This window comes from Lentinula edodes (genome assembly GCF_021015755.1).
Source record: "Lentinula edodes strain Le(Bin) 0899 ss11 chromosome Unknown C8R40scaffold_74, whole genome shotgun sequence".
Taxonomy (NCBI): Eukaryota; Fungi; Basidiomycota; class Agaricomycetes; order Agaricales; family Omphalotaceae; genus Lentinula; species Lentinula edodes.
This window is the reverse complement of record NW_025764380.1, coordinates 1-135238: the sequence shown is the minus strand read 5'-3', so window position 1 is coordinate 135238 and position 135238 is coordinate 1. Positions and strand designations below refer to the sequence as shown.

The 135238-nt window shown below is 46.7% G+C and overlaps 36 protein-coding genes and 2 non-coding genes across 38 annotated transcripts; 22 read left to right on the top strand and 16 right to left on the bottom strand.

Moving 5' to 3' along the window:
• Positions 1-10296: 10296 nt before the first annotated feature.
• C8R40DRAFT_1178062 (uncharacterized protein) lies at positions 10297-11670 on the bottom strand (the record flags this gene model as incomplete). Its single annotated transcript, XM_046232794.1, has 1 exon — positions 10297-11670. One exon carries the CDS (start codon positions 11668-11670, stop codon positions 10297-10299), a length of 1374 nt encoding a protein of 457 aa, XP_046079338.1.
• A 16660-nt stretch (positions 11671-28330) lies between these two features.
• C8R40DRAFT_1075009 (uncharacterized protein) lies at positions 28331-30078 on the bottom strand (the record flags this gene model as incomplete). The annotated part of the gene is made up of 5 exons (XM_046226798.1): positions 28331-28378; positions 28421-28565; positions 28617-28681; positions 28825-28956; positions 29275-30078. 5 exons carry the CDS (start codon positions 30076-30078, stop codon positions 28331-28333), a joined length of 1194 nt encoding a protein of 397 aa, XP_046079337.1.
• A 2555-nt stretch (positions 30079-32633) lies between these two features.
• Positions 32634-33781, bottom strand: C8R40DRAFT_1178059 (uncharacterized protein; the record flags this gene model as incomplete). The annotated part of the gene is made up of 3 exons (XM_046232793.1): positions 32634-32738; positions 32767-32819; positions 33190-33781. 3 exons carry the CDS (start codon positions 33779-33781, stop codon positions 32634-32636), a joined length of 750 nt encoding a protein of 249 aa, XP_046079336.1.
• Positions 33782-34327: 546 nt separating this feature from the next.
• On the bottom strand, positions 34328-36443 carry C8R40DRAFT_1009080 (uncharacterized protein; the record flags this gene model as incomplete). Its single annotated transcript, XM_046222834.1, has 2 exons — positions 34328-35913; positions 36014-36443. Coding segments are annotated over 2 exons (2016 nt in total), but the record flags the coding sequence as incomplete, so codon positions are not given.
• A 1208-nt stretch (positions 36444-37651) lies between these two features.
• On the top strand, positions 37652-40720 carry C8R40DRAFT_1075006 (uncharacterized protein; the record flags this gene model as incomplete). The annotated part of the gene is made up of 10 exons (XM_046226797.1): positions 37652-38104; positions 38153-38180; positions 38238-38543; positions 38615-38701; positions 38755-38838; positions 39209-39267; positions 39391-39467; positions 39499-39681; positions 39721-40296; positions 40414-40720. The coding sequence occupies 10 exons, from the start codon at positions 37652-37654 to the stop codon at positions 40718-40720; spliced, it is 2160 nt and encodes a 719-aa protein (XP_046079334.1).
• A 909-nt stretch (positions 40721-41629) lies between these two features.
• C8R40DRAFT_1062565 (uncharacterized protein) lies at positions 41630-42558 on the top strand (the record flags this gene model as incomplete). Its single annotated transcript, XM_046225478.1, has 3 exons — positions 41630-41759; positions 41833-42204; positions 42260-42558. 3 exons carry the CDS (start codon positions 41630-41632, stop codon positions 42556-42558), a joined length of 801 nt encoding a protein of 266 aa, XP_046079333.1.
• Positions 42559-42586: 28 nt separating this feature from the next.
• On the top strand, positions 42587-43155 carry C8R40DRAFT_852635 (uncharacterized protein). Its single transcript, XM_046236454.1, has 2 exons — positions 42587-42860; positions 42925-43155. The coding sequence occupies exons 1-2, from the start codon at positions 42621-42623 to the stop codon at positions 42991-42993; spliced, it is 309 nt and encodes a 102-aa protein (XP_046079332.1). The 5' UTR covers positions 42587-42620; the 3' UTR covers positions 42994-43155.
• A 1250-nt stretch (positions 43156-44405) lies between these two features.
• C8R40DRAFT_1178055 (uncharacterized protein) lies at positions 44406-50076 on the bottom strand (the record flags this gene model as incomplete). The annotated part of the gene is made up of 6 exons (XM_046232792.1): positions 44406-44489; positions 44549-44917; positions 45058-45166; positions 45229-46380; positions 46589-47409; positions 47515-50076. The coding sequence occupies 6 exons, from the start codon at positions 50074-50076 to the stop codon at positions 44406-44408; spliced, it is 5097 nt and encodes a 1698-aa protein (XP_046079331.1).
• A 1605-nt stretch (positions 50077-51681) lies between these two features.
• Positions 51682-57034, top strand: C8R40DRAFT_1178054 (Piwi domain-containing protein; the record flags this gene model as incomplete). Its single annotated transcript, XM_046232791.1, has 25 exons — positions 51682-51832; positions 51918-52037; positions 52181-52338; positions 52401-52495; positions 52559-52622; positions 52679-53188; positions 53254-53409; positions 53461-53601; positions 53832-53883; positions 53940-54001; positions 54073-54182; positions 54236-54251; positions 54303-54382; positions 54453-54544; positions 54611-54765; positions 54835-54958; positions 55028-55045; positions 55111-55180; positions 55238-55400; positions 55482-55493; positions 55570-55638; positions 55704-55737; positions 55803-55948; positions 56390-56766; positions 56821-57034. The coding sequence occupies 25 exons, from the start codon at positions 51682-51684 to the stop codon at positions 57032-57034; spliced, it is 3189 nt and encodes a 1062-aa protein (XP_046079330.1).
• Positions 57035-57862: 828 nt separating this feature from the next.
• C8R40DRAFT_1260920 (pyridoxal phosphate-dependent transferase) lies at positions 57863-59985 on the bottom strand (the record flags this gene model as incomplete). Its single annotated transcript, XM_046233819.1, has 10 exons — positions 57863-57884; positions 57988-58101; positions 58169-58330; positions 58425-58576; positions 58652-58696; positions 58807-58898; positions 58967-59025; positions 59093-59484; positions 59543-59788; positions 59847-59985. 9 exons carry the CDS (start codon positions 59983-59985, stop codon positions 58033-58035), a joined length of 1356 nt encoding a protein of 451 aa, XP_046079329.1. The 3' UTR covers positions 57863-57884; positions 57988-58032.
• A 1923-nt stretch (positions 59986-61908) lies between these two features.
• C8R40DRAFT_852331 (uncharacterized protein) lies at positions 61909-62468 on the top strand. Its single transcript, XM_046236451.1, has 2 exons — positions 61909-62025; positions 62080-62468. The coding sequence occupies exons 1-2, from the start codon at positions 62006-62008 to the stop codon at positions 62390-62392; spliced, it is 333 nt and encodes a 110-aa protein (XP_046079328.1). The 5' UTR covers positions 61909-62005; the 3' UTR covers positions 62393-62468.
• Positions 62469-62553: 85 nt separating this feature from the next.
• On the top strand, positions 62554-63831 carry C8R40DRAFT_852336 (uncharacterized protein). Its single transcript, XM_046236452.1, has one exon. It carries the CDS (start codon positions 62751-62753, stop codon positions 63597-63599), a length of 849 nt encoding a protein of 282 aa, XP_046079327.1. The 5' UTR covers positions 62554-62750; the 3' UTR covers positions 63600-63831.
• Positions 63832-63877: 46 nt separating this feature from the next.
• On the top strand, positions 63878-63973 carry C8R40DRAFT_t304. Its single transcript has one exon. It is a non-coding gene; the product is annotated as a tRNA-Leu (tRNA).
• Positions 63974-67486: 3513 nt separating this feature from the next.
• On the top strand, positions 67487-73219 carry C8R40DRAFT_1062542 (phospholipid-transporting ATPase 1; the record flags this gene model as incomplete). The annotated part of the gene is made up of 11 exons (XM_046225477.1): positions 67487-67853; positions 67906-67957; positions 68012-68052; positions 68106-69318; positions 69379-70523; positions 70623-70969; positions 71043-71323; positions 71400-71485; positions 71554-71836; positions 71900-72069; positions 72138-73219. 11 exons carry the CDS (start codon positions 67487-67489, stop codon positions 73217-73219), a joined length of 5067 nt encoding a protein of 1688 aa, XP_046079326.1.
• Positions 73220-73740: 521 nt separating this feature from the next.
• On the top strand, positions 73741-77082 carry C8R40DRAFT_1260917 (fungal-specific transcription factor domain-containing protein; the record flags this gene model as incomplete). Its single annotated transcript, XM_046233818.1, has 8 exons — positions 73741-74053; positions 74111-74128; positions 74182-74292; positions 74351-74986; positions 75045-75114; positions 75182-76175; positions 76249-76452; positions 76511-77082. The coding sequence occupies exons 1-8, from the start codon at positions 73971-73973 to the stop codon at positions 77080-77082; spliced, it is 2688 nt and encodes an 895-aa protein (XP_046079325.1). The 5' UTR covers positions 73741-73970.
• A 1019-nt stretch (positions 77083-78101) lies between these two features.
• Positions 78102-79964, top strand: C8R40DRAFT_1178050 (uncharacterized protein; the record flags this gene model as incomplete). Its single annotated transcript, XM_046232790.1, has 2 exons — positions 78102-78493; positions 78551-79964. 2 exons carry the CDS (start codon positions 78102-78104, stop codon positions 79962-79964), a joined length of 1806 nt encoding a protein of 601 aa, XP_046079324.1.
• A 1661-nt stretch (positions 79965-81625) lies between these two features.
• On the top strand, positions 81626-82918 carry C8R40DRAFT_1074997 (uncharacterized protein; the record flags this gene model as incomplete). The annotated part of the gene is made up of 1 exon (XM_046226796.1): positions 81626-82918. The coding sequence occupies one exon, from the start codon at positions 81626-81628 to the stop codon at positions 82916-82918; it is 1293 nt and encodes a 430-aa protein (XP_046079323.1).
• A 5347-nt stretch (positions 82919-88265) lies between these two features.
• C8R40DRAFT_1005315 (uncharacterized protein) lies at positions 88266-88614 on the top strand (the record flags this gene model as incomplete). Its single annotated transcript, XM_046222797.1, has 2 exons — positions 88266-88478; positions 88537-88614. Coding segments are annotated over 2 exons (291 nt in total), but the record flags the coding sequence as incomplete, so codon positions are not given.
• A 2761-nt stretch (positions 88615-91375) lies between these two features.
• On the top strand, positions 91376-93675 carry C8R40DRAFT_1178047 (uncharacterized protein; the record flags this gene model as incomplete). Its single annotated transcript, XM_046232789.1, has 4 exons — positions 91376-91636; positions 91686-91935; positions 92003-92184; positions 92245-93675. The coding sequence occupies 4 exons, from the start codon at positions 91376-91378 to the stop codon at positions 93673-93675; spliced, it is 2124 nt and encodes a 707-aa protein (XP_046079321.1).
• Positions 93676-93975: 300 nt separating this feature from the next.
• Positions 93976-94868, bottom strand: C8R40DRAFT_851683 (uncharacterized protein). Its single transcript, XM_046236450.1, has one exon. It carries the CDS (start codon positions 94532-94534, stop codon positions 94061-94063), a length of 474 nt encoding a protein of 157 aa, XP_046079320.1. The 5' UTR covers positions 94535-94868; the 3' UTR covers positions 93976-94060.
• C8R40DRAFT_1178045 (kinase-like domain-containing protein) lies at positions 94632-95531 on the top strand (the record flags this gene model as incomplete). Its single annotated transcript, XM_046232788.1, has 3 exons — positions 94632-94716; positions 94779-94900; positions 94953-95531. 3 exons carry the CDS (start codon positions 94632-94634, stop codon positions 95529-95531), a joined length of 786 nt encoding a protein of 261 aa, XP_046079319.1.
• A 332-nt stretch (positions 95532-95863) lies between these two features.
• C8R40DRAFT_1178044 (uncharacterized protein) lies at positions 95864-96482 on the top strand (the record flags this gene model as incomplete). The annotated part of the gene is made up of 2 exons (XM_046232787.1): positions 95864-96051; positions 96299-96482. 2 exons carry the CDS (start codon positions 95864-95866, stop codon positions 96480-96482), a joined length of 372 nt encoding a protein of 123 aa, XP_046079318.1.
• A 257-nt stretch (positions 96483-96739) lies between these two features.
• On the top strand, positions 96740-97009 carry C8R40DRAFT_1062593 (uncharacterized protein; the record flags this gene model as incomplete). The annotated part of the gene is made up of 1 exon (XM_046225479.1): positions 96740-97009. One exon carries the CDS (start codon positions 96740-96742, stop codon positions 97007-97009), a length of 270 nt encoding a protein of 89 aa, XP_046079317.1.
• Positions 97010-98721: 1712 nt separating this feature from the next.
• C8R40DRAFT_1135752 (uncharacterized protein) lies at positions 98722-99080 on the bottom strand. Its single transcript, XM_046229361.1, has 2 exons — positions 99007-99080; positions 98722-98921 (listed from the first exon to the last, which is right to left on the bottom strand). The coding sequence occupies exons 1-2, from the start codon at positions 99031-99033 to the stop codon at positions 98787-98789; spliced, it is 162 nt and encodes a 53-aa protein (XP_046079316.1). The 5' UTR covers positions 99034-99080; the 3' UTR covers positions 98722-98786.
• C8R40DRAFT_1241764 (uncharacterized protein) lies at positions 99081-100407 on the top strand. Its single transcript, XM_046233551.1, has 2 exons — positions 99081-99603; positions 99674-100407. The coding sequence occupies exons 1-2, from the start codon at positions 99240-99242 to the stop codon at positions 100276-100278; spliced, it is 969 nt and encodes a 322-aa protein (XP_046079315.1). The 5' UTR covers positions 99081-99239; the 3' UTR covers positions 100279-100407.
• An 887-nt stretch (positions 100408-101294) lies between these two features.
• C8R40DRAFT_1010264 (uncharacterized protein) lies at positions 101295-101513 on the top strand (the record flags this gene model as incomplete). Its single annotated transcript, XM_046222847.1, has 1 exon — positions 101295-101513. A coding segment is annotated over one exon (219 nt), but the record flags the coding sequence as incomplete, so codon positions are not given.
• A 1757-nt stretch (positions 101514-103270) lies between these two features.
• Positions 103271-103916, bottom strand: C8R40DRAFT_1074991 (uncharacterized protein; the record flags this gene model as incomplete). The annotated part of the gene is made up of 3 exons (XM_046226795.1): positions 103271-103428; positions 103454-103725; positions 103786-103916. The coding sequence occupies 3 exons, from the start codon at positions 103914-103916 to the stop codon at positions 103271-103273; spliced, it is 561 nt and encodes a 186-aa protein (XP_046079313.1).
• Positions 103917-104168: 252 nt separating this feature from the next.
• C8R40DRAFT_851408 (uncharacterized protein) lies at positions 104169-105241 on the bottom strand. The gene has a single exon (XM_046236449.1). The coding sequence runs from the start codon at positions 105019-105021 to the stop codon at positions 104242-104244; it is 780 nt and encodes a 259-aa protein (XP_046079312.1). The 5' UTR covers positions 105022-105241; the 3' UTR covers positions 104169-104241.
• Positions 105242-106043: 802 nt separating this feature from the next.
• Positions 106044-106959, bottom strand: C8R40DRAFT_1062512 (uncharacterized protein; the record flags this gene model as incomplete). The annotated part of the gene is made up of 3 exons (XM_046225476.1): positions 106044-106430; positions 106478-106622; positions 106679-106959. Coding segments are annotated over 3 exons (813 nt in total), but the record flags the coding sequence as incomplete, so codon positions are not given.
• Positions 106960-108891: 1932 nt separating this feature from the next.
• On the top strand, positions 108892-108985 carry C8R40DRAFT_t305. The gene has a single exon. It is a non-coding gene; the product is annotated as a tRNA-Leu (tRNA).
• Positions 108986-109172: 187 nt separating this feature from the next.
• C8R40DRAFT_1164076 (uncharacterized protein) lies at positions 109173-110117 on the top strand (the record flags this gene model as incomplete). The annotated part of the gene is made up of 4 exons (XM_046230441.1): positions 109173-109209; positions 109423-109493; positions 109547-109579; positions 109638-110117. The coding sequence occupies 4 exons, from the start codon at positions 109173-109175 to the stop codon at positions 110115-110117; spliced, it is 621 nt and encodes a 206-aa protein (XP_046079310.1).
• A 158-nt stretch (positions 110118-110275) lies between these two features.
• C8R40DRAFT_851344 (uncharacterized protein) lies at positions 110276-111593 on the top strand. Its single transcript, XM_046236448.1, has 4 exons — positions 110276-110738; positions 110799-110872; positions 110950-111010; positions 111066-111593. Exons 1-4 carry the CDS (start codon positions 110434-110436, stop codon positions 111463-111465), a joined length of 840 nt encoding a protein of 279 aa, XP_046079309.1. The 5' UTR covers positions 110276-110433; the 3' UTR covers positions 111466-111593.
• Positions 111594-113433: 1840 nt separating this feature from the next.
• On the bottom strand, positions 113434-116574 carry C8R40DRAFT_1135709 (MFS polyamine transporter). Its single transcript, XM_046229360.1, has 12 exons — positions 116169-116574; positions 115938-116110; positions 115867-115880; positions 115742-115811; positions 115342-115689; positions 115168-115285; positions 115004-115116; positions 114894-114953; positions 114597-114823; positions 114442-114532; positions 114076-114214; positions 113434-113951 (listed from the first exon to the last, which is right to left on the bottom strand). The coding sequence occupies exons 1-12, from the start codon at positions 116450-116452 to the stop codon at positions 113888-113890; spliced, it is 1701 nt and encodes a 566-aa protein (XP_046079308.1). The 5' UTR covers positions 116453-116574; the 3' UTR covers positions 113434-113887.
• Positions 116575-118171: 1597 nt separating this feature from the next.
• Positions 118172-119520, top strand: C8R40DRAFT_851216 (uncharacterized protein). Its single transcript, XM_046236447.1, has 4 exons — positions 118172-118587; positions 118647-119141; positions 119212-119393; positions 119460-119520. Exons 1-3 carry the CDS (start codon positions 118483-118485, stop codon positions 119350-119352), a joined length of 741 nt encoding a protein of 246 aa, XP_046079307.1. The 5' UTR covers positions 118172-118482; the 3' UTR covers positions 119353-119393; positions 119460-119520.
• A 351-nt stretch (positions 119521-119871) lies between these two features.
• C8R40DRAFT_851133 (1-Cys peroxiredoxin isozyme) lies at positions 119872-120995 on the bottom strand. Its single transcript, XM_046236446.1, has 6 exons — positions 120804-120995; positions 120708-120723; positions 120581-120654; positions 120380-120526; positions 120083-120220; positions 119872-120021 (listed from the first exon to the last, which is right to left on the bottom strand). The coding sequence occupies exons 1-6, from the start codon at positions 120885-120887 to the stop codon at positions 119962-119964; spliced, it is 519 nt and encodes a 172-aa protein (XP_046079306.1). The 5' UTR covers positions 120888-120995; the 3' UTR covers positions 119872-119961.
• A 1567-nt stretch (positions 120996-122562) lies between these two features.
• On the bottom strand, positions 122563-123354 carry C8R40DRAFT_851057 (uncharacterized protein). The gene is made up of 5 exons (XM_046236445.1): positions 123254-123354; positions 123061-123178; positions 122790-123010; positions 122724-122739; positions 122563-122671 (listed from the first exon to the last, which is right to left on the bottom strand). Coding segments are annotated over exons 1-5 (378 nt in total). The 5' UTR covers positions 123256-123354; the 3' UTR covers positions 122563-122650.
• Positions 123355-125740: 2386 nt separating this feature from the next.
• On the bottom strand, positions 125741-127465 carry C8R40DRAFT_850944 (uncharacterized protein). Its single transcript, XM_046236444.1, has 6 exons — positions 127120-127465; positions 126990-127068; positions 126802-126920; positions 126670-126748; positions 126116-126613; positions 125741-126061 (listed from the first exon to the last, which is right to left on the bottom strand). Exons 1-6 carry the CDS (start codon positions 127232-127234, stop codon positions 126004-126006), a joined length of 948 nt encoding a protein of 315 aa, XP_046079304.1. The 5' UTR covers positions 127235-127465; the 3' UTR covers positions 125741-126003.
• A 2232-nt stretch (positions 127466-129697) lies between these two features.
• On the bottom strand, positions 129698-134824 carry C8R40DRAFT_1241754 (uncharacterized protein; the record flags this gene model as incomplete). Its single annotated transcript, XM_046233550.1, has 5 exons — positions 129698-132904; positions 132973-133268; positions 133328-133415; positions 133496-133603; positions 134776-134824. 5 exons carry the CDS (start codon positions 134822-134824, stop codon positions 130167-130169), a joined length of 3279 nt encoding a protein of 1092 aa, XP_046079303.1. The 3' UTR covers positions 129698-130166.
• Positions 134825-135238: the final 414 nt, after the last annotated feature.

Sequence of the window (135238 nt, the reverse complement as noted above, 5' to 3'; positions counted from 1 at the left end):
AGTAGCTGGGTTCAGAATTATACGGACAATAATTTCAATGACGACGAGGAGGAATGGAGAGTCACCTGGAAAGGATTCAAGGACGCATTGAATGCCTCCTTCCTAGACAAAGGATTTATGGAGAATGCACAGGAGAAGCTAGAACATCTCCGTCAGGGCCCCAATGAGAGGGCAGAGGATTTCTTCAAGGAATTTGAAGTCATCATGCGAGATGCCGGATATGCCAAGGATGCCCCCTATGTCATCAGGCTAATCGAGATGAACATAAAGCCAAAGCTGATTGATCAAGTATACGGTACCAGTAATGAGCGAATCGAGAAGTTTGATGAGCTCAAACAGAAGATTATCAGCATCGATGACATGTGGTGGTGCCGTGAGGAAATGCAGCGAAATTGGTCAAACAGATACCAGCGGAATGCTGGGCAAGGACCTAGTAACCAGAGATGGGAACCACAAACAACACAGGCTCCCGTAACCAAGGCTCCAACCCCTGCGGTACCTACCCAAGATAGGAAAGACGGCACTGGGACGATTTTCAAAGGTGCAGGCAGACCGATGGACATCGACGCTGCGCATCACAACAGGGAATGCTTCCATTGTGGCAAGCAAGGCCACATTGCGAAGTTCTGTCCAGAGAAAGCACCAAAGCCACAGTTCGTCAGAGGCATGTGGAGCCGGATGACACAGGAGGATCAGGAGGCTATGGCCAAGGAATTGGGTTTTGTCCTGCCCCAGCAGTAGACGCAGGTCTGCCGGGGCCAATCTCAGAATCAGTATCGGACCTTTCGTCATCGTCATATGTAGACAGTCAATTTAGTTTTGAATTTGGTAGTACTGGTACATCCAATAAAAATAACTTATCTACAATGATGACCTGAACTGAGGAAAAACCTGTGAGATATGAACCAAACACACCTGAATGGGTGGCGCAGCGGTTACAAATGGACAAACTCCCTATGGCTATAGGAATCCTTAGAGCCTGGATGCCTGAAAGTCATGTCAGAGAAGCATCGGAAGAAACAGTATTGGCTTTACGAAATCTGAGTCATGCAACCGCAACTGAAGCAGTTACCAATCTCAAAAGTCGTAAGAGATTCGTCCGAGGTACCCGAGGACGTGAGTTAAAGTTGCGGACCACTATTGAGAATATCGACAATGGTGTACAGATTGAAACGGAAGCCCTTCTAGACAGCGGAGCCACAGGGTCCTGTATCAATAAGGATTTTGTAGAACGGCACCAGCTCACTGTTAAGGAGTTACCAGTCAAAATGCCGGTCTATAATGCCGATGGCACTCTGAACAAAAATGGTTCCATAGAAGGCTATGTACAAGTCCGAATGGTGATAGGAGATCATGCCAAACGAATAGATATGGCAGTTACCAATTTAGGCATAGATTGGCTACGTTACCATAATCCCAGCATTGATTGGAAGGAATCCATGTTGATGTTTGAACGTTGTCCTGACAAATGCGGATATCTGCCACACTATGAATCACCTGAGGATGATGGTACAGGGGAAAAGCTTATCGATGGTGAACGGATCTTCTGGTTTGATTGGAATGGGTATCTTTCCGACCAAAGTCATATCAAAGTACAAACTGCTACTACAGATGCCGCTGCTCCATACCTTGCCGAGTATGCTGATGTATTCAGTAAAAAGGACTTTGACCAAATGCCAGAAAGACGCCCGTGGGATCATGCCATAGAACTAATGCCAGGTTCCAAGCCAGTCGATTGTAAAGTCTATCCCCTCAGCCCGCCAGAACAGAAGGCTTTAGATGAATTCCTAGAGGAAAACCTTAGATCAGGACGAATACAGCCATCACGTTCACCCATGGCTTCACCTTTCTTCTTTGTAAAAAAGAAAGATGGAACACTACGGCCCGTACAGAATTATTGAAAGCTAAATGACATGACTGTCAAGAATCGATATCCACTCCCGTTAATCCAGGAACTCATCGATAAACTGAAGAATTCCAAGGTCTTTACCAAAATGGATGTCCGATGGGGATTCAATAACATCCGGATCAAAGAAGGAGACGAATGGAAGGCAGCGTTCCAAACAAACAGAGGCTTGTTTGAGCCTACGGTCATGTTTTTTGGACTTACAAACTCACCCGCCACGTTCCAAGCGTTCATGAATCATATCCTTCAAGAACTCATTGATCAAGGACATGTCATTGTCTACATGGATGATATCCTTATCTTCACGGACAACATTGAGGAACACCAAGTCATCGTCAGAAAGGTTCTTGATATCCTAAAAGCCAACAAGCTGTACTTGAAACCTGAAAAGTGTACCTTTGAAGCTAGGGAGGTCAAATATCTTGGAATCATCGTAGGCAATGGACAAATCTGGATGGACCCGAAAAAGGTTGAAGCGGTCCGAACCTGGCAGCCACCAGAGAAAAAACGAGAACTACAATCGTTTTTAGGGTTTTGCAACTTCTTCCGCCGGTTCATCCGAGACTTCAGTAAAATTGCCAAACCCCTAACACGGCTCACAGGGAATACAGCTTGGGAATGGACATCTCTTGAACAAGATGTGTTTGATCGACTGAAAGACCGGATCATTGAAGATGTTACTCTCATTATCCCAAGAGAAACTGGAAAGTTCCGGGTTGAAGCTGATTCTTCTGATTATGCAAATGGTGCTGTATTGTCACAGAACGTTGACGGAAAGTGGAGACCAGTAGCCTTCAGGTCCAGATCACTCAATGAGGTTGAACGGAATTATGAGATTTACGACAAAGAGATGATGGCCATCATGGATTCTCTATCGGACTGGAGACAGTACCTGCTGGGCGCGAAAGAACCAGTTGAGGTCTTCACAGATCACCAGAACCTCCAGTACTTCCGGAAACCTCAGAAGCTGAACCAACGACAAGCCAGATGGGTAGTCGAAATTGCTGAATACCATATCGAACTCTTCCATAAGCCTGGGAAATCAATGGGAAAAGCCGATGCCCTGTCACGGATGTCAGGCCTTGAGAAAGGGGAGAACGACAACACCAACATCACGCTACTAAAACCGGAATTTTTCATTTCTCAAATAACGGATCAGACATCTGCCCCCAAAGACAATCTGCTTAATCTCATCCGAAGAAAGAAAAACCAGCGAGACAAGTTAGTACAGGTTGCCCTCGAGTCTAAAGACAAGGAATGGCTTGAAACTGAGGACGGACTAGCGGTTTGGCAGGGACGCATCTATGTCCCTAAGGACAAAGAACTCAGAGGACGAATCATACAGGCACATCATGACGCCCAGACAGCAGGACACCCAGGTCGCTATAAGACTATTGAGTTGATTACACGCAACTACTGGTGGCCAGGAATCAGTCGAGATGTCAGGATCTACGTTGAAGGCTGTGAAAAATGTCAGGCCACAAAGACACATCGTACCAAACCTGTAGGACCGTGTCAAGTCCATGCCGCGGGCCTCCATTCCGCCGCTCGGTATTCCGAAGATCTGCTTTTATTGTAATCTCTTCCTATTGTTCTTTCTCGCTACACATATCCTTTCGTCCTAGTCTCTCATTATTGTCTTTTACTCTTTCGTTCTAGTCTCTCCTTATTGTCTTTTACTCTACCCTGCAGGTACTACTCGTATAGCTCCTAGTAGTTAGTCTGGCGCTCCGCACCGATGCGCCGCTCCGTAGATATAAATACTGCCTGTACGCTACTGTAGTTCCTCAGTTTAATTATCGACTTAGATCAACTTAGATCTCCCTTCTCAACTCAACTCTTCTCTAAGTCTTCAGGCTCAACGCCTTGGAGTACTCTCTACTATAACCCTAGGACTTAGACGTCCTCTGGTTCGCTCCTCGTCATCGGCGATACCGCCGCTCCGACCTGGCTGCTACTTAGCTCCTCCCTCTCTACTCTCGCTCTCCGGGGACTAACGGCGTAACGGCGGTGTTGTTAATAACTTCACTACTGTCCCACTCGTCTTCCGCACTTAGACACCTTGTGGCCTTGGCACGGTTCCACGGTGTACATGATCTTAACAGACCATTACATCCACATGATGTACCATCTGAGCCTTGGGAAATCATAGGAACAGATATGATTGGCGAGTTACCGGAATCTGGAGGGTATAACGCCATCAGTGTGTTTGTTGATCACTTCACAAAGAGGTTACGGCTCTTTGCCATGCATACCATGATAACATCTGAAGGAATGGCACGTGTCTATCATGACAAAGTATTCCCGGTCCATGGAATGCCCCGGAAGATTGTCCACGATCGCGGCCCTCAGTACCATGCCCGCTTCATGAAGGAACTGTACAAGTTGCTGGGAATCGAAAGCAACTATACAACTGCATACCATCCTCAGACTAATGGCCAGACGGAACGGATAAATCAGGAAATTGAACATTACATCTGTCTTTTCGTGAATCATCATCAGAGTGATTGGCACGAATGGCTTCCTATGATGGAGTTTGCGTATAACGACCAAGTACACTCAGCTACGAAAGTTTCGCCCTTCTACGCAGACAATGGCAGACACCCATACAAAGGAACCACACCGGAGATGACGTCACAAAACCCAACAGCACAGGAGTTTGCCGATAATATGAAACGGATCAGAGAAGAAGTAGGATCGGCGCTGAAAAAAGCCGCTGAGGACATGAAGCGCCAATATGAGAAACACCGGAATGCAGCAATAGAGTATAAGGCTGGTGATAAAGTTTGGCTTGAAGGAACCAACATAACGACAGATCGCCCAATGAAGAAACTCGGTGATAAATGATTCGGACCGTTTAAAGTTCTTGAAAAGATCGGACCCAGCTCATACAAGCTCGACATTCCTCGCACGTGGAAACGAATCCATAATGTCTTCAACGAAACACACCTATCCCCATACCATGAACCCCAATTCCCGACACAACCCCGAAACACTGAACCACCTCCTGAAGTAGTAGGAGAAGAAGAAGAATATGAGGTAGAGGAAGTAGTCGATTCACGCAAATATCGGAATGGCATCCAGTACAAGGTAAAATGGAAAGGTTATGGACCACATGAAATGATGTGGGAACCTGCAGCTAATATGACGAATGCCAAGGAGGCTGTTCAGGACTTCCACAAGAAGTATCCTAACAAGCCCAGGCCTCAAGTCCTTAAACGGATCGAGATTCCGATTGCTCAGTTTCCCACTGAATTGTTCCGACCAGTCCCTACACCAGACATAGAACCAATCCCAAGTAACATGCCGTCTGAAGCATTTGTCAACCGACTTGCGTGTCATGGAATTCGCGCCTTAAGAGGGGGGTAATGTTACAATCACTTCTTTTCATCTTATCTTTTCCTTATCTTGTCTTATCTTTTATCTCCCTTATCTCATATCTTGTCTTATCTTGTCTTATCTTGTCACCTGACCTATTGTTCATGCTTACTGATACAACATGCGCCTTTCATTTCACTTATATTAAACACAGCAGTCTTACAACACGCATACAGCATGTCGATCAAGTCTTTATTACTTACACATTGCTTTACTTAGGTTTTATCTGTTTCACACATGTTTTACTCATGCTTACCACTGACCCAGAGTATCAGACATTACTAGGGCAGAGGGTTACTTACTTGTATATAAGCTGTAGTTACTTGCTGTATTTCCTTAGCTTTGATCTCATCTATTCTACCTGGTTTAGTCCAGAACTTTGCTTGCTTCCTCTATCGCTCCGCTACCTGAGGTTTTCTTGAGTGTGACACCTGGTGACACCCGTTACTAGAACCAGTCGCTGACACCCATGAGGCGACAGACTTCGCCCCAGAAACTGTGGTGCCATCTCGTATCACGATCCGTGATGACCTGTCTGGGAATGCCATATTTTGAGATAATATGATGGAAAAAGAGTTGAGCTGTTTCAATATCAGTGATAGTTGTAGTGCACGGAATGAATGTTATGAACTTGGTAAGTTTATCAATAATTACAAGCACATTATCATGTCCTTGTGGCGTGAGTGGTAGCTCCGGGATAAAATCCATGGTTACCACCTCAAATGGTCGTTGTGGAATAGGAATGGGCTGTAGCAATCCATAGGGTGCGTGTCTCCGAGGTTTAGATTTCTGACATATATCACACGTACTAATGTAGAGCTTGAGATCCCTTGACATATGAGGCCAATAGTGTGTTGCTGCGAGTCGGTTATAGCATTTGTGATAACCTCCATGTGCTGACTCAGTTGATGAATCGTGAATTTCAGCAATGACTTCCATACGCAGTGTATTGGGAACACATAATCTATTGTTTCCATTCCAATCCTCAAAATAAAGTAAACCATTGTCTCCACAGAAGTATTGAGAATGATATATACTCTGTGCCTGCTCAGGATCTCTCAGAATATTGATGATTTTACCAAAAGAGTTATCTGTAGCATAAGCATCCCTCCATCGGATAAGTTCTTCTTCTGAGAATCCCACTAAAAGATTATAAGAAGTTGAAGTTGTGTAAGCATGCGGTTGATAAATTGAGTCATCATCGGTGCCCACATTTGTGAAGGTAGTACAGCCCTTAGTATATCCATCGTATTTATCACTACTATTGCAAAAATTAGCTGCAACAGTAAGTAATTTCTCCTCGAATTGTTCACCAAGCTCCTCATACATGTTATGGAGAGGATCCTCCTCCAAAGGTTTGATAGGAATAGGTGTAATGTGTTCGAGATCAGGACTATCCTGCGGAGGAACACGTCGTCGCAAATGTGAGATGGGATCAACATTAGAATGTACCTTTCCAGCACAATGAATTATATGTAAATCTGGGTATGCTGCGAAGACTGTTCCCCAAGTAAGAAGTCGCCGATTGACATTCTGAAAGGTGGTACTCCAGGTAAGTGCCGCATGGTCAGTGACAGCCAGAATCTGTTCACCTTCGATGTATGGTTGGAACTTAATAAGGGCTTCCCGGAGTGCTAAAGCCTCACGTTCTGTTGCTGAATAATTGCGCTCTGCTGATTTTAGTACACGCGACCAATATCCTATAACCTGTTCAATGTAGACTATTGTATCATCGAAAACTGAGTCCCACTCACTGTTAGTAGGTACATCATCAAAGTCCTTGGACATCCGTGTGATCAGAGATGGAACTGATTCATCTGCTTGATGAGCTTTCAGCAGACGGTCATACATTCGAGTTCCCTTCAAATCCCGAACCCTAATTGGTTGAACTTGCTGAAGAATTCCAGCTAGTCCGTAGTCGCAGGCATCTGTATAAAGTCTGTATGGGTTTCCAGGTTGAGCATATCCACAAACAGGAGTATTTGTAAGAACTTGCTTACAAAGGTCAAATGCTTCTCGGTGAACTTCATTCCAAGCCCAAGGTGTTTTCTTCTGTAAGAGACTGAAGAAAGGATGAGCGATCCATGCATAAAAAGGGATATAACCAGAAAAATATACCATCATACCCAGAAACACTTGCAACTCATGAACATTCCGAGGCTCATCTAATTGCAAAATAGCATCTACCTTCTCTTTATGTGTGGATAACCCTAGACGAGAAACTTTTTGTCCAAGCAAAAGTAGGGACTGATAAGCGAAATGACATTTCGCCGGTGAGAGAGTGATATATGCTGTAGAAATAGCTTTTAATACCTGATCGAGATGTTTCAGATGATCTTCGAATGTTAACGAAAATATTATTATGTCATCAATATACACCAAGGCAAAAATCCAGAGAAATGGAGCTAACACACCTTGCATTATACGCTTACGCTGAAATACACTTGGCCCATTACGATAACCAAATGGCATACGACGAAACTGATATAAACCTCGATGTGACCGAAATGCTAACTTCTCTGCAGATTCATCAGACATAGTCAGTTGAGTGAATCCTGCCAAGGCATCCAGTGTAGACAGCCACTGAGCTCCTGTAAGTGCTTGTAAAATATCCTCCTGTCGAGGAAGCGGAAATTCATCAGGAATGACCATTGAATTCAAGCGTCGAAGATCAATCACCATCCGTGGCTTACTATTTCGATAGACTATGAATACTGGTGCCCCCCATGGACTCTTTGAGGGTTCAATAACACCAAGCTCTAACCATAAATCGATTTGTTTATCAATGACTTCATGGTTTGCTGGTGAAGCGGAGTATGGAGGAAGCGAAATAGGCTTAGCATCAGGCTTTATTTGAATTTCGACCTGTGCAGGATGGTTACCTAAATGTCCGTCTAACCCAAATGTATTGCTGTTCGCATGTACTACTTGTTCAATAGCTTTCCATTGTGAATCTGTAAGGTCGGGTGAGATGTGAATTTCTGAGAGTAATTGTTCTGAGACAGTGTCATCGAAACTTACCTCAGCCGTCTTCGGTCCTCCCTCCAGGGGTTCTTCTGCTAATGGATCATCCTCCTCAGTTGCATTACGTTGTGCCTTAGATGATATCTGTGCTTCTGAATGAACCATTTGAGCTCTAACCAGGTATTAAATTACTGCTGCGTGGGCTGTTGCACTGTTCCTATTGCTGGGAGATAATCAATGAGCTTTATCAAGCCACGTCTCGGGGTTGTGACATTTACCAAGTACTTCTCCTTCCGCCACCACCACTGGTCTCTTTGAAAAGTTCGCCACATGCAAGAACGGTTTGTTTCGGGAGATAAGGGTATCAGCTGCCCCATAAACATCATCTAAGTTAGAATTATGGTGGAGGCAACGCTCAACCAATAGAGAACTCACATTTTCCGGAAAATAAGCCACAATAGGTATGCAAGTTGAGGATTCCGCCGGAACGATCATACGCTGAGCAGCACGCACCTCCCCTCGCTGTCTGGTGATGGCCTGATGATGCTTCTGTTTCTGATACTTCCTGTGTTGTGCCTGTCGTGGTAACCGATTTGATAGTTCCCTCCTCAAAAACACTTTAAATGCGTGACCATCTTCATCACACATACCCGAAGTTAGAGAATTACTTACCTCCAATTCCCTTCCCGAGTTTCCGAATCCTAAAAATGTTTGTCCCTCACGACGTAGGATAGATAGTGAATATTGTTCCTGAAAGTCGGTACCAAGCAAGAACGGAGTAATCATACCGTTCACAACATATGCTTCCACCATTAATTTTACGGGGCCTTGAGGGGTATGGAAATAGATCTAGATCCACAAAGCCTGATATAGAAGCCTTACCCGTCACCTGAAGAAGACTAACACGCTGTCCACCCTTTACCTTTGGTTTACTCAATAGAGCATCAAGAGCAGCTTGTGAAATCAGAGTAATATCAGCACCCGAATCCACTATTAACTTCATCTCCTCTTCAAATCCATTTACTGTGACCATAGTTTCGACTGCCTTAGATCCGAGAAAGGCGGTTCCAGGCAGTCGAGACATGCCACGTTTCAGTTCGATGAGTGGCTTATTGATTTGCATTCCTCGAAATGCCTGTGTCGAGTAAGTCAGTCTCTGAACGGCCTTTGCCAGTCTGCGCCGACTCCTACGATTCAATGCAGGCTTTGCAACAAAGGGTTTACAGGTTGCTGATGACGTTCCAGATGCTGTTTCAATCCTAAAGGCTCGCAAAGGGGCTCGCAAGGGTGTTTTAGACTCTGTGCATACGTCTGAAGACAAATTAAGATTTTCATTACCCAAAGATAGGTTAGGTAAGATATTTGAGTCCATAATGGTAGGTGCAACTGATGGTAATGTAGGCATATTGTAGATAGGTCCCTCCGGAGCCGAATGTTGAGCTTTGTAAACAGTGCTCTCGGTAAACCGGAGGGTTTGTTCAAAATCCTGTTCCGGTTCGAGGCTCTCAAAAAGTTCCTCATATTCATCTTGCACTCAAAGATCATCTACTGAGGTTTCACATAAGCATGCGCGAGCTATTTTCTGCTTGGAGTGCTTACACTCATTATCCCAATGCAAGTCACTACCGCAATGACAATATGGACGAGCTCCCTTATCTTTCGGTGTTCCTCTTCGAGAGATATTGGAATCATCCCGAGGGAATAAAGTCAGAACGAATTCCGATAGCATAAGCACGGTTATACTGGTATTTCGAATGATTAGAACGATCGTGATCATTACTTCGATGAGAGGATGACACACGCTCAAGTTCAAGTAAAGTATCCTCATAAAATTTGATGGCCGTTTGAAAGTCAAGTACCGTATCATAGTCCTTGGTCGAAAGGATAGTCGACTAGTTAGCTGGAGCACCTTCCATGATTTTAGAGATGATTTCAGAGTCTACAAGCTCATAGACAGTAGTGAGTAACTCACTTTTTCAGATATAATACTCACTAGGTGTTTCCCGTGGATGTCCTGCCTCACGATACGAAGCACGATTAGCCTTTCGTCACATAGTCTCCATCCAGCGGCGATTCATGTAATAAGCTGCAATTTCATCTCGAAGCAGTTCCCAGTCAGTTTCGAGGTGATCACGATGGGATAAAGAAAGGGAGTAATACCAATATTGAGCTGAACCCTCCAACCGCCTCGGAACAATACTACCCAGCTGTTTACAGAGTTTCCGTGACTTCTTTGCTAAGTCGTTCACTCTTTTGATCCAGCGAATAATGGTATTAGTGTCACCGTCCCATGTTGGAACGGTGTCTTGCTTGAGTCTCATATCAAACTGTTCCTCGCTCCAACCTGCACCAATAGAAGTGGCCACCGGTATTTGACACTTTAACCTGGGAGGTGACCTTGAGGGTCTCTCATCCTCGCTATCATCTTCATTACTACTTGAGTCATTGCCGGGATCCGGAGCCTCAGCAACATTTTTCCCAAAATTAAATACCGGAAATACATCTTGGAGGCGACAAGTAGAGCGTGGTGGTAATGAAGTGATCCTTGAAGATCCTATTCCCGAATAAGAGTTGGCTGTAGCTGCCTTAGTACTAGTTACACGTTTAGTACGATGCTGACGTACTGCATTGCTTATTGATTCCATAGGAAGAGGAATGTCCTGGTTGGCAGCTTCGACAATTTCTCCAAACAGCCTGATGTGTTCTTCAGCTAGTTCTGAATCATTTCTCAACTCGTTAGTCTTGAAGTCGTGTACATCCGCTAATCGGGTAAGAAAATGCTCAACTTGTGCACGATATGCAATGGCAATGATTTCAAAGTCATTCTCTGTGTAAAATTCCAAGCCGACCTTCCCAAAATCACCCCAGTAAGGAAGGTCAGGGAGACGCTTGCCGGTGAGTCGGAAGGAAGATTTTGCAGCTTGCTGAAGTTGTAGCAAGGCGTAATTCAGTTGTATATAGCCTTGTGAGTCTAGAGTATGCACTGTTTGAACAGGGTCTGATTCCACAGCAGATTCACTCACAAATTGACCCGAGGCTGGAGTGCCTGTGATATGTTGGAAAAGCAGAGTATCCAAAGCTGACAGTTCCTTTGGAAAGACAGATTTGAACAGTTTTCGTGGTGGAGGCATCAGACGCGATAATTCCGCTCGCTTTAATCCTACAGCAGCGATCCTAAGCGCATTGTCACGTCGTTGTCTAATGTTCTGGTTATTAGCTATCTTGTAGAACGGTCGGAGAGTAGGAAGAAGAGTCAGTGCTTTTTTGATTTCGTCCCGTTTAGGATTAAGCACGTACCGATGAATTCCATGTCCGATGTCCAAAGACTTGAGTGGCTCAAGGTCGTATTCCCCCTCTGTTTGTACAGTGCTATTAGGATCAATGGTCTGATCCTTGGGAAAATCTGATTGACTTTGCGACATCTTGAAGAAGAGTGAAGGATTAGAGGGTGAGGAGAGAGTAAGCAGAGAGTAGGGGTAATTTCGTCATTTGAACAATGAGAGTTCCCAGTGTGTCCACCAATGTAATGTTTCTGAGTAATATTTGAATAAGACTCTCGATTCAAATCAATGAAATACTATATACCTTAAGATAGACACAATGAATATCCTTCCTTGTCGTCAAGCTTGCGCGTTGGACACCCAGAAGTCGAAATCAACGATGAGCACAAGGCGTCAAATGCGCTGATATTCGGATTAGCTTACATTCACACGAAGTAAAGCTCAATATAGATGATATTCAAAGAATTGTAAAAAGGTCGTTATTCCTTACATGCTATGTAGATTTATACTTGTTAGATACTTGTACAGAACAGTGGAGAAATTGATAGAAGATTCTATCAATTGCACAGGTCAGAGATGACTCGGAGTGATGAGCTCGACGACTTACTCTGCATTTAGTGTTAGATCCATCACATCTACCTATCTTGTTTCTTTATCGCTGGACTTTACTGCAGCGGCTTCCCAATGTTGGTGTTGTGTTTTTTGCTTTGTTGCTTCATTCACTGAACAACATCATCGTAGCCGATGAAAATTATCTATTCAACATGCTCCAATGCATTGTACCTAAGCTTGTAAACATGTCCTCCTTCACGCTTGCCCTCAACACACCCCCAAATTCAGTGAAATCTTTGCTACGTGATGGTACTCCAGCCCTGGGACCTCTCGCATTTGCGTTCGAAAGTAGCTGGATGGTCATGCCTGCTCTTTGTTCGTTCTCTTTGCAAGATTCATGTTTCCATGTGTCAATCATCAGCCTTTTGGTCCGCCACCCCTTTCTTACAACTTTGCACCTTCATTTTGCAAACTTTGATTTCTTTCCCATCCCTGATTTCGGGGGGTCGCTTCAGTTCCTGCATACCTTTACCGGATCACTTCCTAACATCAATATCTTCTTGGAACTTTGGCAGACTCCTGTGTCTGTCATTACCGTCATTGGCGGTCGGTTGTCTGAACACGAGTTTCAGCGGTTCTTGGATATACTACCTATGCATGTGCTGGTGCGGACGTTTGTTGGTTGCTCAATAGCTGCAGTAACCTGACTTCACTTACTTTCAAATTTAATTGCTATATTTGGGCCGAACGTGTGAGTTTCGCCTAGCTCCACGTAGTACTTGCTCATCTACCCCTCCAGGTACAGTGGGAAGACACCGTTCTGGCTTGCATTAATCTCCATAATCTGTCCCATTTGAAGATTCAGCTTTTTATTTCTGATGCACAAGGTGCCCGAGATTGTTGCATGATGGCTATGCAGTATTTGCTTTCAACAAATGATATTCGTACCAACCTTCAGCCCTTAACTGTTGTGTTCACCATACCCAAATGTGATGTGTATTCCGTGCTACTTTAGTCTGCTTTTACATTCACATTGTTGCATTAATTACTGTCCAATGCCTCGTTAGGTCCTGTCTCATCACTTGAATTGGCAATGGATCTTAACCACGTCCAACTTGTTAACAAACCTAACCCCTGTTTGCGGTAGTGCACTGTAAATTTCCAATCCTATTGTGCTTAGTTTTCCTTTTTGTGATCGACAGACGTACCGTATCTGTCGTTTTGACAAATCAAACCCCTAACTTCATGTCATGCCTCGACCATTATCCACAGCCCTCTTAATGGTGACGACCAGGACAGCCCCAGTATCAGCCAAACACTCTCACCCCTCAGTACCGATCCACGCCCGTACCTATCCAAGACAGCTCCTAAACCTCCCCCGACACGCGTCGAAGCCCTCCTACACCTACCCCATTAAGATACTAATCTCGATTACACGCCTCATGGCCCCTGATGTTCCCTTGATCACTTCCTGTACCTATTTAAGTAGCTCTGATACGTCCCGAAGCCCCAGCTTGGTATATTTTGAACACACACCCTTTACATAGGTCCAGTCCCTGTCCCTTTGTACCTGCTACCTATACGGAATTCTCTCTACTCTCTGTTTCTCTACCTCTGTTTCTCTCTACTACTGTCTATTGTCTCTCTGATCGTCTATACGATCGAATATACGCTTTTACTTCAAGTCTAAGCCTTCCGAGTGAGTCTCCGAGCTCCCTCGAACATTACTAAAGCTCCCCAACGCCTACCCGCTTGGTGAGCTACCCTTCCCCAAACCTCCCAGAGCTCCCTAGCTACTTCGTAAGCTTCGGGACCTCGATCTAGGTAACGTCGAAGCTACCCCTCACGTCGAACTACGTATTGCTTCTCCGTTACCACCTCCCACACTCGAGGACGACCATCCTCAAACCTAGCCCCCAGGGACCTACCCTCCCTGGCGTATCCCTTCTCGGGAGCTTACACCCTCGAGACCCAGTTGCATAAACTACCTACTCGATCCTATATTGACGTTCTAGCGAGTACAACTCCTACTACGCAATATCGTACGGTCCCGCACTCTTCCTGAACCTCCCTACGCATTAGGGACCTCCCTGGACCTCCTAGGAACCCCTCAAGGGTCACCCTCTCGTCGTTCCAACCACTACTAGGTCATTCCTGTCCTCGGTCGCGGTTCTCGTAGCTCCCTTCGAGCTCCAGCCTGCTCCTAGCACGCTACAACATAAACCTCCACATACCAAAACCTACCCTAAGACCCATTTTGACCCAGGTCTTACATTATACCAAGCTCTCCCGTCACCGAACGGACTCGTCGCGACGAAATGTCGGCGACGTCAACGGAACAACCTTCTAGTTCCAAGACCGAATCAAAGAAACAAAAGAGCGCCTTATCTCGTGGAAACACGACACAAGCTCAAAAATCGAACCAGGCTGCTAGCTCCACTGTCATCACGGTGGCAGCTGGTCAACGCCTGATGTCCATCCCAGAACAGTCGTTCGGGGATGAAACCGCCAGCAACATCCGGACCCCAGAGGGATGTCAACCGGAGGTTCAGGGGCCCCCTCCAGTGGAACCTGGGATGGGACCACCACAACGGAGGTTTACCTCCATGGGTTACGCCCAACCTGCCAGTAGTCCCATGGGAGGTTTCGCATACTCCCCTACCTGGGGAACGAGAGGACCTCCCCCTGGACCGGTACCGCAGCTAGACATGGAGTCAGCTTCGAACGCGGGTGGAAGAGTCAGCGGTCAAGTAGCCGCTATCGAAAGGATACAAGGGGGGAGTACTGACCCTCTCTCAGTACGACAACAGGAGAAACTTCCAGAGAGGAGGGTATCCCCTGCCGTATCCGAACAATCTCGGACGTCATCCCGGAGGTTACCAACGCCTCCAGTACAGTCCCTTAACCTTCCTCTCCCGAGACGAGGAAGTTCGCTCTCCAGTCTCCTGAAAAGCCCAGCTATGAATACGCCCAACTGGGAGCGTACACACGCAATACACCATAGCAGGACCAACTTCCCAGTACAACCCTTGTCCGAAATGGCATTGCGTCTGGAAGACGTCATTCGAATTCAGGAGTGTATCCCGGAGGATGTAGCTATGGTCCTAAGGGAGGTATTGGAGTCAATGGGGATCGAAATATTGGGAGACGGTCTCGAATTCTCAGACCTACGAGTACAGTTCCTAACAGTGGGAACTCAACTGGAGATAGACCTCCCAGAGAAGGCCCAGCAGTGGCTGATGACCCCCGCGAACCGATCAGATTTTCTCTGGCTGTACAACGTCCTGTTGGACCCAGAGAGGATGTTGGAACTGTTAGAGGCAGAGGCACGTTACGGGCGATCGTTCCGAAACTCGAGGGGAATACTTCCCCTCCTCCCTCATACCCATGGAAGGGAGAAGGAATTCTGTGGCGAAGCAGGGCTACGTATATTGTACCGAGCCTCTAACTACAGATCAGGAGCCGTATGGTTTGAACCTCCCCCTTCGAGGGTTAACATACCGAACTACCAGGCGATCCAAATACTTTGGAACGCAAACCTAGCGGAAGCAGCAGCTAAAATCGATGAGGAAAGTAACGAGGATGCTAACGCAATCGCTGCAAAAAATCGTAGACGCAGGAGATACACCACGGCTCACCTCCTGGCCCCAGTGGAGTCAATGCCTGATCAGGATAGTCCCGTCCGGGTCCGTAACGGGCAGACGGTATACATGTACACGCCCATGAGGCATATGCACCAGCTTCTGGTCAGGAGTGAGGAGTCCGAAGCGATGTTGTGTTCGCAGGAGACCCGACACCGGATGCTACTAGCGGAATCAGACACTCTGATGCTGTCGGAGGAACTTTCTGGATCGAATCTAGAAAGAGCTTTGGAATTCCGTCGCAGACTGGTCGCGGATAATCGGGGAACCTCGTATATGGTTCAATGCGAACTCGAAAGCGTAGGGGAGTTCCCTCCGGAGCAATTTGACCAGAAAGGGCAGCTCCATGGATCTGATGGTCGTTTCCTGGCACAGAAACATTCATCGCCCAGGAATATTGAGGTTCCTGAACTCCTTAACCCCGGTAACACGGCCACGAGGAGCCCCCAGTTACGCTCTGGGACCTCCCCCACTGTACATGCCTTGGCTCAAAATTCGACTCCTCCCCCCAGAGTTAACCTGCAAACAAAACCTTTAACCCCAGTCTCGACGCAGCGATACCAGTTTGGTGAGGTGAGGATGGATGGCGCACAACATTCATCCCGGATCTCCGGACAAGATCTGACAGCTCGGTTGGCTCCCAACCCTGTACACGTTCCTCCAAGACTGAGCAATCCATCAGTCATTCTGTATCAAGGGTCGGTATCGATGCAATCTCAGGCAGTGGGAACGGAAAGTCAAAGGGGTCCGAACCAACGAAGAACATTGGCAGTTCACGAAGAGGCGGTACCCCCGCAGGGAGCTCCTTTTGGAACTCCCTTTGTAACGGGAGCTCAGATGAACCGACCTGGCGTGGCTTTCGAGTCGGCACGCTCTCAGGAATCGGTAGCAATGATCCAACAACAGGCTCGGGTCATTGAGACGCTCCAGGAACAACTCCGTGAGGTAAAGGAAGGATTCACAGCGGGGGAAGTACCGACTGGAGGACCCCTTTCCAAAACAGGAAACACGGTGGGATTATCCGGGCGAGCACCTAGGGTAATGAGAGAATATACGAGGGGGGGTCCTTCTCCTGTAGTTCCCCAGCCAAGGAGCTGGCAAGCTATGGAACCAATATCCTTTAACCGAAACACTCCTACAGGAGCTAGGGATGGAAACCCCCAGGTAGAACAAGCAGGACAGATCCCGGATACTCCGAGTGTGGACCGACGACGTATTCACGAGTGGGGAGCCCGAGTGCAAAGAGCTGAACTAGGGGAGTATGGGAGACCAGAAGGAGGAGCGTACGCGTTGGAAAACGAGGGAGGAGGCAAAGGCGGTATTAACCCCCCTCCTAGAGTACCTCCCCCACATTTTTTTAGTCAATCGAGAGATCGAGAACGACCTCTGAGTCAAGGGGGACAGGGTCAAAGGGAACAGGGAGGAAGGAGCGGGGGAGGGGCACCACCTCCGCCTCCGCCTCCTCCTCCTCCACCACCTTCCGGGGGACCGGGTGATAGTAATTCGGAAGGTTCCAACGAGGGGGAACAGAACCAATCGAGTAGGAATGGTGGAAGGAGAGAGGAGGACAGAGGAGAGCTCCCCACTGGAGCTCCTGACGTACCTCCAACACGCTATGACCCGGACCAACCCTGGTACTACGATCCAAGACAAGGTTGGCACCGTAAGGCAGCTCCTAGACCTCCCAACGAGGGACGAAGTACGTGGGAGAGCAACGAAGAAAAAAATCGGATTACCATTGAGTTGAAGCTCGACATCGGTAAGATCGAAAGCTTCGCAGGTGACGACCGGTCTGCATGGAAGACGTGGGTCCTCAGTTTGGAAAGGATGTTTGGAGTACGACCTACCATCTATGCTCGGGAAAAGGACAAGTGCGCTTCCGCAGCTAGTCATCTCACTGGTGCAGCACTCTCCCACTTCGACACGTTGAATCGGCAACGACTGAGGGGGGAGTACACTTGTCTCGAAGACTGGACAGAATTCAAACGAGAGTTCGGCTCCAAATTCGGACCCATCGACAAGCGGACGAGGCAAGGAGGAGGTTAGCCTGGATGAAGCAGATGCCGGAGGAAAGCTTTGCCAACTTCTTCATTCGCTTCAACGAATACGCTCCTCTGACCGGGTTTAACGACGAGGCTCTGGTAACATACCTCAAGAAAGGGGTAGCTCCCTGGTTGCCTCTACAGGTTGTTACAGGAAGGGAGGAACCTCGATCCTACGACGAGTGGACCCGAGTGTTCACGAAGTTGGACGGAGCCGTACGTGCGCAAGCGGAGAGTTTGAGGAATCTCCACGGTGAAAAAGTGCTGCAAGGATGGTTGAGTCGCTTCCCCGGGTTAGAGTTAGCACCTGAAGCTCCTTACAAGTCCCCCTTGCGTCGGGAACGAGATCCAGCTGATGTCTGGACCTCCAATCCGAAACCAGTTGTGACGGGAAGGTTCCAAAGCAGGCCCAACTGGAAAGAGGGACGACAGAGGGCGTCCGCAGCTTGGGGGGAAGGAGAAAGTTACAATAGCGAAAGCCGAGAGGAGGACGAAGACTGCTGTCACTGCAAGGATGGAGGAGAATGGACTGAAGCGGTCCTCCGAGCAGGAGTTACCGATACCGGGAGAAAATGGACTCCTGAGGAAAGAGCGGAGAAGTGGAGAAGACGAAGGCAGGAACTCTGCATGCGTTGTGGACGAAAGGAGCACTGGGCAAAGGACTGCCCTAACCCAGAATCGTTAGAATGCCCAGCGGAGGATCAAGGGAGCTCAGAGAGAGCTTCCAAGGCCGATTCAACTCGAGGAAGAGGGACGGCCAACCAAGGGGGAGGTCGTAAGGACGATTCAACTCGTCCTTTAGAACGGATTCGCGCCGGGATTGTGGTGGAAGAACGGGAAGGAATGGACGATCTCTGGAACGTTCACATCTTAGACTCACCAAAGGAAGGTGAGCAACAACTGTTGGACGAAGTGGGAAATGGGCAGGGGGCTTCGAGGTAGATCAGGGCGAACTGCGAAGCCCCACAACACCTTCGCCTACCACAATAAGAGCGGCACTCGCAGGGAGTCAGCCAGCTCGTCTCACCTCCCGATCCTACAACTCCTTCATCATTCTTACACGCTTTCCGTTCTCCGACCTCGATGAAGACAAAGAATACGCCACACTAGTGGATAGTGGAGCAACTAGATGCTTCATAGACAAAACCGTCGCTATGCGACACCCAGAAAATTTGGTTGACCTCACAAACAGTATCCCTTTGGAGCTGTTCGACGGGAAACCTACCTCCGCAGGATTGATAACTCAGACCTACACTGACCAGATCAGTTTTGCGGATGGAACAATTCACAAGGTGGAGTTCCGAGTAACTCGATTACACCCCACGGCTCCAATTGTGCTAGGACTGCCGTGGCTACGCATGCACAACCCAGTAATTGACTGGAAGGAACTTTGCCTGACATTCCAGGACCGAAACGTTCGAATCTCAGCAGCCCTTGCGTCGGAAATTGTCCAACCAGGCGCCGAGGGAGGTACTGAGGAGCTAGGGAGGGGGGTAAACGGCGACGAAATACACGCAGGAACTCTCCAATCACCTCCTGAAGCTCCCCAACAACCTCCTGAAGCTCCACAACCACCTCCAAAAGTTCCTCAACAAACTCCGGAAGCTCCCCTTAGAGCTCCAAAGACGAGGGTGAAACTAGAGGAAGTAAAGGACAAAGAGTACGAAGCGAGTCAACCAGGTCCACACAAGTTATTCCCCTCGGACAAAGATCTAGGGCCAGACGACCCAATCCTTATGGGAATCAACGAATGGTTAGCGTTTGCGAACGAAAGCACGGAAGAAGAGGTGGAGGAAATCCTCGAGGCTGGACGATCCACCATGGAGAAAGTAACCCCGAACCCAGCAAAGGACTCAGAGGAGGCCTATCAAAAGTGGAAGAGTAGGGACACGGAACGATCCTCCTCCTGGCCGGGAGCTAAGCAAAAAGTCCGGTGGAGGAAGAAAAGGAGGGAACATGGACCTTATCCCGACCTCCCCACCTTAGACATCGAAAGCCTGAACATACCCAAGATTCCTTCAAGGTCTGGTCTGACTCCCAAGGGTTCAATACGGCGCAACAACTTCCGGAGAAAGCAGCTCATAGCGGGTACCCATGTGGTGGAACGAAAATCGGACCCAACCATACAAGGGAAACCCATCAGCTTAATAGGAGCTGCTGGGATGGATCGTCTACTGAGGGAGGGAACCCCAGCGTACTTCCTTCATATATCGCCGACGAAGGAGGAGTCCCGTACTGAAGAAATGCTCCGGGCAAGTGATAGCAGCGCCACAGAGGGAGTGCAGCAACCAAAGGATCCTGAGAGTGGGGACCCTAGTTCGGAACAAGGAGGGGTCGTCAAGGAGCTCGACAAAGAAGAGTCGAAGCGTCAGGAGACGGAGGAGTTAAAGAAATCCATTCCCGTCCAATACCAGGACTACCTGGACGTGTTCTCACCTGGAGAAGCAAGAACGCTACCTCCTCACCGACCCTACGATATCAAAATTGAGACAGAAGGGGATGCGATACCTCCCATAGGGAAGCTCTACAACATGTCCGAGAAGGAGCTGAAATCCCTCAAGGAGTACATCGATGAGATGTTAGGCAAGGGTTTCATACAATCCTCCAGCTCCCCTGCAGGAGCTCCTGTCCTGTTTGCCAAGAAAAAGGATGGTACCCTGCGACTCTGCGTGGACTATCGAGCTCTGAACAAGATTACGAAGAAGAATAGGTACCCTCTACCGCTGATAGGAACCTTAGTGGATCAACTACGGAAGGCGAAGATCTTCACAAAGATCGACCTCCGCGCAGGATACAACAACGTCAGGGTAGCCCAGGGACACGAGTGGAAGACTGCATTCCGAACTCGGTATGGGTCCTTCGAATACTTGGTAATGCCCTTTGGGCTCACGAATGCTCCCTCCGCGTTTCAATTCTTCATGAACGAGATCTTTCACGACATGGTGGACGTTTGCGTGGTAATTTACTTGGACGACATTCTGATCTACTCAGACGATGAAGCATCCCATGTCGGACACGTCAGGAAGGTCCTTGAACGACTACGGGCGAACCACCTCCATGCAAAGCCGGAAAAATGCGCGTTCCATGTCGACACTGTCGAGTACTTGGGGGTGATCATATCACCATTGGGAGTGTCCATGGACCCAGAGAAAGTGAAGGCAGTAATGGACTGGCCAAAACCAAGGACGGTGAAGGAACTCCAGGCGTTCCTCGGTTTCGCAAACTTCTATAGGAGGTTCATAGACAACTACTCGGGGATCACCAAGGTGTTCACAAAGCTCCTCCGAAAAGATTCAGTGTGGAACTGGACACCACAGTGTAGTAGTGCCTTTGAACTTCTGAAGTCAGCATTCTCCGAAGCCCCGGTTCTGGGACATTACAATCCGGACCTACCGGTAGTCCTCGAATGCGATGCCTCCGACTTGGCTATAGCAGGGATCCTATCACAGCTGGATCCCGAAACGGGGGAGATACATCCTATCGCCTTCCATGCACGATCAATGATCTCCGCGGAACTAAACTACGACATATACGATAAGGAGCTTCTAGCTATCGTGGACTGCTTCAAACAATGGAGGGCGTACTGCGAAGGATCCCGACATCAGATCCAAGTATACTCAGACCATAACAATCTCCAGTACTTCACCACTACGAAGCAGTTAACAGCACGACAAGCCCGGTGGGCAGAGCTCCTTTCAGGATACGATTTTGTCATCAACTATCGTCCAGGGAGGTTGGGAGCCAAGCCGGACGCGCTCACCCGCAGATCAGACATGTACCCAAAGAGGGGAGCTTCAAGGGACCAGGTCTTAGCAGGGAGGGAACGGGTACTCATACCTCCAGAACGACTGAATGCTACCATCCTTATGAACGAGGACCTCCTAGTGAATCGAGTAAGGGAAGCTCCAAAGGACACGACTATAATTGAAGCACTAAAAAGGATCGCACGCAACGAGGAGGAATCTTTCGTTTGGGAGGATGGGCTGATAAAGAGGGGAGGTCATATATACGTCCCAGACGTTGGGATCCTACGAAGGGAGGTCCTACAGTCGTACCACGACCATAAACTAAGGGGACATCCGGGGGAGAAACGCACCAAGAAGCTCGTAAACCAGCTGTTTTTCTGGAAAGGACTGTCCAAAGACGTGAACTACTACGTGCGGAGCTGCCACTCGTGTCTGAGAGCCAAAGCCAGTCGCTCCAAACCTTACGGGAACCTCCGCCCGTTACCAATTGGTCAACGACCTTGGTCCTCAATCTCCCTAGATCACATCACCCAGCTCCCAGCCACTGCGGGACCAGAGAAATACGACGCCATCCTCGTAGTAGTCTGCCGACTCACCAAACAAGCCATATATGTTCCTTGTCATACGACGGATAAGGCGGAGGACTTTGCCAATCTATTCATCACATACGTCTTCTCAAAGCATGGGATGCCCTCCGACATAACTTCAGACCGGGGCTCCCTCTTTGTGTCCCAATTCTGGAGGGAGCTCTGTAGAGCATTAGGAATCGAGTCCCGACTATCCACTGCGTATCACCCACAGACAGATGGACAAACGGAACGAGTGAACCAATCCGTGGAAGCGTACCTCCGAATCTATTGCTCCTACGACCAAGACGACTGGGACCTCCTCCTACCAATGGCCGAATCCGTATACAACAATACCCCAAACACGACTACAGGTGTCTCACCATTCTTCGCCAACAAGGGTTATCATCCAAAGTTGTCCATTACGCTGGAACAGGTGCAGGGAGCGGAGGTCAATGAGTACGCGTCGAACCTCAAGGAGCTACATGCGTACCTCCAGGAACGAATTGGGGTAGCTAACAAGGCCTATGCGAAGTACGCGAACCAAAAACGCCAGGAGGCCCCGGACTGGAAGGAGGGTGATCAAGTCTGGCTAAACATGGAGAACGTCAGGACTAGACGACCTATGAAGAAGCTAGACCACAAGTGGACAGGTCCCTATATGATCTTGTCGAAAGTAGGAAGTCATGCCTACCGACTGGACCTCCCTGGGGACCTCCACAAGATTCATAATGTGTTCCATGTCGACAGGTTGAAGCATCACTTCCACGATAAGTTCAGACGACAGAACTCCCCCCCTCCCCCAGTCTTTATAAAAGGGAAGGCGGAACATTTCGTCGAAAGCATCCTAGACTCAAAACCAATAAGGGGACGACCAGGGGAGGTAGAATACCTGGTAAAATGGGAGGGGTACAGCGACGACTTCAACTCCTGGGTAGGATGGGGAGGTATGGGGGGCTCGATTGAGCTCCTACGAAATTGGCATCAACAGCATCCGAGGAAACGCCAGCCATCGCGTCTGCAATGGACTTCGCTGGAGCAGGAGGCAAGGGAAGATGAGGAGGAGGACGGAAAGGGTAGCAGGGAGCACGGGGTTTGAATGAGGATAACGAAGAACCAACGGGGGTGACAACCCCATGATATTCACGACTAACTAACAATAGCGTGCATCGGAGGGTTCATGCAACCTGGATGCACCACGATTTTACTCTTATTGATTTCCACACAGTACGAAAAACGTTTCCTTTGATTAACAAAATTATAGAGAAGAACAAGAAGTAAAAAGAAAATCTATGGGACAGGAATAAGAGTACAAGTACGCGACGATCTACGAGGCTACAGAACGCTCTCCTTTCAATGAACTACTGGTCCATCTTCCATAGGATCATCCTCACCCGGGTTACCCTCCGAATGGCTGCGACGCTCGAAAGAACCTGGAGACTCATAAAGGTCATCATCGTCCTCGTCCGCCGTCATATCGATGACCAGATTCGCTACAGAGCCGAAGCGGGGAGGAAGGGAAGGAGGGGAAGCAGCTGAAGCAACGGGGGTAGGGGAGAGAGGTTCAGGGAGGAATAAAGGAATGGCGGTAGTAACTCCACCCTCTCCCTCCTGCAAAGTGGAAACCTCCTCGGGACGAACACTACCTTTTTTCTGACCTCCACCCTCCCTCTCCTGCAAGGCGGAGACCTCCTCGTGATGAGCACTATCTTCTCCTTGAGGATCTCTCTGGGGTGAGGGAGGCTCGGTCACGAAACGAATATAACTCGACATCATTGCTTCCCACTCCTGCATAAGAGTATCCAAACTAGGAACTGCGGGGACGAGGTCCTCCCAATTACCAGCGCCATGATAAGGAAGAGCCGTTTCTAGAGCAAACATGCGGCGATGCAGAGGGGGTTCGAGAGAGTCGCTGAAGGGAGCAATAAAGCCGGCATGCTGCGCAACGTTGAGAAAGGGGGCGTCATCCGGGAAACGAGAATGGGCGAGAACGAGACGATAGATACCCTCCTCCCTCTCAGCAGCATTAGCAAAGAACCATTGGATGCTACTGAGAGATCGAAGGTGGAGCTCGGCGTGAATGAAATGGGCAGCTTCCATGTACTGGAGTGCAAGCTGGAGATTAAGGGCGAGCACGTCCTCGTCCGAGGCATCCAAACCACGTCGAAGGAACGAGATCACCGCATCAATAATCACACCCACGTATCGATTGTGCTGGTGGAGGACGGAAGCGGGATCACAGCGGAAGAGTCGGTGGGCGAAGGTGGCGACACGACGAAGGGAAGCCAAGGCTTCGTTCAACTCCCCGTGCACCTCCGACAAAGGAGGGAGGGAGACAGAATAAGATCCCTCTTCGGGATATTCGCGTATCATCTTCTCTGCGAAGAGAGCACGCTCCCGGAAGCGGTGGACCTCCTCTTGCAGGGCTTCGATTTTCTTCCGCTGCCGAACAGCCAGAGCATTCGACTCGTCCACCAAGGATTGTTGCTGAACTAAGGACGTTTCAAGCTCCTCGTTGCGCCTGTTCGAAGATTCGAAACGGGACAAATACTTGGCCCGACTCTCGCGAGCAAGACAAAGATCCTCCTCTAGTGCCCGAAACCTATCCACTAAAGACTGGGAGAGAAATGAGCAATTGATCACTAAGGAAAAAGGTGATGACATACTTCGTTAGGAGGTCCAGGCAAGGCACGCTTCAACGTCTCAACCTGATCCAGGAGACGATCGTGTAGCTCCTGCTGCTGAGCTGCAGAAGACACGGACTCCCGGAGCTGATCTAACTCGCCCTGACGAGCTTCCAAGGAAACGGAAGTGTCACGAAGAGCGGAGGTAAGAGTGGCGTTCTCCTGTCTGGAAGAAGCCAGCTGGGACTCCAGCAGACGAACACGAGCAGCAAGACGTTCATTTTCCACACGATAGGGATGCTGAGAGAGGATGCGAGGAATAAGTGGAGGACGAACGACGGGAGACATTTTGGGAACAGCTGGGTCCTCGCGGGAGGCCTTTATACTGGAAAAACCCGGTCCCAAGGAACGGGTAGACACCTCCGCTTGGGAACCGGTTCGCTGATCCACAAGGTCGGCTAATCGAGCCAAGGGAGGAGGGTCCTGAACCGAACCAAGCCGCCCAGTCGCATGAGGGGAGACCAAGGGAAGGGCCACAGACGGATGCTGGGAGGCCAATGGAGCTGAACCTGGATCAGAAGGCGCGAGGCGCGAGGGCGGGATGACCAGGCGGATCAGTCGGGGAACCTCCTCAACTACAGGCTCCTCCACTCGGCGCTCCCCAACAACTTTCGCTAACCGTCTTTTCTTGGGACGAACTTTTGACGAAGGAGGGTCGTTGACATACTTCCTCTTGGCAGCTAACAAAGTCTCCTGCTCCTGAGCTTCTTGGAAGCGCCTGAGTTCGGACCTATCTAGCGCTCGACTGTCCTGCTCATCGAGCATGTTCAGCTCCACTAGGACTTTCGTGGCGGACGTGCTCGAATGCAGCACCTCATCATACCTACGCCAAATGGCTCCCGGAATGGTCCAGGACACCCTTTGCGCCGGAGTACCATGCATCTCCAAAAATCGTCGGCTGTAGGCCAAATCTTGATTGCAACGACGAGCAAAATAACGGTGCCGAAGGAGCTTGCCTAGGCTGCAAGTTTTCTTACCAGTGCAGAATGCACACCGAGGGGAACCTTCAGGAACCTTGCAGGTTTCAGGATGCTTGGTGCAATTGGAGCAGGGCAGGGCCACAGCCGCCAAGGTAGACCAGAGGGGGTCATCCCGACAGTAGGCCGCCAGTGACTTTCCGGTATTGAAGACGTTCTCGAACAACTGGAGTTGGGGGATTGAGGGCGACTCGATCGTAAATGCCAGTTGGTCTTGTTCAACCTCCCCATCGGATGCAACCTCCCCCTCGGAAGACGAGCGAGGTAGGGATAACCGAGAAGGACCAGCGGCAGAGGGAGCTTTTGAGGGCGAAGAAGACATGTTGACACAAGTTTTACTCGTGGAACACGAAGTTGTAGACGAGAAAGAGTAGTGAAAAAGAAGGAAGGACTTCAACGAAAAAAAGCTTCTAAAACACCACGTGTGCTCATCAGGTGATTTCCCACGGGTACACGACAGGTCCTCCTCGAGGGCGCGGAGGACTAAGAGGGGGGTAATGTCATGCCTCGACCATTATCCACAGCCCTCTTAATGGTGACGACCAGGACAGCCCCAGTATCAGCCAAACACTCTCACCCCTCAGTACCGATCCACGCCCGTACCTCCCCAGATCCATGCCTGTACCTATCCAAGACAGCTCCTAAACCTCCCCCGACACGCGTCGAAGCCCTCCTACACCTACCCCATTAAGATACTAATCTCGATTACACGCCTCATGGCCCCTGATGTTCCCTTGATCACTTCCTGTACCTATTTAAGTAGCTCTGATACGTCCCGAAGCCCCAGCTTGGTATATTTTGAACACACACCCTTTACATAGGTCCAGTCCCTGTCCCTTTGTACCTGCTACCTATACGGAATTCTCTCTACTCTCTGTTTCTCTACCTCTGTTTCTCTCTACTACTGTCTATTGTCTCTCTGATCGTCTATACGATCGAATATACGCTTTTACTTCAAGTCTAAGCCTTCCGAGTGAGTCTCCGAGCTCCCTCGAACATTACTAAAGCTCCCCAACGCCTACCCGCTTGGTGAGCTACCCTTCCCCAAACCTCCCAGAAGCTCCCTAGCTACTTCGTAAGCTTCGGGACCTCGATCTAGGTAACGTCGAAGCTACCCCTCACGTCGAACTACGTATTGCTTCTCCGTTACCACCTCCCACACTCGAGGACGACCATCCTCAAACCTAGCCCCCAGGGACCTACCCTCCCTGGCATATCCCTTCTCGGGAGCTTACACCCTCGAGACCCAGTTGCATAAACTACCTACTCGATCCTATATTGACGTTCTAGCGAGTACAACTCCTACTACGCAATATCGTACGGTCCCGCACTCTTCCTGAACCTCCCTACGCATTAGGGACCTCCCTGGACCTCCTAGGAACCCCTCAAGGGTCACCCTCTCGTCGTTCCAACCACTACTAGGTCATTCCCGTCCTCGGTCGCGGTTCTCGTAGCTCCCTTCGAGCTCCAGCCTGCTCCTAGCACGCTACAACATAAAACTTCATATACCAAACCTACCCTAAGACCTATTTTGACCCAGGTCTTACAGTGGCACCAGTTGGATAACGATGTCTTTCTACTGGTGAAGGAATTGTCCCTCGGGAAGGTAGCAGCTACTGATTGTGACAAGACCAACTGTCACGAAGCGGCAGAGGCGGCGTGACTAGCAGAGCAGGAAGCGGGGTGACTAAGCCAGGCAGTGAGGCGGAGCGACTAAGCAGGTGAGTGAGGCGGAGCGACTAAGCGGAGCGGAGGCGAACTGGTCCCAGATAATGACAGAGATATATTGAGTATCGTAGTCATAGGTAATAATAAGTAAGCACATACCTGGTCCCAGATAATGACAGAGAGGTCAAGATAAGGGACCAGGCTGTGGAGGGTTGGCTATATATACATAATCTAGTCTGTGAGAAACAATGATGTAATACTGTACAGTTCAGGGGCAAGGAAGGAGGCGGAAGCCGATAGAAAGAGAAGGTGGGTCAGGTGGATCAGTAATAGATAGATCAGTAATCAATGGAGATTGACAGCGATGGGATGATGTATTGTACAAGTAAAGGCGTCGAGACGGTGAGAAAGGGAAAATGATAGGGGCTGCGTACTTTATGACACCAACACGCACAGTCATCACCGCTTCAATTCTTCGGGGGCTTTTGATTATTTGTGCATGCACTTACGATCGTTCTTGACCTTGACGTGTTTGTCACTATATGGCTTATCTATAAGTCCTGACATCGCGTTAGTGCTGAAAATGACAACAAACCTGCAGCACTTGGAGATGTGTCGCATCTGTGTAGCAGACGGAACACATTGGACCAACATATGTTGTAATTCCATTGTCACCTTACACCTTGAGGCTGTTTGTTGGCATGGTGTTGGTTTAGATCTGGAGCTACTCAGAGCATGCAAAAACACCAAGACCCTCGTTCTCACATGGCACGAACAGTCGCACCTCATGCCGTCTCCTGATGACGAATACAACTCCAACGTTGTGTCATTGAAGCTGCTCACGGTAATAGCCTCTTGGTCATTTGATGATCCAATTCACGCTGATCGTCGTTGCTTCTTCACTTTCTTATCAAAATTCGTGTGCCTAAATGTGTTCGAAATCGAGGGAGCGTTGCCCTCGTTTCCTACGCATCTGTGTTACACCTCTATCACTCACATCCCTTTGACTACATACATTGGCCCCATCGAACTGCTTCCCCACCTCTCTCAATTGACAACCCTTACTGCATTGGTGTTGCCCATTTATCACCTTTCCAGCGAAGAACTTCTCAACATCCGCCGTATGCTTTCCATTGTCAATTTCTCTGTTAAACTGAATCCTTCAAAGCTGAACAATGTCAAAAGCATCGTCAACCTACTCCCGAACTTACTTAATTTGAGTGTGTGCTTTGTAGATGAGTACATTGATATTGTTAAGTCTGCCGTCATTTTTCGTCTACAGCAAACTGATCAATGTTAGTAGGATGTGATGTTAATCAGTGTTGAAAGCATCATCAATCTACATTTCAACCTTTCCAATATTACAGTCACTTCCGACAGTGATTGTTATGATGAGCCCCTCTTCAATCGTTTTCGCACTTTGAAACATCGCTGTCCCTCATTGGCAGTGATTATCCTCGGGGAACGATTGTGGAGGTTTAAATGTGGCATTTGGTGGCAATCCATGTTCGTGAAGTCGTCGTACAACCCGTATTCACATAATTCAACGCGCTAGTGTTCATTCTCAATTTCTCTAAACATTTGTAAACTTTATCCCAGTCTTTCTTTCCCTACAGTATTTCTCTCCACAATCCATTTCATTCTAGCCAACTTTGATCTCCTATGTCTATGCGCTCCAACCTCAGACAATGTCTGCGGTATGACCTAAAGTATTCCTTGCTTCCGATCATGACGAACACCTCACTTGCCATTACCGATACATGTTGTAGCCCCCCATTCATTGATATAATGCCATCTATACATGTCAAGATCGCAGTCTATGATGCTTTCAGAACATTGCACTGTTGACCTTGTGAACCAGCCACGTACCTGTTCAGAAACATCATCACTAATGTTGACCTTCAGTCTTTCTAACTTCCACATGACTGAAATTAGTCGGCATACTATTTCTTCTTCACAACTGAATATGTCCAACGTCAACTCCCTCACTTCTTCTACATGTAATGTCTCCTCTCTGAAATGTTGACCCAGAAGACCGCAGTCAGTTAAATTGAGGCTTCGTACTTTTGGTAGTGCCTGTGACAAGTTCAGGAAGTGAATTGGACCCCGATAATTGACCATCTTCACCAACATTGGCTTCTTCTCTGTGTCCGTCTCAAAAAACGGCGGAATGCTACTGTGAATGTGTAGCTCAATGACACTCGGAAACATTCTCAGCATGCTGATGAACTTTACATGGTGTCGTCGCAGTTCCTCCCCTCGGGCTGGCCAAGCCAGTCGGGTGGCGATTACTGCCAGCGTCGAACATGTAGTTTGTGTCCAGTTTTCACCCCAATCCATTTCGTTGGCCCTGTCTGCGTGCCAACTAATCATCAACTTTTTCAGACGCAAGCACACCCGAATGATTTTGCTGTCGCAATTCCTGCCATGCCAGCAAGTACTAACGAGCTTCAGGTCTTCCACTGCTAACAACGCCATTGGCCTACATTCACCTGCGTTATCCATGCAAACCCTCTCCAGTGAACATTCTTTCAATTGCTTCAGGTTCTGTAGGAGGCTTGTGAAACCGGAGTCGAGCACAACCCCCTTTATTTCTAGATTGGAAAGGTTGCCCATACGAATCAGTGCATGGTCCAATGTTTGCGCGAACTGTCCTGTTTGACATTTTGACATTGATTGTCGTCATGCGGTGTGACTGTACTGATGTCATCCGCGTTGGTTGTTCCCAACTTCAGATGTTGAACAAGATTGAACACCCTTCCTCCAGTTGCAGTCCATGACCGTGTAGCTGATAAAAATGTGTCTACAGTTTCGAACCCCATGTTTTCATACAAGAATTCATATGCAGTAAACCTCAGTAACCTGTTCACTGCTGCCAATCGAAGCAGGGATCCACCTGATAATGAACATATTTCCAACCATACCTCGCACGGGAGGTTATCTATGGCTGCGGGCGTGTGTTTGGAATGGGACATATTATGTGCTATGCAAGAATGTATACTATGTGTTCCACCGCTACTTATCACTCCACGTTTGCCAACTTTAGGACGCCAACTCGAATTGCATTTTGATCAGACATCCGGGGGCCTTCTCAATCCTCACTTTGTACCTGAGCCACGGGTTCGATTTCCATCGCCATATTTCCAATTGCCATTGCCTACAAATATGATATGATCTACTTGTTTTTCTGGCTATGACTATGGACCATCACGTCCCTCCCTCCGAAACACGTAATTTGTCGCTTGCTTTACCCTAAGAAGTTTGGCTTTGGATTGGTAAATTGATGACCACCAGTTTACACTCACTGGCTGTCACTTGTACCTCTCTTTCCAGTCCTTCGAATGAGTTTCTTTATGACACGCTTGATTTTCCCTCTGTTCAAAGATTCCAGACCCAGTCACTGGCTTGGCTCGAGGAGGGTGGACGAATATACCACCTGGTTCATCACTTACAGCTAGGCACCATCCACCAACATGATGACGACAATGATAATCCCCATTCTTCAGATCGTTTTAACTTAATCCCCCACTGGCAAACCTTCTTGCCAAATGTCGGACACTTCTGTAATTTACGGAGCATTGCTTTCATTGGAGTTCATATTCAACACAATGTGCTATCCATTATCAAAAATCTTCATTTTCTGCAGCAGCTATGCTTCACCCGCGTATGTTTCGAGCCCACCGTAGTTCTGCCGTTGTTTCATTCCATCTCCGTCAAGGAACTGCAGTTAGAAAGTACGTGCTGGCATGGTGGTAACCAAGACAGGATATTAATCGTCGGTTGTGTAAACTGCATGGCTTCGACAACGTCTTGTAACCTCACCAATCATTCGGCCCTAGCAACGTTGGATTCTAATCTCCTACTGAAATACAACCGTCTGATGATCGATGTTGCAACGTCGATATGGTCCCTGGAAGAATCAATTACTGCCTTTCGCGAGGAATTCCTAAACTACATCTCGAAATTTTCCAAGTTGGTTGCACTCAATGTCTCGGGCAGAATTCCTGTCTTTCTTCCTACCAACACTACACTCCGTAGAATCACTCCCAATCTAACAGTGTACACTGGGTCCATTCATTTGATGGGTCTTGGGCTCCCACTCAGCAATGTTTCCCATGTGAACCTAACTGACCTGGGCCTGCTGGACAACGATGTGTTTGAATTGCGACCCCTGCGTTTCTTCTGGTCGACTTTACGCCTTTAAATTTTCCTTTGGGATGAGTCTTTTCTCATACGGCTCTGTGAATGTTCTCCTTCTCTGCGATCCCTCGTCGTGGATGTAGTTGATGATGATGTTGAATGGGTGGGTGCTTTTCAAATTTTTAGGATGATCCCCCTCTCATCACGTCAATAGAGGGATGTCATTGCCTGTATGGGTACCATGCTACAATCGCGGCCCCGGCTATCGCGCCTTACAATAAATGCCAATATTCCTCCTCTGCAATGGGTGCCTATGAGCAAATTCCATTTATTCAAAGTTCTTTGTCCTTCATTGATGGATTTAGTGGTTGATGCGCGCCAATGGCAATACAGACTGGGTATTTAGTCAGAAGTGGTCGAGATTGAGAATGAGTAGTTCCACTCTGTATTATTATTTATCTATCTTACAATGTATAGAAGTACGTTCTGAATGCAATTCACGTTTACATTCACGTGCACATGAACTGGTTTCCTTCTAACCACGTCTTCTCAGTGTCGGCGCTTAGTTTATCTAACCTCATGTCTTCTCTCCTCAATTCCTCTGACGGATGTGTTACGAAGGTCTTCTTGTCGAATCCACGCAATAATCGTATAGTGTGTCTGCCTCTACTCCATAACAGTGCCACATATGCACCGAATGGTGTTATTCCTTGCCCACCGATTGGTGCACGCAAATCTACTATGACATGTTCCATTGTGTGACCTTGACCTTTGTAGTCTGTGAACGCATAACCAGGCGTTATTGCAGTTTGCATTCTGCTGATTGTCCGCCGTGAACCCTGGCCATCAGTAATGACAAATTGTCCTTTTGAAGGCATGATAGGTAGTATTCCATGTACCAATCCAGGGAGTTCAGTATCGGTTACATTGTCCAGGCAAATCAGTACTGCAGCAAGAGGATAACGCAACAGCGTGACACCACCTGTCTCTGTTAAGATCATGTACACCGTGAAACCGTGCCAGGGCCACAAGGTGTCTAAGTGCGGAAGACGAGTGGGACAGTAGTGAAGTTATTAACAACACCGCCGTTATGCCGTTAGTCCCCGGAGATCGAGAGTATAGAGAGAGGAGCTAAGTAGCAGCCAGGTCGGAGCGGCAGTAACGCCGGTGACAAGGAGCGGACCAAAGAACGTCTAAGTCCTAAGGTCAAGTAGAACGTACTTCGAGGCGTTGAGCCTGAAGACTTAGAGAAGAGCTAGGTTGAGAAGGGAGATCTAAGTTGATAATTAAACTGAGGAACTACAGTAGCGTACAGGCAGTATTTATATCTACGGAACGGCGCAGCGGTGCAGAGCGCCAGACTAACTACTAGGAGCTATACGAGTAGTACCTGCAGGGTAGAGTAAAAGACAATAAGGAGAGACTAGAATGAAAGGGTATGTGTAGCGAGAAAGAACAATAAGAAGAGATTACAATAAAGAGTGGATCTTCGGAGTACCGAGCGGCGGAATGGAGGCCCGAGGCATGGAATTGACAGTTTCCTTCAACGTACTGTCCTTGCGTTCGTCAAGTATGATGTCCACAACCGTGCCCCTGGTGCCGTTTGCTAAGTCTGATTCTGTTGCTATGTTCAAGACAACTGACCATGGTTCCTCGCTTCTATTCCACCCTGAGAATGTGTATAGTCAACAACCGCATTGGGGTTTGCAGAACCTCCATCGATTTCCATGGATGACGTCGTTTGGTGTGTTTGTTGCTTCAATAGGGTTGTCCACATTTTGAACGCTGCTTTGTCCGCGGGCTTCGCGCTGCTGCACAAGTTAACTGGTCCCTGTACGACATATTCCTGCTGGAATATGCCTGCTTTGTATGCACACTCCATTGCAGAAAGACCAAATTCCTGGTCTCTGGCGGACTCATTATCTTGCAACTTGAGTATTTCTTCGTCGGTCCACTCTATGTCGTCCATGCTGATTTGTTGTGGTGTTTGGGATGAGTCATCGTCATCACCATGGGATGCTTCCCCTGTATCAGGTAATGCTTCGTAGGTGCTGTACTCTTTTGCTCTTCGAGCAGACGAATGGTCAGAGCATCGATAGAAATATTGAACATTTTCCAAGAACGAATTATATTTCCCAGACGTTGCATTTTCAAAAGTGTACCAAGCGGCATTAGCAGATACGTGGGCGGATGTTATATCGGTGAGTTGTCTCCATGGTTTCAAGATGGTCAACATGGTTAAAATGTACTGTAGCCGAGTCTCCTTGCGGTCGTTGCACGGGAACCATTTTCCAATGGATTGCGGCATTGTTTCATGTCAGGTTGTGCATACTAACCGTATGTGCTTCTCATGATAATTACCTATGTATGGGTGCCTCGTACTCGTTGGTCATCCTCGCCGAGGTGTTGTGGATGGTGGGGAATCCACGTTATGTTTTTTGTTGTGAGTTTTGTATTTCTCATATGTGTTTGTAAAGAAGTCTAAGAGGTCGTAATCCTCCAGTGTTTTGCCTCGGTGCACATATGCCAATAGTTGGTTTTTTATTTTCACCGAGCCATCCTCTACCTGCACTTGTACTTGTTCGAACTGATGGTGTTGTCAACAGGATTTCTTTTGGCACTTATGCATGTACTTACCTCGGAATCACAGTCAAATGCGACCTGCTCATGTACTTCTTCACCTCTGTCATCCAACCTCGTCACCCAACTACATGTTCACAATTACACTTTAATATTTTATGCCACTGATTTATACCACTCACTGTTTTTCTTGTAGAATCAGGAACACATTCCTCAGTGCATGCGATATACCATCAAGATAAATAGAGACAAAGTGATGGGATATGTACCGATCGCCCCAGCCCATCAAATGGCTGATGACCTCGGGGGCACTCATCTCCTTCTCCCTGTTCAATGATATTGCACAACGAGTGATGAGCCGCTGACTGGCCTTCATGTACTCATGCGATTGCAACTCTTGTTCGACATGAAAGGCATGCTGTTTCGCGAGTAGCGCTGATTCATTCCAAGTTTTAGGTTGTTGTTTCAAGGAATAGTTCGTGGCATACATTGTCATGTCCTGCATTTCATTGCCATTGGTTACTAGCTTCACGTCATGATTACAAATTAGTAACTCTGATATCGTGGGATTGAAGCCATTCAAGAAAGGTATTACTCTCCGCATTCCCCACTCCCCGTTTTCAGTCACCCAGTCTGTATCTGATAGCTGGAAAGGTGCGCGGTTCTTACACACCAGTCGTTTGTTTTTGACAATCAAACATCTCCCAACCTCACAGCTGTGAAGCTGTACAGTGCGTGCAACGAGCTTTGTCCGACTATCACGCTTCTCCGAATATTTTGGGTCACTCGGTGGAATCGGCCGATTGAAATATATACCTGGCTTGGGGGTTAACTTGAGGAAGTCTGGTTGACTTAAACCTACGTCTGCTTGTACGTTGGTCTTAATGAATGCGACAATCTTCTTTCGAAATTCTTCCGATAGTAGGAAGGTTCTCATCTTCGAAGGTGATGGCGAGCCATGCAACCACATTATCAGGTGCACATGGAGCATGCCACATCCTTGGGTTTCTACCATGCCGACATATGCTTCAACTGTAGCGTCGAAATTATTGAGATCGATTTGTTCTCCTGCAAACACTTGCGCGATTGGATTGTTGATGTCGGATGGATTCAGCGTCACCCACAAATTAGGTGCATTGATCATCGTAGACATGGACCATATTTGGGAGCGCACACTAGTTCGGGAGGAGTCAGTCCCCGGTACACTTGAACGCACAGAGCGTAAGTGGTTCATGAGCGACCGCATCACTGGGTTACTGAAGCGTGAACTGTTTCTCTCTTCTTCAGCTGTGGTTGCAAAGTTGCCTGGTTTCAATCTCTCTATCGCATACTGATTGTGAACAAAGTCTGCCCTAGACATCTTCAACGCTGCCGAAGTACATATTGCTCGTTTTTGAATAACGCCAAATACCTGGAAGACAAACTGCATGTCATGACGGAATCGTCGATCCCCGTATTGCAGTGCCCATTTAGCATGCGCAGCATAACTAACTTGGCATTGGCGTGATGTCTCGAATCCACCACAACCATAAGGAAATAATTGCGGAAAGCAGCCCAACAAATGATTTGGATTTGAAGATGGGCCGGTGGAAGGGGTACCATTTGCTTCACGTCGTCCATACTCATTCACATAGCCCCCTATTCTAACCGCATATTGCGGTGTTGTCTGGCCCTGCCCCACCTGGGCATCCTGGCGTTGCAGATTTCCCAATGCATTACTAAGGAGCTCACTTTGCGGGATGCAGTTGCCTTCTAAATCTACGACTCCACTGGCGCTAACTTCAAAGACTCCTACAAACGGGTAAACACAAATGCAGGTTTCAATTTTTGTATTTACCTGGTGTGTCACTTGCTGTATTCTCCTCTTCTTCCGATTCTGATCCTTCACAAAGTGGCTCATAAGGATTGTTCTGGTCTTCGGCCCAATGTTCTTCATCTTCCTCACCATCAGGCACGTACCCTTGTCGCTCTTCTTCAAAGTGAAATTTGTCCTCTGAATACTTGACAGTCGTCAATAGTTCTTGCGGAACTCCATTTTCAGGTAATGCATTGATGTTGATACTGGACATTTGAATGTGCGAGTAGCACTTATTGTTTGCAATGAGCCAATGCAACGCATTCACAACTTTAACGTGCTGAACCATGAACAGAGTTTTCAATGTGTTCATACTTATGTTTTGCTTCCCAATGAAAGTAATCGCAATCATGGCAGCGAGTATACCCTGCCTTGGTGGGAGGTGTGAATCATCAACAAGGTGAGTGATTTCTTCACTGTTCATAAAGTATGACGATATGTTGCCCTTCAAGGCACTGGTCAGCTGATCTTTTGGAATCCAGCAAGCAGACCTCTTCTTTGGGTACATCTTCACAACATATGCGGCGGCATGAAAGCGTGACACGAGTATGTACTCTGGGAGGGTGAGGATGTACAACTCGAAAGGTGTTTCTCCAATCCACATGTTGTTAGCGAGTGAAAGCTGTGGTCTTTTGGCTTGCAAAAGATCGCTTATGCAATCAAGGCAAACAGTCTCTGGTGTTCGCAAACTTTTCGGATCTCTGTACAGCAAGAGACCACCAGTTAAGTGATGTGCAGCATGAGCCTCTTCCAGCTCCAACAATCAGTTGTTGGGAAGGTGTTCCAGAGATACCTCGCACAAGTCCACTGCTTGCATCTCCCGCGCACAACAATAACATACTCCCGAGTTGGTACTGTCATTATTTGTCCTTGTAATGAATTCAGTTACAATTGCTTGGCGTTGTTTTTCAGTGGGTGTTGACAAGAACGGTCCTCGGATCACTTCCACTAGCTCCATCGCCTCAATGCTGTCCTCGTCTTCACGGTGGTTTGCCACAACCCGCCGCCATTTGGTGTTCGGGGGTGCACCTGCTGTCGCCTTCCTCTTATTACGTGAAAAATTTCCCAACTGTGTTATGATCTGTTCAAGGCGCTCGGAGTGAACTTGGGTCAGTCTTTGCGCCATTGTGGCTTTTGACCGTACTTCTGCTGGGGAGAAGGTAATACTGAATGCGGCACAAGTATCAATTATGGTTTTCTTGGTTGCTCGTGCTAACTGTTCCGCAACAGTGTCCAAGGATAACATTGCCACCGTCTTGAGTCGGAAAGAAGAGGAGTTTGATGGTGCACTTCGCAGTCAAGCCACAGACATTGTATTTCTCCAGTAAAATGTTGATCACACATCCGACCATTTGTACTGTGCTAAGACGGCCCCCGCTGACTATCGCTACCAAGTACGGGCACTCCTGAGGTGGCCTCCGCTTCCTATCAGTTCCCGTTCTCGTTTGGTAGATGTTTAACAGACTTTGATATTTCAATATCCTATCTGTAATACTGTCTAATGATCGAACTATATCTGCAAACCTTGTCGACATCGGATGGACATTTGAGGCTTAAAACAGAGTACATGTAAACATTGCTTGCATATTTGCCTACTTCTGTAATCTCCCAAGTACTGCGTATCACTTCCTTCTTACAGTCTGCTCTTTACTGATTCTTTTCTCTACCAGCATGCTGAACGATATCAGTGCCAATAGGCGTGAACATTTCCTGTCTCTCGATAACTACATGGGAAAGCCGAATAACACCATCATGTCGTCCGGTGCATTCTTTCGTGATGACAAAACATTTCTGTTTTCTAATGTTCGCGTGCCGGGTGGTGGTAAACCTAAGGCAAAAGTGGTCACTTTTGTCAGCCGTGTGCTCAATAATAACAACTTCACTGGTATGACCGGCAACTGGGTCCCTTCCAAGAAGGCGGCTAAGCATGGAAAACGGACAGCAATGCTAGGACCTGCATTCAATGGCAAATTCGAGCTTGACTGGGACCAATCCATTCAAACGTTGAAGGACATTATGTGCTTACTTACCAAGGACCGGAATCACGATGTCAAGTTTCTGTGGTATGAAGAAGATCCGACAATGAACGATGGGACGTTCAGGTTCGGAAGTCCACTATTCCGTGTTTGTTCTCGAAATAATAACTGTGCACAATAGCTGATGATTTTGCAGGCGTTGAGGGCTGGCGAAGATCCTGACTGTGTGTATCTATTAAATGTGCATATTCGACGTTGCCTAACCAACTTCTTCCACAAAGCTACCATTGTGACCATTACCCCAGAAGGTCAGCAGAACACTCCGTTCTGGGTGGAGGCTCGGCAAGCGCATGCAATAGTTGATTTTCCGGTGTTCGACTCTCTCGGCTCCAAAGTGGCTGCAAATTGTGTACAGGGCGCAATCAAAGGTGCAATGGTCGCTGTTGACGTTGTTATCCAAGGATGGAAGTTCAAGTCCGACCCTAACTGGGGGTTTGCACTGGACCTCAAGAGGTTGACAATCCTCGAAGATGCACACGAGGCTGCTGAGGATGTGGATCTACCCCCCTTGCAAATTCACCTGCCGGGTGGGGAATTGATTTTTTTGCTAAAGGCAATTCTGTCTGTTTACTGATGATAATTCTTTGATGTTTTGTAGATGTTGCAGTTGACAACGCTACAGTTCTACCTTTGAAGAATGCAATGGGCAATGAAGACGCCCCCGGTTCATTCGCACCGCTCACACGTAAGCCAGTTAATTGTTGGTTGTGTGGTTGATATGCTGATTTGTTGCTGTAGCCCCTCCCTCGCAATCGACAGTCAATGCAGGTGTTATGAGCACGGCTGCATCTGGTAGTCATGATGTGCAGGTGCCAATCGCTGGTGAGTTGTGTTCCTACGACATTGTTAATGGCGTCGGGCGTTATTCAATGTCTTTACAGGTGGCACACCTGGAACAGCGAAAAGACCTGGGAGCACTTTGGTTAAATCATCTGCCACGAAAAGAGCCAGGCGAGGAGCGGAAGGGGAGACAGGAAATACCAATTAGCATGATCAGCTGTTATCACTACAGACTTGGATCCGGAGACAGATAGATATATTGATTGATTGACCCTGTATATTAGTTGCTCCTACAGACTCCGATCCGGAGACAGATAGATATATTGATTGATTGACCCTGTATATTACTTGCTTGATAACTTATTTGAACCTGACAAGATTCAGGAATGGCTTATCAGCGGGGATTGAACAGTACTTAACACGGGACAAACTCCACATACAGAAGCATACAGAGGACGTTCTTCGGACATGGTATGTACCGCTCACCCACTTATTGAATTGAACTCAGATGTGCTTTCAGTCGACATTGTTTCACCCACGAGGATGACAGACATTCATTTACAATGAAGTGTTACGACATGTCGACGCAAACAGATTAGGAAAAGATGTCAAACAATTGCTTATCCTGGTGCACGGAAGCGCGTCCAGTGGCAAAACCTTGTTGTTGTGTGGTCTGTTCGATTTCATCAGTGATCACCACAGTCCCACATTGGCTTTCAAGGGCGCCGCTATGGAGCATGGTGCTGCGCTTATTGGCGGTGTTCCGATGGAGTCCATTCCACACGCGACTACAATGGATTGCGGCCAGGAATATTTCTTTGTCGATGTGGGGAGTGCGTTGGAAATGGGTGTATTGACAGGATGGTCTGAACAGTTGAACAAAAGGTATGGTTGTGAAGGTGCCACGACCTATTTTGGACACAGGAACGTCGTTATTTTTGCAGACATTCATCAGCTAGCCCCACTTAAGAATCATAATCAAGCATTCTGGCTGCACGATAATCCCATCACTCACAAATTTTTGTCCAATGTACACTGGCTTGACACTGAGCCTATACATGACAGGACCTCAAACACATTTCTGGACACAATCAGGCTCGCGACAATCGGACGTGACCATATACAGTTGTTGAATGCAAGTGTTGCTAACATGGCCTCCTTTGTCAAACGACATGCAAGGCGTAATGCAGTAGTCGTTAGTAATTCCAGGGAGAGATGCAAACAACTTAACCAGTTCCTTCTGATTGAAGTCGCGAAGGCTCTCAATGCGACGTTGTACATGTTCAATTCCTTCAACGACATTACGTTTTCCATTGGTGCAACCGTGACTAAAGCTGAACTGAAGCTGTTGCAAGATAACATTTGCGACTGTGGTGCTATTCCTGGACGTATGCCCGTTTACATTGGAATGCCCTGCTCAGTCATCATTGATTCCACGCCTGTATGGGGCACAATATTTGACATTGAGCTCGACCCGAGAGAATCTGCAGAAATTCCGAGGTCAGCAGTTGTTGAACTACGTTATCCCCCTGCAACAGTGGTCATCAACGTATTGGCAGCACTGTTGCAGAATAACCCTGACCTGCGTCCGGTCCTATGATTAAAGCCGGTTCGCAGACAATACGAGTGGTTCATGGACGCCGATGAAGATGTGATTGGTTACGTGGTCAGGACACAAGTGCCTTTAGCTCCAAGGTGGGCTGTGTTGGAAAAAGAGGTAGATGGCCAGCAGTATGACGCACTGCTCATCGACACTGAAAAAGGATGGGATAGTATTCAAAGTTGGTACATGGTTGGTAGCAGAGTGCAAGGACATGGTCTTATTAACATAAGCCAGCAAGTTGATGGAAAGTATACGGACAGTTGGCTCCAATCAGTTCGTGAATGCATGCTCCAGTTGCTTTGTCTGAAAACTACTGTGTAATGTACGATTCGACGTTGAATTATATTTAAAGTGTTCATTACAAATCGGGGAGCAAGGTTTTTAGGGCCCCGCAGGGGTACACTAGTATCAAATTTGCGTTCCGAGTTTACATAAATATTGTTAAATTTCGATATTTTGACTGAAATGTTACTATTGTTCCACTAATCTACTACATATTGTACAGTTTATGCACACATTATGTATAGTACAATCGAAGTAATCAATAATTGAACACTAAAATCATATTATTGTACATAATATAATAAATATATGAACGCATATGAACGCACGAAACGCGAACGTGAACGCAGAACGCACCGACGGAACGCAAAATTCTACCTACCGATATACAGTGGTGGTAAAAGCGGAATTATGTATGAGAAATTGCCGGACCAAGTATTCAAATGATCACACAAAATTGAAGCTCGACCCTCCCGCCTACGAGAATATAATATCAGAAATCTGATGGTTTTCAATTTGAATTTTCTTTGCATGCACATGTTGTCATGATACAGGTTCCATCAGAATCCATGGGAGGATATTTCCATTGAAACATTGTACATATGTATGCTTGACAAAAGAATATATATATATAGATATATAGATATCATCATCTGACAACCCACCGCCCTACTGTGGGGCTTGGACTTACTGCGGAACATTGACTTGTCAGTTTCAGGATCAAAAGAAAGAAGTCTCAAATATGGAAATCTGAATGGTATGAAAGGATAGTCCGACCCCTATGTATAAGTTGATTAATGGATGGACCCTTGGAGAAGTATCGAAGTCCCTGGGACCACCTGCAAGAGCTTGCAAATTTTATCCTAATTCATATATAAAGACCAAAATTCCCTGAGAGCCATTTTCTTATAACATACACCTTGCCACTGAAATTATCAGTACCATTCTATGTCAAATATCTTCAAAACATACTCTCTACCCGAAGGAACTGAATTATCCTTCACAGATAGTGGAGCACCCCTCAACTCTGATGACTACACCACTGTTCTTATTATACATGGCTCAGCATTTAATGCATGTACGTATAATATATCATTACACGTCTGCATCCAGTTTAAATTGAGTTTCCCATTTACTATTATACTACATAGACCAATTTCACAAGCTGCATTTGTTTGGCCAAGCCCTCAATCTCCGCACAGTCCTTTTTCATCGAAGGAATTATGTAGGATCTACACCCTATACCTCTGCAGAAGTTCAGGAGATTGAACAAGGGAGTCAGACATTTTGGGAACGATTGAGTGCTCAGCTTGCTCAATTTTTGAAGATTTTCATTGAGCAAGAACAAATTCCCAAGTTGAAGATGAAATTGTCATCCAGCATGTCTGGGGGTATAGCCATCATGGGCTGGTCCGCTGGATGCCAGATGATTTTTTCAATTTTTGGAGCAGCTCATAATCCAATGATTGCTAATGAGGAATATGCATTGTTGCAACAGTACATTGGGAAGTTTATGCTCTATGGTAAATTGTGTGGTCAGTTCTTGATATCAAGGTTTCATTTATATACACTTTCCAGACCCGCCTCATGTTGCTTTTGGGTATCCAGTACCATTCGACAACAAAAACTATGTTCCTTGGGAGGACACCAGCCTCAAACCTGAAGATATCCCGGTTGCCTTTTCAGAATGGGTCAGCTCATACTATGATCATCCATGCTATGACTTTGCCACTCGAAGTTTACCATCATCAGCTACTATCCATGATTTGAATGGTATTCCTAAAAAAACCAGGAGAACCTCTGTATATGATTGGTCTGAGGAAGATAAGGCAAAGGGGATTGAAATGGAGGCCATGAAATCAGAGGTATTGACGTAAGTGAATTTCTTTGTTCCACCCTGCCAAAATTTCATATAGTATTCAACTATTCAAACAGGTTTATGCCGCCTTCTCAAGCAACTCTCTGTAAACTAAGCGAGAAGGCATTATTTGATACTGAGAGTGTCAGCTCTTGGTTCCCAAATGTGGATGTCACGTATATTGGAGTTACAAGTACAAATTGGATGTGTGCTTGGGGGGAGATTGAAACCAAGAGATTGTATGAGGCAGCTTTGAAGAAAAATGGTAGAGTCATTGGTAGGAAGATCCACTTCTTAGACATGGTCGGATTAAACCATTTTGTGAGCACTCCGACTTCCTTACCTGGAGAACTAGATTGAAAATCAGTTTTCACTGTTGATGCAGGCACACTGGGACCAACCTCATGAATTTTTGCAAGTTGTGGCAGATGGGATCCGCAAGAATGACTGTTAGGCATTTGCACAAAGGGTGCTTGAAACAAATATGCTGCTTCTAATACTGATATTCTGTATACTGGTCCTACAGCAATGCAGTTTTTCATTTTCCTTGTCAAAGCATGTATGTTCACCTCTGACTCAAAAGTAATTCTTTTGAATTTTACTCCTACAATATAACACCTACCGTGAATGATATGGTACTCATTCTTGAAACTGGAAACATCACTGAACATTGGAAGCACCAATGAATGCAATGCTGACTGGAGTCAGCACCCCAACTTAGCCCCGATGATCGGGGCCACATCTGCAAAACCTGTATTTTCGGCTAAATAGACGAAAGCACCCAGAGCAGGCTTTGATTTTTGCTCTGGGTGCTTTCATTGCTGGAGAGCACTCTCTCCAGACAGTATCGTTGCTCTGGCGAGTATACAGGTTTTGCAGGTAGCAATGTAACAAAAGCTTTCCCTCACTGCTTATTGCATTGAGTCAAAAATTATTGCCGGCAGCAGGTGATTCTCTATGAGGGCTTGCACCAATGTGTATGTGGATAAATTGAGAGGACCTTCACACTCATTGCTCAAGTAGGGATTGCCAAGAGTGATTGGTCACTTCATACTTAAGATGGTGCAGACATTTGTATTCACAATGACTTCCAGCATTTGTGCATTTGTGTTAATCTGGGTGGCGGCTCATGGCGGTGTTCATACTGTTCTTAGGCTGTCCCATGGTCATTGTAAATAAATGCAGAAGTAGGACACTCCACAACCGTTGATTGTTCAGTCAAAGATGGCTTCAGATCCATGTCTGTTGCTTACCTTCATGTTCAATTACCCTCCATTTTAATATTTCTTTTCACAGGAGCAATTTCATGAAATCCTAATTGCTGTAGGCAGCCACCCACATCCACCAATAATGGTAAGATTCTTTCCATTTCTCTTCAATTCATACACCAAATTTTGCATTAGACAATACCAGCTAATGATTGAATCTCCCTCCCTTCCATCCCACAACCTATTGTTCGAATTTCAGTGGATTCCGCGAGAATTTGTGGATTGCCAAAACCCAAATCATCATTGCTTTTATGGGATTCACAAGATTTTCATTGATGAAATCGTGTATAATCAAGAGTTTTATTCCGGCTATCTCTGGGTTTGATTGGGTCTGTTGTATAAGAACAGAGAAAGCACTCAGTAATTCCAAGCTCAACTATCATTTGACACCCCCTTGCCTGGGATGTTTCCCCATACTCCCTCGGGGCTCAGTAGAAGACATACATGAATACCTGGAAGAATTACACGCAACGATTCAGAGTGGATGAACGAGTATTGTATATCCAAAACATGGTATATACTGTAAGTGTAATTGTAGAATCGTGTAAATTCTGTTAATACCCTCTACCCCAAGCATTCAGTGGTTATATACCTTGGTCTAGCTATATCCAAACTGATCACCTCCGTAAGCTGTAGGGTGACAAGCCCATGTGTTGCTCATCCACCGGACATCTTCCCCTGGCTTTGATTGAGAGAAATTCCCGAAAAAGATGAGCGTGTACGTGGCACGTATGGTCTTACCATTGCGAATGACGATGACGGTGAAACGTCAGCAGCAGCAGCAGATGAAGCATTAATTTCTTGCGTTGGCGTTGTGCCGCCTGACATCGAAGACATCGAAGATGATGGGGAGGTTAATCGGAGATCATCTTCGGAGTGTGATGCAAGCGGTGTCGACAGGCTAGATATTGGACCAGATGATGAGGATGATGAATGCAGGCTTGATGTTGGTAGGAATGCTGAAGAATGGGGTGGCGAGAGCGGAGTAGATAATGCTGAGCCACCAGCGGAAGGGGATGAAGTGGAAGGAGTCAAGACGGTCCCATAATCATCTGGGTCATCTATCCGAAGGGACCGTGGTGCGGGTCGTTCAACCATGGCTTCGAGAAGCTAAAAGAACAAAGTTAGATGAATTAGTATCCGTTTTATATTAACCAGAGAAAGTAAAAGGTGTCATCGGAGGAAGATAAGAAAGTCAGTGGGAAGAAAATATGGGATATGGGTTGAAATGGTAAAGCAAATCTACACACCTCCCTTCGTAACTCCTCTCCATCGTATTCTCCCTCCATTTCCTCCGGTCCAAGAAGAACATTTCCTTTTCGGAATACCTCTCCTTCTTCTGCAACCCAACTTCGAGATCTACCAGGAAGGAATAAACTCAGGACCATGATGAAGCATCTCGTTGATTCAGCAAAACTCACCGAACTCCAGCCTCTGCCTCCTCCTCGCCATTCTCACCTTCATCTCCACCTGCACGATCTACCGCATCCTCATACTCATCCTCAATCTCCCCTTCTCCCTCACTCTCACTCAACCCGTCATCGCTCAATCCTATTCCTACTCCCAAGCTGCTTAACGGACTTCCTATAAGACCCAAGCTCGAAGCACCTCTCACACCGTTCCTCAACAACACCGCAGTCGGACTGAGTACTGGCTCATGTCGCTCTGGTTCTGGAGGAGCTCGGGCTTTGCCTTTGTCTGAAGTCGGTATTAGTACGTCATGTTCTTCATATGCGATAGAAGCGTCGGAGGCTTGAACAGGATGTATAGGACTGGATGGTCTTGGGGAAGTACTTGGAGGTGGTGAAGGTGTAGGCGAATCTGTAATCGTGAAGGTAGGTCCGGAACTGGAGACAGTAGAATCTGACAAGGTGTTTGAAGCAGACATAGATGAAGACAATGATGTTAAAAAAGCGACAGAGGGAGTAGGATGATTTAGCGGAACTTCAACACGTAGGCTCGGTTTCTCCTTCCAGGGAAGACTAGTTCGACCAGATTCTTTGCCTTCTGCACCGGGAACATCTACCGCCTCGTTCGTGCTCACACCAGCCATCCCTTGAACTTCATTTTTCTCATTCAACACCGACTCTTGAGCAGTGTTCTTGCGAATAACTTCCTCAAGATTCCCAACCAGTGCACTAAGCACATCACTCAACTCCAAAACTTCCTGCATTTTCGCTTCTTTGACAGGACCGTCGAATGATAACTCGGACGTATCCTCAAGCAGGCCAGAAATGACATTCGTGAGGTCATCCAGCGCAGACTTTGAACGCTGTAGGAGTGTTTCGACGTCGGCATTGGCATGAGGATGTGGGTATAGAGATGTGTTAAATGTTGTCGGGGATGAGAAGGTGGTGGAAGTGATGGAGGCTGCGGAATTCGTGGAAGAGACTATTTTGAGGTATTTCTTGAGATCCTCCATACAATCCTTTGCACGATGAACTGGGTCTTTTGTGATATTCCAATCGTCCTGTTGTTCTCGATTCTCTCCACCCCGTTCAGCCTGTTCGGCCTGCTCTCGAGCGCTAGCTTCGACATTCCGAATACAAGTGTTGAGTATTTCTCTTGATAATCTGAGTGAATACAACAAGAAAAAGAATCAGAACAATGGTCGTTCACAGTCGCTATTTGTAAAGCAGGTGAGAATGAAATATATATATATATTAAATTTAAACATGAAAGTGAACTGGTAACGAAATGAGGAAGAAGCAGTATTACAACCAAAAGAGAGAGAAGGCGAAGGAGGCAAAATCAAGTAAAAGAAAAGACAGATAAACTTACTTCGCGTATCCCTCTACCCCTGGTGGAATCTCTACGTCCAAACACCTCAGCGTCCTATTCACCTTGACGCCCTGTGCCAGTGCCATCACCCCCGCTTGTCCCAGGCCGCCTAGCCCTGATCCGCTTACTCCACTCAGACCCAGAGACTTAGAGCTCACCTCCGCAGCAGAGTTCCTCGTCAAATCTAACCACCTCAACCCCCTGTACTCGCCCATCCACTCCGCCAGCGCAATCGCGCCTGCGTCGCCTAGATGAGTAGCGGAGAGGGAAAGACGAGTCAAAGTAGTATTGAGAGCGAGAGCAAGACGAAGAGCGTGAAGGCCTTCGAGGCCGAGGTTTGGTTGGGCTTGTGGTGGGGCAGACGAAGGATGAGAGGAAAAAGCAGAGCCTGTCGTTGAAGGATGGGGATTTGAATAGAGTTGTGAACGTGGTTGCGTGTGAGCGGTTGTCAGTGAAACGTTGGACGGTGGATTCGGTTTATACGAAACGAAGGAGGTTGTTGAGGATGTGGGCGTTGACATGGAGGGCGTGTAGGAACTTGCGTACGACCGTATGGAAGAAGATGATGAACTCGTTGAGTTCGTCGAAGAAACGGTAGACGATCGAGTCAACGTAGGATCGCCTCCTGAGGCAATCCCTACCCCACCGACTACGCCGCAACACGGATTCCTACCTAAATCCAATTCCTCCAATGCTGCATTATACTTCAACGCTTCAGCGATGACCACCAGCGCCTTCGGGTCGAGTTTGTTATCTTGGAGATTAAGGGACTTCAGGGTTCGATTTCGTTTCAGCACTTGGGCCAGATACGTAATGTGATTCTATACATGAAGAAAAAATTCAGAGTCAGAAAATGAAGACCCCGAGAGATAGAAAAGGAACACCAAAATCCCAGAGAAACAAAGATCCAACGAAACACCACTCACCCTCAACTCATTCCCCCTCAAGTCCAACACCCTCAAGCTCCCTATCCTCGGTAACGCATCCAGCGCTCTCACCTGAGTCAACAACGCCGCTGACGCAGAGTTCAACGCTGCCACAGAAGGCGGCATAGGCTGCGCACCGAGAGTCGCCCCACCATGATTGTGCGTTATAGCATTGATAACATTCGGGTTTAAAGAATTCGAATTCGAATCAATCGCATGATTTGATGCAATATCGGAAGAAGAAAGGTTGTTGGAATCGTTGGTAGAAGTCAGAGCCGTGACGCCTCCCCGACTGACGGTTGTCAAGGTTGGAGTTATCGGTGTATGGGTAAATGGTGTGGCGGATTTCATCGGGGTTAAAGGTCCGGAAGGTGTAGTAGGGGTGGGTGGCCCAGATTCGGTGCCAGGTGCGGCACCAAGGACAGCTCGTTTTGAACGAGGAACGTACGGTGTATAAGTCGTTTGAGGAGGAATTTTTGTCGGATGGATCGGTGGAGGTGGTGGGAGATTCGAAGAATGTGAAAGCGGGTGAGCAGCAGGTGGCGGCAGAGAATTAGGCTTTGAGGTTAACTCCATATTAGAATTTACAGGATGTCTCGGGGGCGGGAGAAGTGGTTTTTGGAGAGGGGCAGATGGTGACGGCTTGGCTGATAATGGTGTTTTGGAAAATGATAATGACTGGAATGCTGGGTTTGTAGTAGGAGTGGATGTCACAGGCGGAGAAGTTACGCTATCGAACAAATTCGTGAGCGCGGCAGGTCGACGAAGTCTTTGGATGGAGGTTGTAGACTGAGGATGCGAGGTATTGACTGGAGTTGAAGATGACGGATTGAGCATCGACACGGACGCCGAAGACGAATTGCTCCCCGATGCATTCCCAGACCCATTTCCACTTGGTCCTGTACCTCCTGGGACACTATCGGGCCAATCCCTCACCATCAAACTAACTGCTATCCCTCCTCTACTCCCCATCGCTCCGATCCGACAATTTCTCAATGAAAGAGTACGAAGCGACGGCGAAGTACGCACGGCGCGCGCAAGAACGTCGAGAGCAGCGGAAGATTTGATAGTTGTTGAGTCGAGGGTGAGCGAAATCACGGACGGAGAAGGAGAGTAAGAGTGAGAGTGAGAATTATGAGGTTCTAGGATTGCTGAAAGAGATTCGGTCGAAGGCGAACGGGAAGAAGATGAAGTCGAGTCGTCACCCAATGACCCGAGAGCACCTCTGACCACACTCTCCATCGCTTTCTTATCCAATACGTTCATCGATAAATCCAGAACCTTCAATCTCGATTTACTCAAATACGCCTCGAGTACGACCCATCCAGTAACAGCTCCCCCACTCACTGCACCCTTCAAGCTGCCAAAACCACCGCTAAAATTGAGTCCCCCACCTCCACCGGCAACGCTATTCTTACTCGACCTTCCCAAGCCGGAGTTCGACGCCACACTCAGATAAATCAACGTATTGTTGAGTAAAAGCGCGTGTAATATCGGTTTGAGTATTATCACGTCCAGGTTAGATTCACAGAGAATGAGCGTGCGTAGACCCCATTCGATAGAAAGCACGTCTGCGAGGATCTCGGCTTGCGTTAGAGAAAGAGAGATACCGGTAAGATCAAGGGTACGTGGTGCAGATGCTGACATGGAAGACGGCAAAGCAGAGATGGGGTTTGGGTTGGCGGTGATTGGCGTTAATGCATTATTCGTTGAGTTTGGATTAGTGGATAGGGTTGTTAACGAGGTGGATGCTGCAGCGGAGGTAGAATACCTCAATAAGGCTTTGGATATAGCTGGATCTGGAAACTCGTCTGATGCAGCGCAACATTCTTTATAGAATGCGCCGACCTTATCCATGCTCCACCATCCTGCGCCTGATACTCCTATCGGTGTCGGAGGAGAATCAGTGGAAAGACCATAGCGATAATCCTCATTGACTGGAGTCGTATATCCGCTCGATTCGCTCTGGTTGGTGGTAGACACAGCGGAACCACCGCTACCTATAGAATCACCGCTCACAACCTTCCTCCTCCTTTCCCTCTCCCTATTCTCTACCGCCTTTTTCTCCATCTGAGTCGTTGGTGTCCGTGGAGGCGCAGAACTCGATATGGGGTACACAACAGCCATATGCGGGAGAATAAAGTGTGCGCGTTTGAGAGCGGGATTCAACGGGGGCGTCGAAGAAGGAACAGTATCGATTGGCGGTTCTGGAATGGTGGCGAGATTTGAGTTCACACTTGAGGTAGCATTACCACCAGTTCCGCTTCCAAAGAACTTGCCCAACCCACCCATGCTCATTCCTCCGATACCATTGACGCTGATTCCGCTCGTGATCCTCGACAACAGCCCAGTAGGAGGTGGGGGTGGCTTTTTCAGGATGCTCTTCCCTGGGATAGGGATTGTCACCGAAGATGTGGATGCGCGACGAACAGGGGGTGTTGGACGAGGAGAGAAGGAAGGTGAAGAAGGTATTGGTGAGTTTGGGATAGGCAAAGGAACGTTAGGAGAGGAAAGAGGGTTGGGAGACGCCAGAGGTGGTGATGATATGGGTGAAGAAGCCATTATAGCTGTTTAGGCTTAAGTTCACGTCGGAACGACTAAAGACAGATAACATACCAGGATAAATGCGGAGTATAAATCGATTATATTCAAGGCCTAGTAAAGGAAGCGGTCGCTCGGAAGGGTAGATCGCTGGGTACCTGCTCGCTGTTGATGCTTTTAAACATACGCCTCCTTGTTCCTCCTAAATTCTAGTCAAACTACGGCTTATAAGACGTTGAGAGTGCCACGATTCCAATTGTACTCTGCAACCAAAGTGAGTGTTGGCAAATAGATTATCCTGTGGGCGTAGTCGAAAGTCCAATGTATCCTTGATCTTATGTTCCGCTATGACGAGTTAAACTGTAAGCGGGAAAACAAGCCTTGGTAAGCTCATAGCGGCGCTAAATAAAGATGAACGTACGACTACCAAGGTTTGTTAGGCCCTTTCTCTTGAGTTTTCCGTCCGTCCGTTTGATTTCAGAAAAAGGAAACTTGGAAAGGAATATGCATACACGTGGCGTGGAAATTTGACGCCCATCTGGTGTTGCGCATCAATCTGGCATCAATGCATCAAATTTCACCTCACACTTCAATCCTCCGACACAATTTCTTCGACCAGCATCATATTATGTTTTTCAATCATGCCACTCATGTGCTTGCGTACTTGAGCCACCATGGAATTTGTTATAAAAACCTCAACTAGCTTACCGAGGAGGCTGAGCGCTGAGCAGCTCTCTGCAGCTCTCTAAAAGGCGGCAATGAGGCAAGTGTGGATAGTACAGGGATAGTACAAATCTTGGGTCTAAGGGAACGAGTTGAGTGATGATCTGACCGTTTCTTCGTATTAATTGTCAGATGGTCAGGAGATGTCATGATCTGCGAGTCGCATGTTCGATCTCTTCTATCTCTGTCCACAGTCGGATGGGACGTAAATGCGCCAACCCTCATTAATGTATTGCTGTTTCTGAGCGTCGCAGTCACTATTTGGCTGACGCTTTAGAGGAGATCTACGCTAACCACCACTGCACGGGCCAAAGTCCAAACGACTGTCATCTTTCAACAGCAAACTGAGTGTGCTTCCACACCGATACGAACTCAAAATATCTTGAATCTTCGAGTTTCAAGGCAATAATTTATCAAAGAAGTTTGAGAAACTGCAATGAGATAAAGTCACTTGATCATCTTTGTTCACGAGTGCTGAGACGTATGAAAACTGTGGATAGATAAATCGTATCGTGAAGCCCAACTCAGTACGATATAAAACCTGAGGAGTCTCTGCCTATCGATCTATCAGTTCGATTCGAAGCATTTGCGGTGCGTAGGGCTTATCATGATTCAATGTATCGACCCACTTGACCCCTGCGGCGCAGTTTTCAGATGACAACCACGGGGTGATACAGTGGGCGTAGTCAAAGACTAACATGAACACCCTCCCCTCTCGGGCACGTCCTCTACTTCTATCAAGGTTCATCTTGGCACGGTCAGACTACGCAGGAAATTGCCGCGTCGTCAGATGCGCAGTGTATATAATGCCCTTCGAGCCTTCAGAAATTCCAGGCAAACGCCTTTCCTCACTTTGACTTATAACACATCGCTGCTACACTCTACTATCAAATCATAACTACAATGCCGCCACGTCCAACCACAGAAGGCGGTACAGCTTGGGGAGGAAGAGGGAGAGGCGGAGGCGGAGGTGCCCGTGGCGGCGGACGTCCTCAAAGTATCGGACGCGGAGCTCAGACGACTAGTGAAGGCCTCCAGCCCTCTGGGTCAACAGGTATTACCTTGTATCATGCCCCTTTTGCATTTGTTTCATCAATATCGAATTTTCTTCTTTTCTTTCTTTTCTTTCTTTTCATTAGCCCATATAACGACCGTTGGCGTCAAACGCCCAGGATATGGAACCGCAGGAAGAAATATCAAAGTCAAAACTAACACCTGTGTGGTTCAGGTGCCCCAGAAGATCATACACCACTACGATGGTATGTTGATTGAATGGCTTTGAATGGTTGATGATCATGATAGCTGATCATCTTATCTGCTCTCGGAACTACTAGTTGGTAAGCCATTTCGAACCAGGTCATTCATTGTCCCGTATCTACAACAAGTGACTCATGTTCACCAGACATCGTCTCCGAGAAGACACTGCCTCCACGATTCACAATGCAACTGGTGAAAGAACTCCAACAAAAAGAGGAATTCCTTCCCAAAGGGAGTTACGACGGAAAGAAAAATCTGTTCATGCCACATGTCATTGATTTTGGAGGTGCTGATATGCGAGAAGTAAGTCTCCTGCGTAGCCTCGTTATTGAAGTTCCAACCGACTCATTTGTGAAAAATCAAAGTACGATGTTGTGGTAAATGGTAGTTCCCAGCCAGGAGGCAGACCACCACCTGTGTTCAAGATTCGAATCAAGAAGGTTGCGGAGATTAATCCAGTGTGAGTTAGTATACTCTACGCGAAATTTATGAAGCCATAATGCCAAATATTCTCTTTTTTCAGAGTATTGCAACGTTTCATTAAGGGGAAACAATCGCAGGATGAAAGTGTCCAAACGGCACTAACGGTCAGTGTACTCTAGCAGCACAGTCTAGTGCTGATCCTTACTAACAAGACTCACAGGCATTGAATGTTGTCATCCGAATGCTTCCAATGCAGAACTATCCTTTCAACTCCAGATCATTCTTTATTAAGACTGATTTCAAGAATGTTGGTCACGGATTTCAGCTACGCAGAGGATATTTCCAATCCCTTAGACCTTCACCGGGTCATCTTCTCCTGAACATTGACCTCTCCACAGGAATGTTTTACAAACCAGGACCTTTGATCAGTGTTGCACTCGAAATCGTGAGCAATGCACGTAACCCCGACCCAAATCTCTTATCCACAGACCGCGGGCTTCCCGATCGTATCTTCAAAGACCTGGAACGGTTTTTGAAGAATGTTCGTGTATCGGTGCAGCCAGCAACAGCCAGGTCTCCTCCAAAAGTTCATACCATTAGTTCATTGACACGGGAAGGAGCGCAGGGCATTACATTCAACACAAGAGATGGCACTCCCACAACTGTTGCTTCATATTTCCACAATCTATCAGGAAGGGCACTTCGTTATCCAGATATCATATGCGCAAAGGTCTGTCATTAATCAATCATTCTTGTACTACTACTTTGCCTTGACCAATTTGTGTCCATGCCAAGACTGCAAAAGGTGCAGTGTTACCTTTCGAACGCTGCACTATCTTGGATGGACAGCTTGCGAGAAAGCAAATTCCACCAGATGTTACCAGACACATGGTTGATTTTTCAAAGAAGAGCCCAGCGGAGAGACTCGCGAGTATCAAAGATGGATTCGGGGTTAGCAATCCCTATTGATTTTCAATTTAGAGTTGCTGATACACCTTTCAGGTTCTTGGTCACACCGAATCTGAATATGTGCGGAATTTCGGATTGGATGTCAATGAAGATACATTTCCAATGGTCACTGATGCGCGACAACTACCTGCTCCGAAACTCAAGTACGGTGAAGGAAGCAAACCCATATTTGCTGTGAGCATTGATCTATCTATGCTTTTGATACCTCAATGGAAATTATTTGTCATTTAAGGAACCCCGGAATGGCGCATGGGACATGCAAGTTTCTTTCTCTTTGGCGATAGAATATTCATTCACTCCTTCCTATCTATCCTCTACACAGGCGAAACAAAAAAATGATCAAACCGCAACGTTTCAACAAATGGGTTATGATCATTTTTGAATCAGTAAACCGTTTTGGGCAGGAAACTGCTGAATCAGTGGCTCACGATTTTGTCAATGGCTGCAAGAATTTTGGTCAGTGATTAAAAACTGTGTTAGCTCAATTGCTGAAGGATATTCATGTGTCATAGGTATTGTTGTTGGAGATGACAACCCAATTATCCAATATGGAGCAGGGCAAGCAACCACTTTGGTAACAAAATTTTCCATTCCCCACAAAGTAGACAGTTTGCTCATTCTTCAACTTGTGGTTGACAATGCCAGGTACTAAGAGAAGCTGGTAAGAAGTGTTTGGACAAATATAAGGTTGTCCCAGACCTACTACTTGTAATCCTTCCGGATGGCGGGAGGGACATTTGGCATGCAGTAAAGTAGTGCGTCTGATCATCTTCATTCTATAATTCGAAGGATCAAACATGTAAAATAGCTTTGGTGACGTTGAAGTATGGTTCCTCTATTCTTCAATTTCATTATCCTCTCACCATTCTCTGCAGCAAGGAGTGGTCACGCAGTGTTTGATGGCAACTAAATGTAACAGAGCAAGTGGCCAGTATTGGGCCAATGTTTCTCTCAAGTAATTGGCTAACTCAATTCCTTTTTCCTTTCCATTTGTCTAAAAATCTGACTCGGTGGTCTTCATATAGAGTGAATCTCAAATTTGGAGGAATCAATGCTGTCCCTGATGATGCAAATTCTACTATTATCAGTGACTCCATAAATCCAACGATCATAATGGGTGTGTTTTGATCCTCATGTGTCCTGTCCATTTGCCTCCTCATTATTTGTTTTCTGGAACTTTGAGGTGCGGATGTCATGCACCCCGCTCCTGGTTCAGATGCGCCGTCATATAGTTCTCTCGTTGGAAGTGTTGATAGTAGGGCTATCAAATATATTGCAAAGATCAAAGTGCAGACATCCCGCCAGGAGATCATCGCTGACCTTCGCACTATGGCTATGGTCAGGGATGAACTGTTCGATTTCTTTGAGAAAGATGTTTGATAATACTTGTTTGATTTTATTACACAGGATATAATCCGGGATTACCAAGATTATCAACAACAAGTTGAAAAGACATCTGGGAAACCCAAGCGGTTAATCTTCTTCAGAGATGGCGTGTCTGAAAGTCAATTTAAAGAAGTGATGCAACAAGGTACTTCTTCACAGATAATCCTATGTTTACCCTATCCTCATGGCATCCATTCCCTTCTCACTCATGTAGAGGTAGATGTCTTAAAAAGTACGTTCCTTTAAGTTCAACAATTGGACCACCTCATGTTCAAAATCTTCATGTTGCTGTAACAGAGGTCTGCGCGGACCTCGAAATCTCTCCAAAAATAACTTTCATCATTGTCGGAAAAAGGCACCATTACCGGTATGTATGTCTTCTCCCACAACTTTATTGATATTCAAAGTTCACCTTCCTCGAAAGTTTTTTTCCTTCGAACCCTCAAAACAAAACAGAAGCAGATCCCAAGGGAAATTGCCTCGCCGGAACCGTTGTGGACAAAGGCATCACCCACCCGCTCGAGTTTGACTTTTACCTCCTAAGTCATGGAGGCTTACTGGGAACCTCTCGCCCAGCTCATTATTCGGTATGTACTTAGGAGTGACTCCTCTGACAGGTATTAGTAGTAATAAAGTTCTTGTGTGCTGATAAATACCGTTCTTGCCAGGTTTTATACGACGTAAGTTTTCCAACTCGATCGGCCTTTATCATACTATCGATGAGTTTTCTTGCGCTCATGTTTCTTACTACCTCAGGATAATGGATTTAAAGCTGACTCAATTCAATCCATTTGCAATCTATTGTGCTATATGTATGGACGTGCGGTGAGATTCTAATATCTTTTTCTTCCAGTATTGCCTTTGTGTACTTGTACTCATGCTCGTTTTAGTCGCGGTCTGTCTCCATCCCCGCACCAGTCTATTGTATGTTCGTTCCCCTTCTACCCGCTGTATACATTCGAGGGAAACAATGCTTATCACTGACTTAGATGCCGATATTGTCTGTTCGCGGGCAAGAAACCATTATGATCCCAATGCTGATGGGTTTTCGGAATCTTCGAGTATTGCTACCAGCGATGCGCTACAGAGCTTCAAACCGCTCCATGTTCGACAATCGAAGAGGATGTATTTCATGGTAAGCCTTTAATGGTTTTCGCATCTACATCCCTTGATTTTTCTGTCACCTATTTCCTTTATATAGTAAACGGACTAGGAGTGGGCCCGAGTGCGTTTTTTTTTTGTTGTCCTTGGTAGTATGTACAGTTCATGTCTACTATCTTGTAACTTGTTATGTACGTATATCAATATGCCGAGTTTCGATAACTCGGTTATTTAAAACTTAAAGGAAAATTTTTTGTTTGATCAAATCATGATGACTGAGACCTCGATTATCGATTCTTTCTACCCTCCATAAAATCTCCAACAACCAATCTTCCAGACTCCCGGGCCATTAAAGGTTCGTTCCTTGGCTTGACCATTGCATCTTCAAATTACAATCATTATCATTGGCGCAGGCATCGGTGGACTAGCCACATATCATGCATTCCGAAAATATCTCCCCTTTGCCACTATTCAGATCTACGACGCCCACCCTTCTCCTCTCCAACCCTTGTCAGATGACAAATACAACAGCAAACTGCAAGTTATCAGAGGAAGGGTCCTCGGGGAATTTCCGTTTGGGAGTAAAGAGCGGTATGGGTATGGGCAGCTCATGGCTACACGGGCGATGGTCCATGAGGGATTCTTAGTTGGGGAGGATAGGGAGGTGGATGGGAATGTAAATTGGAGTTCGAATGTTTTGAGGGTTTGGGAGGAGACAGATAATGAAGGCTGTGTATGTGTTGAATTTGTGGATGGGAGAGTGGAAAGGTGTGATTTGCTTATTGGTGCAGACGGGGCAAGGAGTCAAACGAGAAATGCGCTTTATGGGGAAGAATATAAACCTTATTACGAGTTGAGTTGTCTCTTTCATTCTGAATGTTGAATTGACTTACCTTCTTATTGCAGCAGTCTAACCGGCTTTGGCGGGTTCACCCCTCTTTCCTCCTTTACCCCATTCACTCGAGATGCCTTAATCAAAACCCCAAAACCTACCATCGCCATGTCCCGGATCGGCGGGCTCGGGTTCTCTCTCCTCGCACCTCTCAACTCCCCCGACACCCAGAAAAAACTCATCTGGTTTTCCCACGTTGAGACAAAGAACCCCCTCCCTCCGATTTGACATGATGCCCCTCCTCCTTGATCGTCACGGGAGTTGGAAATCCATCTACGATGATCCTGGGGATGAATGCAAGACTCTTTTTCGGCAAATCATTACTGTTGCTTGTGGAAGCAAGGAGGGTAATAATTGGTTGATGTTGCCCAGGCTCTATACTCCAGCTTGTCACCTTATTGAACTTCGGTAGGTGGTTTGTCAGGGAGTCAAGCAAAACACGGTTGTGGAAGGATTATTCTTGTCGGTGATTCGGCGCATGCTATGCCACCTGAATCTATGTAAGGACTCACTAAACATAGCCCAAAGGAAAAGCACTAACCAAATTATCACTCAATGAAAACAGGTGCTCATGGCGTGTCGTGTGCAGTTGAAGATTGCCTTACTCTTGCTCTACTCTTGAAACACTTCCTAAATAAACTCCATTCCGAAACTGGCGTGGATATCTTGAAAGCAGACATCCCACAAGAAGTCATCAAACATGCTATCTTAAAATCAGCTGAAGCTTACGAAGCTATCCGTATACCTTGAGTCAACAAGATTCTGACCCAGGTAAAAGGGAAAGCGGATCGAAAGAAACAAATTGGGTGGGTGCAGGATAAGATTCGGGAAATTGCGGTTTGGGTTATGAGTAAGTACATCCTTGTTTCTTTTCTTTTGGTGTGAGCTGAAGCACTGATCATTATGTTCCCGTACAGGCTATCTTCCCGAGTCATTCCTACACGACGAAATATTTGGGTACGACGTCAAAGTACATGTGGCCAATTATCTTGATGTGTCTGAGGATTCCCTGTGATCATCCACTACTTAGTATATCTAGTAAAAGATTTCAGGTAGACCAATATTGTAACAAAGCTGGCTGTCGAAGCATGTAGAGTCCCGGCACGCGAAACAGTTTCAGTTGATAGAGGTCTGGTGTGAGCAAAACCAAGGTTGAAGTAGTAGTGTAGTATGAAATGTACCGGTCAAGAAGTTTGATTTTTCCTCCATCTGTTCTGTCCTTCTCATCAGTTAGACTCTGTGATCTTACCACAAATCTCTAAGAACGCATTCGCAAGCTTCTCAAAATCTTCTATCTGCTCCAAAAACACATTAAACATAGTCAATAAACGTTGGAGTTTGCTCAACACGAGTACTACATACGTCGTTGTAGATTTGAGCGCTCACTCGTGTCCACCACTTGTCTTTCCATAAGAAATACGTGGCGTATATTTTATATGTCTCCAGAAGCTGCTCAGAGAAGAGGAAGTATATCTCCTTGAAGGACTTTCTTGTGGTACTCGATAATGGTAGCTCCACGTTGACCTGGAAACATGGAGAAATTTGTGAGTTTGACGCACCAAGTACGGGTGTAAAGGATGGTTCAAGGGAAAATGGGCAGCATGGTTGCATTACTTACCATATTAGCAATCAGCTCTCCAGGATTTTCGCGACAGTCTAATAGTGTTGTGTTCATGATCTCCGCCATACGTCGACCTCCTTGCAAAGCAAGTTCGTGGCAATATTTCTGGATCATTACCTCTCCCCCGATCTGCTGTCGAAATTTGATTGCTATTTCGAAAAATGAACAGATAATTGACGAAATTGTTTTCCGAGTCAAATGAACCAATATAGCACAGCACATACCAAATACAATGCTAATAGGGGGAACGGGATCTATCAACCCAGTCCCTGTGCATTGTGAGGATACAAGGCATCGAATAATCATGGTATAAATGTAAGGTTCATGATCAGAAATCGAAAACTTCGTATACTTATACAAAGGACTCAAAATACTCAACAATAAAATTCCTGCACAAACCGAGTGGGCGATAATCCGGAACTGGCGTACTTTAAACCAGGCAGTACTCCCGAAGTAATCATATCTTGATTGCTGACGATAGATGAATCAGTACAAGATATTCATGGGACTCAGATACCAAGGGGTGTGTGCGTACTGACCGAAAAGGCACATATAGAATAGCGCATCCACGTTTAGCATAACCCCACTTGGCTCCGTTCTAATCCCAAAATAATATGCAATGATAAATCAGTGAACGAAGGGAAGTAGTGCCAGTCCATACACACCGATACCCAGAAATCAGGATCTAAAGCTTTGAGATCGGTATTAAGTTCCTGTCCCAGCGAATGAGCAGCATCAACAACACTCCAAGCTTCTTCCGCTCGACAAATTTGAACCATATCTTTCCATGGCATGAGGATTCCTGGAGAAGACGTTATACTTTCGATGACGACTACTATTTTGCCTGCTGGAGCGGTCGTTGCACCCCTAGCAGCAGCGCTGGTACCAGCGGTAGCGTGGATCTGAGTGTTCAGCAAGCGTAAATGAAGACGAAATTGATCCAGGATAGAAGAATGAGAGAGCGGTAGGTTCAACGCGAATGTAGAGTGCCGAGGTCGGTTTTCTCCTGCACATATTTCTTCAATAATTGATAATATGGTATCGTATATTGTGTCAGCTGTTTTTTTTTACAAGCATCAGTCTGAGAAAGGATATATGTGAACTAGGATACAAACTAGAGACAATGATGTCTTGAGATGTCCACTTGAAATTTCGTAGGACCGTTGCAATCCCAGCAGAGACGCCAGGTACAAAGACACATGTATCCCGATCCACACCAATATGGTCTGCAACTACCGCCCTTGCAGCATCAATCTGAGCATTGTATTCTTGACGGATATATCGATCTGGATTACGCTCAATGTACCGGGACAATATTTCACCCGCTTCATGAACAGCCAGAGGCACTGATCCAAAAGATCCTGTATGTATCTCATCATCAGTCACAAAGAGTGATTTCAACATATAATATAAGCTTACCGTGGTTCAAGTTGGTGTATTCTTCATCCAGCATGAAAAACGAACGGGCTTCTTTTCCATATGTTTTTGGCGGAGAAGTCGTCTTGAGAACATGTAGAATACTGGTGTTTACCTCCTCTGCTGTACTGAGTTTTGACATTTTCTCCACTATCTGGAAGTTGTCGTTGAAATTCTGGGGTATTCCTAGTGTAGCAAGCACTTATATATAAGTATCAAGCAACAGATGATCAGGTAAGTTACAGACAAATCTACATCATGATATGCTGATGAAATTGTTACGATCTTTCTTGACCATTTTCTAGGGCTTGGACCATATTGGTTTGTAACATATCTGTTTGGTTTGATTATTCGGTTCCTTGGATCGGATGGATTACTATGGATAGATACACATAGTATGCCGCTAGTTTGGCATTCAGGTTGAATAGTGTCTGATCCAGTTTACTAGAAACCGTATCGGTGGCGTTGAACAATGGCATGAACTGTCACTATCACTAGAGGGAGCCCACTTTAGAACAAGTGGGTGTTGAATGCGCCCTGTAATCGTAAATATCACACAAACCACTGAAATAACGGTTGAAGGAGACGTGAGTATGTACGAAGCGGGAAAGGAAAGAGAACCGGAACAAAGAAGGGGATAGAGCATTATCCCAGTTAAGTATCGACTGCTGAAAGCTTTCACAGCGGACATGAGAAATTGTGTAGTCCAGGGTAGAGAAGAGTGTAGAAAGAGATGCGACATACGTAAGCTCCCAAATCAAGACGGACACTAGAGTATTTGCTACGGGATAAAAACGCGACGCGATTTTCACCCCGAGATGACGTCGAGATGGAATATGTGACGTCTCGATTCTTGCTTGAACAAAACAGAGAGTGACCCACGTGTTTTGACGACCTTCGAGATAACGACGGGCTGAAACCCGCTGCAAATACTCTAATCACAAGCAATAGGGTTCATACAACCGAGTCGAAGAAAAAGGTTGTGAATAGTCGTGAGGGTAAACGAATTGTATGTTATCACCGACTGAGCAATATGCAGCTTTACGCGAATATCAAAAGGTAAGGCCAGCTCTGTGTATATAACCTTTTAGCTGGGCGTCATACACAACGAAAATCAAGATCAGAAAATACGTTTCTACGCCAAATATCGTATCCCCCATCGTTCCAGAAGATCGTGTCGTGAAAAGACTCCGTGATGAGTTAGGAACAGCAACACGAAAGGACGTTGATATGAGGTTGAAAGCCGGAGGCATGGATGGGAATAATCACAGACGGGATCAATGAGGCTCAATTAGGCACTGCTAGGGAGCGCCGTCTCTTCAACCACCCTTCGACTAGAATCCCCTACCCAGGCTCAGCGCGATAACCGTAAGATTTGCAGGTATTTGACGACAACGAAATTTACAGATGTGCTCAGTGGAACACTGGGAAGAAGAATTTCGGGGTTTCAATTTCACGTGGTCCACTTCGTAAGTGGCGAAGTTAGTGTGCTATTTGTTCTTCGGCCATATTTTTTATAACGTTACTCGTTAAACGCAAGCTCTCGGAGGAACTACTCAAGGAAAAGATGCTCTCAGTATCTATACTGTGTCCCGCTATAGTTGCGCTCTATGTCATCTTCTTGTTGGAAATTTATTGAAATAGCACTTCTCTTGCCCAGATGCCAAACGTCGAATAGCTGTCTGAGCCATCGGACTACCATCATGATCCTCTTAGCTGGCGGTGTCCTTCTAAGGACGGTCACCTCTGACACAGCCAGTCGTCACGCTCTCAATGGTGATCCAAAGTCCCGCAGCGACACACACTTGTCACTCTCGACGCTGCCTATTTCTATACTCCCTGCTCTCTCTCTCTCAATTTCGAGGCCTTTGCTCAATGTTACCCCTCATCGAACACGGAGATTTTGCGCTCAAAAACCTCCGAAGATAGTCGATGAGATCTGCAATCCATTCATAGGGAACTCGTAAAGTTCGCCCTTCCATCATGATATCAATGTCGATGCAAGATGTCAGTGCAACAAAGGATTGTTCGGGCGCATTCTCCGTGACCGTCACTATCATAAGTACTAGCCTGGCAACTCGTCTAGCTCAATCATCCTTTTACTTCTATACCCCCCTTTGACTCATTCCTTATCCCTTCTCCCATTGACGACTTTCGTCAAAATGCTTTTCCTCTTGGCCTGGTGAGTTATTGTCATAATTGACGACCGTTATTAAGATAAAAAATTGGTTACAAGGTTGCCGTTTTTTCTTCACTCTGTTGTTCAAACAGTGTCATCCGCGAGGGTTATCGGACCTACTACTTCAGGCCCTACAGTGACCGTCTCTGAAAAAATAACGGCAACTTGGAGTCTCGATGCGGGGGACTCTACTCTATCTCAAGGCTTCTCTATGGTTCTCGTCAATGACGCCGCCGGTAAGGCAATTGAATGGTCTACAACGGTGAATCCCTCCGGGAAAAGCATTGGCGCTATACATCCCATTCCGACTGCTACAGGGTACGCCCCCAAGCTGTGTTCTGTCATTATCCCACTATGTCAAATCGTTTAATGCGTCATGATCGTCCAGGGTACATCGCGTTGAGATCTTAGTCTTTGGAAACTCGTACGCGATATTTTTACAACAGTCCTCCCGTTGAGTCTAACCCATTAGTGCTAGTGACTCTACGAGTTCGTCGAGTTTCGGTGTAGCTCTGTAGGCATTGTCGTCCAAACTTTTCGTAAATTTTGATAAAACTCAATACTACCGTAAAGGAAAAACAACTCGAGTTCGGACAGTGTCTCGGATACAGATAGCTCGAGTTCCAAGGAGGGAAAATCAAGCTCGTCGTCGGCGTCAACATCGATCACGACTAGTCAGCAAACATCTTCTGATTCTTACTCGTCAGTTTCTAACTCAGTCTGAATTAATGAATTGTCTATTTGAACTAAATAATGACATCAGCACCCCCAGTCCATCCCCTACTAGTGCAAATTCGAGTACCGGAGGGTCTGCATCGTTGATGATGAACGTGACAACTTCTACCCTGAACTTCCGTGCAACGTCAACGCCAACAACTCCCACCTCGATCCCCCATCCGAATTCCGAAGGCCTCAGCGATTCCGATATCGGCATTATCCTCAGCGCCGTATTCGGCACAATTATTCTCATGCTACTTCTCCTTGCCATATTCCTCATCCTTCGTCGCCGCCGCCGTCTTCGTCGTTCGAGGCCCGAAAATCAGACCCAGACCAGACCTTGGTACCAATCTGAGCGTTTCCGGTGGGGTCCGCCTCTAAGGGGATCAGAGGGCTCAAGAGGGGATAGTCCGGAACTGTACGAAACGTCGAAGACTGCCCCGATGTCAATATTGAATAACCCGGAATCATGGGATGTGTCTACGATAGCGCCTTCTGACTCGGTTTCGCGGTTTGTTTCGTTGAATAAAGGTCGGGAACTACATGGAAGAGAAAGAGAACGGGGGCGGGGCCGGGAATCGGTGCAGAGTCAGCGAATCCAGAAGAATCGGCAGAGTCAAAGTAGTCGGCAAAGTAGACTTCATATACCTGCAGGCAGCATTCATTTTAGGAAGAGTAGTAGGGATCGTAGTGATGATAACAGTAGAGATAGTACTCGAAAGAATGATCTTCAATGGAGGGAGGAGGGATCGGATGTGGGAACGAGTGTTGTGGAAGCAACAAATTGGGTCCATGCTGGAGGTCCGCAACTCATTCCCCAGATTCGCAGCAATGGAGCGGAAGGTGGCCGTCCACGATAGGAAGCTTTTCTTGTACATATGTACCCTCATCTTCATAAGTGCGTTAGACATAGACTGTCACATATACCCTTTGGACTCTTTGTGTAGTATACCACAGCAGAACAGCTTTTTCGCAATGTTTGTGCCAAATACATACTTCTACTAGCGAAGTAACAACCATGTTCTGTCGGATTGTTCGAGCGTCCCCTGATGCAACGTTTCGCAGCTGTTCTTTTCCGGCTTCAAGTCTATGAGAATGAGTAATTCCCTAAGTAATTAAAGAATTAAGAGCCATTTGTGGTGAGATGGCCGAGTGGTCTAAGGCGCTAGATTTAGGTCGTTCGAAATCTAATCTCTAGTCATTCGTGGCGTGGGTTCAAATCCCACTCTCATCAATCTTTAGAAGAAACGGTTGAATATTGGCCCCATTTTTGATTCTTGATTGAAAATCTCCGTAACACGCTTCAAAACCAAACACTTTTCTTCCATGTTTTGCCTGATTTTGTGTCTTTGCAAATGAAGATCGAGTGTAGAGATGTTTAGAAAAATTGTAAGGGGTAGAAGAGTGAAGGACTCCATGGGTGTTACCGTAAAAATATCGATAGGAGTTCAAAAAGTAAATGAGTTGATTACATACAATGTTTGTTGTTCAGAGGGTTCTGGAAATTTTATCTGCCAGCCATCATGGAATCCAAGGAACGGCGGAATGAGGGAGGGACAAGATAAGCGCAATGACACCTACGTGGCTTGAGGCGGATGTTTAATACTAACTCGTACATTGAACGGGGCCCTGGGTACAGAGAGACCATACGAGTATTTATGTATAAAAAACGGTCGGGATAATGTACAAGCGGGGTATTCGAGAGTTTCAAAGAAGAATAAAAGCAGAGAGAAGCGTGCACAAAAATCACGGGAGTTATCGGAGGATATATTTGTGTATTGCTTGAAGCAGTGGCAACATGGTACATGGTATTCTTCAATCCCGGGTAGTGATGTGCCGGCTCCGGCTCCGAGCCCTTGGGCCCTATGAGCCTGGCCGGATTGAGCCTGCCCGGGCCGGAGCCGTCTCTAGGGCTGTGGAAAGCTGAGGGCCCGGCTCAGAATTTTCAAAGGCCCCAAGCCGGGTTCTGAGCCGGGGCTGAGTACCCGAATTTTGTGCTGAAATTCTCACTTGGATGGCTCAATATTTACCTATGTGGGCATCACTAGCACCATTCTCAGCTGCAAGAATAATTAGTAAATGCCATAAACCTAAAGGTAATATTGTTGAAGTATACAATTCTGAGACTTTTGTCATTGCAGATAGGTTGGAGGTTGAATCAGATCAGTGTATTCACAGTGAATTCTTCTTAATGAGGATTGGGAAGATGTTATATTGTAAATTTCACTATAACATGATGTGGCAGCATCTTAATCTTAGTTAACAAGTCTCAAGGAAAGAACCACTTTGATCCTATTTGAAATTGACAATAGTTGAAACAACAGGCAATGATTTTGGTGCTTGTTACTTTGATAAGTCCAGTGTACTGGAATTCTACTGTTTGATTGATGTAGACTATTATTCTTAATGTTACACCCCTCTCACAAAGCTGGAGCATTAAGAAACAATTAAGCAGTGTTTTCAGACCATTGTGGCAGTGTTTTTAGACTAACACATCAAGAAATTTTGGACACAGTTTCCGCCTACCACAGCCGGGGCCCAGGCTTGAGCCGGAACCCAGCCGGGCCCTGGCTTTCATGTAGGGCCCGGCCCAAAATTTTTATGAGCTTTGGCCGGGGCTATATGAGCCTTAGCCGGGGCTTTTGAGCCGGGCCCCAGCCGGCACATCACTAATCCCGGGAGAGTCTTTAACCCACTAGAAAATATCAAATGGCGTAGCGAGCGGCAACCTGAAGAAGACGGCAGGACACAGCAAGAGAGGGGAAAGCGTCTGCGAAAAAGAAAAAGCAGCCAGAGGCGGCATCATGACGACTGAAACATAATGCGCCTGTATGAAGTTAGTTTTTACGGAAAATTCTCGAGCTTTCGTGAGAAATCCTCCAATTGTATTGATTATCTCTGCTTCAAGCTTCAATCACCATCAAATCCTCCAACCTCCGTCCTCAAGCGTCCAAAATTTCATTGAATTGCATCTACCATCTTGCAGATGCTCAGCCTTGCCTATGACACTATAACTATACTGTGCATATAGGCTGTCTCTCTTGATTAGTTCCTCATTGCACAATTAATTTAACTTCAGTTGTGTACTACACCAACTGAGAATTCATTCAGAATTGAGTCTTAATAGCAGTGTAAGTGTTGATGTAAATTGCAGAGATATTACTATAAGTACTACCAGATCCATAGTTTTTTGAATAACTTTAATAATTTTATTTCCATGGGTAACCACTTATAGTAAGTATCAAAGCAGAAAGTCCCCCTGAGAGTAGAAGCTCAAGAACATCCATGTCAATGGGGGAGGTATAGAGCACATTCAGAGGCAGTTGTTGCAATATTAGACCCATTTTCCTTGAGACACTACACAAAGTTGTTTGAGGTTCGACGTCGGACGCTTGACAACTCATCAATTGAAACTCCGGAATTTTCCGTGAAATCTGCCGTCATACGCCTGTCTCGGCGTAACGTTCTGATTGATGAGTGAAGCGTGTTTTGAAGCAGGAATACGGTACATAAGTATTCGTCAGCACTTCACAAGTTCTATGTAAGTTCGGCAACTCATTATACTAACCCATGCCTGGATATACATGGTTTCTTATATTTTGTTCTATTTTTATTGTGTTGTTGAATCAGGAATTACGAGGCTGTAGTTTACGGAAGTATCGTCCTTATATACGCCGCTGCATACAATTTTGATTTCCTTTTATGGTAGTAGTTTCACCTTATTTGGCCAAATGTAACACTGAGTTGAATTGTATTGATTTCTTGTGACCGGCACGGGATATCACGGGACTGTCACCCTCTGTCACAATTACTTTTTCTCGTCTCATTCGGTTATTCCCTGTTACTCCATATGTAGATAAGTAAATTTACTTTTATTCTGCTTTTCTCAAAGAATCAATGTCGGCGCCTGAAAGGCGCCCCCGTTTTTTTGATTCCATAATATTTAATTGATATTTAATAACCCACAAGGAAGGAGCCGAGTTTTTGCCATGCACGGTAGTGCAGTGGCCTACAGTCGCATGTAATAAGTTCGAGTACCTTAATATATACAAAGCCGCTATGGACGAATCGTTGTAACTTGTAGCAGGATTCCTAGGTTTTAGACCTTTATTATTATTAAGAGGATTGATTCTTGATCTCGGTTGGTCCGTTCGTGCCATAGACAGACTGAGATGGTCATAGATCATTTAGATGCATAGCCCGTCGTGGCCGTTCCCCGAGCTGGGGATATCATTCAACTGTAGTGTGATAGACCAATAATACACCTACGAAATATCTATATAACTCAAACAGCAGTTGCCACAAGTATTAGATAGGGTATGAGAACGAATCAAAGTGCTTGATTGGGATAACGATGAAGCGCCGCCGTTCAAGTCCGAGGGGAAAGGGGAACCTGGAAAAAACATTCGAAGGCGTACAGGGGATAACATCTTCTAAGCGAGAGGAACGGCCGAAATAAAAGCAGCCAAGCAGTGGCAAAGCAGCCCAAAGAACGAGGATGGAAGCGTCAAATTAAATGAAAAAGAGGCGCCCGGGGTGGTTTTAATTCGGATGGTATTACCGATAAGTCATTGGTCATACACCTTGGCATCGGCAAATCCAATTTCGGAAAATCTGGCAAACACACACCTGTTCTGCAAACAGTTGCACAGCGCCCCCCCTCAAGAGTTCCAGCTCAATTCACTCCTTTCTTTAAACCTTCAACCGTGCTGGCTCTCGGTCTGGGCGCTTATTACTGCTTTCAAAGATGTCCTTTCTCAAACGACCTTCAACCGCAAGACATTCAGACAGCGATGAGGAAGAAGATGACAATATCGATCCAGAATTGCGGTTAAGGACAGTCAGAACTGCTGCTTCAGCTCTAGAAGAGTCGATACGTACAGAGGAAAAGGCGCAAAGGAGGAAAACTAGACGAAGAAGACGGTTGTTCGGTAGTAGGTCAGAGAAGAAGCGGTCGCATGAGCCTCCAACTGGCGTGGATAGTGGTGCTCCTTCGACAGAAATTCCTGGAGTCCGGAGGAATGTTTATGTAAACCATCCTCTGGGTCATTCCGAACTTGACCAGGATGGAGAACCTATCGCCAGGTATGAGCGTAATAAAGTCAGGACCACAAGTGCGCTATCTATTTCTTCAAATTTTTGCTCGTTCTTATATCCTCTATGAAGAATACACAATCATCACATTCCTCCCCAAGAATCTTTTCGAACAGTTTCGTCGGTACGTCACACGTTATACTTCTGTTCAGTGATTCTTTCTAATACATTTCCACAGTGTCGCCAATCTTTTCTTCCTTGTACTCGACGTTGCACAATGTATGCATTCACGCATAACCTTACATCCTGCTGCTAACCTGTCTTTACCGTAGTATTTCCTGTATTCGGTGCCGCAGCAGGCGCTATATCCGTCCTTCCTCTCGTTTTCATTCTCGTGGTGACTGCGTTGAAAGATGCCATCGAAGATTACAGCAGAGCCCGCCTCGATGATCAAGTAAACAATTCCGCTGTCACCCGTATTGGTGGCTCATGGCGTAACGTGAATCTCGCGAAAGATCCTCGTTCGTGGTTCGACAAACTCAGGGGTGTGCCTCCTCCAGGGCAAGTCACCAAGGGTGTGCGGAAACTGCGGGAACGGGAAGCATCTGAGGCTGGCGCCGTGATGCGAACAGCGTTGATTCGGTCGAATACTTCTCAAACCGCGTTCACTGACTACCCTAGTAGTTTCGATATTCCCAATCAAGGTGCTGGAGGGAGGAAACTCGAAGATATCCAGAGTGTTGACTCGCATAGCTATCCGCCCGCAGGAGAACCCATGTCAAACCGATCATTTTCCGAATCCTCAACTCGGATTGGGCTAGGTTCTATGTCGAATTATGCTCAGAGCCACTACTCGCGTTCGAGTATCGGTGTCGTGGACTACCGAAAGCATGTCGCAGGCGCAGCTACCTGGGAACGGACTCTCTGGAAAAAGCTCGAAGTTGGTGACATTGTACTTCTCAGAGACAATGAACAGGTTCCCGCAGACGTCGTCGTTCTAGCGACTTCAGATCCAGATGGCATGTGTTATCTGGAAACCAAGAACTTGGACGGCGAAACCAATCTCAAACCTAGACGTTCTGTCAAAGCTACCATGGGGATCACTTCCGAGGAGGACATCGAGCGGTCATCATTTTATCTTGATTCGGAACCTCCACATCAGAATTTGTATTTGTACCACGGTGTTCTTCGGTACAAGGATACCATAACGGGTGAACGCAAGCAGGAGCCGGTGACGATCAATGAACTGCTGCTTCGGGGGTGTACGATACGGAATACGGCTTGGACAGTGGCACTAGTTGTTTTCACAGGCGCAGATACCAAGATCATGCTGAATGGAGGCGAGACACCGTCGAAGCGGAGTAAGATTGAAAGGGAGACGAATTTCAATGTTATGGTCACCTTTGTTCTGCTTCTTGCTATGTGTATCTTTGCGGCAATCTTGAATGGGTTGCAGGATGCCAAGACGGGTACTAGCGCCGAGTTCTTCGAGATCGATGTGGATGCGACGGATTCGCATATCCTGAACGCCCTCGTCACTTTTGTGTGCGTTTGCTCTTGTTTTTGTTCACAGCCAAAAACCTCGTCTAACTGTCTTATCTTCAGCTCATGCCTTATTGCCTTCCAAAACTTAGTACCCATTTCCCTCTATATATCCATCGAAATTGTCAAAACTATCCAAGCCTATTTCATTTCCCAAGACGTCGACATGTACTACAAACCCTATGACACTCCCTGCGTCCCCAAAACCTGGAACATCTCAGACGACCTTGGCCAAATCGAATACATATTTTCCGACAAGACGGGTACCCTCACTCAAAACATTATGGAATTCCAGAAATGCTCTATCAATGGTGTAATCTACGGTGAAGGCGTTACAGAAGCCCAACGCGGAGCAGCCACTCGCGATGGGAATACTGCGGATATGCTCAATCCAGAAGAACTGAACGAGAAACTGGCGAGTTTGAAGCAGCAGATGATCAGCGTCATGGAGAGGTCGTTCAAGAATCGGTATCTGCAACCTGAGAAGTTGACTTTGGTCGCACCAAAATTGGCACAGGATTTAACGGATAGACAGGGCTCCTCGCCTCAGAGAGCACATATCATTGCGTTCTTCAGAGCGTTGGCCGTTTGTCATACGGTCTTATCTGATAAACCAGACCCGGAGAGGGATCCGTTCCATTTGGAGTATAAAGCCGAGTCACCAGATGAAGCTGCTCTTGTCGCTGCAGCGAGGGACGTTGGATTTCCGTTCATCAACAAAGGGAAGGATGGGATAGATATTGAGGTTATGGGTCAGAAAGAGAGGTATGAGGTGTTAAAGGTTCTGGAATTTAACAGTACCCGAAAACGAATGAGCGTTGTTGTGCGGAACCCCGAGGGTAAACTCGTCCTATACACCAAGGGAGCCGACAGCGTCATCTACGCCCGACTTGCATCAGACCACAATGCGATGGTGAAAGACCAGACGAGCAAGGATATGGAGGTATTCGCGAATGGTGGGCTGAGGACTTTGTGTATAGCGTATAGGGAGCTGGAGGAAGACGAGTATCTGGGGTGGGCGAGGAGGTATGATGCTGCGGTGAATGCGGTTGAGGGGAGGGATGAGGAGATTGATAAGGCGAATGAGGAGATTGAGCGTGGGTTAAGGATCTTGGGAGCTACCGCATTGGAAGATAAGTTGCAAGAGGGTGTTCCGGAGGCGATCGAGACGTTGCATAGGGCGGGGATTAAGTTGTGGATATTGACTGGTGTGTTACTCTTAATCCTTCCTCCCTCATTTCATCGCCTTGTTTCTTTGTTTCATTTTTTTGATTTCTCAATTCAACACAAGCTAATCCTCCATGTAGGTGACAAACTTCAAACCGCAATCGAAATAGGCTACAGCTGTAATCTCCTCAAACAGCAAATGGATGTCATGATTATCTCGGCAGACTCTCCACAAGATGCGCGCGCGCAAATCGAAGCTGGGTTGAACAAGATCGCGTCGGTGCTTGGCCCCCCATCGTGGGATATCAGGAAACGCGGATTCGTACCGGGGGCACGAGCGAGTTTCGCGGTGGTTATAGACGGGGATACGTTGAGGTATGCGTTGGCGCCGGAGTTGAAGGAGCTCTTTTTGAATTTAGGGACGCAGTGTGAGACTGTGGTGTGTTGTAGGGTGTCCCCTGCACAGAAGGCGCTGACGGTCAAGTTGGTAGGTATAACGAATTATCCTTTCATTCCTATGATTCGTTTTCTAAATTCGTTGTGTTGAATGCCTTTGTCAGGTCAAAGAAGGACGCAAAGCCATGACCCTCTCCATCGGCGACGGAGCCAACGATGTGGCAATGATCCAAGAAGCCAATATTGGATGTGGGCTCTTCGGGTTGGAGGGTTCACAAGCTGCGATGTCGGCTGATTATGCCTTTGGTCAATTCCGGTTTCTCACGAAACTGTTGTTGGTGCATGGGAGGTGGTCGTACCAGCGTGTGGCGGACATGCACGCGAATTTCTTCTATAAAAATGTGATTTGGACGTTTGCGATGTTTTGGTTTTTGCCATTCAATAAGTGAGTGGGGCTTTTTTCGAGCGCCTTGGTGTGTGTGGTTATTGGGGACTGATGAATGATTTGTTGTCCTTTTTAGTTTCGATGCGACGTATTTGTATCAATATACTTTTATTTTATTGTACAATCTTGTATTTACTTCTTTGCCCGTTATCGTTATGGGAGGTAAAGTTCTTTTGATTCCTCTTGCTTACATCCCTCTCTCACTCTTCCTTTCTCCCTCTCTCACCCAGCCTTCGACCAAGACCTTAATGCGAAAGCCGCACTCGCCTTCCCCCAACTGTACGTTCGAGGAATCCGTGGCCTAGAATACACTCGGACGAAATTCTGGTTGTACATGGGCGATGGATTGTATCAGTCTATAGTGGTATTCTTCATCCCGTACCTGGTTTGGACTCTTGGGATAGCGGTATCTTGGAATGGCAAAACTATTGAATCGCTTTCGGATTTTGGGACGACGGCTTCGGTGGCTGCGATCCTTGCGGCGAATTCGTACGTTGGGATCAATACCAACTAGTAAGTGCTTTGTAATTGGTTTTGAGGTGGTTCTTGTTTGATGAATGGTTGTGTTTGTATTAGCTGGACGGTCATTACTTGGATCGTCATCTTCGGGTCGACTATCTCCATGATGTTGTGGATCACTGTGTATTCATTCTTCTTCAGCTCGGACTTTATCAACGAGGTCATTATTCTATTTGGAGAACTAACGTTCTGGACTACAGTGATATTTTCTGCTGCTGTAGCACTAGGTGAGAGACATTGTACCTTCTCCTTTATGATACTGCTATTAATTTCTGGCATACATCTTTTTGAACAGCTCCTCGATTCATCATTAAATTCATCAATTCAGCATATTTCCCCCTCGACAAAGATATCATTAGAGAATCCTGGGTCCGAGGTGACCTCAAGGATCAACTGGGAATCGGTCATCGGAAGGGGAATCGACAAAAGGATATTAGTGTCAGCGCGCTTGAAGCTGCACCTATGTTCCATGATGCCCACAATCGCTCTGCATCAGAAATTTCTCAGAACCCGTACGAGCCTACCTTGACATCAAGTCCTGGCACCGGAGGAGTTCCTCTCAGACACACGTACCTCGATACGCCTCCGTTAACAGATATCATTGAGGAAACAACGATGGCGTCTCCAGTACAATATGCATACGCTACATCCGACGATTTGATGCCTCCTTCGACAATTTTACCAGATGGACCATCGAGAGCGTCGTATTATTCGGCATCAGATCTTCCACCTCCCTCACCCCTCCCATCACCCAAGTACAAGTACTCTGACGGCACGATCACGAGTACCCCTCCAAGTCGTAGATCAAGTGTCGCGACGATGAGGACAGTACCACCACAGACACCACCAGCGAATGTCCCGTTACCTCCACCTCCCCTACAGCAACGATCACCGAATACTACCCTGATGCTTCCTGGGGCTATGGGCGATCTGACTAGACGGCTAAGTGGTGGTGGGGGTGGTGGATCATATCAACCTCCACTGAGTCCTCAATCGTATGAGATGCGAATTCGTAGTCCGCCTCTAGGGAGTCCTGGTACTAGTGAATTTAGCCATGCCCAACGATCTGCAAGTGCAGCGTCGTATGCTACGGCGAACGATGATTACTTTACGGCGGAAGGAGAGGCTGTCGTTTCTATGCCTCATCATCATCCACAACATCAGATGTTCAATTCTTATGGTCCGGGGCAGGGACAGACGCTCTCTCCCTACTATAATCAGCAATATCCTGTCCAAACACCTGGAGTGGAGGAAGACTTTGATGCTCAGACTGTTAGACAGTCGCAGTACTCGCAGTATTCTCAATATGACGATCGACGGGCTAGTGCGATTTCCGGTGTGTCGGAATTTTCTTGGCAGGGAGGGAGAGCGATGTAGTAGTCTTTTGCGGTCGAAGGTGTGTGTGCACTGCGTGTACAGTATTTGGATCGGATGGGTGTTTAGTAGTCAATCTTGGGTTGATCAAGTAGAGATGTATCATTGTCATTTACCGTTGCTTCCTCGTCGCTCCCTTTTTCTCTTTTTTCGCTTTTGATTCCATTCCTACATATTAGTCGCCTACTACTTCTTACTGTTACTTTCTAGTTTAATATTTGGTATACAAATTCAATTATCCCATCCCCAGATTATCCCCCCATCGGCTTTCTATCTATCTTTCTCTTTCCGCTTTTTTTCGTGGATCGGACGGACTCCTGCAATTCTTGATTGATCACTTACATTCGTTATCGTTGTTTTTGTACATACAGAGCGTACTGCCTGCTTTATACCAGACTCCCGATGCGATACATTTAATGGAAACTAAATTCTTCTGTAAAATCTGCTCGTAGCCGAGCGCTGATTGGTTCGGGGACTTCGGGACGAATTAACGCCCATGAAATTAATTTACACATGACTGAATGCTTCTTTCCTCAACGTTACGACGACGACATACCGCCTGGAAGTGTTGAGAGTTTTTCCCATTTCTCAGTGGACTAGCCATACATTCTCGAAGCTTTTGACGGAACCTACCGCTTGCGATTTGTCACCACGATCACTTGATAGCGTACACCACAAGAGTACATATATATCAATTCTCATGTTCCTGGAGCTAGCTTCTTAAACCTCTCCAGCTTGACTCTGTGCGACCATCATGCCTCCAATTACCACTGCTGATACGGCTGCTGAACAGCCCAGTTCATCTATACTCAAGGAAAGAAGATTCAAGTTAAGCAGGTAAAGTTTTACCTCGATCTATCTGTTCTTGCCTACTATATTTACCTATTGATTTAGAGCATGCGACAGATGTCGGTGAGCTTAATCGTTTCGTGTCAGTGGAAGAAACATGTTGAGGACTGTCGTAGACGTCGAAGAATTAAGTGTGATGAGGGACATCCTTGCCAGGCGTGTCTAACGGCGAGTTCCGCTTGTACTTTCGAGGAACCTGGGAAGAGAACTCACCCTCATAAATCCAAGTATGTCATACATATAATATCGGACCTGTATACAATGTTGAAGTGCGTTATGCTCAAGGCGTACAGCAACTCTTGAAGACCGGATGCATCACCTTGAAACCTTGATACAAGCGATTCCTCCCGCAGTCTTCGCGGCAGGTGGAAACCCAGCACCCAATCCTCTTAACCCGCCACAATCTGATACTCCAAACGCTGCTACCGCTGTACCGTTCATGTATCCTAGCTTTCCTTCAGGGATACCTCCACCATCGTTGCACGTCTTTCCTCTTACCAATCCGTCCACTCATTTCACACCGGAATTGAAGCCGGATGATATGCAACAATCGAGCCCCTTGAGCTCTTTCCAAACATTCATGGGTAGCTTCTATAATACTCAGAATGCTTCCAACTCCGAACAACTTGCAGAAGAAGCTTCGAGACTTTCCCTGACTGCTTCATATCTCTATTTTGACGATGAAGGCTATACGAGATGGCAAGGAGAAACTTCTGGGCTTCCCTTGCTCGATCTTCTGATTGAACGCAAAGCCCCAGAGTCAGCCACGGTGACCAGTATTCCTTCTGAAGCATCCCCTACAGACGCTCCAACCGCTAATTCGGATTGGTTTCCGAATCGTAGCCTTCGGAGAACAGATGTCAATCCTCAAACCCTTTGGAGAATGATCACCTCCGTCATTCCCCCAGATCTCATGGACAGGTACAATTATTCTTTTTAATCTTAAATTTTCCAAACTGACTTTCTTCTTCGTTATCAGTCTCGTTCAATGTTACCTTTCTACATCATATTACATATTGCCGTTCCTTCATGTCCCTAGTTTTCTCTCGGTGCGTCTGAACCTTGTCCACATTGGTGTTCCGCCTTCAACCCTCTAACTCTATCCATTCCCATCAGGACTACGGAAATCCGCAAAAATGGGGTGAGCCTGGTTTTGCAACCTTTATCGTGGCCATCTGCTGTTTAGCTTCGCGACATATGGACGATCCCCGAGTTCGCGCCAATCCTACAGATGGGATATCAGCTGGGACACATTGGTTTGAATTACTCGGGCGGCTTCGCACGCTGCCAATTGCTGACCAACCCACCCTTTACACGATTCAAGCCGACCTTGTTGCTGCTGTCTACGCCGTTGGCCTTGGACGACTGTCTAGAGCTGCTGCACTCCTTTCGGAAGCTGTCACTGTGTCTATTGATGCTGGCCTACACAGGTCTGCAGATACGTATGATCTGTTTGACCCCATCGAGGACGAGATTCGAAAACGCACGTTCTGGTGCGTTTATATCTGGGACAAGCAGCTCAGTGCACATTTTGGTCGCCCGCCTATCATTCGCTTGAGGGATTGCGATGTGGCGGAGCCGGCGGCGGTCGACGACGAGTTCATCACGAAAGATGGCCTTGGTGTACCGCCGCTTGGAACTGAATGTCGCATGACTGCCTTCATTTCTGCCATCCGAATCATGACTGTGTTAGAATCAGTCACCGACGTCCCGCCCATTAAACAATCCTCTTCTCCCTTCCTTGCACGAGCTACCGCAATGCTAACAGGAATGAAAATCTTCAATGACTTGCGTGATGAGGAGGCGCTGCTGGATGAGATTCACAACAGTATTCCCGCTTATTGGGCTCATTCCACCGAAACTCTGGCCAGTGACGACACTATTCGCGTTACACAGGCTCAGAGAATCCACTCCGCTGAACAATTTGTACGGATGTTGATATACAGACATCGTTTCACGAAGCGGGTAGCGGAAAGGATGAACGGGGACGAGGACCAAAAGCAGAAACAGAGTAATGAGGAGAGGGATGCTATGATGTCTGCTCATGCTTCTGCGCTAAAAATTATAGCTGCTCATGTACATATTGCTGGCAAGGGTTTAATGACTTACTGTGAGTCTTTCTCCTCTGCTCATATCTTTTCATTTCGAATTTGCACTCATGCAGAGTCTTCTCGTTCACATAGTTGGTGTCCATGTAATTCATCAGTTAACCCAAGCGGGAAGGACATTGGTTGCCATCCTGCTCAATTGCAAGTCTGACGTGATGCAGCCATTGATATCACCCGGCCTCGACGCTTTGCGGTCTTGTGTTGCTCTACTTCGCAGGTTCAGTGGACGTTATGTCTGTGGAATACGCTCTGGAGATCTTCTGGAAGAGTTTTGTCGATGTAGGTCTTCACGTTATGTCGTCCTATTTCAAGGTTAATGAAGCTTTCCATGCTCTAGTGACCGAAATTCCCCTTGAACCCACCAGACAAGGTAGTCCCCAAAATGACAGCCGTCCCGCGTGGATCAGGCCAGTACGCAAGAAAACTCTTTCTTCCGCCACAAGATCAAGTCAAAGTGGGGATTCGCCCTCGCAACTTGACAACAGTAGTCCAGAAGCTTTCTCTCCTTCGGATTTTTTCATGGACCCTCCAAAACCGGCGACGTTCCAGGCCGGGCCCCAAGCCCTTCCTCTCAATGGGGTTGTTCCGATTTCCACTACCACTAATTCGTTCGGCAATAATGGCCCTGATCAGCAACAGCAACAACGGTCTCCATCATCGCAGTCATTCCTAGACCCTTCTGCTATGGATTTGAGTTCCCAATTATACTTATCTCACGTCGATATGATGAACATGTTTGGTGACAACGGGGTGGGAGGAGTGGATGTCGCTCAGATGTTTACACCCGAGTTCATTCGTGCTCAACAGATATCTACGCCGACACCTGGCCAAAATGGGATCGACATCGGGCAGGCGAATGGCGGTAGCCTCCATTCTGGTTTCTCAAAACTCAGTGTCCCTTCGCCGTAATAACGTGCCCAAATCAACCAAACGGAGTTTCGCTTCGCGGTTTTATATCGTCTATGTGTGTACGGTCTGTGTATCTATATCGGTTACAATTATTTTGGTATCCTTCAACGGACCCATTTGTCTCATTGTACTGCTTTCCCTGTTATTTCTTTTATTCTGTATTACTCTGGTATCACTGTACCACTTGATGTAAACACTGTTATGTACCATCTCGTAAATGTTAACGATGTTTCAGGTTTCAGCTTTAGAAGGCCCTGGAAGTGCTGCTGGAAGGGCTGGAAGTGGAGGGAAGGGGTTGGCAGAGGGTGGGCTTCCCGCCTACTGTAGCCTACTGTACATAGAACGCTTATACGATTCGATGGTGGGATGTTACGCAAAGGTAAATCTTCTGATGTTCTGCTGTAACCACTATTTCGCACATCTAAGAACACGCCCTCCTATGTGCGATGTGCTGCTGTGCATATCGTCCAAAGCTGAAAATGGCCATTACCTTGTACTTTGTCACCTTTGTCAACGCTATTTGTGACCCGCCCGGATGTCGGTGTTCTGCCATGTGTGAAAATCGGATCTGGAGATTGATGGTTGATCCCTATTTGCGTTTCTCTTTGTTCGTCTTGTTTTGGAAGTTACAGAGCTCTGCGTCGAGTTGACTCGCCTTCCCTCGATGGGCTTAATATTTCTTCCTCATTCTCAAGTTGCGGTAATATGTATATTCTTCTACACCCCACGGACTATCGTGTTCTAACTTCTTGCTTCTAGATCGCCTCGAGTGCAGAGGAGGTCTTGTTGGGTGAACCATTTCTTTTGTGTTTTTCACTTTGATATCTTTGAGACAAAATAACAATAAAGAGCGTTCAGTTAGTCCCGATATGATCTTTGTTGCATCACAACTTAACGTTCAAATAATCGGCTTTTTCGCATGAACAAAGGTACAGTAGAATACTTAATTCGCTGGTGCTTGCTCAATCCCGAATTCAGGACGCCCACATTTGGTCCGCTTCTTGAAAGAAATAAGCGCTATGCGTTCGAGCACCGTTGCCTCTCAGTCTCCTATTCACTCACTTCCTCTCGAGTTGCTCTCTTACATCTTTGTTCTCGGTGCACATTCACCGCCCGACACTCCCGAAAATAAAATCAAGCGCCAGGAACCTCCACCTTTCAATGCCGACAGTGTCAAGACGCCTTTGGTATATTCCACAGTCTGTCGACATTGGAGGACCGTCGCACTCGGAACAGCTGCCCTATGGACCAATATCTGTATCACAGCTGGATCGATGGAGATGTCAGGCCTTGAACAGGAGAAACGTGTCAACCTTACCCACCTCACTTCGTATCTCTCTCTCTCAAAAAATTATCCTTTAAACATTCTCCTTGATGCGCGCGACATTGATTGGGATTTTGCAGAGCCTGAGTAAGTCTTCGTTTGCGGTAGTCCTATATCCAATCTCAACCTCTTTCTTCTACTCAGAATATCTGGCTCATCCGACTTTTCCGATTACATTCCGCCTTTCACACAGGATGGCATTCGAAGTGTTTTTTCCCTTTTGCTCCCTCACTTATTCCGTTGGCGATCCATAGACATTCTTACGGATACTTGGGCCCCGATGCATACCGCGCTGTGTATGTTAAATGGACCATTGATGTCTAACGGAGCTCCTCTCTTGGAGTCGCTCACGCTCATGCGCTGTAACGACTATATCAGCCATTCGCCGCTGTTTCAACCCACGAGCATGAGATCCCCCACTCTATTCAGCTCTCAAACAAGTTCGCTTGGTACAGATCGTTGTCTTTTTCCTCGATTGCGTAACTTGACCCTTCGAGGAGTTCATGTGAACTGGTCGAGTTTAGCGCACTCGCCCCCGCCACTTACCTCCCTCGAACTTTCATCCCACGCCCCTGATGTCCGACCGACACAATCAGATTTCCGCGAATTGCTGAGCTCTTGTCCGAAGCTCAAATCTCTCACTGTCAACGGTTCGGGTTTTATCTCTGACGATGAAGAGCTGTCTCTGAAGACGGGTGTCCACAATATCGACAAGAGCGCGAAACCTATTGCGCTTCCACTTCTGGAGAAACTCAAGATCGGATACAGATCAGCGCCCGAGGGTTTTGACATCCTGGAACTTGTACATGCTCCTAATATTCTTCAGCTCTCATTGGATGATGCCACTCATCCCGGTGAAATCGACGAGGTCGAAGCCGATGATATGTTGCTATATGTTGCTGGCTTGCGTCCAATGATCAATCCGGAATCTTCCTTTTCCACTCCCAAACATTCGTCTCCTTTTCCAACTATCCAGAAATTGGCCTTAAAAGGACTGCGGGCTCAAACTGATACCTTTCGAAAGCTTCTAGTATCAACTCCTACTCTCCAATCTCTCGAATTGTACATGATGCCCAGACCTATGGATGTAATTCATGCGATGTCACCTATTACTACCATCGCTGTCACAACTCCCGCAAGAACAAGAACAACTTACCAACGGCTGCTCATCTCACGGCCCGCGTCTCCCGCGTCTTCACGTTCATACTCTTGCCCATGTCCTCGGCTTCAAGAGCTTTGCCTATGGACTGTGAACCTTTCTAGAGATGATATCCATTTTATTGCAAAGGACTTACTGCTAGGCCGATCGGAGGCTGGCGCTGGGAGTCTGGAACGCCTCGATATTCATCTTTTTGAAGGTACGGAGTCGGCCTCTGAAGACCTAGAGGGAACGGGTGTACATATCTTCAATGTCCCTTTGGACATAAACGGCAGCAGTGTCGTGGCTATTGCTGACAGTTCACAACAAACTAACCTGGACGAAGAGTTTCAGTTTGGGGGGATTTTCAACGATCCGATTTTCGATGCTCAGTATAGTTCTTCAGTTTTTTCTCATTGATCTTTACGTTGCCGTTGAATATGATCAAATACAATCATCATCTTGTCAAACATTGGTGTTATTTGCACTGTGATAGTCATTATAAAAATATAGTCAAGGCGGAGTAAGCCAGGAGTAAGCTGATACGTCTATGTAGAACCAAAGGTGAAGCCAGTTAAGGAGATGAATTTAACTGGGTCATGGGGGATATAAAGTATTGAATACGGGAAATACAAGAGAGGATAACGATCACTCAGAGCGTGAAAAAATGCTGAAGGAACGTATCTAGCGGAACCGAGGCTGATAAGGGAAGAGACACTATGGGAGGAGAAAGGAAACGGATAATAAAGGCCACGGAGTGAAAGAAAAATACATCAAAAGACACGCCCAACCCAGTGATCGTTATTGTAGTAACAGTCAGGACTGATTGAGGGTGGTTCATTTTTGTGAACACTTCGATTAGGAAGGAAGCTCAACAAGTCATGAGGTAAAGAAAATTTAATATTGAAGTAGACGGATGGAGTTATACCAAGGCACTAGCCGCATCTGTAGCAAGAATGACACGAGGGATCGCTGTGAGGAAATTCATTTCTTCCACAACACGACTGCCCTTATCCCGCTCCCCCCGATACGCTTGAGCGGCTTATGCGCACCAGGCATCTCCTTCCGGTACAAGAATTTGACAGTCAACTCGCGAAGGGAGTTCGCCTGCAACGCCGACGTGTCCAAACATGGTTCATCGAGCGTTTGCTCGGGATCCATCGAGATATGACGGTGTTCACGAATAAAGCATCCTCGAAGCGACGTGACCTGAAGACGAAGAGGGCTAGTGATAAGCATGAAGACTCGCTATGAGCTGCAAGGTGATGGGACTGAATGTGAATATATATCGGTGTCAGTGGGTGTGTAAGTCCAAGAAGGTCGATATGCGAAGGGAGAGGAGGTTGACATCCGAGAGGGCTAGACTCTGTATAGAAAACGTTGTTAACAGAAAGGAAGATCGACGGACGAATGTCATGAAAGTACTGAAATGGAACCGGGGGATTTTCTTGCTTTCGCGTGCACTCCAATCTTGCGGCTCAAGATGTAGCGTCTCCAGGTAGGGAAGTGTCATGAGAGAATATACGGAGCTACTACCGTTATGTTACATGTTATTTTCGAAGCCAAGAGTCATGCTGAACTTTAGTCACCATCTTCAACGTCGAGGGCCTTCCAGGATTTGCAAGCTCGGGATCCCATATATTTTCATCTCGCAACAGGATTCGCATAAACTCCGGTAACAATTCAAATGCTGCAGGAGTTTTCTGTGACCAGGAAAGAATTCGAAGTGAGAGAGGGATGGCTTGGGGATTTGGCTGAAGAACGGGAAATTGTGTTCTCGGGCAATATTTGAAGTGTATCTTCATTACGGCGTTGCTTGACACAGTAGATAGCATTGGGTCTGTATATATCGACAGATCAAGGAAAGAACTGTGGCCAAGGAAAGCCGAATACACATTATCGAGCCGATATGAGCTCGGGCCAGCAGCCTAGGTCAGACAGACAATGATAAGATCGACAGTGGCCACGACGTACCTTCAACCTGCCTTGATGGATTATATCTGATGGCTCCGAAAGCTAACAAAATATGCGTAACTTGCCAATGCATCTAATAAAGCTGCAGAAAATAATAGCTGCTGGGCATGGAATTGAACGGACAATACCTAACCCCAGCTGCGCTAGCTTCTCGTATGCTCCAGCTCAGCGGGGCGCTGCGTCGACGGGCTCAACCTGGCAAAGTAACCACTAATCCCTCTCCCCCCTCTCCATTGCTCCTGGCGCCATCCTCTCGGCGCAGTTTAGCTAACCAGTCAGCAGAGTCCTTCTCCTCCGCTGGGGGCATCTCCATAGCTCCATCACCATCTCGCCTCCAACCTCCTCCTCCTCGAGGTTCTCGCAGTCGCAAGAAAAGCGGCACTTCAGTCAATCGCAAGCCTAAGGATCCGGACCCTGTCCCTCGTGCAATAGTTTACCCAGCTTCTTCGGAGCTACAACAGAGGCCGTCGGCGGGGAAAGAAACCAATACGAACCAGATTCTCCGGGTTGAGGCCAACACGGTCCGCATTGAGCAAATGCTTCAACGTATGGTTGAGGAGTTACGCTCCTCGTTAATGTCTGCGTCAGCTCTACGTCAGCAGGAACTCCTCCAGGCCTCTGTCACAGAGAGGACTCAGATGGAGGCTCGACTCATGGGCTCCCTACGTGACGACATCAGGGATATAACCCGTTCTGAACTGAAGCTCCTTGAGGTGAACCTCCAACAGAAGCTGACCTCTCTACTGCCCATGGACGCTGTCAACCGACTGCTGTCCTCCCTGGAGAACACTTTCACTCATCTCTATGATCCAGTGCCTCCTTCCCAGGGACCACCCTCTGAACGACCCTCTATGCTGTATGAACCGCCCCAGTCCGGTAAACTTTCCTCCACACATCCCAAGCCGGTCCCTTCCTCCCTTCAACGACACACTCCCAGGACCTCCTCGGCCGCTCAGTCGCCCTCGCTGCTGACTCGCTTACAGGATGGACCTTTGTCATCCCAATCCGAAACGGTTTCCTCAGATTCCAAGCGCTCGATGATCAGAGCTGGGAAGCGCCGCGCAGTGGAGCATGAGGAGGATGGCAGGGACTCAAAACGTCGCCCCTATGATGCACGAACGGCTCACTCTGCCTCTGTCTTCCTCCCATCTGAATGGGACCCTTTGCCATTCACCATAGATCGTATTTTCACCATGTATTATGGGTGGTCATCCGACTTTGACGCTGCGGTGCATGTCACCCTTCCTCGTGTCGGCTTCATAACTCGCATCGGCGGCGACCGTCTGAAACTCTCTTTCTCTCCCGAAGGCTTAGAAGAATTCCTTCGAGCTTGGAATGCCTACCATAATGTTGTCCCAGGTCTGGGTAACGTCGTTGTTTGCAGGGACAATGCTGATTGACGTTTCCAAGGGGGGCGGGCACCTGGGCTCTCGGACCTTTCTACTTCTCGCCTCCTGCCGGTCCTTCCACACTCTGCCTCATCTCATCCTCTACTTACACCTCTCTCTTCTTCCTCTACCTCTGTAAACCTACCCCCTTCTGCTTTCTCACGGCCTCTGCCCCCTACTTTTTCCACTGTCTCTGTACCACCACCCATGCCTCTTGTTACCTTACCCTCCTCCTCTCACTCTGTTTCCTCACCTTCTTTCTCACCTCTTCCCCTTCATCTTACTTCATCTTCTGTCTCTTTATCTAATCCAACTCCTCCTCATACCTCTGCCCTCTGTACACCTAATGGCTGTAAAATTCGCATTTTGTGCTGGAATATTAACGGCCGTTACCTCGCCAACTATCTCTGTGATGAATTTGTTAGAATCATTAGCGACTATGATGTTGTCCTGCTACAGGAGACTCGCTTGCGCTCCAATTCGACCATGCAGTGCCCGTATGGCTTCACCGCCTATACTCGTAATCGCCGCCAGCTGCTAACAGATATTGAGAGCCCATGGGGTGGGGTAGCAACTCTGGTACGTGACGGGTTACAGAGCCGAATTGCAGTAGACCTCTGTGGTCCAGACTTTCTTGCTATCGACATAAACGGTCTGCTTCTATTCAATGCATATGTCCTCCCGGAATCATCACGAACTGATTGGACCATCTGGGCGGATGTACACCCTTGGGATTCTTTCATCCGCAGCATTCGTCTGGCCATTGCACTCAACATTCCATTCATAATAGCAGGTGACCTCAACGCCCGCACTGGGAGTTTAACTCCATCTCTACACCACCCGAGCCGTATATCACCGGATTCTGTTTGCTCTACACGGGGTCGCCGCCTACTGGACTTCTGTGCGGAATCGAACCTGACCATCCTTAATGGTAACACCTCCATCCCTGGCACCCACAACCGATGGACCTCCTTCCAGAAACGTCGAGGAGACAATGGTCTCATGGCTATCGCCTCCTCTATTATTGACTATGTTCTAACCTGCCCAGTTTCCACCTATTTTGTCACCCACCTATCAGTGAGCTCAGAGACTAAATGGTCGGACCATGCTCACCTGTCCTGCGAGCTGATTATACCTGGCCCTGCTCCAGTACGCCAACACCCACCCATCATCCAACGACCTCAGTTCGTTATCCCCCTTACCTCCGAAATTGACCTCCTTCAGTCCGAGATCCTTAGTGCAGAGCTGCCATCACTTCATGACAGGCTCCTGGAGGTCTATGGTCATGCCCACCGATCATCACACTCCTCACCTCTGAAAGTATACACTGATGGGTCCTGCCTCAATGGCAACACCCCCTCTGCTCGTGCGGGCCTAGGGATCTACTACGGTCCCAACCATCCCCTGAATCTAGCCGCTCGGATACCCGGCCCTCAACGTAACAACCGCGCGGAACTGTTTGCTATCCTCGCCACTATTCAACGCACTCAACCTATGCGTTCACTTGAAATTCTTACTGACTCCACCTATGCGATTCAATCACTTACTTATAATGCAGGAGACAACGCACAATGTGGATGGGATTGTAAGAATGGCGACCTCCTTAAGGTGATTGCCGATTGGATTGCATCCCGTCCTGCAACCATACATTTCACCCATGTTAGAGCTCACTCCGGTAATGCTCATAATGATGCCGCAGATCATCTCGCCAAGCAGGGCTCCTCTTTACCTCTGCCTCCCCCATTCTCTGATTTAGACTTTTTCACACTGACCGCCCCCCCACACTTCCTTCCCCTTGATCCTACCAACATTCCGAAAGTATCCACCTCTCTACCAGATCCGCGGATCACTGTACCTATGCATAACTCAGTTCGACAATCGTCGGTAGTTGACTCCTCCACTTCTCACCGCCGTCGATCATTCCGACGACAGCTACAGGACATATCTCTCAAACGCCTCCGCAATGCAGCAGCAGCAGGGGGGGCCGCTTTCTGGAAGCACTACAAATCTCTCCGAAACCCGACCCGCTCCTCCGCTAAGGTTACTATTGACCAGCTCACAGACTGTTTCATTCCCCGCATGAACCCACCTGACCCCCTCACCACACACTTCGACCCTGTCCGCCTGCAGGAAGAAGCCACCTATGCTAATGCCATTCCTCTACCCTCGCCTCCATCCTCTCACCCTGACTTTAACCTCAACATCACGGCGGTGGATATCGCTACAGTTAAGGCCTATCTCAAACGCACCGCCCATTCAGATGCCAAAGGAGCCGACTCCACAACCTATTCTCAATTAATCAGCATTCCAAATGATCGCCTAGCTCTCCTCTTTGGCCGGGCCTTCAGCAACTCTGAGTTCCCCGCATCGTGGCTCACTTCTATTATTATTGCGGTCCCAAAACCTGGTAAGGACCCTAGCAATCCTAATAGCTACCGAGCTATTGCACTTGAGAGTTGCACCCTCAAATTTGCATCTCTGCTTTTACACCAAAAACTGTGCCACGTTTTATCCCATGCCAACATCATTCCACCCTCTCAGAATGGATTCCGAGCTGGCTATCGAACCAACAACAATGCATTCATTCTCCGTACTCTGATTGACAAATCCCGCTCCTCTGGCGACTCTGTCTACCTTGCCTTTGTGGACATTTCCAATGCATTTCCCTCCACAAACCAGAACTCCCTGTGGCTCAGGCTCGAGGCATATGGCTTGACAGGGCAATACTTCGACTGGCTGCGTTCACTCTACAGGCAAATGACCTATGTCATCGCACACGAAGGCAGCCTTTCCACAAACTTCCACGCCATGTGTGGAGTCTTGATGGGTGACCCCTCATCACCGACCCTCTGGAACATTTTCCTCTCCACCTTCCGCCTTTGGCACGACCCTGGTGACATCGAGCTCATGGGTATCATCATCTCTCACCTCGAGCATGCAGATGACATGGTCCTTGGCTCTCGCACAGCACACGGCCTCCAACTACACCTCCATGCCTTCCAAACTTACTGTCTTCACAACAATCTCACCGTGAGTGCCGGAAAATCATGGCTCATGCTATTTGGCCACATTCCCATCACCCTCCCCGTCCTACTTCTCGCTGGTACCTCTCTACCCTATCATGACATGGTTCGGTATGTCGGCATCCACTTCCAATCAACCCACCGCCACATGTTTGCTGCGCACTACACTGCCAAACGGGACTCGGCAATTACTGCAGCTGGAGGTATTGTCGGGTGCGAACTGGTTATCGGTCGAAATCGTCTAGATCCGACCGTTTCCCTCCAGCTATACTCCGCCCTCGTTGACTGCCATCTCATTCATGGCTGTGAACTGATTATTGACACCGATCCTTTCCTACTATCCATGCTGGAACAGGTTCAACTCCTGTGCCTACGACGGCTTCTGGGTCTATCTCGGCGTTCCATGGTAGCTCCGTTATTCACTGAGACGGGCGTTATGCCAATCCGCTTTCGCCGCGTTATCCTCGCACTACGTTACCTCATATACCTCCTCAAACTCCCACTCGACCACTATGCCAATCTCGCTCTCCAGGCCAACCACGTCCTACGCTCGTCCGGCAATTCATGCTGGCTCTCTGACCTCGACTGGGCCATTCGACATCTACCTAACTCCACCCTTGTTCTTCCTCCCCTGACCCTGCTCTCTGAGCAAACAGTTCTTTCATTAATCAAGTCCATCTCGCAGAATTGCAATCAATTCCTTCAAAGTGAGATTGACAACAGCAATCGCCTTGCGCTCCTCCAATGCCGTCGAGAGCCTTGTGCGACTGCGCCCTACAAATACCAAGCACGAACCCTGCGTCACTACCTCACCCGCGTATTAAATCACAACCATCGGCTCACTCTTACCAGGCTGCTGTGTGGTGACATGGTCCCGCTTACATTTCGGGCTTCTCCTACCCGCACTCATCCTCTTCAACCCGCTGACTGTCCAACAAAACAGTGCCGGGCCTGCAAATCACCCGGTCAACCGGAGTCCCCACAGCACGTTCTCCTTCAGTGCACATCTGTCCCCGGTCTCAGTATCATTCGTGAACAATTTCTCACTGACATTGCGTCGCTACTTACCCTTCCCAACTCTCGCATCTTTTCTGACTCAGAAGCTCTCTACTACCTCAAGACTTTTGTTTTTGGTTGGGATTCCATTCGTCCAACGGCACGCTTCATTAACGACGCCATCATCCTTTGGAAGCAACTCATGAAGCAGGACTTAGATGTTGAGGGAGATGATGGACCGAGTGACGAGGAGCTCTGAGAAACGCTCCCGCACCACAGAACCCGTCTGTTCATTGCTTTATCTCTATTACTCTGATTCCGTCTGTTTATTGCCTTGTCACTATTGCTCTACATTCTCGTACTTGTACTATTTACCTCTGCCTCGCTGACCTGGCGGTAGTCTACCTTCTCCTTGCGGGTTGAGCTCGCTACCGCCTGTGCTTCGAGACCGGCTGTTCCGCATTCGGGACCACACCTTAGGGTGGCGCCGTGTATCTATCTATCTATCTATCTTGGAGATTAACGGATCATTTATTCAATCAATCAGCGTTCCGCACCAATTCTTTGTAGAGTGAATGTGATACTTGTGGCCTCGCCAGCCTCCAGATTGCGTTCGAGGAGCAACGGAGCTTTGTGAATGATTGAATGATATTGAACTTGTCAAGGCGATGTCGGAGACGACGCCCACGATGGACAGTTTACATGTAAGCTGCCGACATCTACCGGTCAGTTACCACCACAATGTTTAAATGGATACCTCATCACGTCCACAAAAGCCATACTTTGTACTCAAACGCCGACCATATGAGGAATAGTAATGCTCAAACATGCTGCAACAAAATTGGCTCACAGTACTACGTTGCCAGTGCTGGGAAACAAAGAACTCAAGCCGCTCCAAGACTTGATCATTGCTGAGAAGACTGTACTTGTTTCGTGAGTATCGAAGCTCACATTGACGACCACATCGCCAAATTTAATCATTGTACACTTTAGCCTTCAGAAACTGAGCAGTGACTTGAGCAAGGCCTCTGATATACTCAAAGTATGGGCGTCGAACGAAGGAGAGGAACTCGAGGTACTGGTTTTGTCATTCAAAATAAATTCCGAATTCAATAGATTGATCATAGGATATTCTCGGTGCATCTTCCAAACTTCTCAACCAATTTTCTGTCGCGTTATATCAGTATTCATCTTACCAGCATGCCATGCGAGAGCATATGAAGGCTGTTCGTGACCGGGAAGAAGCTCTTGAGGAGCTCAAACGACGGAGACGTTCTTTGCTTACACGAAGCCAAACAGTCAACAGGAAAGTGAGCAAACTTGGCTCTGCTAGCCGGCCCAAAGCGAAGAACCTTGCAGATCAAGTTGAGTTGGCTAATCGCACCCGAGAGCAAATCGACGCGCTGAATGAAGAGATAACGAACGAGGAAGCGGCGTTGATGGATTACAAGAAACGGAAGGCGAGGGCATGGATGGAAATTAAGTTTGGTGGTCTTCTGGAGTGCTGCGAAAAAGGGAGCATTGCATGCGATTTTGGAAAGTTGATTATCAATGTGAGTCATATATTCTAGCTGAAATACGTCTTCTCATACACGGCTCTCCTCCATCTAGGAAATTTCTGATAAGCACTCTCAACCCGGCCTGCCTCGTCTTCCATATACGAAGCAAAGCAAAGTTAAGTCTATCTTGCAGGCAGCTCTCCAACGCGGAGAGGCAATTGCGTTCACATCCTTCTCTCTGGAATCCAATCCAAAAGAGTTTGTCTCACGATCCAGGGCAAATTCTGTATCCTCAATGTATGAAGAAGAAAACGACGAGCAGACCAATTCTCCTGCTCAAACTTTACATCCCCACAACCGGAACGACTCTGTGCCATATCTATCCAATCCCTCCTCAAACTCTGTATCCTCATTCGACGACCGTCCTACACGCGGTCAACCATTAGAAGACTCGTTGCAACAATATTCATCAGATCTTACTTCGGGTCGTTTTCCCCAACCACAAGATAATACTCCTATCACTACCGCCTTCAAAACCGGGAGCAACGATCTGCCCGGGACGAGCTCGAACTTCGAGGCGGTCCCCGTTACTACCGCTAATATGGAACTCATCGGGCTTCAGGTAGAGCCAGACCCAGTGATAACACCTACTGCAACGTCCTCCTCTACTGCGCTTTCATCTGAGGGCAGCACTCTCCCCTTACCGTTATCGGAAGAGGCTAATGAGGAGGCATCTGCAACAACAGAGCGACCTAAACCTGCTAGTGTTCCGGGCGGAGGACGAGGAGGGCGTTTTGCGGCCTTTCCTGTGAAAAAGCGTGTACCTACCAGCACAGATCGTTCTGTGGCCCAGTCTGCATACGTCGCGACATCGGGTTTTGAGACTAGAATTGCGAATCCGGTGAACGCGAGGCCGACTACTGCTATCTATACTGGTCCTGATACGAGTATCTCGGACTCTGTGGAGGGGGATAGAAATGTTGAGAAGGAAGAGAAGGAGTTTGCAGCGACTCCCCGTTCCAGTGCTCTGATAGAAGCAGGTATACCTCTCCTCTCAAGCGACTTGGAGTCATCAACTCCAGTAAGTTTGGGCTATGAACCCCTCGAACTCAAGGCCCAGACCCTTGAGGGCCTAGAACTCAACATCCCTCCTACCCCTCGTCACCACCTCCCATCCCCCAGGTTTTCATCTCATTTCACGACCAAGGCTTACTTTGAGGTGTTATCTCAGAGAAAAGCTCAGGACTCACTTCCGCCGTTGCCTCCGTTGCCTGTGTCAGCCCCGAGCAACGTTGGTGTGGATTTTTCCACTTCTTTCGCCTCGGCAGAAGAAGAGGAGTTGGATGAAAGGAACACCGTCTGGGTTAAGTCTGAGACCAGCTCGGACCCAAGTACTCCTCGGGCAGTTCTTACACCGGCGTTTGTGTCGAATGCGAAGTCCGAATCACCATCAAAAGCGTCTGTCGAGGCGGACGAAAATAGTACTTCAAACAAGTTGACGCCGAACACTTTTCAACCGTCATCCTCGTCGACGCTTCAGCCACATGAACCATCTGAATCACCATCGATTTCATCTTCCTCTCCACTTGAACCTTCCACTGCATTGGATTTAGAACCCACTCTCGATTCAAGTCCACAGCCGACGTTATCCCCAGAAATAATCCTTGCGCCTGCTCCTATCCATCCAAATCGCGTACGATTCGCCTCTAATCCGGTGGAAATACCCCTGATGCGTCCAAGGGACTCATGGGACTCTCTGTTCACGGAGGATGATGAGGATTTGTCATCGTCCAAGAATGTAGACCTGGGGCAACAATTAGCTTTAGATGGCATCGCAAATGCTTCGTCGTCTGTTCGTATCCTTTTAAGTTCAGATTTATCAAGTTACAATTCTGTCCAATTTGACGCCGCTCGTGCTTCTCAATCTAGTAGCATGGTTGAGCATCTCTCCGAAAAGAATTCAGGGAGTCTCACCTCCGGTGTATCCCCAGTGTCCTCTGACATATTTGATCTTCTGAATGCCGCTACTACCCATGCAAGCTCAGTTATAGCAACTCTAGAATCCGACTTTCCGTCAACCTCTTCGTCACCCTCTCCTTTAGCCTTACCAGAGTCCACACAACCTTTGAAAAAAGAGAGCCTAGCACTTCCATCGTCGTCATCAACTTCACGATCACCACCACCTAAGCGTCTGACAGAAGAAAATCCCGCTTCTGTTTCTACTTCTATGTCATCCGCTACACACGAAATCACTTCCTCTTCCCTTGAGGATATATCTACCATCCGTGAGCCGCCTCCTCACACTACTACGAATGTACTTGGGCGCAATCGGTCGATGATGAAGAAATCCCTGCCAAGTTCTCCGTACCCACAACGTCGTCTGGAGAGATCGACGTCGCTTTCTAGGTCAGTGAGCACAAATGTAGGCTCTCCGACAACTTTCCCCAATGTCAAAGGGCCTGGCTCTCCTTCACTCTCCAGATCTTCCAGTGCTAATGCGACAGTACCAAGTGGACCTCTTCTCTGAATAGTCCTGATTTGGGAATCTCCTTATTGACAGCCGCTCTCTCTGTCTCTCTCTTCGCATCTCACATCGAATCTTACTCTTCATTGCATCTATTTACGATCAAGCAATATGTTGTATTTAATCTACATAGACCATCCTGTTAAGAGGTAGACAGTAGGTTGTCTACTCGTCCATTGCGCATTTGTACTTAATTTATCTCTGAACATGAGTTTTTCCGAATACGAGTAGATTTACCTGCATTCATACCGAGCTTATATCTGAGTTATATCGTTTTATTTTCAGTTCTCACGTCCATATGGGAAATAACGCTTTGACCAGGTCCGGGCGCTGAGACATTTCTTGGCTTCCTACGTCCATTTCTTCAGCTCTCATTCATATCAGTCTGTGCATTTTAGAAACTTCTTAGCCTTCAACTTCATATCTCATGGACCCAGAAGAGTCCAAGGTCCTCAATTTTCAGTATGCCCATTGGCCAGAATTGCGCCTTTATGAACAAGAAGAACATCAAGCCCGAAGCGAGCGCTCACATCTCATCACTTCGACCTGTGAAGAAGGTCTTGCTTCAGTCACGCTATGCCCTCCAGAACATCACTCAGCAGAAGAATCTTCAGCGGTTAACGACCCTGATTACTTCCGCTACTACCACATGTATCGATTCTTTATGACCATTCAGGGCTTTTTGCAAGTGAGCCACCGACGTGTATCTATGACTGGCGGACTAAAATCTTCCGCAGGGTGATTTAGACTTGACCGGACGCCACCAGCATAGATTGGACCGACTCAAACCTCTCTGGAAGCAATTTTTTGAAGATTTTCACGCACTGAAAAAATGCGCGCGTGTCTCTGTCATTGAATATCAAGATCATGATGGTCAAATCGAACCCGGACTTTTCTACGACATTGGTAAGGACGACTGGACCTCGTTCCGGCTTAAATGGAGAATTCCTCGCGTTATTCACTTTGATGATCTGGTCGTGGAGGCAGGTTCGTCTACCTATTTCAGAGACCAGGATCCAGATGCATGACTAGATTTAATGTCCTTTTTATACAGATTGTTTGAGTAAATACTACTTGCTATATCAAGATGGTCCGAAAATCCAGAGGCTGTGTCTACTGGGCCTTCCGGTCGAAATACTTGATCATATCTGCTCTGTTATGCTCCTCCGTGACGCACGACTATTTTCCGCTTCCTGCAAACGACTCTATACGATAGGACGCCAGTATATCTTCCAGGTATCTTGTCTTGAATGTCATATGTTCTCTTTTCTCAGTCGATATAAACAAATCACATAGAAATTGGTGCTTGGAGTCCGACGTCCAAGATCTTCCGAAACTCGACGACTATATGCGTCAGACTCTGCCGATAGCGTTGACCATCCACTAAAGATTTTACCAAGTTTGGCGCTCGAGGCACGGCAAGATTTCATTGAGGCATGTCAAAACTTTCAATCACAACCCTCAAAGGCAGGCTGGACAAGGAAGCTGTCGTTTCGAAATAGTTGGCGGACGTTTACCCACAACACTGATGGAAGTCTTTCGTCGGATATTCTTGATCCCACATCTTTCTATTCTCCTATCCTTCCAGCCCTTGTTCAGACACTAGGCGTCGTGAGAAATCTTCAAATCTTAGAACTATCGGACTTGGATCTCACCTCCGAATGCTTTGTCGCGATTTCTCAGCTGTCTTTCTTACGCAATGTGATCCTCAGTCGGTGCATACAAACTGAGAATTTGACGGATGCGATTATTGGCGACGTCGTGCAGCTGCCAAGGAGTCCTCAAGTCAAACTCTTAGACCTCGGCCTGTATTCCCTTGAACATGATCAATCCGAGGATGGGCTTACTTGGTTGATTCTTCTCATTTTCCCTACGTTGACAACACTTCACTGTGCCAATCCTCCACATGACCGTTTAAACACACCTCTCATCCCTGTCGCTTTGTTCGAAAATCTTCCGAGTTCTCTGGAACTGTTCACAACTATTCAAACCCTCTTCCTCACTCACTTCCATGATATACCGTTCTTTGCAGACATGTTTCGGCTCAGTGGCGCCGTGTTCAACAGGTCTGGTTCTCCGCTACCGCTCACCCACCTTAAGATCCATAGTTGCTGGGGTCAATCGGACGAGGTTTATATGGACCTTCTCGCTGCACTACATTCAGGGTCTGCTCGTCTGAAGGCCCTCATCCTCGAAGGTCTCCAAACTGCTGGTCTCGCCCTGTTCGACTGTATAACGGAGTATTTCCCTGACCTTGTTGCACTGGGGCTCGTCCGGAGAGAAAATGCTCGGCAGCACACATACAAGGCATGCCCATGGCCTCACCCTACATGGGAGTATGCACGATATTGTTCGAGGTTCAGAAAGCTCAAACATTTCAGTTGGAATTCGAGGTTCAATGCCGACATGCTTCCCGCCATGCTACTTGTATTTGAGAGGCAAGCAAAGCTTGCCGTCTTTCACTCTTCCACGGAGCTAGCCCAGATCCTAGAGATGGATACAGAACTCCGTGCTTTGGAGGAAGAAGCGGAGTACGGTAAATATGACACTTATGGGATGAATGTTGCCAGGCTGTTCAGTGTTCATTGTCCGACACTAGAGACATTTGGGGATGGGTATAGGACATGGGGTGGCATTTGCATCTCAAAGGATGAGAAAGGCAGGGCGCGAATTGAAAGTGAGTTTCCACAGAGGTATTGGTGGAATCCAAGGGTAGATACAATGTAACGTATCGGTAGTGCTGTGGTACATGGTTCATTACTTAACTTGCGTATAGTGTAGTGTGATATCTTCGTTTCTGTCGTTCTCAATGCACTTCTTTTTGATTCTACAGAGTGATTAATTCCAATCGATTACACTCAAATCTTTTGATGCTCAGAGTAAATGGTAGTCTCAATGAACATGCCAACGTACAACTTCATATGGTTGCCTCGTTGCATGTTTGACTGCTGTGATACGCTGCGTCGCCACGTGAAGAGCTTGGTAATTCGTTATGCATACTGACAACTTGAAGAATAAATCACCGAAAATTGAAAATCCCAGTCCTTATTTTAGCGTACTGATATTACATTAACAGATAGATGAGACCGTACCAAAGTAGGGTTCGCCCAGCTCAAACTTCTTCCCACTTCACATTTTCGGCGACTAGCTCTATCGGTTGTTCTGGAACCTCATCAAGCTTGCCTAGTTCTGTGAGCCAGAATACAAGCTGCCTTGCCAGCACGCCGACTATAACTCCAGTAATGCACGCGACACCACAGAACACATACAACGGGTATATCGCGTCCACTAAATAGATCACCGAATTATATGGCATGAGCACTAAAACGTCGAGAAGCACTTGGACAAATACGATCACAGGAGCAAGGAGATACAGAAAAACCGACAAGAGGACGGAGAGTGGTGAGAGAATAATCCTCTTGGGGTAGGAAAAGGAGCTTCGTATGAGCCATGAGGTTAAGTGGAAAGACGAGCTGGTTATTTTAACGATGTTGGACGCTATGACAGGAGTATATTGCATGAGAGCGGATATTGGGGCTGGTTCGAGGTCAATAGATGTTGCTGGCGGAATTGCTGAAGTCGTCATGGTGGTTTGGTTCTTGAAAGAGAAATTTGCCGGGCGGCAAGATTTTTTGCAATCTATTATTATAGATTCTCACACCGCGTTTATCTTGTACATGATTATGTCGCGTTTTTCGCTTTCCCTCTATAATCGAATCCTATGGCTTTTGAATAGAGTAGAGAGCATTGTCAGCAATATATGGTCCGGTAAGCGGAGCTTTTTCAAAAAAACCCGCAATAAGGAGTATTGAATGTTCATAACCTCCCAGTTACATTGGGGCGACTCATTTTTGTCAAGATACTCGGCATTCGAGACGCCACAGTGGAAGTTGCCACCATGAAATTTGTCCGTCAACGTACAACCATTCCTATCCCGAGAGTCCTTGCTGTGGTGCGGTACCGGGGAAGACATCATATATTCATGACGCGACTTTCCGGGAAAGAACTCTCTCATCTCTCATCATCAATGGAAAACGTATTCTCAAGATAACAGGGACGCCGTACTAGCTCAGCTCCGGAATTATATCTCTCAGCTACGTGAAATCGGGCCACCTCCTCAGTACCCTCCCTATATATGCAACATTCTTGGAGGTCCAATAATGGATCACAGACTTTGTGTTAACCATCCTTATGGACCTTATCGTGATGAGGAGCAGATGAATCTACAGAGACGACAGGGGTTCAGCGTGGCTCAATTTGTGGAGATTGCCAATATACCAGAGGAATTTGCCACAGAAATCAGGGAATCTCATGACTTACGCCATCCCATTGTTTTCACCCACAACGACATAGCCATGAGGAACATAATGGTCAGTGGTGATCGTGTCACTGGCTTGATTGACTGGGAGTGTGCAGGTTGGCTTCCTGCACATTGGGAGTATGTCAAGGCAACATGGACAGATTTTGATGCAGAAGAGTGGGTTAGAGATCTTAGGGAGTTTATACCTCCATTCGACCTGGAAGCCCGAGCGGATGAACTCATTGGATGGTCTCGATCCTGGGAGCCAAGGTTGGATCTATGAGTCTGGATGATTTGTTTCTTGAATGACTAGCCCAAGTTGTACATGATATGAATCATATCCTGTCTGATTCGATCAAATGTGTACTGTCTTTGTCCCTTGTTTTTTGAGGTAGTATGGATATAAGAATGGACACTCTTCCATGAATGAATTGCGCTACTTGTTCTCCGATTGCAAGCTACAGGAGGGCTGCTCAATTCTTGCCTCACCTCACCTCACCTCACGAGCTGTCACGAAATTCCGCTTTTGGATGTCCGATTGATCGGTACCATATGTGTAATCTACAGTAGTTGCAGCAAGACCCAGGCAAGACCTAGCAAGACTTTATATTCATTATGCCTCAGATTACTTGTGCAGAGGTGCAGAATGAGTTGTTCGACATCGCGCAAGCCTTTACTGTTGCCTCTCACCTCATGGAGGATTCCGATAACTCCAATGATGATTCCTTTCAACTTGATGATGGCTTTGATGATGAAGAAGCACAAAATTTCGATGGTGAATTTACTGATAGTGTTGTTGTAAGGTAGGTGTACTAGCTACATACCATCAATGAACGAAGATGAACCGGACAGTCTTGTCGAACGAAAACGAGAGGATGAAAACGAGAAAACAAGGCGACGGTAAATCAGCCCGGATCAATCAGACATCCAAAAGCGGAATTCCGTGACAGCTCGTGAGGTGAGGCGGTGAGGTGAGGCAAGAATTGAGCAGCCCTAGGTGACCATTCCCAATAATCATTAAAGAGGTCGTTTACTGACAAGATGTCGCAGATACACCATGTCTATTCGTGTAGGAGTTGCCCTCTATCTCGTGAAAGGAAGCATTTACTACAATACCCCTTCATATTTCCACTGGGTGCTTGTGGCGTCAGCCGCGGAATCATGGGCTTCCCAACCTGTACGAACAGGACCCCGGAAGCTCCTGCCAAACCCCGTCCGAATTAGCGTACTTTAGGGCGCGATTTTGCTATTTTCGTTGTCCATAATTAGCGTACTTTAGGCCCCAAAAACCAACTCCTTATGCACTAGTTAGCGTACTTGAGCGTACTTTTGATGGATGAAACCGAAATTTTTAGGTAACTAAAGAAGCTCACCAGTGGTTCGAAGACGTACACTGTCATAGACACTGTTCTTAGACGTAGCCTGGAGCAAAAGACCGATCTCACTGTTCAACTTACAACGTGCAACGTTCACATTCAACCACTAGGCACTATGTCTGCAATCTTCCCGCCGGATGAAATCCAAAGTATTCAGAGAGCATCCCGAGCAGGCACAAGGATGATCAGGGACAGCGACATTAGCTCACTGCATTTTGACATCTTGATTGAGGGGGGAAAAAAGCTTAACTCTAGTATAATGAATGCCGTTGCAGCTCAAATCCAACTCGAAGCTGAAGCTCAAGGGGAATCTCCGGCATTCTGTGTTTTCTCATCCTGGCTTGGCCCACACCTTGGAATGAATGTAGAAGATGGAGCTGAATAGTCAATCTGCGAAGAAGTGGACTGCATTCCAGAGACGAGAGATGAAAGAAGTCCTCAAAAGTATTCCGGTTCTCAAAATTCGCATTCCAGCTAAGGTACAATGAAATACACTACGTAGAAACACTCGCAGGAGCACTCAGGAGCATTAGCAATATTTTTTGGAGTTTTCTGGATTTTCTGCGATTTTTTGGCATTCACGTGATTGTCCCTATCCGAATTAGCGTACTTGAGACCAAAAACCTCCAAAAACGTAGCGTACTTGAGGCCAACTAGGCGGATGGGGTTTGGTAGGAGCTTCCGGGGTCCTGTACGAACACTCGAGCTGAAGAGACCATTTAACTACGCAGGTTATGCACATTCCTTCGATAGCTATGATATCAGTCGTTCCAGTGCGTTTCGAGGCGTTGTGCATCTTTTCACGACTTCCAATTACACTGAGAATTCATTTCAAGCCATGATTCAATCTAACTTTCCCGCCTACGATTCTGGTTGGCGATTTCCAGGAAACTATGGCCCTCAAGGATGGACATGTGCTACGTGGATTCTGCAAATCCTATGGCACCTGCTTGGAGAAGGAACTTGGGTCTCAAATCGACAGTTTGAGCAGACCTATACTCGGGTTCTAAATCTTGGAGGTGAATTGTTGGAAGCAACGAACAATGCTGATTACCAGGGTGCAGTTCGTGTAATGTACTTTTGATTAGGACATCTTGTTATACTTCACAATGTCACTACATGTACATATTCTATGTAATTTAGAACCAACTATCCCCCAGAATTGTTCGAAGAAGGAATTATGTATCAAGGGCAACTTGAAGGTGGGTAAATAAATGACACAAGAAGCAATATATGGTTCGAAATGTTGCGTTGAGCCTTAATGAGGACCTTTCTTCTTTCCGCCCTTGTCTCGACTCCTCTTCGACCATCGGGGAACCAAGTCCAGCGATTCGCGTTTCATAGAGGTGGGCAAGAAGTTGAATTGTGAGTCTCGAGGTGTCTTGAGCGACAAAATACACGATGCATGAGAAGAACCTTTCTGCAAGACCTGGATGATTGTATGAAAATCACGAAGAGCTTTCATTTTGACCAATTGCTTGTCATCGTCGTTCAGTAGGATCCGAGTCGACCTTAGGGATACATAAACAATATTCAGTTGAAGCCACAGGCCTGAGGATGGATATGAGCACATTACATGTTCAGAAAATTCACCTTATACATTATAAATGACCATGCTTATGACACTACCACCCGCCAGTTCGGTTACATCAGAAACTGGCCCTTCGAAGAGTTCTCGGCTTTCTGAGACAATAAAATCAAAAGATCCGGTAGCTTTGAGGTGGTGGACCATAGATCGGACCATAAATAATTCACCAAGATTAGCTGAGGGAAAGATGTCTCTGTCGAATAAGAACTTCAGCAAAGAAGACGGAAGGAAAAATCGGACGGAAAGTGGAGTGGGACAGCCGGTGGGCCCCGAGCTAGAAGCTGTCCCCGTTCAGAAAAGTCCTGCCGGTTGGGATTGATGATGAATGGTGGTGGTAGACTTCAGCGGAGAGAACGACGAAAGCTGTACTAGAGCCAGAAAGACACTAGATTTTATCCTGGAAAGAAGGAGAAATGAGGATTCATCACATGCACAAATATCATTAGTACTATCTTCATATGCTCATCCGCGAAGAAAAGACATCATTCTTAGTCGAGTTCAAGGCCTTCTAGGGTATCAGTTTGGGCTTTAAAGATTATAGAACGTCTTATGACTACCTGATGACTACCTATGACTACAGAGCTCGGACCATAAACTGGCGTCGAGGAGGTCCTTGCAAGACCACCTCGTCTTTCTCTACTCCGACAACAAATGTAGGCTTTAGGTTCTTGTAAATCAATGCCGCATCAAGAAAGAAATGGCAGCAGAGCTGAAAATTAGCCGCAAGCCGAAGAAGCCGATGACAGTGTCAACTTTCTCCGAAGTGGTTATGATTCGATAACATTGTAACTAACCAGAGAACTTGAATGTATGTAGCTCATTGACGAAGAGTCAAAGAAAGAAGTAGCTTGTGAGCGCTTATTTAATTTACTGTATGCCGAACGCGCGTACGACGTAGGTACCAAGGCCGTAGAAGCTCAAGCGCTCATACTTTAGGTAGGTTTTTCGTGTATTGTATCCGACGTTTGATCCTGCCCAGTAGTCGGTGGGCTTGAGGTTCTACCAACGGGCCTCTTCGGGTACCTTGATGTTCGCGACTAGGAGTCATCTTATAGCCAAAACGACTTCGCTAGCACCGAAGGCGTCATCCTACCTTGGTGTACGAATAACTCCCTTCGTTTGGACACGATATGAACGCCGCAGTCACAGGTCTCTCATCTCCAGGCCTGGTAGCCTGTCATTCTTTATTCCCTCTAACCTTTCGGGGGTTGCTACAGTCACTTCATGGCCTTTGTTTTCAAAATCCCTTGGATCTAAGCGAGGATTATTTCATTCGTCTGAAAAACAAATCCCTCAATCTCGAGGGTACTCTACTTCCTCTGGCGGTGACGGTGACCCTAAGACCAGGTGGTGGAAGAGATTCCTAGACCGGTATGACCCTATTCTGATATGTACGTCGTCCTCTTTCTACTCATAGATTGTGACTACGACTGATGTTCGGGCTCCTCTCATTCAATGCAGATTTACCTTGGGTCACGACCATATACTTGCAACTGTACATGCGATGGCCACATTATTGCTTCTGGAAAATGAACACCACAGAGTTCTCATGCGTCAATTGGGATGATCCTTCCCAGACTGCAGTCCAGTTTCGCCGTCTGCTTAGGGCTTACATACAGCACGACGCCTCAATAGTCGACATCCTAGACACTCTAGAGACCATTGCTTTCTTTCTTCTTCCAGTGCCCCACGAAGATCTCGAAAATTTTGTCTCAAACGTGTTTAGTGACGACGACGTCTCGAAGGCCTTGCCATTGGACATTGACAAATTCAATAAGACAGTGGAGGCGTCGAAAGTTCGGATGCACGAGGCAATGAGGCTTGCAGCGTATGAGATTCACGAGCTGTTCGCCACTCAGCCTCCTCAATGGCTACGTAGTGATCTAGGATATGGCTCGGAAGTAACGGAAGAGGTTGGAAAGCTCTTCCAGGAGGCTATGCGGGTCCTGTTCGAAGTTTGTTACGCAGATGAGCTTGCTATTCAGAAGGTTTTAACGATTATGGCGGTTAATTTGAAGGATATCGAAACTGATAAGGAAAAGGAATACCGGGAGATAGGAGAATGACCAAGTTATGTAGTTACTCCATCAACCTCATAAATACAAAACACATGTACCTTCGTTATTACTGAATTAATGCAAACTCCTGCTCGCTTTTTGAGCGTGAGCGACCTCCAAATTGGGCGATGGTCACGGTGAAAAACAAGTGTCATTGCTTTGTCATCGTACGAATGTTTTCATTCCTATCATCATGATCAGAAGCTTAGATGCTATATCTTTCGACTAGTAAGCTGCTTCCCTTTATATATTGTTTTCTCTTTGTTGTTGAGCTGACCAGTGCTGCTAATAAAGTCTACAGTCAATTGTTATGTCTTCATATATTGAACGATGGTCTGATGCCAAGTGGCCCTCTCCAAAATACGACGGTCTTTGAACTCAAGGAAGTAATTAGTATGAATGATCGGTGAGGATAGGATAGGATAGTTAAATTATACTGGCGAGGTCCGATTCCCGAACGGTGAGGTATAGGTAAATTCATGTAAATTACCTCCTGTTCGATCACTTCACTGAACAAATTCTCTCCCTTTTCCTCTCACCTGCTCGCGATATATATTTTTCCTCTCATGTTCCAACTTCTCTCGCCCACGTTCAGTTCACGAACACGAACACGATCTCCAAAGGATGATACCAAGTCATTGAATCCGCTCACGCCTATTCGTACTCTCGTTGAAGCTGGGCGAGATTATCTGAAGCCCTCGCCGACGTTGGCTCTCTCCGGCTCTGGTGCCCTCGCTCTGGGAAAACGTCGAAGAAGGTCTTCCGACGAAAATGATTCGCGATCCAAAAGTCGCTCAAGTCTGGATTCGAATTTGAGTCGTTCTGATTCTTCGGCTATCTGTAGCTCGCCCGCTCATTCTGGCTTACCTATTTCTTCAAGTCCACCTTCCAGCCCTTCCACAGCCGCACAACCCAGTTCATCCCCCTCGATCTTATCATCGCCTTTGCTAGCTACATCTCACAACACCTCTATCCCCCCTCTTCCTCCACATCCTACGCCTACACCTGTACGTAGACGTTCCAGAGTTGCGTTGCAGAACTTGGATAATCAGTATAACGCCGTAGTCATCACAGCATTAGAAGACATCCCGTTCTGCTGCCACGAAGATCTCTTGACGATGTCTCGCGCACAGCTTGTTGCCGTTGCTCAATCGCTCAACGCCAAGTTACCTGCTGCCATGCAAATTGACGTTACAGATATTCGCACGGATTTTTTCATCCGGAAGAGCATCGAAGTTCTGGTCGGGATTAGCAAGCCTGTTGTGCCTTCTGAATCCATCATAGCTGTGCCCGAACCTCCTGGTGCCCCGAGAGCAGTCAAATCTAGAAAAATGCATTCTATGGCTATTGTGGAAGATAGGAACACCAGCAGGCTGGAGCGAGTCGGAGAAGGTCGGAATGCTGTGAACGATGGGGATATAGACATGAATACATGGCCGCCATCCAGTCCCGGAATCCTTTCGAGCCCTCTCGCGAAGCGTGCTGTAATTCGCTCGACTAAGGTGGCAAGAGCTTTTGAACTAGGCACTCTCGCAACAACGGGTACGCCCAAGCTTGCGAGACTCGAAGAGGAAGACGAATCGATGGCCTCAGCTTCGAACGAAGATCCGGAAGGATATGGCGATAAACGGGTGAAGAAGAGGCGGAAATTCTCTGACTCTGAATTTCGAGCTCGTGGAAGGGGATTCCGACGCTGGTCTGGGTCGCTCGTCAAAAGGGCCACTGCCAAACCCAGCTCATTTTCATCTCCCATGGACGTAGATACGGATGTTGCCGCCGTCCAGTTGCCCTCCCAGATTCAATCATATCGTCTTCGACCGATTTCCTCTCTCAAACCTCTTTCTCGGCCTAATTCCTCCTCTTTACATTCCAGCCACGCTTACATTTCCAGCTCAAACTTGACCCCTACACGCCATTCAAGCTTTAGTCCCGGAGGACTTTCGGACCAGTCGAGGGGTTCGAAAAAGCGTTCTAGAAGTGTGTATGTGAAATCCCAGTTACCAGATGCCTTGAAGAAAATGGCCATTGCGAGTGAGGCGACGTCGCCTAATCGGTCCTAGGCAATCTATGGGGACTCCGGCAACCGAAGAGTCGGAAATTATCTTTCTTCGCTCCCAGTATGCTACATAGCCTATTAGGAATGGTGTGTTACTTATGTAAGGTCTGTATCTACTAGATGTAGGAAATGTAAAATGTGGGGCCTATGTACTGTCGTAATAGGTTAAAGTCGGTGACGATTTTTATGCCCTCAATTCATCACATTGCTAATAGTAGTCCATACAAGCACCAAGACAAACCTCCCATAGACTGTCTCCATACTAGGCTCGTTCCCATAAGTAAGAATGTCTGTATGCATACCATTCTTCCTTGAATCTGGTCGTACCCAGATTATATTGTTGACCTTTGTAATTCCTTCCTGTTCGAATAGATCATCGACAACCGCCTCCGGTTCCATAAACCCTGAGCCTTCAAGAAATTCATGCCCAAGGTATGTATTATCCCCGTAATTTTGCCAGGTTCTGTATTTATAATATACTTCCAAAGTTGTGTTACTCGCAAGCACAAAAAAAGGAGTGCGTCACCGCCTTTGAGTTATTGAGAGAGCTCCTCAACTGTGTAATGACCCTGCCCGTAGCCTTTATGTCCAACTGGATAATAATGAGCGAGGCCAAAGCAAAGGACGTGATTGCCTAGTTCAGTCATCTCAGTCTTTTTTTTTTTTTTTTTATACTCTTTATTAACCGCAAGCAAGTAAGACTATGGTTCAGTCATCTCAGTCATTAACTCGGTGATGGCGTCTTTCAAAATCGTGAATTTTTCTGTGGTCAAAGAGTTTACAGAAAGGTGAGAGTGGATGGTGAAAGACTCGAAATAGAGATTGAACATTAGTACCGAGGGTGATAGGAAGGACTTCGTGGGTGACGTCGCTGTAAAAGGCGACAAAAGTAATTTCGGGTTCGGAGAGGGTACTATTAGACAAAGACTGAGAGGCATGAAAGGTCTAGCTTTTGTTATTCTCTGTTAAAATCAATTCGCCGCCCTCGTGGGTGGTACGGAAGATGATGACGAGAGAACCGAGCATGTTTGGACCACAGGGAGTATCTCTGTGTGGTTTGAAGAAGGAGCTCTCGTCTATCACGATTGTGAATGTCTTCACCACTCCATTCATCGTTTGGGAACTCACTATAAACATTGAGCTTGTATGGTTCAGCACGAATCATACGACGAAGGGCAGTATCTGTTTCCACAAGATCTTGCTGAATGCTGTGTAATATTATGGTGATAGCCAAATCGAACGGTGTAGCAAATTGCAATAGATTGAGCTTGAGAGCCTTTCGGTAGGATTTGTCCAGGAACGTTTCGGTGCCTTGTCCGAAGGGAGCAGGTTCGCATACAGAAATCCAACTGGCTAGCTGCTCCTTAGTTGCGTTAGCAGTGTCCAGAAATTTTGCTTCACTAAATTTGGGAAGTCAACACGAAGGGTCTTGGAAACATAAAACATTTGTGTTCACATACGTGCTTTCCAATTGCCTTTTGAAGTAGAAATGGCAGAATTCGTGAGGAACATTACACGTCCCGTTTGTGAAAGAAAAGTCTTCCACGGATTCTCTGATGCGCGCTATAGCTGAAGAGGCAGAAGAGGCCATGCTTATAAGTACTGACGGGTAAACGACAGATGAAATGGGGCTCTTATAGTTAATTCCAAACTGACTCATGCTCAACGCGCGCGCGATTCCTGCGAAAGACAGTCATTTCGAATTCAAAGTTCTAATTACTTTATACTCATTAACTGAGGCATTCACGAATCACACGTACGCGTCCTTCACAGCATCCTGCTGAGCTTGCAGCCTGTAGGAAAAAGTTCAAGGTTTACTCGTAGAGTTCCGAGGGAATTAATATTGCATTTGCCCACCTGCACAAGAAGGGCCTAGAAGACACCAAACTTAGCATCACAATGTCACTGTGTTTAATTTAGCCACGATGGCGGCGGCCTGAGTCCCGGGAAGGCGGAGGTTCAAAGTGGAGTATGTCCGCAAAGGTGAGAAACTCGATGGGTTCTGTCCCATTAAAAGCGAGGTGACCATTATGATGAATTGAGCCGTTGATATTCACTGAATACGCCGTCCCATCACAAGAAGGATTGCAATAGCCTCTATAGTGATAATCCACCGCCTTGAAGTGAACCATGCCACGCTCGAATGATAGATATTGGTTCCTGAACGTCATTCGACGATCGCGAAATTGTGGTAATCTGTGTAAATACGACTGGACAGCGATGATAGCATTCCGTGTAGTAAGATTGTGAGGGTCTGTTGCCCCTTCAGCTTGGGGGAAAAAGATCTGGAGGGGGAGAAGTGAGAGTGAAGGCGCTGGATAAAGGGGTCTGAGCGGTCGTCGAGTCGGTGGTGGTCCTCGGAGTCGTTGTGGCTGCGGGGGTTCTTGTTGCGGTCTGAGTGAAGCGAGGTTTTGTGTGGACGGTTCTGAGTCGGAGGAATCCGAGGATGATGTTTGGGAGGATGAAGAGGAAAGCGGTGATGATGGCGATATAAAATAGGGCAGTCCCCGAATCTGTAATATTTGGGTATGATTCTCCCTAGAATCTGAGTCTTCAGCCATCTGAGCAAAAGATTTCATGATCTGCCTCAGGGATACAAATAGAAAATTACGCACCATAAGAGGTGCTGCAAAAGTAAGAAAGACGAGTCGGCAGTGAGCTAGCAGGGTCACCAGAAAAACAAGAATGAGACGCATAGCCAGGGGACTTTCTTTGGCCAGCAAAGATTGTCCGAGAAGTTGATGACCTGCAGCGAGCCTTTTATCTTTGTCATGAGAGCTTTTTCCATGTTTTGCCAAGTTTTGCCCATCCGAAATGATTCCACTGCCTCGCAGTGCCTCACCCTACCCTAAAACAACCTTTGATGTGTACCAAAATTGAATTTCCCTAACAAGAGACCGATACATTTGTAGCGATAGAATGGCTCGAGATGAATCGAGCGGGTAGAAGTCGTAAGTCGGAGCACGAGAGGGAACGAAGTATTACATACATCCAGACCCCGGATGATAGACAGAGAAATAGCGTAAATATAGATATGCGTACAAGAGGGTACAACAGTACTAGTAAGGATATGAATCTAAGGTTAAACAAGTGCAAATTCATTATGAATCATCATCATTCGTAAAGGAGGGGAGAGAAGTACACGACCAACGACCATGATCGAGAAAACGCAAGGAGTCCTCAGATATCAATGCGAGTGAACGCTCCGAATAGGTCCAGGACTAATGGTTCTTCGTTTCCCCAATCCAAATATTCTATAAACTTCCTCCCTCGTCGGAAATGACACAGTTAACGTCTGTGTGACCTTCTTCGCTAAAGGAGGGACTGAATCGAAATTGAACGCCAACATTTCGAATGTCGGACTAGGCAAAGGAGATAGCGATGAGAGTGTCTCTAAGGAGGGCAAACGCTGAAGGGTCGGTCGGAGGGAAGGAAGGCGTTTACTGAATTGCTCTTTCACAGATACTGGCCCTCGAAGCCCAAGACCACGAAATCGGGCACGATAATGTGCATATCGGGAGGAATAGTGTGCATAACGCATAGAATAATACGCGTAGCGGTCATAAATATAATGAGTATGAGGTATTGAGCGTCGAAGGTTGTGACGGGAATCTGGAGAGGAAGATGCCTTCGCTAGCGGAGGTGATAAGGCTGGATTTATAATGGGATGGGGGACCGATTTGAGCGTCGATTTGAGTTCAGTCTGGGAACAAGCAGCATAAAACTCTAACGAAATGACTGAGGCAGCAGAGCTCCTTGATTTCGCCTCAATGACTCTCCGTAACTTCGCCCTCTTCTTGAACCCTTTCAGGCACCCCAAGAACCAACTGGCGTGCATCGGGAAGACGCATATGAATAATACGGCAGGTGCAATAGAGCCTATCGGTGCAACCGCTGAGGTTATTGAAGAGGAAGAGGCTGTGAAGTTTGGGATCGAGGTGGCTGTGAGAGTTGACAGCGCCAGAGGTCGATTATTCGGAAGGATATACGTTATACAAAGTACAATGTGAAAGAAGATCCGAGTAAGGAAAAACGAGACGGCGAAAAAGACGTTCGACCGCAGTCGAGGGAAAAGCGTAGCCAAACCAAGGACGAATGTCGGGAACTAGGAGGAATCAGATAACGAGAAATGCTCAAAAAAAGCATACAGACCTCCATACATGCAGCTAAACAAAATATGTGAGCCCACTTCTGTCGAATTGCGTACTCGACAATCCCGAGATAGATAACATGGTGGGACCAGCCAGTGAAGAGATTAAGCTGAGAACGGTAGTACACTGCGCCTAGGGAAAGATCACTTTGATATGCCAATGTCAGGCAGGGTCAAGACATCCTCGTAGAATTTACACTCACACCAGCAGATAAGCCTGAAAAAACCGATTTGCAGGTACAGCCAATTCCGGAAACGCGCCAACGCGTTTGACATCTCCTCGCCCAGCAAAATAATCCCATACGAATGGTAGACTGGCGATAGTCATGACGAAACTGGCGGTAGTGGTGATAATCCAAGCGACTTGCTTTGAACTGGTGAAGCCGGAAGGTCGAGCAAAGACATGATACACCAGGATGAGAGCCAGGAAAGAGGAGAGGAAGGTCAAACATTGTATACGTCCCGAGGGAACGCTGATATCCATATCGTACCCAGGGAAGGACAATATCGAAGAGGACGGAAACATCCTCAGGACTGAGTACTGAGGCCGAGGACAAAGTGTAGCGTTGAGGAAAAGAATTCTGAACCGTCTTGTTGATATTTATCGGTTCTCGATCTATTCGAAATCTATCGCACGTTTGCGGCTACCAAGATTCGAAGATAAGAACCTTGAGGACGGAGGTAGGTCGGTAACTCATTACAGGTCCTCCAAGGTCTTTTCAAGAGGAAAAAAGACGCGCCGCTTCTCACGAGTTTTGACAAAGGAGACCATTTCGCTTCGAGCCACGTTGGGTTGTACGTTTTAGTGTAAGTACGGATCGGATTGGTCGGTCCGCGAGATTCGAATTCGAACGTGCGCAGAAGAAATCTGGTGGCGGCGGCGGCGGCTGGCACAACATATAAGTCTCGAACGGTGCGAACTTAGTTGCTGCTAGTCACCACTGTAGCGCTGCCTGGCATCCCGTCAGTGACGTCCTTTTGGAGATGTGGAAGACGATAGCAAGCATTACCTGCATTTTTAGGTTGTCAGTTCAACATATCCCTACAACATCAGCAAACTTATCCAAATACACTCACTTGTAGAACGAGTAACTTTATAATCGTAAACCGGCGCGAAACGACAGTTTCGTAGGGTTCTTCTATATCCCAGTGCAGGGACCTTTTGGAGGTGAGAAATATAACCATGCGTACAAGAAAAATCCGGGTCATGGAATTTGACGATCTTCGCCAACGTTTGCACCGTGCTCGAAGTCTACATGTAATATAATTTAATGATTAGAGCATTGGCGATAAAGCAGGAAACTTGCTTGTCCAATCAAAACATACCCCAATCGTGAACGAGTTCCCAGCATCAAGTCCAAGAACTTTGGTTATCTCAATATTCCGCCTTTCGCTTCTAATATCCGGAGAACGGAGCGAGAGTGCATGGCCAAACATGGTATGAATTGGGAATAATGAATGAGTGCCATCGCGCTCAAATTCTACCAGAGCGAGATTCTACAGATGCCAAGTTTCGAGTAGCACCCAGATCGCGGAAAAGGTCCACTATACCAGTTCCCTTGACAGGATGGAGTGCACTGTATTAGGCGTTGTTAAACCTAGTAGGCTGCCAAAACTGCGGCACAGACTACAGACTACTCGATCGTTTTAGGTGTCATCAGGTTGTCCGAAGAGCGAATCATATGTCCCATAGAGAGTTGGAGCCAGCGGGGTTGGGAACGAAGACATGTGAGTCAAGAGAATGACCGTATGAGCCCGTATGGCGGTAAGGGAAGGTCCAAGGTTTTCGGAAGTGTACTAGGATGCCATCGGAATGCACGGAACATAGACATTCAAGCAATCATAGCGGGTTCTTGAAAGAACGAGGTCTGAGGGATATTAGAGACCCAGAGCCTCAGGGGAAAAAGGACGCGCGTTGGTCAAAGTGACGACCTAGAGGTTTTATGAGATTTGTGTCCTTTCTGTAGCCTGTATACCACTCACAAAATTTCTGGGAAGATTTTATACAGACACTGAGCAAACAGACACTAAACAGACGCATTTGACAATTCGCCCGATTTCTTTAGAGAATTTTTGCGAATAGTATGCATGCTGAGAGGACCATGCATGGTTAGAGGACCAGAGGTTTCCTTATACATTCGTATGCCATCCGATTCTGAGCTCCCGATTTCACCTAGAGAGAATAGTAGTGGAATGAACTTGATGAGGTTTGGATGTCTATTTGGTAACTCGTATACGCGTAAACACTCACGCGTTCAGGTTCATTCTCCAGAATTATCTACGCTCTATGCAGCCACTTTAGATGGTACAAACGCATCCTAACAGTGCGGTGCGACAAGATGCTGGTAAAAATAATATAAAATGATGTTCCCTTGCGATCAATCACTGGACAGAAGAAGCACCGTTAATTCTGTATGGTGAGATGGCCGAGTGGTCTAAGGCGCTAGATTTAGGTCATTGATCTAGGACTCTAGTCATTCGTGGCGTGGGTTCGAATCCCACTCTCATCAGAGGGAAAGTCTTTCTTAGACAATACAGTGGTTCTTTTTAGTCACCTTGTACAAAGATTAAGATTGCTTTGGTTGTACAGTTCGATAATCTGGCATTGTTTTCTACTCTTGTAGGCAGCTTCAATTTCATCGAAGTCTTTTGGTCTTCCTTGGTGCGTCCAGCATAATACTCGATTGAAGACTGATCATGATTATCAGCCGTTTAGGCAGTGTTCAATTTGAATGTAAATAATTGCATGTACACCTGTGTACACCTTTTCCTATCTCTCTCTTGACCATCGAATATCACCTGAAGACCAATCAAATGGACACGATGCAAATAATCCAGACGATCGTCACTTATTTGGATTGAATCAAAAAGGTTATTCGCCTCTTCAAGGTTTGTAATGAGTCTACATGTACTGAAAACAACCGATGATCTTTACTGCTCGAGCCAGACTTCAAGGATGACTACGAGCAGAAATATCCAGAGGATCCCGTGTTTGAGGAGATGGGTCCTATTGCTAGAGTCTGGCGGATGTACTTGGCTGAAAGCTCTATGTTTGAAATATGGCCGGAGAGGCTCGGGATGGATTGGATGCGATGTTAGTTTTTGTAAGTCGTTCTTTCCTGTATGATTGTTCACAGAAGTAAGCTCTGCTGTGCGATGCAGGCTGGTTTGTTTTCCGCCGTCGTCACGACATTCGTAGTCCAAACATCCCAAAGTCTCCAGCCCGAGGTGGACTATACCCAAGTCTCAGCCTCTTTATTGTCTGAGTTGGTCTTCCTTTTGCGCGCGGCTGCTTCTAGCAGTCCTCTCAATAGCATCCCTACATCTTCACTGCCACTGAATGCAATGACGCCAACACATAACATTCTTGATGTCTGGGTAAACGGTCTCTGGGTGATTAGTTTATCCCTTAGCCTCGCCGTAGCTCTTGCTTCAGTACTTGTGAAGCAATGGCTTCGCCGATACCTTGCTATACACTCCGGAACACCTAAACACCGAAGTCGTATCTGCCACTTTCGGTATGTAGGATTCGAAAGGTGGGGCGTGCTGCACATCGTCGGGTCATTGTCAGTGATCATGCATCTCTCCCTGGCTTTCTTCTCTGTTGGGCTGCCAGTGGTGCTTTTCCGGATTCCTCTGTAGCTGGTTCTTTCGTGCATAATAGACGCAGTGACGCTTATGCGCATTATGTTCACAAATATCCTGCCCATTTTTGATCCTCAAGGTCCTTGCCAGACACCACTCTCGGATTTTATCCTTACAGTTTGGATAACTCTGGGTGCTTTCTGGAATATTTCTGCTCGTGAGTCGTTTCCTGATGGCATATCGAGCTCCCCGCTGCGTTCACTGAAGCCGACGGAACTTGAGGCCCAGTGAAAAACCCGTCGAATTAGACCGAATGAAATCGTGTCAGATATTATTTACGGCGCTTTGAATCGAGTGTCCTCGTGTTTTCCATATGCCACTCGATTTTGCCCAATATTCAGTCATTTCTTGCCTGTTCTCCTCGAACGAAATCTTTTCATTCTGTTTAACTCGTAGTCCACGTCGCCATGTAGATTCAATCGACGATTCAAATCATATCCTTCGAGACTGTGCGAACAAATTTCAGAAAAACCCAAGTATCATGCAAATCTCTGAGTCTGATGTTGTCCACGGTCGCAAACGACGCCATTCCGACCAAAGTGATGACTTCGAAAACACTTCACCGCTCCGTCCCACTAATCAAAAATGTGCCACTCATGCTGCTCATGCCATTCAATGGTGCGTCATAGTTTCAAAATTTCATGTATTATCCCGATCTTCTAATCATTTTTATCACAGTCTGTATAACTCTGGTGTTGAAGATTCTCAAGTCAAGTCACAAACATGGGCTTTGAGTATATATCAACATGCAGGTCAGTCCGTTCTTGTTGATACAAATATGTCTTAAGTCAAGTATACGTTCACTTGATGTTGATCAGCAACTTGTTAGCATCTTCCAATGCCCAGCTCCTCCAGTCCGACAATTTCGAGGGAACGAAAGGTTCTCTGGAGTATGTTTTATTTCCATATATCTCCGCAAATCTTCATAACACCCTTGTTTTTCAGCTCTGTTGCCGGCCATGGAGAGCATCCTCAGAGTAGAGATGCAGCTGCAATCATGGTCCACTCTGGTGCGTACTACAACATGTTCCTTAATTCGATAGAAAAAGCGCCATTCACTACGTTCGAGATTGAATCCAATGCAGTCATGGATGGTTCTGAAGATGTGGGAACACTCGAAATCAAGGAACACGCAACTTCGATGTCTGCTAATGATGTCAGTCCTTCTGTCCCTTCAACTTCGACTTCTGCTGCAGCCACTCTCACTCCTTCGGATCCTGTTACACCAACTACAAGTGGCATTACTGATGACAGTGCAATGTCTCCGGTGATTACCCCAACTCTGGTCCCAGCAAAAAAGGCCTCCGGGTTCATGAAGCCTGGAAAGAGTACAAGCGTGAGGTAAGGTGTTTTGCTATTGATTGTGAACGGAATCTGACATCACGTGCGGAAGTGGGCCATCGCGCTTCGCGCGTGGCATGTACGAGTCCTCATTGGAATTCTTCAGCTGTACTGATAAAAGATATGTACATGACTTACAATCTTGAGGGTAAAGGGCGCCGAAGCAAAGGATTGGGTCACACAGACTCACATTATAGGGTCACGTGAATTTTCCAGGAACAATCAGTCACAGCCCATAAAAGGCAGATTGCACTGCTGAAAAAGGAAAGTCATCACGTTTTCCCACATTCAAAGTCACCATAAGGACGAATCCTACATTTCATTTCGGACTCGTAAATGCATCAACCCAGAAATCTAAGCGCCATCGATTGGGTTAAAACAAATAAAGGTGGTAGTACTGCAGAGTTTGCAGCTCACTGGAACAAAATTGAGAAAACTCTCGAAGCCGAGGTAAGTTTTCCATGAATGCCTCTTTTGTTGTATGATCTGACAGTCTACTCAGCCATACCATCAGGCATCGGCTGCTGCTAAGGAGGCTAAGAAGCAGGTCAGCATTTCTTTTGGTCTAGGAACGACATGCTAACCTCAATCTACAGGCTGCGCAGAGTTAATTGAACTGATATTGGGCCCATTATCAAACCAGCAGGATAATTTTCTCTTTCATATCATATGACCCAACTAGAATTTATTCGAATTGAGAACCACTATGAATAGATTACAATAGATCCTTTTCTGCTAATAGGAATCATTCTGAACCAATACGAACAGAATTTGCGATAAGCAAGTGCAACAGAGAGAACAGATCCGGAACAACGTCAAAATACGGACAAAACGATACCACACTGCAGTAATCTATCTATCCGAAATCGTCATCTGAAAATGTCTCATATTTCGAATAAGGTTGGTTCTCATCGACATTAGCCGAGTGACTCGCTTTTACCCGTTCTCATTCGTTCTCATCCGACGCGATTTTCGCTGGGCTTGAGGAGCTATCGGTTCATACTCTACATTGGCTATGCAAAGTATCATCTATTCTCCGGCGCGTGGATTACAGACCTCTACTTCCGCTTGCTGTCCCTAAGTATGAAATATAATGCTAGCTCAGACTTGTTTTGTCCGTCTGGACTTGAACCCAAGGTAGAGAGGATTCAGCGAGCCGTTGTGGTCTTACTATTAGGGGGAGAAAAAGAACTTACCAATCCAATCAACCCTCATGCTAATCGACTGTATTCAGATGATTCCCGCTACCTCTTTAGAGGTTGAAGGGTTTAGTAGACCCAGTTTTTTCGAAATTAGCCATCCCTTGTCATCGGTTTTTAGTCATATATCTCCTTTTGGTCATTCGCTTTTCGAGTTGGTGAGGTACTACTACTGCTGGAGAGTACAGGTTGGGCAGATGCAGCTACATGCGGCGCGCCCTACGCGCGCCGCATTTTCTATCTACAATACAAGTATATTAGCCATCACAGGTGTGGTCCCATTGTAGTACAGACCTCTACAAACACTACCTCTTACTACTCATCCTGTGTCAGCGTTCAATCCACCTTGTACTTAGTGCTCACAGACACCCATTGACTGGTAGCGGGCCCTGCCGTTCACCGGCGCTACTTCGTTACTGTATTCAGATGATCTCTCTAATCAACAACAGATACGTAATTCTAAAGTCTTGTTACTGCTTATGCAGGCTCAATTCCATCAGCAGTTCCTTATCAGTCTCTTCGAGCATTCATCGCCCACTGTCAAGAAAAGCATCATCCGTCTGTCTGGATGAATATAGTCCAGAACGCTTTCTATGCTGATGTTGGTCGAATTCTTGGAGATCTCGAAATATTCAAAGTTCTTTTCCAGTCCTTGTGGTCTCGTCATTTACAGCATCCGGGTGACATTCATTCTGTGAATTTCGCAAACGAGGCCGAGAGTATCGAAGTTTTTACCTTGCCATGTACAATGCATATGACGATCCATGATTGCATGAATGCATAGATTTGTTGTAATTACATTGTTGGAGTAAACTAGGGCTCCTGGGCTGTCTCTATGCAAGAAAGATAGAGCTGCTTGCTCAGATTTGTTTATTGAAAAGGCTAGTAACTATGCACTTGAGCTCCTCCACAAACAAAGCTAAGCAGTGCTCCTATGATGTGAGGAGGCTGGTTTCGTCCTAGGCTTTCGGAATCCGCTGTATGTTCGACGAAATTCAATAGAGTCGCATATATTCGAGTAAGGTATATATGTGTATGAAGGTATGCTACAGTATTATATGATATTATAACGTCGTTGTGTTTCGGGTGTTTAAAAAATAATCATGGTGATCAAGGATCAAAATCCAAGAAAACGCAACTATATCTTTGAAAGATATGTTTGTCATGATCATACTTGCAGTTTTGCAAGGTCTATTGGGTGAAATTCTCCGGCCTTTAGTAATTCATTTACTTTTTCGCGTATTTACTCTTCATACGAATTGCTTTGCCGTATTTCCAGAAAATGACGGGTCTATACATGCAGGTCTACGTCAGTAAGTTGTTGCAAGAAAATTGAGCGAACGGAAGATTAACGGAGTAGAGGAGACACTTATTGCAGAAAGAAATAAAGAAAAGCGAATGATCAAGGTACTCACGCAGGCAACCCGATAGCAATACTGACAGCCGCCAGAATTGTGTCGCCTTTACCAAATCCTATTGCGTTGTACATCGCTGGTGCAAAAAGCGGAAAACCAAAACCGGCGAGGGAGCGGAGGCAGGAGATTGAAGCGAGAGCTGTCAAGAAGGAACGATTAATGTGGTTCACGACAACTAAGAGAGCATAAAAATGATTTCGGAGTGGAAGAACGGAGAGCGAAAAGGTAGGAAATAAGATATGATGAATCGGGGAAGGAAGATTAAAAGGACACAAGAACGGATTGGTCAATAGAGATAAACAATGAGGAGATTAGAGGAAGTAGAAAACGAGACTACATATTTGAGGTCATGAGATGAAAACTCACCACTAGCAGCATGCAAGGTGAAGCAATCTACAATGTATGTTTGCATCGATTGAAACGTAAAAATGACACCAGCTCCGACGAAAGCCATGCCCTATGCAATGAAGGAATGGCTAGTTAGCACTATCGCGGAATAAGAGAATGCCTTATAAACTCACAAGATCAGTAACAACCCAATGGACACGCTCTTCTGCTGCCCACCCGCTGATCAAAAGTCCGACAGGTAAGCAAAAGCTTCCCAGTATCATGGCGGGTACACGAAATTCCGGTTGACCGACTCCGTTATTTTTATTCTTGAAGTGCACATATATTTTGTCCATATAATGGGCGTTGAGTTGAGAGGAGACAGTCAGACCAATGCCAAGTCCGATGTAGTTGAGACCACCTGAAGTCGTAGAGGGACAAGTAGCAGAGTCAAGTTTCGGGTCATTAGAGCACAGATATGTACTACAAACCTATTCCTGGCGACTCGTGGTATACCTGCGTGAAAATCGTCGGTATTGTCGTGAGATAAACTAATCAATGAAATAAGTGAAATTCGTTGAGCGACATGAAGGAGACTTACGATAGAATACTCCATATACAAAGGCCATGTACAGGCCAATAACTTGAGCGATAGGCTCACGAAAGAAGAGAACAAAAGGTCGGGTGAGTGATCTTTGAAAAATCTCTTTCATTCTGTAGGATAAATGATGAGGACGAAGCAGTCAGGAATTGTAGAATACTCACGTCCGGCCTTCTTGATTGGAATACACCGTCTTCACATCCAACACCCCTTTCTCCGGGTCCCCGGAAATTTCCTTTCTGATTTTCTCTGCTTTCCGTTCAAGGAGGATAGGTGCGAAAGCTTTGAATAGCATTAGTCCACATGGCGGATTATAGATCGTCACATCAAACACTCACTCTCCTGTAGCCAAAACGTCCCAGCCACCTGAATCGCTGCATCTACGATCGTTGTCGACCAAAAGACCCATCTCCACATGTTACTCTGACTACCAAGTGCGCCTCGATCTCCCACACTAATTCCACTTTTATCCGCAATCCACGCTCCCGCGATGGGACCGACTACCGGACCCAGTAGGGGTGCCAGACTATAGACAGCGATCGCTTTCCCTCGTTCTTCTGGGTGCCAAACGTCGCCGAGAACACCTCCGCCGATGGAGAGAGGTGCAGAACCGCCGAGACCAGCAAGAAAGCGGAAGACTAGAAGTTGTGTAGTGTTTTGAGCGAAACCGCAGACGAGGTTCCAGACTGATATAAGGTTCAAAAAAAGAGGGTGATAGCAGGGTACAGTAGAACGTACCAAGGTAAAACAGATTAGCAGCTTGCAACACTCTCGAACGACCATAGATTTCACTCAATGGACCGAGAATCTGTGGAAATAATTAGGCTTAAGGGAAGTTTGTTATCGAACACGAACGAGCTCACCAGAGGTCCAATAGCTTTTCAAAGAACACAGGTAATCAGTAAATTATGTATGAAAAGGAATCAATCCTCACCATACGCTAACACGAAAATACTCGTTGTCATTGCTATGAGAACATCATTTGTGATTCCAAATTGAGCCGCAATAGTCTCAGTTGCAGGCGCAACCATGGACGAAGAGACAGGACTAATGAAGGTGAACGCTGAGACGATAGCAGTTGCAGCCCATTTGCGACGGAAAGTCCAACTGTGAAAATTTCTTGTCAGAATTCGGCAAAGGATGTACGGATGTAACTTGAACATACTTTTTAGGATTGCTAGGATCATCTGGTCCGTCCCAGTCAACGACTATTGTTCGTTCGGATTCACCGTCTTCATCGATTACTTCCTTCGCCTCCAGTTTGGATTTTTCTGCTTCCTTTGCTTTCTTTGCGTTCATGACCTCGGATCTTAGTTCGGGGTCTTCAACAATTGTCGAAGTTGGTGTGTTAGCGTTACTAAATTGTAAGCTATTTGACTGCTGGCTCTGAATTTGTGGAGAAATCCGACTTTCTGGCTTCGTTGTTGAGCTCATTCCGGAGTTTGTCATGAGGTTCGTTGCGCGATGAGGAAAAATTAGCGTGTGAGGGGGGCACCATGGTTATATGTAAGTTTTCGGAAGTGGATCCGCTATGTTGAAAAGGTTCATCGTTGGATGACGCGAGGAAGATGACGTTTGAAGCGAAAAAAACGGGCGCTAAATTAACATGCTCCCAATTGGGCAGGTATTTCGTGGGACCCGGAACCACCTCGGGACCCTTCCAGAATTTCGCAACTAACGAACACTTACACACTGTACACTCCGCTTACACTTTTGTATGCAGACTGACAACCCCCGCCTAGGTGCTGGTAATAAAGTCGAATATGGATGAATCATGCCGGTCATGTTCTCCACTTCTTTGAACTATTGGATTGACAATCGTTTGATAATCTTTTCTGCGTTTCCTTCATGGATGCAGCGTGCCTCGCAACTGGTCACTCCATATCGTCTATCCACCTTCGTCTTTTTGTCAACCTGTCCCGTCATCCGAGCATCAGTTCTTGTAACGCTTGGTCTTCGACTCTCACACCCAGCGCGTGCCGTCTCTCTTAAGTCCCAAAGACTAAGAGGAAAGGTCGCGCCAGGATTCCGCCACACCATCTTTTGATGTTCCGACGATTCCCTTGAGTGGTTGATGTAGGATGGAGTTTAGCGTTGCATCCGGAACCCAGGATCGAGATACTTGGTCTAGTGGAGTCTGGTCGTGATCATGAGCTTCAGTCCCAGTTGGTCAATGACATCGATTGGATGGTAATTAGGATTGGCCCCTTCAAAAGGGACAAGGAATGGGGGATACGCCGGGTTCAAACTGGAAAGACCGTGCCTTGTCTGTCTTGTGAATCCCGAGCTCCTTGTATGTGGATTAATTTACTGTGACTGATGTACATGATAACTTATACACATCCCAGATCTCCTCGATGGTATCAGATTTTACCAAGAGTATCCGCGTAATGTGAGTAAACTAAATTTGTATACTTCCTGCCACAAACTTCTTTCCTTATCTGAAGACCGCTTCACCTCAAACTGTCAATTCTTTGAAAGTCAGGAAGAGTAGTTAGCCATACCTCAGGACGTAAGTGAATTCTTGAATGGTATATTCATGATGTTTTCGGCGAAGGTTAACACAACTCTTCAGTCGAGGAACTTTTGTCTTTGTGGGTTGAATAACTGTGTCGATGCTCGTCGGCAATGTTGAAGCCACAGGTCACGAGTAAGAAACCGAACGAAATTAGAGTCGCATCTCATGTATGTATGGCTGATATCAAGCGATAAAACCTCAGCTCGCAGCACTAAATATGCAGTAAAGTCTATACATAGTACAGGAAGGGGACAGAAACAGAGTGAGTGCACTGTTACAGAGTTGCACTCCAGTGGAACGACGACCAGATGTAATTTTCGTCGCGGGGCTATGGTCATAGAATGGTTTCATATCCCTCAGTGATATTCTGCTCCGAGTCGTTGGCTATGTATATTTTCCCGGTCCAGGCATAAAATTTAAACCCTCATACTGGATCTCCCCTCTAACACATCGTCTTATCTGATCTTCTCTTAGTTCCGCTACGTTGTCCCTACCCTTCCCTACCTCATGTCGACACCCGACGGCCTACTAAAACTATCCCTCGGGCTCTGAGCTTGTCCGAGTACGCGAATTACACCCTAACTCATCCTTCAAGCTTATAGAGGTCTTGTCACGACGAGGAAGCTCGGTGAAATTTAAGTCACCAGTGACGACCATGTAGTACGCTCTCTAGTACGTGCCCTTCAGCTGTGGTATCGACTGGTATCAATTGAAGTCATCGGAACACTGCTGTTACTATCGATCTCAATCCTCATCAATTCCCTCATCACATCGCCCCTGCAGGAGTAGGAAGGTATTCGTTCTCCGATTGAACATGCTGTCCTGTTGATATAAAGACAGCATACCCCCCGATTCGCCCTTCTTTACATCGCTGGTCGAATTGTTTTGCTGGTCGAAATCGTTGCTTGCTGCTTACTTTGTCGTCGTCCTAGTCGTTCATAACCCTATCTACGATTCCATTATGATGTTCCTCAATCCATGTGGCGCTGTGTTCAAGGCGTATGTTGTTCTTGTGCTCGGTTTTTCCTCTATCGCGTCGACACTTGCCGCACCCGTCGCTCTCTTAGTGAGTTAAATCTTTTGCGGTTTTGGACTTTGCTCAAATTTTGGTTTCATATTGTATAGACCGTCAAAGCTGCTGATTTGAAAGTTCGCTCCATCTCAGACAATGCAATCTTTCCCCGAGACGGAACAGGAACCAGGGAACCGTTTTCATCCGACTCGAGCACGCATGCGCTCCAGATGACCGCGAAATTTCACGAAGATCTATCTGTGAAGTTTCACGGAGATAATTACCGGAAGGCAGGGATAGCTTTGTTTGAAAGGCTTGTAAAAGGTTTTGCGAGGGAGCATTTCAAGGTCGATGCAAGTTGGGTAGCAGATAATGTTACTATCCAAGGTCTAGAAGATATAAAGCCCAGTGGAAACGAGAAGTATACGTGCGACCTCAGCGGTTTTACCGGGGCGAAGGTTACCGCCAGAGCTTCAGTGTTTAGTTGTACGATGGAGCTTGTGGAATCAAAAAGGCCGAAACCAGGTGCAAAGAGGACACTGTCATACAATGGAATCATCAAGGATAAAGACGGTCAAGTTGTGTATGAGGCCAAATTCGGAGTTAAGGTTCGCTTTTATCTACGTGTCTTTCATCGTGAATGGAATTAAATACTATCTATTATCTTTGAACTTCCAGGTAGACCATAACAAAGATGCAGCTGACGCTACGAAGGACTTATCGAGTGGTACCCCGACCAAGGCTGAAGGTCCCTCCGCAACGAAGCCTAGCACATCCACCTCTAGTTCAATTGTTATCACCACTAGTTCGAAAGCATGAGTTCTAATCTTGCGACACAAGCAGAGGGTTGAGAGAAGCAGGTAACGTACCTAATCTCTTACTCTTATTTTGTTTTCTGTAGTATTGATTAGATAGTGCAATCCCAGATGGCCATTCAATGTGTTCAAAGAAGTTACCGTTGGACTTCGTGCCCCAATGAATGGACCAAGTTCTATACAACCCGACACGATGTTATGTAGTTACTTTTTCAGAATTTAATCCCATGGGTGCTCGGCGTCTTATTCGTGTGTCCACCTGCGACCATTGCATTACTGCACCCAAAACCCAGCCGTTACAGGCCAAACCATTCGTATCAAGGCTACCATCTGCCACCATTTCATTATCCGGGACGACACCTGCTTTCCTCCAGGATGTTCCTCATAACCACAGTTGGATATATCTTCAATTTTTTCTCGATGCGATACCGTAGGCTAGTAGTTCACATTAGCTCACAGAGGCTTACTGAATTGAGCGTTTCTTCCCCTGCTCACAGTGCGTGAGATGAACAGTAAAACAGATTTTACAACAAACAGTTAGTCTACAATGATCCCAATCTACACACATTGAATTTCTTTCCGGTGAGCCGTCGCACTTGAGTCATACAAAATTCTAGAGGTGGGCCAAGACGGCTTCAGCGCCAGAAACGGTGACCTCTGTTCCTGGCTCGACCTTGGAGAGATGCAATAGGGATTATCAGCCCTGGAAGACAAATGACTATGTAACCACATACTTCGACATATTTTACGACAAGATCATCGATGATCAAGGCGTAACGGGCGGTGCGGGTACCGAAAGCCAAGGCAGAGAGATCAAGGTCAAGACCGAGCTTCTTGGACCACTCAACATTGGGGTCAGAGAGTGTGAGAATCTGGGGAAAATGGATATCGCGTCAGTCTGATAATGGCGTGACGATGAGGGTTTGTGATTATGAATCTGGCAAATGCCTGACTGAATAGACTCGGGAGAAGCGACAAAGGGAAGATGGAAAGAATAGACTGGACGATAACAAGAAACTTTGGAGAATCACCTTGTCCTTCAATCCTTCGAATCGTCCCCACCCGCTCATCACAAAGGCATCGTTGGCAGCAACTACAGCGATGACATCGACACCCTTTGCTTTGAACTCGTCGTACTTCTGAACGTAGGGCGGAAGATGGTTGACATGACAGGTTGGCTACGATATGATATTAGTACTAGTGTAACCGGAGCACTCAGAGGTAGCACTTGCAGTAAAGGCACCAGGAACAGCGAATAGGACGACTTTCTTGCCTTTCCAATCTTTGCTGACCGTGAGCTTGGTTGCTATAATGCATACATTGATGACTTGTCATAGAAGAGATTTGTGCAACACTCACGGACACCACAGGCTGCCTAGAAATCATGATTAACAGGAATACATATTCAGTTTTCTTCCCTTCAAAGTGATTCAAAATAAGAACACAAGTCCTTACATGGCTGTCGAGCTCGGGGCTGTAAGGAATATAGGTAAATGTACCATCAGGTACAGTATCGCCGACTTTGATAGTTGGAGCCATGGAAAGAGATAGATGGAAAGGTCAAAAAACGATGGAGATGAATGTGGAAGTCAAAGATGTTAGTTTTCAGCACAGATTCCACATTTTATAGAACGATTCGCAATCGATAATAGTCACATGAGCATTTAATTGCTTACGCGTTAAAATGTTGGTTCGACGCGTTTTTTGACCTTGCTTTCTCAGAAATCTAGTTTGACAAGAGATACACTTCGGATAACCTCGGTCTCAATTCATACCCATATGGTTCGGGAGGGGCGCATCATGACATCGACAGAGACGTGTCGATAAACTATCGGATAAGCTGTGTATATTACTGGAGCCTTGTGTGCCAGTGTGGTTCTGTCACCGAGCGATGACAATTCGCCCTCTAACATCGGTGGCTTTGAGTTGCGAACGTGTCACTCTAAGTCTACTTCTTTCCTTTCGAGATCTTTCCGTATTGTCTTCATGCACGATTATTCACTAGCGTCCATGTTGAGCAGTGTTAGGCAAACAGCTACGAATATCTTGACTGCTGAATCTCAGGCTCTGACTTCTGACTTCTACGGCAAGCTCAGCTGTAAGTCGCTGCGTGAACCGTATTATATCTTACTGAAGCGTTCTGGATTCTCTTTCTCAGCTGTGACAATGGTGTTCCAATGACTCAAGTGACAAGTACTTCATTTACGACGTATATATGCGATGATACATCGTTCATGTGGATCCTATTTACCTGGGTTATCAATAGGCATTTTTGTTTCGAGGTGCGCTGAGTAACTTATTCAACAGAGAACCTATCTCGGAGGAAATTCACGTATCTTTCAGACGACACGTTGAAGCTTGAACAGTCAAAAGAGTCCCTAAGCCTAAGAGCTCCCTGAAGACCATCGAGCAGGACACCCAACATGTTTGTGGAATTGGAAGTTGTCGAAAATAGCATTATACAGCCTCTAAGTATTCAACCTTGCCAATTATAATATGCTGGGGTTGGAGGGGGTTGGCGATTTGGACACTATCCATTTGGTGATCTTTCATCGCCGATTTAATATCGTCTACAGCCACAACATGATACAAACATATCAGTGGTTTCTTGTTATGGTCTTTTTTGCCCCCTCCACTCACTCTCGAAGTGGTTTCTGAACTTCTATAAATCATTGATTGATGTCAAGGCGAAAATACATCTGATGCTTTCATTTTCTCTCAAGCTTTATGTGCGCTTCTACTATGGAATTACATCTCCGGATCCTGATTCAGCTCGGATGATTTGCATGCAACAGATATCTCTTCGATACTTTAGGTTACTGGACCTGAAGGAACAATGTTAGAAATATTCACTTCATTTAGTCCAGCTGATCAATCACTAAAGTGGGGTCTCCTGCCTTCCTGTGATACATCGGTTCACGTACAAAGTCAATGAGAATCTCAAACAGCACGCCAAGCAAGATCGCGGGATGGCAATCCTTTGATGACTGTTACCCTGAGATTGCTCTGGAAGTCCCACCGAGGCTAGTTCTAGCAGTGATTTGCTCATATAGCATTGAGGTTCAAGTTCAACTGAAGGTATCGTACTTTCAAATACCTCGTCCTATGCTGTCCTCGGAAACGTAATGATACATATGCCAACATATCGTGTGCTAATATAACAAAAAATAATGAGTTAGGGCGTTGATAGTACATACACGTCGAGCTTCTGCTTTTCTCTCTTTCTCCCTCTCATTTCCCTATCGATAACGTACAGCCATTCGGAGAATTCACGAATGGGTTTGAGTTCGTGGAATGAGGTATCAATGCTGGATGATTTCCAACTTCATCAGATTCGCAATTCGAGAGTGGAAGCATCACAAACAAGGAACTTACTGTTCTGTAATAACGACTACAGGAATAGTTAGGAGGTCTTCAAAATGGTCTCGAGAATACACTTGCCTGGAATGATAGTTGTTATCCGGAGGATATTCAGGTTCATTCCTTGTTGGGGGTCGGTTTGGAGCCGTTGAGACGAAGAACCGTAACGATCCTGATGGATCGCCATATTGTAAACATATGTCGAACAGTCCCGAGTCAGACAACGCGCCTCCTAACGCGTATGCACCGATTTCTGACTGGTAGATCGAGTATCGCGAGAAGCTATTGTCTGGAACGCACATCTACATGCAAATGTAAGCCACGGCATCATTGTGCCGGTATCGAAAGTCACTTTGGAGAGGATTCGCTCTCGAATGAAAGATCCATTCGGTGCACCCGTTATTTCCACAACACGATATTGCTCTGCATTAGAGCTTACGATTATGCGCGTGGTCGGTAACAGCCTAGACCTAGCATGGTCAAAGGAGGGTTAGTATGGTCAGTTGTGGCTTTTAAAAGACTGGGTATATGTAAGGATAGCTCACATGAGATAGTGACAAGGACACAAAAACTGGAGACCTTCAAATAGGGTGTTCTTCGGAGCCTGCCTTTATGGGACGAGGACCACATCAATACGTTGTGATGAGGAAAAGTCCTCGATGATCGATTCGAGGCGAAAAACCAATAACATGAAGTGATGAGAGATTGATGCAAAGGCAAGCGAGGGAAATTCAGCCAAAATTCAATCATGACGGTTTGGGTAAGTGGAGTGAGCGTCCTGGACCACGGAATGATATCGAAGCTTGATTGAAGGACCCATCTCCAATACGCAGGAAACGTGTCTTGCAGAAGGGGGAAGGGATGTGTACCGCAGTAAGGAACGATATCCAGATCCTGCAAGTCCGGGGCAGAGAACTAGTCATTACATAACGAGCCTTGGTCTTTGGCCACATAGGAAAGAATTTTGCACTGCACGTACAACAGGGCCCAGCCACAACCTTGAGGGAGAGAAAAGGTCGTTCCGTAGAAGCCGAACTTGGAAACTGACAGATTGTGAGTATCGGAACTGATTGTTGTAAATCATCAGGTTGAATAGTCCATTGGAACATTTGATTATTGGACTATACTTCGGTCCATCTTCGCTGGATATTGGTGCAGTGCAAACACCGGGACGCCACAAAATCTAGGAAGTTGAGGCAACACAAAACTCGTTCGACCTTCTGGGATTGAGATATGTTCCCTTTCAAATCGATAGATCTTGAAGGAGTTTCTGTACGATGAAATGATTCACTGGGTAGGGCTGAGGGAACGCGATTCTCTGAACGCTGCTAATAGAAGAAATAGACAGTAGTAGACAGTCTTAATGTCAGTTCAGTTCGTATTCAAGTTCGTATTCAAAGTTAGTAACTAAAATCTAGTATTTGATAGTTATGACGCTCACCTTCGTTGATATCAACGGAACAGTTGAGCTCTGTTCTCGGTTCGTATCTAGTTTGGCGAAAGGAATTCGGTCGTGTCTGGATCTTCTCTTGTATAGGATTGAATTCTTGCAAGCAATCTTTTGAATTGACTGGCCCCAGAATGCGAAGGTCAAGCTCGGCGAAGACATGGAACTATGTAGCGCCGTGCAAATCATCCGCCGGCAGGACTTTTGAATCTTCAGGCCTCATGATCATGATCAGGAACTCATCACAGTTTCAGATTGACTTCCTTCACTTATGTGTATCTGCTTGAACACCCCAGTACCTCCCGCGTAGAGGAAGGACCCGTAGGTACAGCTATCATCTTTTCAGTCCTTTGCATGACACACTATCCGTTTTGCCTGGAAATCAAACACGTTTCTCCCTATTCCCTAGGGAGCACATCATCCAACATTTCTTCCTAGCAGCCAACTTGTGACGCTACCGCCTTAGCTCTACTCCAAAGAGAATCAGCCATAGAGAGACCATCAGGATCGAGGGATGTTGGACAATTTAACTAGACCTGCTTATAACAGTTATTGCACAGGATTCCGAGTTCGACGTTAGATTTTTCATTCCGTCCTTGCGGGTCAGAATTCTCGATAGAACTAAGATTATATGCGAAGTTCATCGCCTCCTCCACATCGCCACAAAGGAATAGTTGATTGGGCCACGGTGAATATTTCATCCCCTGTTCCGTCTAAAAATCTACTTCATCAGTGCACTTTTAGTACTGTGGTACTCGCGAAGCTCAAGAGGGTACGTATGGTAACAAGTATCATATAGTTATAGTGGCCCATGTAGTATTAATAGGTGTTGACGTTGAGTGAGGTTGAATCTGGTTGAGTGTTCTTCAACTGAAATTTCGTTGAATTCTCAACAAGCATGTACATCCTGTGGTTTGATCCAGTATTTTATCTCTTGCCTTTCATTTAAAAAGTCATCAGAGCGCTTTCCATTCGTTCCTTGCGCTAAGTACAATTTCATGAGGCCTAGTAAACTCGATCAGAAAAGCAGGCTGGGGTTGTATATTATCTGTAGTGCAGTGTTGAGCGTTGCATGTTGACGAAGAGAATGAGGAGGTAGTGCGAATCGGAAATGAGCTCTACCTATATTATGTGTTTAAATCCACCTATGATGCGAGGTGCCACCTACATTATGAAGTTTATTGATTTGTATACACTTCTAGTCCAAACGGCGTCCTTGGAGCGCACGACACAGAAAAGTGCCCAATAGGGACAGGCAGATTAACCATATACATTATAAACCACAGGTACAGTAGGTAACGCGAGAGTAAAAGAGAGTGCATGATGACAAGTGAGTGGGTACATATATGGGTAGTGAATCCTCTAGCATAATGGTATCACATAAATAAATGTGAAACGGTGAATGTTCCTAGGGCTAAAAGTAACATAGCGGTAGGAAGACGCAATTATAGGCAAGAATCGATCGAACAATATAAAGGGCACAAGAGAAAGAGTGGGGAGGCAGAGTGGTATCGCCCAGGTAGAACACGACGAGGCAAGGAAGGAAACAAAAAATTCCACGATCCACGATTCCACAAAGGAAAATAGAAATAGGGGTGTATTCAAGAACAAGTAAACTAGATGAATATGCTAATTTTGGGAAAGATGATGTAGCCTGGGAAGAGAGCGAGAGTATGGGAGCAAGGTCCTTGGAACAGCAGGTTTTGCTGACAATATAGAGGGAAGCTGGTCCGTGGCGATATCCATCGGAATTTCCGCCACTCTAGAAGGCAATTATTTTTGACACCGTATCAGAGGACTCGGGTATAAGACGGTTGTCATTTCGGGTGATCACGGAATCGACGCGCATCAGAGATCGAACCTCTGGAACCAAGGTCGTGGTGCGAAAGTCTCGCCAGTGGGCGACCTGCAGGAAAAGGATTGAGTTGTAAGAAACGAGTAACGAGTACGAGACACCAACAATGATAGAGGAGAGTCTGAATAAGCTCCCGCAGCGACTGCGGCTGCCACCGCAGCAAGAGACGACAATGAAGGCGAACCCATTGAAGCTATCGAGTCTGTGTCCGAATCTCCAATAGTGATGCGTTGACGTTTGAAGCGGTTTTTGAAAACACCATATCTCGGAGGAAGAATGTGCTCTGAACCTCCTTCATCAGGCGTACCTATTGAGTCCGAGTCGTCAGAGTCTGAATCGCGCTGGGTACCGATAGAACGGTAGCCAGGTTCATCAGAACCTTCGTCGCTGTCGTCGTCGTCATCCTCCAGAACAGAGTGGCGACGAATCTGGGCAGTAGAAGACCTGGTTCTAGATGGGTTTCTCGACACAGGTACAGAGATTTCGCCGGTGTTGGTACGCTTTACGCGAACACGAGCGTTTTCTCTGGACCGCTGGCGGATAACATCAGTTCGCAGGTGGACAGGTCGATTATGTCCATGGAGTTTAACGTAAAGACCGCATCTAACGATAATTCTTGAGAAATTGCCCTGAAGAAGTCGCTGATAGCATGGACTTACGCGTTACACAAGAGCTTCCCTTCGTCTGTCTTCCTCCAGAGAGGCGTTGTCGAAGTAGAGCAATTGGAGCATTCTTGAGCTGAACGCATACTTGTTAGGAGTGTTGTAAAAAATATCAAGCGGGCTGCTCACGCGGACTACTCTCAACCTGCTCTTGCTTCGACTTGCTCGCCGTCTGTCTCCTCTCTGACGGAGTCTTACCATTCAACGGACGATCCGAACCATTGTGAGTCTTTGAATATAGACCACAACTACATGATAAGGTATCAAGATTGAGTTACTATTTCTTCCGAGCTGAGGGAGGAGAAAGGTTTGCTTACGCATTGCAGAGTATTTTCATACCAGTGCGATCCCGTCTCCAAAGAGGTGTCGTCGTTGTATGACAGTTATCACATTCAGCTAGAATGAAGTATAAGAATTCGGTCATAAATGTTTGACAATAATACTTGCTGAAGGCACCAGGCATTGTAGATGAAGGATAAGAAGCACTGGCAAAAGACGAGCTCTGCTGGTCCTCGATGGAATCGTCGTCGTTGGGCGAGCTACGGTGTGGCAACGTCATCATCGTTGAAGTTGATGAAAGGGAAAGAAGAGACAGAAGTCTCGGACTTGCTCACGTCGTGTTCACATCGTGCTTATTTCTCAGGCCGGCATGATCGGCCGGCCACCGCGCGAATCTCCGAATAGAAATAGAAAGCTTCCGTCATCAGTATTCCGACCCGTCCTAGCCCATCCTTTTCAACAAACGGAGGAAAATCCTGCGTCCAGCATATACAGTTTAAACAAACATTTTGGAGAAATACCACCAACTCGAGCACTTATCCACACTTGTGCAGAAAGGAGAGGAGCTAGGTATACATTTCGAAACTGCTACAACAAAAATTTGAATGATGGTCAAGTAACATGTTGATGAACTTTGATGAGGGTCAAACCAGGAGCCTGGCGGCGGGAAGTTTGAAGGGTCAACGGTTGACAAACTTCTCGTTGTTAATTGGTCATTACCCTGTTACTTCGTTCCCATCCTCATGCTAAACATCACATACAGCATCGAAGGATGTTGAACGTTAGTACATATCGCCTCAGATAATAGAATGGGAGCAAGTCGGGAGCAGCCCAAAGCTTCTGGACTACGGGCGTCGGAGACCTGTTGGATACTGGGAACAAATATTGTTTTCGACCCTGACAAGTAGTAAGTTAAATTATTACACTCTGGAAGAAAACGTTTCAACGCGCCGCCCGCGGTCATTTTGAATCGGTCATTCTTCAGAAGCGAACTTCCAAAAGCACCCAAGATCACCACAAATTCCCTTATAGTCAACCTCCACGCTCGTCGACCAAGTATGGCCAACAAGCGCCCTTACCCCGCATTGGAAGCTTCAAATTCCATATGAACAGACTTGAGGCGCTACAAAAGACAGACTTTGTTGTTCCCTTCGTTGCCTGTAATGATGATAAGAAGACATTTCCGATTGATATTAGCCAGGAGATTTGAAGGTAAATTTACGCGAGCCGGTTATACCGTTATTTCTCTGTTACTGATACATATGTGCATCTATGTGCATGCGCATTCGGGAAAATCAGGACCGCAGCCAGTCTTGAAGTTTGAACGCCGTCGAGTCTTGCAACTGCAGCAACTAATGAGGAAGAGGAAGGGAAGCTTATAGGAGCTTTGCCGAGCTGCAGTTCATCCCCTATGTTTCATTCGGCGCTCAATGTCACCGTGGAATTGAAAACTCAGAGTAGGTTCAGCGTGAGTCGAACAGAGGGGCTGCTGCAGTAGAGACCAGGTAAAGACGAGACGCAGAATAAAATCTCGAGTTTCGACTGCGAGTTACTTTGAGCAAATCGATGGCTTCGCCTTATCATAACGCTGGGATTAAGCCGTCAGAGAAAAGTATATATAGGACTGCCACGAAAGAAGGACGGCGTGACGATGGAGAGAGATATATTGAATACTCACAGCGGCTTGTTTCAGGCAGGACTTTAACTGATTGGTAAGTTTGGCGATGGTGGAAGTGGTACGGGTAATCTCGAAGGCAAAGTTTCGTGCAGCGTATTGATAGTCAATTCAAGGAAGAAGTCACTGTTCACAACCAATATCGATCAATGGTCTCTGAAATGAGGAAAAGGAGCAAAAGTCATTCAGAAGATGGAAAAATTACTCGAGATGAGAAATGAGAACAGTCAAGAACTTCATTTGCGCCTCTAGAACCAGAGTTTCGATGTCATGCATACCACTCCGTTGTACCTGCTCGTACATGGAACGAGCAAGGATAGTGGAACTGCAAGTCCGGTTTATTCTGGGTTTATTCTGAGTTCTGGTATTCTCTTCCGATTTTTCGACCCTTGCCTATCAACTCCTTATACATAGCTTTCGAGATGTGCCAAACACCGCCTTAATGTCCCAGGCGCGGTGCGTGCTTCTGATGAGTGATCCAGACTGCATCCAAGTAACGGAGAAAACCACGTCCCGACTTGTTCTTCTTGATCTATCGGGTTTTCTTCATCCCAAATAGTACGTACCGGGATTCGGTAAGTGGTTAATGTAGTGGTAGAAGGAGAATGGCTTTTGGCGTCAATGTTATTTTGGAAAAGGGAAACATGTGAATTCACTTGAAATTTTCTTCAGCAAAATCAAAAACTTCAAGCACCCATGATGCTGTAAAAGGTCTGAGGCAACCCGGAGGCACACACCTTCGTTGTTCAAGGCTATACCGGGAGAGTCACTCAGTACTCAGATCCTAATGTACATAGGTCAGAGTCACACTGTCTAGCACTGTCTCCCTTGACTTCACGATGCCCGACTGCTGTAGTCGTTCAGAGGCTCGCATAGGGTCTACATTGACTATTGTCTTCTGACTGCCCGCATCCTGCTTCCTTCGATGAAAACTATCGGTGGTCGAACAACGAATTTGGTTTGGAATAAATCTACAACGTAACACGCACGTTGTGACCTGAACAAGTTGATAAACAAAAAACGCATGTAATGCAGATATAATGTACGCTGGTGCTTTGAAAGACTACAAAGTATACGCATATGTATGGGAACAAGATAAGTGAGAGAGGGAAAAGTCCAGAATCCTTTCCCAGGAGAGTATGAAAACGCTACGATAGAGGAAGCTGAAATACGGAGAACAATGTTAATGGGCCAAGTTATATAAGCCAAGTAAGAAGAAAGCACTCGAAGAAGTATGAAAGAGGGGGTATCCGACCTCCCAAAGCGGTAAAACGTCAATCACCGACATACCACCATTTCCCTCTCCATTTCGTTTTAAAACTGTCATCCTCCAGAAGCTCCAACAATTGCGCTCACTCCTCCGATAGATCCTCCTACCACCCCCAACTACTGACCCAACGACTTCAGTTCTTGATCAATTCCTCCCAGCATCTTCACTAAATCCCTTACCACATGTATGCTTGTCGAACTTGCATTTGATTATGTCCTCCTTCACACTTCATTCATCATCTCCCTGACCCCTCCTTCAAACTCGAGGCATTCATGCTCTAAACACCCCCGCAGCAGGCGAGGGTCCCATCTTCGGGAGTACCCAGGACGGAGTAGAGTTTGATATCTGAGGAACATTTGCGGGTTGTGGGCCTTGTGGAGAGTTAGGCGACAAAGGTATCGGTTGAGCGTTCGGTTGGGAGTTTGGTGGAGGGGGAGAGGAAGATTGTGGTGGGAACGTCGACGGCGCTGACGGAGTAGATGCAGAGGAGAACGAAGACAAATTATTATTCACCGTTGGAGGAGCGATGTTCATCGAAGGAGATGGTCCGTCTGTGAGTGTGACACCACGGTACAACGAAGTCTGCTGCTGCTGGTTCTGCAGTTGCTGATACTGCTGTGAGTGTTGATCCGGGTGACCCTGCCACGTACTCTGAAATGTATGTGGAGAATGAGGCGAATGAGGCGAAGTCAGGTTATTCAATCCGCTCGGACTCGAATCCTCAGTATAAGGCATCTGTGTCTCTCCAGGATAAGGTAAACTCGAACTCCGTTTTGGACCATCAGTGTTCTCAACGTCTTCAGAATATGGATTCGGGAAACTCCCGGCAGTAGCCGTACTTCCGAGACTCATAGTACTGTTGACAGTTGAGGACCGACTAGGCTGTCCAGTCGGTTGCTGATTTGGGTGTCCAGAATCAGAAGCAGGACCAGGATATGGAAGACTTCCCGTACTTGCTGATCCACCGACGATAGAACCGACATTGTAAGGACTAGCACCGTACGGACTGTTCCCGTACCCTTGCTGAACTTGCCCTTGAGTCTGATTCTGAGCTGCCGAAGCGTGAGGGTGAGAATTATCGATGGAAGATTGGGAAACCTGAGAATACTGTGTAGCAATTCTTGTTGCAGACTGTCCTTGACCCTGACTCGAGCCACCTCTTCCCTGCTCTGTGTGTAATACCTCCTGAGTCTCTGCTTGGACCTCTTGACCCTCCTTTATCCCCGGAACACTAATGAAATAAACTGCCCCGGTCGGATCCGTCCCTCCTTGAGCATAGTACTGCGCCCAGGCTTGGACATTGGGGTCGGTATACGTGGTGGTTGGAGAATATATGTATGGTGGCGCTGATTGGGATGGTTGAGATGAAGATTCAGATGACGTTGCTTGAGAACGAGACGAGGACTGAGACTGTGTGGACTGAGAATGAGAATGAGTTTGATTTTGGGGCTGAAGCTGAGGTTGTTGCATCGGGTGTTGTTGCTGAGGACTGGATTGCTGCTGCTGTTGTCTCGGCATCTGACCAGCCTGATCAGCCTGACCCGATTGTTTACCATACACCTGCTGCTGTTGCTGTAGCTGCACGGGTCCTTGGATCTGATGTCTCTCCTGTTGAAGACCGCCCTGCGTAGCCTGCTGATTCTGGGTTGCAGCTCGCTGTGCGCCATACATTGCTTCGTATGCTGACTGCGGATGTCCTGATTGTCCATGTACCGCTTCGTATGCAGTTATAGGCTGATCTCCTTGTCCGGGTAATCCGAGAGACGTAGGCGTACCAAGGGCTGGTGACTGTACCAAACCTTGTACTGGTCGTTGAGCGGGACCTTGTACAACTGTTCCACCAGGATACGGCTGTTGCGGATAAGTGCCAGTCGGATATCCAGCAGTTCCACCGGCAGGCACAGGCGTCGGTGTAGGGAAGTATCCTGGCTGCACTGGCCCACTGTACGATGGAGACACCACAGGATATCCAGCAGGATTACCTGTATAACCCGGCGCGCCGTATGCATTCGAATACCCTCCTGCTGCCCCGTACCCAGCCAAACTCTCCTCCATCAACCTCTCAAATATTGTTCGTGCCCTGACAAACGTCTCATTCATCGATACCAAATCCGCTCTCTTCTGACTATACTTCTCTATCAACTTGACGATTTTGGGACGAAGCGCCATACAGGATCGGTACAACTCTTGGAGTTCATCGTTATCCGCTAGACGACTTGGGGGAGGAGGAGCAGGAGCAGATGTATTGGTAGATTGAGTTTGACTTTGCAGGTACTCCTGCTGTTCCCTATCCATATCTCTCAACAGCTCCAACAATCTCTCTACATTCGTCGCCTCACTAAACACGGCCGCCTCCTGTTGCATTTCCCTCTTCAATTCCTCTTCATCTGGCGGCGGGAGAACCTCAACATAATTCACCGGGAAAATTCCTGTGCGGCCGCGTAATTGACCGCGCCACCAATCTTTATATCCACGATCGACGACAGTGATTATGTCACCTGCGGAGAAAGCGAGTTCACCAGGCTCGGTGGGCGTGAATGCGTGCAAGGCACGGACACGGTTGGAGAGGTGTTTCCGTTTGGTGGAGCTAGTTGACGAGTTCAGAGAGGTGGTTGAACCCATTGACATAGTGCCAATTCCGGAGGTAATGGCGGGAGTGGCAACTTTTGGTGATGTGGAACGAGCATAGGATGATACCGCAGATGGATTAGTCGACGGTACGTAGCCATTGTGCGACACCGCTCCAGGACCAGTAGCAGAACCGGCACCGGCAGGAGTAGACGTTGAATTCGTCGCCGTTAAACCGTACGCATTTGTCGATGAGCTCGACGACCCAGCACCACTCGGCTGAGACCACGACGACGATGAGTAAGTGCTATTACCGTTGTACCCTCCACGATCTTGCATCGACATCTCCAGCACACGTTGAAGTTCTTCTTCTTCACGTCTGCGGATCTCGTCATCGACGGCTGGTGGGGGAAGTTCGTCTATCGAGTCAAATTTGTAGTCTGTTATTGTGATGATCATCGTCAGTGAAAACCATCAAATAGACGCAACATCAACGACTAAAACTCACTCTTTTTCCTCAACCCCTCATAACACTCTTCCATGATACCCAGTTCCTCTTGATCTTCCCATTCCTCTGTCCACTCTTTGATCAACGCCAACACCCTCTTCTTCACCTTCTCGTGCGTATTTCTATCACCCACCAACTTCTCCAATCCCCCTGTAAATGCTCTTGAGGCAATCTCGCGATTAACGGTGAGCCCGACGTTCTTAGAAAGCGCGTCAGTGAGGGACAGCGTGTATAGTTGGACGTTGGGATTCCGGTGAGAGAGACGTTTGAGAAGTGAAGCCACAGCGAGGCGGGCGCTATCATGAAGAAAGATTAACCTGAAATAATAGAGAAGAGTACGAGACAGAGAGCATACCCATCTGAACCTTCTTCTTGTACTTTATCACAGAAATTAAGTATAAGTTCCCAGTTCTCGGTTGTGAGGTTCTCGTCTGTCGTTTTGGCTGCGGAACAAAACAAAATCCAGATGATTCATTCACGATGAGATTATCGAAGAGGAGCAGTATTGATGTTAAAGACATACAAACGATCTCGTCATACGGATTTGTTCCTCCTCCTCCAAACATTCCAGACATTGTTCGTTTATTTGCTTCTTCGTTCAAGACTTCGGGTGTTTGCGTCAACCAAGCGCCTGAGATTGTCGTGGATTGCGGCAATTGAACTTTGAGTACGTTGCCACAGAAGCGTTCAAGCAAATAGGATTTTCAGTCCAAATAACAATTGCTCTTGACTCGCAGGGATGAGGGAAGGATTCAAGGTCGGTCAGCAGGATGATTTCCGGACTGCCTCTCATCTATTCCCACGATCGATTTCTGTTCCGTTCGCATACTGTATAAGTATCTGTCCAAGTGCTCACAATGCTATCAAATCGTCCTGTAGCCTTGCATATAGGCTATGATTGAAAAGCCCTGTTATATCGTAGCACAGAAGAATTTCCAGAGAGTTCAAAATCAATACCTGGTTGATCCTCGACTTTGGCCACCCACGCAAGGACCCCATGGGTTTATTTCAGACCGGCTCCAGTCACCCGTATCATTTAATACACTTTACAACGAGAGAAATGTTATATGCCCATTGTCTAGCAGAGTATATGCCATCCTGGTCAGAATCTATAAGCTGTAGAACTTGACTCGATACAGATCATAACTCTACTTCCATGTTGCCGTGGTCTTCAGTCTTGTATTACCCCCCGCTCAAAATGCGTTCAGAACGACTACCTGACTTTGATTTGTGTCGATGTCCTATATTTACCCACCTTGCAATCCATCGTCATTTACCATCAGTATTCGTCGTAGCGATTTCATACCCTATATTATCACATACACCGTAGAAATATGAAGGGATGAGAAACAATTGCCAGATTTTTTTGAGGAATTGGGTGGCAGAAACCTAACATAGTATGGCCTTTAAGTCTCAATGCTTTACTGTATTGCCAAAACAACTTTTGAAAGAAAGACGCGGATCGGGTGCAGAGACTCGGATATAATATGTAGCAGGAGAAGCACTATTCAAGAGCCTTTGAAGGATATGTTGGTGCTGGTGCGAGGAAGAGCAGGATGAAGCTTTGAACGGTCAAAGGCCGTTGTCAAATGAGTATGGAATACATGAAGATCGTAATTGGAACAATCAGTGAATGAGACAAGCTCGGCAAGCCCTTGCACACTAGCGGCCAGAGAGAGGCGACATTGTCCGTCTGCTCATAGGTACCTAACGCTCCAAAAAAACAATCAGTGAATCGAGATAACGGCAAATGGAGACAGCAAGTTATCAAACAACGGGAGACTGTCCTCAGTTACAACGTACCTTCCTTGTCCCGTTCCAGCTCATCGAAGTATTCAGCAGCGCCAGACATGAGCCACACAAGCACACACTGCATAAAGATTGATAGGATAGGATAGGATATGAATTATACTGGCGAGGTCCGATTCCTGAACAACCAGTTTACCATGTACTGTACAATATTACTCTCTTCTGAGCAGCGTTGACACTAATTTGGCGAAAATTAGTTGTTATAAAAGTTATATACACAGGTAGAGCTATCTCATAGCAGTAATCCTACACTATTTCTAGCCAATATAATTATAATTTGCACCCTCTAGAGGTGAATTGGTACACGCAGGAGTGGGCGTCTAAGTAAATCTCACAGTTGACCTTGACTTTTACTTCAACTTTCACTTCGGCTTTCAATTCGACTTTGACTTTGACTTTGACTTTGACTTTGACTTTGACTTCGGCTTAGGGTTCGACTTCGACTATCTATATTACA

Bases quoted from the DNA above. Each gene is read 5' to 3' on its own strand.
- C8R40DRAFT_852635 (XM_046236454.1), top strand. From the start codon at position 42,621: ATGCCGCCTTCTCAAGCAACTCTCTGTAAACTAAGCGAGAAGGCATTA. The intron at 42,861-42,924 runs GTGAGCACTCCG...CTGTTGATGCAG, and splicing joins TGGTCGGATTAAACCATTTT to GCACACTGGGACCAACCTCA.
- C8R40DRAFT_852331 (XM_046236451.1), top strand. From the start codon at position 62,006: ATGCTTTTCCTCTTGGCCTG. The intron at 62,026-62,079 runs GTGAGTTATTGT...ATTGGTTACAAG, and splicing joins ATGCTTTTCCTCTTGGCCTG to GTTGCCGTTTTTTCTTCACT.
- C8R40DRAFT_852336 (XM_046236452.1), top strand. From the start codon at position 62,751: ATGAATTGTCTATTTGAACTAAATAATGACATCAGCACCCCCAGTCCA.
- C8R40DRAFT_851683 (XM_046236450.1), bottom strand. From the start codon at position 94,534: ATGACGACTTCAGCAATTCCGCCAGCAACATCTATTGACCTCGAACCA.
- C8R40DRAFT_1135752 (XM_046229361.1), bottom strand. From the start codon at position 99,033: ATGAGCTACATACATTCAAGTTCTCTG. The intron at 98,922-99,006 runs GTTAGTTACAAT...GCTAATTTTCAG, and splicing joins ACATACATTCAAGTTCTCTG to CTCTGCTGCCATTTCTTTCT.
- C8R40DRAFT_1241764 (XM_046233551.1), top strand. From the start codon at position 99,240: ATGTTCGCGACTAGGAGTCATCTTATAGCCAAAACGACTTCGCTAGCA. The intron at 99,604-99,673 runs GTACGTCGTCCT...CATTCAATGCAG, and splicing joins GTATGACCCTATTCTGATAT to ATTTACCTTGGGTCACGACC.
- C8R40DRAFT_851408 (XM_046236449.1), bottom strand. From the start codon at position 105,021: ATGCGTCTCATTCTTGTTTTTCTGGTGACCCTGCTAGCTCACTGCCGA.
- C8R40DRAFT_851344 (XM_046236448.1), top strand. From the start codon at position 110,434: ATGCCACTCGATTTTGCCCAATATTCAGTCATTTCTTGCCTGTTCTCC. The intron at 110,739-110,798 runs GTGCGTCATAGT...TTTTTATCACAG, and splicing joins GCTGCTCATGCCATTCAATG to TCTGTATAACTCTGGTGTTG. The intron at 111,011-111,065 runs GTATGTTTTATT...CTTGTTTTTCAG, and splicing joins GGAACGAAAGGTTCTCTGGA to CTCTGTTGCCGGCCATGGAG.
- C8R40DRAFT_1135709 (XM_046229360.1), bottom strand. From the start codon at position 116,452: ATGACAAACTCCGGAATGAGCTCAACAACGAAGCCAGAAAGTCGGATT. The intron at 115,117-115,167 runs GTGAGTATTCTA...TTTATCCTACAG, and splicing joins TCCAATCAAGAAGGCCGGAC to AATGAAAGAGATTTTTCAAA. The intron at 114,215-114,441 runs GTGAGTTTTCAT...CCTTCTTGACAG, and splicing joins CACCTTGCATGCTGCTAGTG to CTCTCGCTTCAATCTCCTGC.
- C8R40DRAFT_851216 (XM_046236447.1), top strand. From the start codon at position 118,483: ATGATGTTCCTCAATCCATGTGGCGCTGTGTTCAAGGCGTATGTTGTT. The intron at 118,588-118,646 runs GTGAGTTAAATC...CATATTGTATAG, and splicing joins CCGCACCCGTCGCTCTCTTA to ACCGTCAAAGCTGCTGATTT. The intron at 119,142-119,211 runs GTTCGCTTTTAT...TTGAACTTCCAG, and splicing joins AGGCCAAATTCGGAGTTAAG to GTAGACCATAACAAAGATGC.
- C8R40DRAFT_851133 (XM_046236446.1), bottom strand. From the start codon at position 120,887: ATGGCTCCAACTATCAAAGTCGGCGATACTGTACCTGATGGTACATTT. The intron at 120,527-120,580 runs GCAAGTGCTACC...ATCATATCGTAG, and splicing joins CTGTTCCTGGTGCCTTTACT to CCAACCTGTCATGTCAACCA. The intron at 120,022-120,082 runs GTATGTGGTTAC...CATCTCTCCAAG, and splicing joins TTGTCGTAAAATATGTCGAA to GTCGAGCCAGGAACAGAGGT.
- C8R40DRAFT_851057 (XM_046236445.1), bottom strand. The intron at 123,011-123,060 runs GTGACTTTCGAT...ATTTGCATGTAG, and splicing joins GAGAGCGAATCCTCTCCAAA to ATGTGCGTTCCAGACAATAG.
- C8R40DRAFT_850944 (XM_046236444.1), bottom strand. From the start codon at position 127,234: ATGATGACGTTGCCACACCGTAGCTCGCCCAACGACGACGATTCCATC. The intron at 127,069-127,119 runs GCAAGTATTATT...ACTTCATTCTAG, and splicing joins TACAATGCCTGGTGCCTTCA to CTGAATGTGATAACTGTCAT. The intron at 126,749-126,801 runs GTGAGCAGCCCG...GTATGCGTTCAG, and splicing joins GCAGGTTGAGAGTAGTCCGC to CTCAAGAATGCTCCAATTGC.